The following is a 105,906-nucleotide window of genomic DNA, read 5'->3' on the forward strand; positions in this document are numbered from 1 at the left end:
AAGAATAATAATTTTTGTAACAGTACTTTGTCTTAGAAATTATTACAATTGGCTGCAGTTTTTGTTTACGCTGTGCGCGCTCCCGCTAGGTGCATGCAAATGTATACGGACCGATCATAGACTGTATGGGACCGATGCGGACAAAGTGAAAACTGCAAAACCATGAAATGTTATCTTTTTTAGAGTACAAACTTCTTTGCCAGCGATTCAATTTCAGTTAAGAGAGAGCACACCCACCACCCTTTGGACGACGTATTTTTGAGCTTGCTGTCCAACTGGAAAACAATTGTATTTTTAAACACTGAATGCCAATCAAAATGAGTAGCCTACCCTAAATGTTCTGTAAAGGTTAGTTTTGTAGAACCTTGAAATAACCTCCAGGAAACGTTCCCTAAAGGTTCCCTCTTAAGGTAATTTTTTTTTAAACTATATATGTATTCTTATAGACAATTAACCCAGTACCAGACCCCATCGCCTCAAGTGCCTTTGTGTTTATTTATTGCAACTTCCTTGTCTACTCATTTTATTTGTAAATATTCAGTCTTAACTTAACATTGCTATTAATGTTGGGTGCACAGAGTATTTAGTACCTTTACATATTTGCATTCATGCTTTCATTTAGTGTATACAATTAATAATGTATATTAATGTATTATACATTGTATAATACACATTATAAGGTATACATTATATACATTTTCCATGGATGTATTAAGAGTATTTTCTCATAAAAAGCATAAAAAGTGCAAGCGGAACTTTGTGCAGCATTTTTTAGGAAGACCGGTTTCTGTTTGGGAACGGACGTATCTTGACTTCCTGTTATTGGACGCTGTGCTTGTTGCGTATTACAGAAAACTTGGACGCGTGTTCGTTTTTCTCTTAATCTTCCTCAAAATACCAACGTTTTGTCTTTAGTGTGTCCCGTGTTTTCGGTGTGCATTTAAAGCAGTCAGTAGGTATGCCACTGTCGGATCGCTCGAGCTCTGACGGCGGCGGGGAGCCTCGGAGTCCTCGGGCCCGGAGACCCCGGACTCGCTCCCGCAGCCGCAGCCGCAGCCGCCACCGCAGCGGCAGCCGCGAACGGAGCCTTTCTCCGTATAGCTTCGGGCCGAAACTCCCGAAGCCGCGCAACAGGGAGAAGGAACACGAGGAACGGGACCGCCGATTCCGAGAGGCGAGAAACATCAGGCGGATCCGCATTGGAAGTCCCCGCCGTAGCCGGTCTCGGTCCCGGTCCAGGTCCAGGTCCAGGGAGCGTCCCAACAATAACAACAACATCAGTCACAACCACTGGTCCGAGCAACGGGACGCTCCTGGAAAACACGGCAGCTTCAAAGAAGATTATTACTACGAACAGCAGCGGGACGACGCTCAGAGACAGAGACAAGAGGCTTTTATTGCCAGGTAAACACATGAAAACACCAAACGGCAATTCATCTATTAATCGTTGAAGGGTCTAACAATTCAGTCATGCTTTTCCATGAAGTGATGGTCACAAAAGATAGAGAATAAAATAAATTGAAGCAGCAGAGATCAAGAAACCCTGACCTTTAGTCCATAGTATGGGTCAGGCTTCAGATCCCTTTTATTATTACGTCTCAATTATACAAGTATAAGAGAGTAAAATACTTTTTTGTTTTATGCTCCTCTACACTGACATATCTTGTCGGGTAAATATGCTTGTCTTTTAACAGCAAATGCCCCCACTTTGTTATTCAGGTTAAATATGTGTACTTTCCAAGCCCAAGCTGAGGTAACCCTGATGACATTGTTTTCTCTTCAGTGACTTCAACATTAATCTTTTAAAATACCTTACCAAAAAATTTCCTTAATTTATCTCTGACATTGTTTTAAATGCCTTGTTTTGATAGTAGTAAAAAAGCATCAAGAGGAGAAACCTGTTTACAGAAAATCCGATGCAAAACAAAAATCAGTGTTTTTAAAAAGACCTTTGCTGGGAAAGCGTATTTAATGTGTGTATATTCAGCATATGAGACATGCATGAACATATTTAGCCTATATAGCAAAACTACAACTCATTGATACATTTTCACAATATCAATATAGGTATTTTCCAACACTGCTAATGTTGAGTTGTTGCACAGCTCTACAGCTAATCATACAAAAGATGCAATTATTCAGGTTTTAAACAAATAGAGGAACTGATATGAATGCTGCCTTAATGGTCTCCCCCCACATTGTTACATAATAACATAATACGTTATTTGTTTAGAATTCTGCATCTGTCTGTCTTTCTGTTACAGGCGTCTGCAGGAGAGGGAGAGGATCGGTGAGTTAGGTTGTCCTGAAGTTTGGGGATATTCACCAAGAGTGAAAGAGCCAGAGTAAGTCAATAATCTGTCCTTCATAGCAACACATTTATCGCACAATATTGTTTTTTTCTCCAGTACTGCACATGTGGAGGAGGATATTTCACCTCTATTATGTTTGGGTGCAGAAAGCATGTCTTTATTTCTTTGTTCTCCGACAGCTCTGATGAATTCACACCAGTCGAAGACGAGAAAAACAGCAGCTCAGAATCGAGCTCAGAAGGTACAGCACACACTGTTTAGATAAATAAAGTAAAAGTAATAATAGAAATAAATTACAGGTATATTGTATGCCATTTGTATTTACGAAGACCTCTCTCATTCACAGAAGAAAAAAAGAAGAAGAAAAAGAAGAAGAAATCCAAGAAAAAAAAGAACAAAAAGCACTCAGAGGACAGCGAGCTAGAGTCAGATTCAGATGGTAAGACACTCATAATTACATTAATTTTAGAAAGTATATTTCACAAGTTTTATCAGCTTAAATGTCATGTTTTTTTTAATCTTTCAGAGGAAGAAATAAAGAAGAAGAAAAAGAAAAAGAAGAGCAAGAAGTAAGTGCTGACATGCAGCTCTACGCCAGCTTCATTCTCACAGTAAAAGGACATTTTGATTAACCAAAGATCTCTTCCCGTTTCCAAACAGGTCAAAGAAGTCCAAGAAGAAGAAGGCGAAGAAGAGCCGCAAGGAGTCCAGTAACCCCAGCAGTGAAGAGTCAGAAGAGGAAGAGGAGGATCCCAACGGGGTGATGTGGGTGGAGAAAACCTGCATGGACGAACACGTGGTTGGCCCCGAAGCTCCGCTCACACACATGTCCCAGGACGACCGACCTTTGGAGTGAGTCTATTTTTATTGTTGCTATTCATGTTACGTTACTAATGCTCATCACTTCGTGGTGATTAGCAGACCCAAACAAAATCTCCACCGTTTTCAGTGGTGATCCCAAATAAAAAAAGTTTTTTATTTATTTATTTTTCTTTGAGTCTTCTTTAATTTTTTTTAATTCTGCAGAATTCTGCGTGGCTCTGGTGATTAGAATTGTCTGAGAACACTCAAAATTCATAACACTGACAGGTTATCTTTGCTAGCAATGACATGAGGCCAACTTTGTGTCGTAATTCTGTTTTTAGTGCAGTTTAGAGAAGAATATCCGTGATTCGATCAAGCATTTATCATTCACCCTAAAGCACCACACACACCTACAGCCTCACACATAGGCTGTAGACTCTTGGTCTTGTAAATTCAGTGATTCCAGCTTTTGAAATGTGAATATTTGCTGTTTTTCTTTCTTGTATGATGGTTTTTGACGGTTAGACAAAACAAGACATTTGAAATAGTCCGCTTGGACCCTAGGAACTTTTGATGTCCATTTACATTTTTACCATTTTCTGACATGTAGTTGATCAAGAAAATCACCTGCAATGAGATAATAAAAATAATCATCAGTTGCAGCCCTAGAAGTTGGCTTACCAAGTGGTACAAACTAGTTTTACTGATAAGCGGAAGCAACATCTGTATTAACAGCACATATTATTGTTTATTTTACAGTACTTTTTATTTTTTATTTTATTTTTTGTTTTTGCTTTTTGTAAACATTTTCTTCTACACATTTTCAGCGCTTATTTCCACGTCCCATGTTTTATGATATAAAACCAAAATTGAAAACGGGTCAATTTGACCCGAAGTCAACACAAGGTTAATAAGTGCATTTTTTCTTCTTCCAGTTTTGGTCATGCGCTGTTGCCAGGTGAAGGTGCTGCGATGGCGGAGTACGTGAAAGCAGGCAAACGTATCCCGAGAAGAGGTGAGATCGGTCTCACCAGCGACGAGATCGCAAACTTTGAGAAGTCCGGCTACGTGATGAGCGGCAGCAGGTACGTGATGTTTAGAAGTAGGACTATTAAGTCTCACATTGGCTGGGATACAATTTGTACTGCAGCACATTAATAATTGGTGACGTTTCAGATGTCCGTATGATGCAACGAGATGCACGTATTTATCATTATTGTGATACTCACAAATTTCAAATGTAACCCTGCAGACATCGTCGTATGGAGGCTGTGCGTCTGAGAAAGGAAAACCAGATCTACAGCGCAGACGAAAAGAGAGCTCTGGCATCCTTCAACCAGGAGGAGAGGAGGAAAAGAGAGAGCAAGATCCTGTCGAGCTTCAGGGAGATGGTGTACAGGAAAACCAAAGGCAAGGAGGAGAAGTGAACATCACATCTCTACAGATTACCCCTTTTATAGGACACCTTTACTTTTTTTCTTGGGGTATTAATGTTGTATTTGTTTGGACGATAACCACATTCAGTTTAGGTTGAACGTACAGTGTGGAGAAGGATTTTAATTGTAAAGAAAAGTGAGACTGAGAAGTATTCTGTTGTATAATATTCTCTATCCTGTTGACTCACGAGAAGTTGTTTTCCCTTTCAATCGTCAACTTTAATTTGATCTTGTTAATGTTTTGCAAATTATCCGGATCACAACGGTAAATAAATTTTCATTATCAAGTTGTGGTTTCCACATTTTTTGGGGTTAAAATAAAAATACTTTATCTTTCGACTCCTTAAACCCAGTTCACTGACTTAGAGCAATCTGTTTAATTATACCAAAGTGCAATATGTACAATATGATTGTCTGTATTCACCTGAGCTGCTACTGTCAATATTTCATCTGGTTTATGCAGAGTATAGTTCACTAATAGTTGAATAACATTTAGTATCTATAGGATACATAGTTTTTTTTTTTTTTTTTAAACCAGGAGAGGACATTTAAGAAATCGCAACTATGATAACTATTATCCCAAACAATGTCTAGTCTCTCTACAGAATATTAATATACTCTTGTACAACACTGGATTATCACCTTTACAGGCGACATAACTTATACAGTGTAAGCACCACAACATATGAACGGGTGTAAAACAATGATTTGATTAGAGCACCAATCTCGTCGGTTGCCTTTTGAAATTCAACATATGAGCCGGGAAGCCTCAGAAGGTTTCCAGTGTGGAACAGTTTATTTGATAACAAGGAGGATTGCCTTAAAAGACTGAAAACAAACAGCTGAATGTTAAATATAATCTTTTAATGTACAACTTTCTTCTCATCAGGGTCTTCATATTCTTTGTCATCAGTGGATGTTCTCGAGTCCCTGTTGAGGAATAAAAAAAAATAAGAGCACAAATTCTACTGGAATTCGAAATATACATGCAATTATACAGTTTGGGGAAAATTACATTTAGAGATGGGCAATATATCGATTTTATATTGATATTGTGATATGAGACTAGATATCGTCTTAGATTTTGGATATCATAATATGGCATAAGTTGTCTTTTCCTGGTTTTAAAGACTGCATTACTGTAAAGTTATGTCATTACCTGAACTTACCAGACTGTTGTAACTGTTCTATTATTTGCCTTTACCCACTTCACGTCATTATATCCACATTACTGGTGATTATTTATCAAAAATCTCATTGTGTAAATATTTTGTAAAAGCACCAGTAGTCAACACAACAATATCGTTGCAGTATCAATATCGAGGTATTTGGTCAAAAATATTGTGATATTTGATTTTCTCCATACTGCCCAGCCCTAATTACATTAGAAAGATATTTGAATCCCCTTTCCTAATGCAAGAACATACTAAATTATATTATTCATTTAACAAGCTTTATGTTTGCAAATTCTTTCTTGTATTGGTACCATTTAGGCTTGTACCATCTACTGTCAGAGTATTTTCTGCAGATGACAGGTTGTAATCTGATTGTTGAGTGAGGGTAGTAGTTAACTATTATAGTTATCCTTTTAATTATATATTTGCATTGTTTGCTTGAACAAAAACATTACATCATCCTAATTATTACCAACAATTACCCCAATAAAAGCATAAGTTGTTACCATTACCACTCAGCATTTTACAGTGTTTTATAGATAGATATTACTTTAGTATATATCTATCAAGTTTCAAAATTGCTATCATAGTGTGCTACATTTTGGCTAAAAGGGTCTCAGGTAATCACTGAGGTAAATTTGGTTTGTAAATAAAGACACTTGCAATGGCTAGCTGGAGGACAACACCCAAACAGGGCTGCTGGAGGGTGTGAAAATGTATTTTAAAAAAAAAATCTTTTCGCTTTCTTTGGAAAATATATAAGTCAAAGCGTTTGCGTTTTCTCGCATAAGGTTATATTTCTGTGGACACGTCATGGTTAGTCACTAACCTTGGAGTCAACGTGTTGTCCTGATCCCGACACTCGCTTGTCTCTCTCCATCAGATACCACTGCCACGGATACCGAGCGATTCTCTTTTCCTACAGGGGAAAAAACAAGAGCCTTTAAATCAAGTAGCTTAGGGTACAAAACGCGGAGAGACAGCACGTTTCACGGCTTAGCTTTATTCTACTTATTAGCACGGTCAGAGCCACATTAGCATCCAGAATCCTCACCTTTCCTCCGTTGGTAAACTTGTGGATCTGTGCGGTGGCGACGCCAGGAATAATCAAACACACGGTCATGACGGCGAAGCCGGGCAGAATTTCATACCACATGATAACAGCCGGTAACTGTTAGGCGACAGAGAGCCGCTTAGATAACAACAAAATTGCCCTAAGACTCAGTTTATTTTGCTAAGAAGCTAACAAAATGTCGACTCCCTCGACGACCGCTACAGTACAAGAAAATGCTTCCTGTTGGTTTTTTTCAAAAGAAAAGCGTCAGCAGATAAAATGTCATGTTTTACAAACAACTAGACTATTTTGCCGTCAAACGTTAGTATACATTCTGAGAGATATTTTCTGTTGCTATATTTGTAATTAATTTGTTAAAACATTACTTCCAAAGTTACATAGAGGAATGGCATTTTAGACTTCACATCGAATGTTTTGAGAAAAAGTTTACTCAGTAGCGAATATAACTTGTAATTGCTATTTTAGATTAAATAATTATTATGACATTAGTTTCTAACTCAACACTCGCCTAGTTTGTGTGACAATTTGTGTCTCATACAAAATAAACTGCACCATAGACGGTATATAAAGCTTTTATTTTGGAGGGCATCTCCAAGCCTAAGACAAAAACAAATGGGCAAAAAAAATGTAAATATAATTTCAAATTCACTGTATACGCTTGTTTTCGCTATGGATAATTTCGCTCACAATGCCCCCTTCTGGCGATGATGCAGGCCCACACGTCAGAGGGAAAAGAAACATAAAAGAAAGAGGAAGTTTTTTCCTAGGATGGCGAAGGCATTGCTCTCCCTCCGATTGGCAAGCACTCGCTTCCTTCTCTGGTTGGGTTGGTTAGGTTTAGGCCAGAAGGTCAGGGTAAGCCAATCAGAAGTAGAGTAGGGCGGGACATGCCTTCGACATCACCACTCGCTTACGGTTAGTTCGGTCGGTTGCTACTACTCAGCTAACTTGCTAAAAAAAGTAAACAAGTCTGCGGAATGAGATGAAATACAACCGCAGGACGAAGTAGCGTTTTCAACTATGAAGGAAGACAAGGAAAATGCTCGGCCGAGGGAGCGAAAATTGGAAATAAAGTGTGAAGATGGAGAAAAGACAGAGAAGTCCAAGGAAAAGAAAGAGGCCATGACAAAGGTAAACTTGCTAGCCGCGTTTGCTAACGTTACAAGTCGTCAGTTATGGATACTAATGACGTTAATTTAATGAAATAACAGCATGCATTTAACTAGCGTGGATTTTGTCGGATATAAACCTGCATTGTCCACTTTGTAATTTACATAGTGAGACACATTGTCACTTGGCTTACCCCAACTGTAATTTAATATTAGGCTAGTTAATTGTTGTCTTTTTCCAGTCTGGTTGTTCTCCCAGATACCCAGGTGTGATAATATCTTCTTTCTTAGATCGTAATCAGACGTTTACCACCAAGTCTGACCAAGGAAGAGCTAGAGGAGCATTTACAACCTCTACCAGAGCTGGACTACCTGGAGTTTTTCTCCAACGACACCAGGTGAGTTGATATAAAGACGTTTTATTATTTTAAAAATACTATCACTGACGGTCTTGACGGTGTAACCTGACATGAGTATTCTGGCCTTTCAGCCTTTACCCTCACCTCTTCGCAAGGGCTTACATCAATTTCAAAAATCAAGAGGATATAGTTCTCTTCAGAGATCGCTTTGATGGATATGTGTTCATTGACAGCAGAGGTATGAAGAGCAAACATTTACAGCTAAATATACAAACTTAAGCTTTTTCTCAGACATGAATTGGATCTTCATAACTTGTTTTTAAACAGGACAGGAGTATACTGCCATTGTGGAGTTTGCACCTTTTCAAAAGACTGCCAAGAAAAGAAGTAAGAAAAAGGATGCAAAATGTGGAACAATTACTGAAGGTAAAGCTATTTACTGATATACGTTACGTTATAATAAAAAAGAAAGATTTGGTGATGGTTCAGTTTTGTAGTACTTTTTTTCATTTTATTTACGATGCCTACCATGCAACAAACTGCCAACATTTATTATGTGTGTATTTGTGAATATATTTGCCTTTGTTTCATAAAGAGTAACCTAAAATAGCCTGGATTAATGCTAGTAGTTGTCCTAACTGTTCTTAAACTGGTGGTTTTGTCTGACCTGAAAATACCTTACTTCAATTTAGTATGGTTTAAAAATACTTAGTACCATATTAAGCTACAGAGAAGTAGTCTTACCAGAAGCATGTCTTTATTTGTATGGTGCATTTTTTCTTTTAGATCCTGATTACAAGAAGTTTCTTGAATTTTACAATGGCGATGATGACAAGTTGGCATCAACACCTGAGACCCTGTTGGAAGAGATTGAGGCAAAATCAAAGGAGCTTGTAGGTAGGTGAACGGTCCCTTAAATTAAAAAGTGCTGCCAAAACATTATTGTATATATTTTTAAACGGACACACTGCTGAATGGAAGAATTCAAACATACTTTTTTCTCCCTTCAAGCTAAAAAAACAACTCCTCTGCTGGACTTCCTGAAAAATAAACAGGTAAATAAAGTACCTTGGCACAACAGTGTGGTGTTCTAGTTACAATTGTTAAGTTGCATGATGAAGGCTGGCCTCATGTCTTGTTTTTATGCTGTTCAGAGAATTAGGGAGGAAAAGAAAGAAGAGAGAAGAAGGAGGGAGCTTGAACGCAAGCGTCTGCGTGATGAAGAGCGTCGTAAGTGGAGAGAGGAGGAGAGAAGGAAGCGCAAAGAGGCAGAGAAGATAAAGAGACTTGAGAAACCGCTGGAGAAAGACAAGGACCTAGTAAAAGAAGAACCAAAAATTAAGGTGTGTGCTGCAGTCGATTGGAGCAGTTTACAACAGTATGTAATAATCTCCAATATCACATTATGATTTTGTCTTTATTTTCAACTGTGTAGCTCCTAAAGAAGCCAGACAGAGGGGATGATGCTGATTCTGAGAAGCCCAAGGAAAAAGCCAAGAAACCAGAGAGGCCAAATAAAGAGGACCGATCCATAGGGAGTGCTGATCATAAGAGGCGTCAGCACATTGAAAACAAAGAGGATCGAGGAAGGAAGTTAGTGGCTTCAGTCATTTAAAAAATTAAAATAAAATACATTTCCCACTTTTAACAAAATATTTAAACCGGATTTGTGCTTTACACACAGAGTTGACGAAGACGGGAGGAAGGAGTTCAGGGAGCGAGACCCAGATCGAGACAGAGAGCGAGATCGAGAGCGGGAGAAGGAACGGCGGCAGAAAGAGAAGGAGCGCATCAGGCGACAGGACGAAGATCGTCGGAGAAGGAGAGAACGGCAGGATGGAGAGAACTCATACAGGAAGAGGGAGGAGGAGGTAAAAAAAGATAAAGAGCGTGCCTTGGAGAAGAAAAAGGGTGAACACATTGGAGACTCCGCTCACTCTGAGAGGCCGGAGAGGCCTGCCAAAGACCACAAGAAGGAAGACAGTGGTAAAAGAGAGCGACTACGAAATAAGGTGATGACTCTACCCTCTTGAATCAAGTACTTTTTGCAATTGCAAGCACTTTTTCTAAAAGAGTTCTTTCTGTACATCAGGACCGACCTGCGATTCAGCTGTACCAGCCAGGGGCCAGAAGCCGGAATCGAAGAGGTGGAGGAGGAGCTGAATCCAACTCGGCCGACAGAAAGCCAGATACTGTGACCGAGACCGAGAAAGTGGCTGACAAAGGAGACGATTGAGCAGATTTCTACTTATGGCATTTTAGGTTTGGTGAGGAGAGGGGAGACAGCCCTTTGAGGCTCAGAGCAGCAGTGTGGCGCCTCAGGGCAACGTGCACTGCAGTTTAAGCAGGGCTGCATCCGGCTCTCCCAGTCTCAGAGGAAGAGATGTGATTGCGGAGTCTCTTAGTGCCTGAATGTGACCCTCTTTAGTTTAATTTTTTTTTTTTAGGAAAGGCAACCGCAAACCTTGGAAATAATTTGGCTGTAGGGCACATTAAGTAAAGCCAAAGCTTTCATGAACTCAAAGTGACCTTATTTCAGTATTATTTCTCTGATGTAAAACTTTGGTTTTCAACATAATCCATATCAAAGTTGTTAACTTCCTATTTACTCGATATGTAACATTGCCAAGCTCATCAATATTTTTTCAACGCTGTCTTGAATGAGATTTCTGTTGTAGCATAGACATTTTCAGTTTGAGGTGTACACATGGGAATTACATCTTCTTCTGCCTGGGAAGCTAGACAATCCAAATGTATGTGCAGCTTTTATTACAACTTTTCATGGTCTGTAACTGTAAAATAGTCACACAGGCACAACATACGCTGAAGTACATAGCCTATACTTACCTGATTTGGGATCATGTGATTTATTCATACAGTGACTGAGGAGAAATAGCCATTTCTGACTAGACTGCCATGTGACAGCCACGCCTGCATGTCGACTTCAATCAGAGGGATCAACCTGTGCCCCTCCCCGTTTTCTTATCTGAAACTCCCCTTAAACATTAATGTGTGTTGCACTAAACTGAATACAGCATGAGAAAACATCACAGCTGGTGATGCTAACATACAGTTGCCACTTTTGACTGGAAATAAAAGAGGTATTTGCTTAAGTGTTCATGTCTTTTTTTCCTCTTTGGGGAAACGTTCAGCCTTGAAATGCGCTGATGGTTTTTAATATCTTTAAGTTGTATTTTGTTTTAGCTATTTCAAAACACTACAGTAGTTCCGTTTTGTTCACCTCTTCCTTCACTTAACTACGATGGGTACACCTACTTAACTGCTGACACTAGACTTTAATGTTTGTCCAAGAATGGCCAGGACTGGTACAGAAATTTGCCATAGGGCTCTTATTGAATAAGCCTTTATTGTCATATAACAATGAATACAATGAAATTACGAGTGCCCCTCCCATCGGTGCTTAAAGGAAAACTCTATTGCACACATCCGTATTTAACAAACAAAAACAACCATTCAAAATTCAACATAAAACAAGGGCAGGTGGTTTGTGATAATACATATATTGATCAGTTCATAATAACATAATATTGCACAGATCAGTAAAATTAATTGTAAAACATTATTAACCTTGTGTTGTCCTTCGGTCCCAGTGACCCGAAGGACAACACAAGGGTTATGTACTTCCGTTTACTTTGTTGAGAATTGCTCTCTAAACAAGGGTTAATACAGCACCTTAGTTCTTGTTTGTACAGCATTTTGGTCAGCTTAAACTGTTTAAATGTGTTCTAGAAATAAACTTTACTTACTTACTTTACAAGAAACAGGGTTTAGAGAGCAATTCTCAACAAAGTAAAGGGGAGACATCATCTCTATGTTGTCCTTCGGGTCACTGGGACCCGAAGGACCACACAAGGGTTAAAATGTGAATTTGGGGTGCAGAGTCATATGTGTAGATTTAACATGTATGCATCTTATTAATGGCTTCACTCCTTAGATACCATGGAGCACTAAGGTTTATTTCAAATCTCATCTCTATGTCCAAAACGTCCATTTGAAATGCAAAAGAAAGGCTTCTTTGTATCTTCTATGTATGCTGCTCCTGGGACTTGGAATTTGCTGTTGTACACTGATCTTGGTCTAGTGGAGCTGGTCTCTTTAAATGTTTTCAAAAGTAGGTTGAAGGTGTTGCAGAAGGGTACATCAGGTAAATGCTTTGACTGAGCTATTTGCCCCTGTGTGATCTAGGATACAAATACCTAAGTCTTTTTGTTGGTATAATCGTGTGATTTGAAATTGTATTGTCTGTTATATACAGTAAATATTTATGTAATTAATTGATGTTGTGCTCACTCATTTGTAGTGTGTGAACATTGCAGAAATGAGAGATTTCACACTATTCCCTCCCTGTAAACACTCCCTGTATGAACCACACTGTACTGCTACTGTAATGATAGAGCATGTGATCTGTTTGCTCACATGCTGAAACTCGGTTTGATTTCAAAAGAAAAAGTAGTTCTTAATTAATATTTTAAGATATATCTTCAGTTTCATTGCACCTTGGGATCAGCAGGCACATGTCATACATGTGCTTCAATAACTTAATATTGACAAATCTGATTGGCTTACATTAAAAAGTGCTACTTATGTGACAAGTAGGTTAAACATCACATAGTAAAAAACGGTAGTTGAATAGTAGAATTCATATTTTTTTCTGGGTTTATATGTTACTTATACCCTACTTCAACTTAGTACCATCAACATCATGAGTTAAACTGCAATTAAGATGACTAGTGCGGTGCCCGTTGAAAATATGTCTGTTTGGAACGGGCCGACTGCTTGGCCTGTGGTATTGCTGCTTGTAGAATTCTTCAAAACCAAATTGTACCCCAAAAGTACTTACAGAAGGACCCCAAACTACTGCAACTCCACTGTATAGCCTATACTACTGACTTACAGTGTAGGCTACGTCTACATCAGAGGCAGACATTGTACTACACCGCCTACCAAGAGCCTGGTTCTGTCCGAGGTTTCTTCCTAGGGAGTTTTTCCTCCGCCACTGTTGCACTGCTTGCTCTTGGGGGAAATATTAGAATTGTTGGGGCTTTGTAAATTATAGAATGTGGCCTAGACCTACTCTATCTGTAAAGTGTCTCGAGATAACTCTTGTTATGATTTGATACTATAAATAACATTGAATTGAACTACTGTAGGCTATTAGAATGCTGCAGATTCAAAATGTAATCACAAAATATCACAATGACAATGTGGAGTCATGGCAGTGTACCCACCTGGCCCGTTATGAGAGCTAATCATCAACCACCAGAACCGGACCGTTTGTGTGTGTGTGTGTGTGTGTGTGTGTGTGTGTGTGTGTGTGTGTGTGTGTGTGTGTGTGTGTGTGTGTGTGAGAGAGAGAGAGAGAGAGAAAAAAAAAAAAAAAAAAAAAAAAAAAAAAAACGTTGAGCTTAGTCTTGGGGAGAAGGAGGCGGTTTGAGTTTGTTGAACGGAGGAAATCGAGTTGTAGTTAGAGGGGTGAGTAGGCTAGTTCTTTCAGATAGGAGGGGGAGGCATTACCATAGATGCACTGGTGGGGAAGGATTATATTCAATCGTGGCGGAACCAGTTTTTCAGCATCTGCTAAGGTGAGTAGCTACCCTCCAGGAGGCGCTACAGCCCCCCCGCTGCTGCTGCTCAGTGTTCCTTTGTTTGGTTCGTGCTTCATGATGATGATGAGAACAGGTAAACAGCCCAACCCATTTTAACGTTTCATTGCATTGATTCAGATGTAGATTTTATTCATCTTTTGTTTAGAAGTTTGTTTGTTTTTTTTATCATAAGGAGCTTTTTATAGGGTGATATCAGGTAAAATGGGCCATCAGGTAAAATGGGCCATTTAAGGTTTGGGGGTCCCAGCCCCTCTGGAATTTAGAGCCAATGACTGCAAAGGATTTCAAACTGTTGTCTTAACTGTACTTGACAAGTAACAGGTGATTTGATTGGTTTATGGTTGCTATGGTGGGCGGGGCAATAATTCAAATCAAGACTGCACCAGAAAGCTGCATGGTAAGTAGCCTGGCATACCAAATCTAACTAAACTATTATAAGGATGATAAATCTATATAAAAAAAACATGCACATAAAAAAAACTATGCTTAATATCTGTCTTGATGGCATCAATCAGAAACAATGTTGTTAGTTTGGTATATGAACATATTTTTAAAAAAAACAATGTTTTTCTTGGCGGCCCAATTTACCTTAACCCACTGAGGTAAAATGGGCAACATGGTTTCAGCTAAAATGGGCCATCATCTGTGTCACTCACAAACACACATACACGTGTTTGAGTGAGTGAGTGAGTGAGAGAGTGAGTGTATGTGTACGTACGTGCGTACACACACACACACACACACACACAGGTTTGCGGCACTATCTTTGTGGGGACCCGTCATTGACATAATGCATTCCCTAGCCCCTTACCCTAACCTTAACCATCACAACTAAATGCCTAACCTTAACCCTTACCCTCACCCTAACCATAACCTAATTTTAACCCTAATCCTAAAACCAAGTCTTAACCCTCAAACAGCCCTTTAAACTTGTGGGGTCCAGCATCTTGGCCCCACAAAGCTGTCGGGACCCCACAAGTATACTGGACTCCCGGTTTTTGGGCCCCACGAATATAGTTAAACAAGAACACACACACACACACACACACACACACACACACACACCACTGACATCAGTTCACTGATCTATGCTGTTCCATAATGGACTTTTTTTAATTGCACATTTGAATATGTGGGTTTGCACCCAAAATGTTTTTTTTTTTTTAATGGCACATATGAATGTTTGTTTAATGTAATTTAAATGTTATGTGGCTGTATAAGCAACTGTGTTTTTAAAATTAATATTGATGATAAATTACTATATTCCCTTTGTAGTTTGACTGGCCCATTTTACCTGAACAGCTGGCCCATTTTACCTGAAACTGCTCATGCAAAAAAGTTGGCACAGCTGATGTTTCAAGAACTGTAGGGCCTAAATAATTATATTTTATTACATAATTTCAACAAAACATTATCAAAAACAGTCATTAGTAATCATAAAAACACAAGGAAAAGGCATATATGGTATTGTATTATTGTCCCAAACGATTTACCAAAAAGTGGCCCAATTTACCTGATATCACCCTACTTATATTTTAAGTTAAAGTAGCAATACCACAGTGTAAAAATACTCCATTAGAAGTAAAAGTACTCAGTACCCCCCCCCTCGTTGATTCTCCCCGCACCTGGTACCTATTCCAATCAGCGCCCCTGCTACTCATCCTGCTCCATCATCTGCCTTCAGATGCCAGTCTGACTTTCCCCTCCCTGCTGGATTGTTGCTTACCACTGAGTATGCTTTTTCACCAGCTTTCGAGATTTGGATCTAGTCTAGTTCCTTGTTGTTGTACTTCCCTGTCTGCTCCGCTCCCTGACGCTACTAACTGGAAGATCTCTGTTCTCAGAAATAACCCCCCTTCAGAGTCCTCTGCTGCCAACAGCCACGCATGAGCAAGTCTGAGCTGACATCTTACCACCCACTGCCAGTCCAGCCATCTTCATACCCAGCACCCCCTCTGCCAGTCCAGCCATCTTCATACCCAGCACCCCCCCTGGCCAGTCCAGCCATCTTCATAGCACCCAGCACCCCCTCTGCAGTCACAGCCATCTTCATACCCAGCACCCCCTCGCCAGTCCAGCCATCTTCAACCAGACCCCCCTCTGCCAGTCCAGCCATCTTCATACAGCACCCCCTCATCCACATCTTCATACCACACCCCTCTGCGCCACGACACCTTCGGACCCAGCAGCCCCACTGCCAGTCCAGCCATCTTCATACCCAGCACCACCCCCACTGCCAGTCCAGCCATCTTCAGACCCAGCAGCCCCACTGCCAGTCCAGCCATCTTCAGACCACACCACCCCCACTGCCAGTCCAGCGCCATCTTTCGGACCCACCACCCCCACTGCCAGTCCAGCCATCTTCAGACCCAGCACCCCCACTGCCAGTCCAGCCATCTTCATACCCACCACCCCTCTGCCAGTCCAGCCATCTTCGGACCCAGCAGCCCCACTGCCAGTCCAGCCATCTTCAGTCCCAGCACCCCCCTCTGCCAATCCAGCCATCTTCGGACCCAGCACCCCCCTCTGCCAGTCCAGCCATCTTCGGACCCAGCACCCCCACTGCCAGTCCACACTCACAGCTTCAATAAAATAATATCCTTTACCACCTACTCCTAAAAAGTAATGTTTTTCCTCAAATTTTGAGAGAAGCTAAAGTTATTCCTTTACCCAAGCAAGCTAGGGCTGCCTTCACTGGCACTAACAGCCAACCTATTAGTTTGTTGCCTGTTCCTAGCAAACTATTGGAACAAATTGTATTTGACCAGATATAGTGCTACTTCTCTGTTAACAATTTGATCAGGTCACTCAACATGCACTGCACTTACACAAATGATGGATGATTGGTTAAAGGAAATTGATTGATCAGAGGAATATTGTGGGAGCAGTACTGTTAGACTTAAGTGCTGCCTTTTGATGTCATTGATCACAAATTATTATTGGAAAAATTGTATGTTATGATTTTGCTGCATCTGCTTTATGGTTAGAAAATTATTTATCATACAGAATACAAAGTTTTCTTTAATGGAAGCTTTTCTGACACAAAACATTTAGTGTGGAAAGAGAGTTGCAGATAGCACTAAAATGGATTACTAACAATAGACTATTCCTAAACATGTCAAAGACTAAAAGCATTGTATTTGGTACAAATCATTCCTTGAGCTCTAAGCCTCAGCTGAATTTGATGTTGAATAATGTAGCTGTTGAACAAGTAGAGGAAACATAGCTTGGTTTTCTTAGATTGTAATCTGTTGTGGACAAGATATATAGATTATCTTGTTGCAAAGATGGGGAGGAATATATGTTATAAAAAGATGCTCTGCTTTTTTAACACCACACCTGACCAAACAAGTCCTGCACACTCTAGTTTTATCACATCTTGACTATTGCCCAATGATATGGTCAAGTGCTGCAAAGAAAATGATTTAGGTAAACTGCAGCTGATTCAGAACAGAGCAGCGCATCTTGCCCTTCAATGTCCACTTAGGTCTCTTTATATACTGTCTATGGTATCTACATGCTCCACGTTTAATAAACTTTGCCTCCATTTTGTTTAGCCGCGTTACCATGGAGACCACACCTGTACCGCACTCTCACATTTCGGCAAAGACCCGCCCTACTTTGCATCTGATTGGCTACAACTCGTTTCATTGGTAGGTGGAAGTTCCATGATTGGTTAAATCCATCGCATCAAAACAAATCCCATGTGGATTTTTTTTATTTATTTATTAGTACATTCATGATTTTGTCCATGTAGATATTAGCTGCTTTATTTACATTTATTAAAAACGTAGCATTGTTTATCTTTTCATATAGCTAGATGTCTAGACTGGGACAAGGCCGTTATGTTTAAATACCTGCCATGCTAATTCCAAACAGACAGCTTTGTCAAGGCAGTTTGGGCTTCAGATAGCTTGTCCTCTATTCATGCCCAGCGACATTTGTTTTAACTACTTTCTCAACTAAAGCTGCCTGTATCTCACCAACGCTGTCACGTATCAAAACCAAACTTGGTACATGGACTAATCACAGGAAGTGAGCTCATATCTCAGCAACGTTTTGACGTATGAAGTCCAAACTTGGTACAGGGACATGGTAGCTGATTGTGAGGACGTTCAAGGAAAGTGGTGTCATTTGGCCTCTAGAGGCGCTGTAATAAAGAAAGTGAGCTCATATCTCAGCAAAGTTTTGACGTACTAAAGCCATGCTTGGTACAGGGACTTGGCACTTGATTGTTAGAATGCACAAGGACATTGGTGTAATTTGGCCTCTAGGGGCACTGTAACAAAGTAAATGAGCTGATATCTCAGCCATTTATCCAGTTGCCATCAAAGTTGCTGTGAGTGCTTGCTCATGCAATGGCAATGCCATTCCAGCTAGTGTACTGCTTGGCCCCCTCATTGCTGCTTGCAGCTATATTTAGTCTAGTGTTTGTGTTTTAGTGTCTTCCTAAAGGACAGGAGATCAAAGAAATGGTGACCAGGGTGAGAACTGTCTTTAACAATTTTTTTTGCTCTGGAAAGGTAGCGGGTGTGTGCAGTTTCCTGGAGTGAGAAGGGCAGCCAATGATTTTTTTTTGTGTGGTGTTGATGACACTGTAGTGCTTTTTTGTCTGCTGCTGAGCAGCTAGCATCCCACACTGTGAGGCAGTAAGTTATGCTCTCTAAAACAGAGTGGTAGAAGGCTGCCAGCAGCCACATAAGTTGTTTCTCCTAAGAACTTGCAGGAAGTGCTGACGCTGCTGTGCCTTTTTGACAGCAGCTGTGGTGTTGGTAGACCAGAAGAGGTTGTCTGATATGTGGATTCCCAGGAATTTCAATTGGAACTCTTTCTACACAGTCTCCATTTATGAAGATGGGAGGCGGGTCAGCTATGCACTTCCTGAAGTCTAGGATTAGATATTTTGTTTTTTCTTCCGAGTACTCCTATGATGGAATAGTAATTGTATTTAATCAACTTAAATATGTATCATTCGAGGACTAGATTTGACCCAAAATAAACTTATAATGCGTACCCTGCTTAAGTTGATATTAACATAGTAAACCTTAGGCCTTAGGGGCCCTCAGCGTCTGCAGCAGCTGTCCACTTTACTCAGGTGCTAATCTACCTTTAGTTCAACACATTTGGATCTGTTCAGATAAACATACATACTGTATGCATTTCAGCTTTATTGTGGCTAGGATCAGTAGGGATACAACACAGGTAGGCAGTGGTGGATGCAGTACTCAGATTTTCTTACAAAAATGACCCCAGAAGCCTTAGTAGTGTGTTTATACTTACCGTATATATTTTAATCTAGTTCCTACATTATTTTCCTATACAGTGAATTACTGGGGGCTCTAACCTCAGTATGCTCTTTAAGTATAAGTAGTAATACCAAGATGTAAAAGTACTGAAGTATCATCATGTCAAATGTAAAAGCATTCACTATACACATGACTTTTTATTACAGTATATTGTATTAATATGAGCATTAAGCAGAGTTTTAATGTTGCAGCAGGTTGAGCTGAAGCCAGTGAACTACTTTAATTAGTTTTGGATAGTCTCATCCATAGGAATGTATCTTTTTTACACTTTTATATGTTTTGTATGTAATATCTTTATCTGCAATAACAGAAGTGGAGCAAACAGTGCAACATTTCCCCAATAGTAGTAGAAGTATAAAGTAGCATCATGTACAGTGCCTTGCGAAAGTATTCGGCCCCTTGAACTTTTCGACCTTTTGCCACATTTCAGGCCTCAAACATAAAGATATAAAACTGTAATTTTTGTGAAGAATCAACAACAAGTGGGACACAATCATGAAGTGGAACGAAATTTATTGGATATTTCCAACCCTTTTAAACAAATAAAAACTGAAATATTGGGCGTGCAAAATTATTCAGCCCCCTTAAGTTAATACTTTGTAGCAGCACCTATTGCTGCGATTACAGCTGTAAGTCGCTTTGAGTATGTCTCTATCAGTTTTGCACATCGAGAGACTGACATTTTGCCCATTCCTCCTTGCAAAACAGCTCGAGCTCAGTGAGGTTGGATGGAGAGCGTTTGTGAACAGCAGTTTTCAGTTTTTTCCACAGATTCTCGATTGGATTCAGGTCTGGACTTTGACTTGGCCATTCTAACACCTGGATATGTTTATTTGTGTGAACCATTCCATTGTAGTTTGTGCCTTTAGGTTTTGGATCATTGTCTTGTTGGAAGACAAACATCCGTCCCAGTCTCAGGTCTTTGCAGACTCCATCAGGTTTTCTTCCAGAATGGTCCTGTATTTGGCTCCATCCATCTTCCCATCAATTTTAACCATCTTCCCTGTCCCTGCTGAAGAAAAGCAGGCCCAAACCATGATGCTGCCACCACCATGTTTGACAGTGGGGATGGTGTGTTCAGGGTGATGAGCTGTGTTGCTTTTACGCCAAACATAACGTTTTGCATTGTTGCCAAAAGTTCGATTTTGGTTTCATCTGACCACAGCACCTTCTTCCACATGTTAGATGTGTCTCCCAGGTGGCTTTTGGCAAACTTTAAACGACACTTTTATGGATATCTTTAAGAAATGGCTTTCTTCTTGCCACTCTTCCATAAAGGCCAGATTTGTGCAGTATACGACTGATTGTTGTCCTATGGACAGAGTCTCCCACCTCAGCTGTAGATTTCTGCAGTTCATCCAGAGTGATCATGGGCCTCTTGGCTGCATCTCTGATCAGTCTTCTCATTGTATGAGCAAGTGAAAGTTTAGAGGGACGGGCCGGGCTTCGTAGATTTGTAGTGGTCTGATACTCCTTCCATTTCAATATTATCGCTTGCACAGTGCTCCTTGGGATGTTTAAAGCTTGGGAAATTTTTTGTATCCAATCCGGCTTTAAACTTCTCCACAACAGTATCTCGACCTGCCTGGTGTGTTCCTTGTTCTTCATGATGCTCTCTGCGCTTTTACGGACCTCTGAGACTATCACAGAGCAGGTGCATTTATACGGAGACTTGATTACACACAGCTGGATTCTATTTATTATCATTAGTCATTTAGGTCAACATTGGATCATTCAGAGATCCTCACTGAAAACTTGGAGAGTTTGCTGCACTGAAAGTAAAGGGGCTGAATAATTTTGCACTCCACTTTTTTCAGTTTTTATTTGTTAAAAAGTTTGAAATAGCCAATGAATTTCGTTCCACTTCATAATTGGGACCCACTTGTTGTTGATTCTTCTACAAAAAATTACAGTTTTATATCTTTATGTTTGAGGCCTAAAATGTGGCAAAAGGTCGAAACGTTCAAGGGGCCGAATACTTTCGCAAGGCACTGTAGTATACATACCTCAGAACTGTATTTAAGTAGACACATCACACATAATGGCTGAAGGTCCTAAGATTTTTTATTTTTTTTTATGCTGCGTTACGTTCCATTTTTTTTTTAATTAACAACATTCAAAGACAGGCAGTCAGAACAGAAATAAACAAAACACAAACATACATTATGCCAGGGGGATTGCACTTAAATAACAAATACATTTAGTTTTTAGAATATTTAGAAATTTAGAAATGTAATGTTTGAGTTCATTTTCGAATATTAAAAAGGTGGTTTGTGGGTGGCAAATTTAGACTTATGAATATGAAATTTAGCGAGTAACAATATCAAACTGTAGTATTTATTTGTCTTGCTGGAAGTGTAAGAAAAATAACCCAAACAATACATTTTCATGTGACAAGGAAAATTCATAGTTGTGTTGGGAAATAAATGTACTGACATCCTGCCCAAAAATACAGGAGATAGAACCAGAACACATGGAACAGGACGCATGTTAACAAACCCTACCTATGGTGTCGCTGTGTGTAGAACTCATAGGTAGAAGGTAGAACTTGGAGCCAGTTGGACGGACGCTTATTGGATAAAAGGGCCGACGTCACTTCCTTCTTTCTCTTCGGCCACCGCCATAGTCGGGAAAGGACTGGGGACAAAATGGTAAATACAAAATCTTTAAACATCCATTTCAGCAGCCCCTGTAAACCCGCACAACTATATTGTGTGATTAATAAATATGTCAATAGTACCTCATACATCTGTATGTTGTTTAAAAAGAGGGAATATAAGCATATTAAAGCGGCTTAATGATGCTAGCTGGTTCCCACTCTGTAGAGCTACGCATGTTAGCCTGTAACTCCCATTATGTATGTTAGCTGCTTGCTTATTTATTTATACTTCGTAAATGCTTTAAATGTGTTCATTTAAACTCACAGTTGTAGAACACTGGCTCGAAACGCTGTCTGTGCGTTGACCTGGTATTAATGGCGCGCTTTGTTGTTTCTAGTCGTCCCACAAGACTTTCAGGATCAAGCGCTTCCTCGCAAAGAAGCAGAAACAGAACAGGCCCATTCCTCAGTGGATCAGAATGAAGACTGGAAACAAGATCAGGTGAGTCTATAATGCGTTTGTGTTTCTTTGGACTGTGCACCATATGCAAGTTGAAGCTGCCATGTAGCTAGTGAAAGCGTGCAAGTTTGTAACGTTACATGTGAACACAGCGTATGGAATAACGTTAATAGTCAACATTGAGTCACTCATATTCACACTCATTTGCCAATTTATTAGGTACACCTAAGTTGCACTCCTGCAGTTAAATACAACAAGCAAGCAATCATTTCTAACCTAATTTTAATGATCAAAAAGCTCACGTATACTGGGTCAGATAGGAAATTAAATACATTATACAAACGCACAATGGGTGTGTGTATGTGTCCTTTCATTTTGTGCAGAATATATAAAACAAGAATATAAGGTTTTTGTAATGAGTAATGTTTGGTTATGCATTACATATTATATTTTAAAGAGCAGACCACGTTATAACACTACAACAAAACAATTCTACAGCACCACGAACTATAGCCATCAAAATGACCATAAAAAAGAACATAGTTTAGACTGTAGACCTTTATGAATTGGTAATTAAGTGAATATAAAAAAAAATATGATGGACTGCCATGTTTACTTAATCAATTATTTCCACAGTAAAGTTTATTGAGCATTCAAAAGAAGAAATATCTCCTAAGGTGTAGAGGATGGTTAAATCTACTGAGAGCTTGTCTGTTTTAACAGTTTTAAAATGGCGCTTCATTTTTGAGCTTGTCTCTCAGCTCTCCGATATCATTTAGTGCAAATATGTACGACTGGCTGACCAATGCAGAGAAGGAGCAGGTACTTAATGTCATGTAAAGCAGGTCTGCAATTGCAGCACTCCATTGCAGTAGAGTGCTGTCATTAACCCTGCTGAGAGCATCTTTCTGCAACAGAGCGGACTCCTGCTCACTGTGGTGGTGATGAGGAAGCTCTGTAGCTGAACATTTCACTGTTTGTCCGAAATGGCTGATCTGCTCACTAAATTGCTCTCCTGAAGGATTTCAATGGTGTTTGTTTTTTCTGAAATTACTATGGTCTGGAACGATTCTCATGATGGCTACAATGATTTAGTTCCAGTGGAAAGTGATTATGTGTGTCATTGTTTCTTGGGAGGTGGGATTTACAAGTAAGATTTAAAAAAAAAAAAGATTATTGCAGTGACCTGAAGTGATTGACGATATATCACACAGGCTTCGGATGTGTCAGTTTGTGGCCTCTGAAATAAGAGCAGCATCAACAGAATTTGCATAGTTTCAACTGAACTAATTTGAATGAGCAGACTGGGATCATCTGTTTAGTAGCTATGGACTTCCTAGTTGGTATTGACATCTCCAAGAAAATAAGTAAGAACCCCATTAATACAGGACTGGGAAAATGCCTATTAAACACCAAAGCTTGGATGTAAAAATGAATTTTCACACCTAATTGGCAAGATGTGGATGCAGTGGCTCCATGACACTTTATCCTAGTCAGTGAAGTAATTGCCACTCAGTTGCACAAGCAACAGACTACAGGGGTGATATGCATGTTTCAATGTCTATCATGAATATGGGACACCAGTTCCCAGACTATACAGCTCACGGTGCAGAGCAGGTTTTTTTTGTTTTTTATTTATTTCTTGAAACGTTATACCAAGCTTTACTAGTCAACCTTGATCTCAGCTCAATTTGTGTGTATTTAGTAGCCACACTGTCAAAATAAAGGTGTCCCTCTTTTGGTAAGTTAAATAGTAACGGTTTCTGTAAAAGAGGGTAGTTACATTGGTTTTTTTGTTCCACTCAATGTTTAACAGTTTTAGTTAATTTGTCATTGTAGCATACCTGAAATGTTTTTTTTTTTCTAATGTTTTCAGGTACAACTCCAAGAGGAGACACTGGAGGAGGACCAAGCTCGGCCTGTAAACATGAGGGTCCCTGGATCCAAGCATCCCAACATCTGCCAGGACCTCCAGCTGCTGGGCCTGACTGCAGGGAGGGAGCCATGTTATCTGGACCAGCAGTCATTTTGTACAGATACTCTGGTTATGTTCATGTTTGACAATAAAAGATCTTTCATCAAACTTGATATGAGGCTGTACAGTCTTTTTTTTTTTTTTTTTTATAATTTATGTACAGACTTTTTCTGAGGCAAACATTACATTAGAGGGTTGCTGTTGACACAGCTCTGTAGGAAGACGAGCACTCTGAAAGGGTTTCACTCTCCTGACCACAGGCCTTTCATGAGACTGCACTTTTTAAGAAAAGGAGAATTTCTACGACAGTTTCATGGAAGATTGTGGTTCTTTCTAGTTTGGCCACTACTAAGCTCTCTTTGTTGCTTGTTCCAAAGACAGAACTGTTATTCAAGAAACTTAATCTAGTAGCAGGACAAACTATAAAATGTTTACTTAAGTGGTTTGCCATGTCAGCAATCCCTAACGTTGAGTTCACAAGCAGAACTGGGTAGGTCGGAAGAAACGGGAAACTGTATATACAGTAAGCGTTTTATTCAGGTTCCGTGAAAGCTGGATGACTCCCTGAAAAGCAATACTGATATTAAATAGATCATAGGTGAAATGGTGCAGTGGCTCAAACCTTTAACTTGAGGCCCCCTAATGTAGCCATCTATTCCTCAAGTTGTGGGCATTTCTTTTGAGGGACTTGACAACAAAAGCAAACCTTTAAGTTATCCCTTTGATCATCACTGTTTATTTCTGCTTATTCAATCCTAAATGTTCTTGTAAAACAGGGTTTTGCAGGAATTTGTTTACATTAACTCGTTCTGAAGAATTCACTAGAAGGGTTTGTCTTGAAAGAGCAATGGGAGTTGCTCTATAATGAAGAATACGTTATGATTTAAATTACAATTGTTTAAAGAACTGTAAGAACTCTATAAGTAGAAATGACTTGGTAAGAAGATTTTTTTGCCCCACATAACGTTAGGAACCACTAAAACAGTGAACTGACTGTGAAATGACGCACATATTTGGAGGCGTGTGTCATAACCACACTCAGCGTTTGTTCCCAAGAAATGAAAACGAGGGTAGCAGCTTTCTTAAAGACCCAAACCCCCAGCTGCTCTCTGTCTTAGTCGGGTCAAATGAGTTCACGTGATCTGTCTCTCCATGATCGACCTCATCATATGCGGTCATGTTCATTGCGCCGGCGCTGTTGTTGTTGACGTTTTTGTTGACATTTTGCGCACATCCATATCCGTGCTCTTCATCCCAGGTCCCCAGCAGCTCCTTCATCTCCAGCGGGGCGTCTCCCTCCAGATACTGCCAGGCTCTCTTTCCATTGTAGTCCATGGCATCTACGTTGGCACTGAACGCTCCGACCAGCAGCTTAATGACCATGTACTGCCTGTGCATGCTGGCGACATGCAGCGGGGTGAGCCCGCCGCTGCCCCGCACGTTCACATTCACCGGGATCCCCGCACTTTCTGCGTATTTTAAAAGTTTGAGCAGAGTCTCGTCCTGTCCTCTCTTGGCCAGCCAGTGCAGGACCGAGTACCCGCTGATGAAATCCTTCCTGGTTATCAGATAGGGGTCCTCGGAGATAAACTCCAGTATGGTTTCATAGTTGCCCTCCACTGCAGACAGCATCCACGCGTGCTCCATCGGATACAAAGCCCAGCCTTCGTCCTGCTCGGAGGACACGCTGTGCGTTTGTGACAGTACGCTACTAAGCCCGCTGTGTGTCTGATTGCTTAAAAGCAACTCTTTCAGGTAATTTTTACGCATAGCGGGTGTGAGCGAGCCTCTCTCCGGAGCCTCCCTCTGAACTCCTCCCGGTGCCGAGCTGTCAGTGACTTCCATCTGCCTCTGCAGCCTCGACCTACGCTGGAAAGCGCTGGGCAAGACATACCGAGAGAGTCGCTCCACAACGGTGCCCTGTCTGGACATCCCGCTGCCGTGGGTGGCATTACTGACAGCTGATTCAGATCCAGTGGAGTCACATCCATCATCATCCGATCTGCCCTCATACATGCTGCTTGGCTCCCTGCACGCTGAGTCCAACGCTACTTCCTTTATTTAGACAACACCCCGACGATATTAATGTCAAATTATAAACTCGGGACGGTTTCCCTCCACTCGACTCATTCAGTGTCCTGGGAGGAAAGTTTATTTTTAATATACACATTTAAATGCAAACATGTAATTGAAAGTTTAACGTCTTGAGAGCATATAAACCCAACTTCTTCATGTTTATGAGGCTGCTGCCACGCCAATGTAACTCACCTGTTCTGTCCTAACAAGCGCACACCGACTCACGTAATCCGTGACCGAGGTTGCAGTTGTAGCGACCATTAAGCACTTCAGTCCCTGTCAAACGTTATAGGCAAACTGATAGTTATTTTAAGGTAGTCGACCAAATAGTTGGCTATAGATATAAGCCGCTATCTTCCTCATTTCCTCTAAAGAGGAACTGAAACAAAGTTCATTCTAATCTCATTCTCAGGCATAAACCAATGGCGAGAATCCCTCACATGTGACCACTGGTGGACTTCTAAAAAGCAGGAAGTACAGCTCATACTTTCCTGACAACTAACTATAACTAAAACTGCAAACCAAATAAAAGTGATAGCAGGGACAGATCTAAAAAACAACCTTTATTTCAGTAAAAACTTATAACATGCATCAACATTCAGTCCATAAAAGATTCTGGAGGAAGTTCAACAGTCAGCTCATCGAGTGTTTGAAGAAAGGCATCCAGCTCTGAGCAATGACCTGGAGATTGGGGGAGAGAACAGGTTAATGATAGAGTAGGTTAAATATACCTATAGTTAATGATACATTTGTAGTTTCAAACCAAACATTTGTCCCAAATGTAATGACTACAGCTGCCAGACAATTGTTCTTATTTAGTGCTGCATGTTAGAAATCTGTCCATTATTCACATCAGACAGGTTAACATTGAATTTACTAGAACGGTTACTCCACATAATTGCAACTTCTTTATATAGCACCAGGGTTACAAAGTGCTTCACAAATATTACAAAATAGGGCAGACCTTCACAAGCAGCAAGGAGTGGATCATTGTCAACCTAAGTAGAGCAGTCTCAATGCTGTGTTTTGTTAAAAGCCATATTGGAACTCTTAAAGAAATAAAAAATTTTAAATTACATAATATATAAATATAAAATTTGCAAGTGATCAGATTTTAACCACACTTTAATATCTGATGATTGTAGACAAATTTGGCAAATCAATGTTTTTGTGGCAATCCTGGATTTCTTTTAATTTTCTTCAATATGATGAAGTACATTGAGTTGTCACGTATTTAAGGTTATTGATTTCATAAATGATTGTTCTAGAAATGTACAATCACAATGATCAATTTTGTAGCATGAACTTACATATGCTGATATACGATTTTATCCACCCTGTGCTTCAGTTTATTAAACTGACAGATAATTTTAAAAAGGTTTTTCCAATCCCCAAACAATAAGTGTACATCCAGCCCTAATAAGAAGTTGATACCTGAACGTGTTGGCATCTTTACAGGTGACAGGTTTGGGAGTGGAGCAATCATTTCCAGGTCCTCCTCACACAGATGTGGAGCTTGAGGGAAACAGGCCAGTCCAGGCAGCGCATAGCTACTGAGAGGAATCAAATCCTCAGGTATGCTGTACTTTTCAAACTCTGGAGAAATATACATCAAAACTCTCATTTTAAAAAAGCCACATCATGGGTGAACAAACTTTACACATATTGAGTAATTAACATGTTTGGCATGTACATGTTTTCTGTAGAGGAGCCTAAATGGGCAGAGTCCTGAGGGAAAACCATTAATGGACTTGAGGAAGCAAAACTAATGGGATGCTGCAGTGGGAAGTACAGTGCCTTGCGAAAGTATTCGGCCCCCTTGAACGTTTCGACCTTTTGCCACATTTCAGGCCTCAAACATAAAGATATAAAACTGTAATTTTTTTGTGAAGAATCAACAAGTGGGTCCCAATTATGAAGTGGAACGAAATTCATTGGCTATTTCAAACTTTTTTAACAAATAAAAAACTGAAAAAGTGGGGGCGGCAAAATTATTCAGCCCCTTTACTTTCAGTGCAGCAAACTCTCTCCAGAAGTTCAGTGAGGATCTCTGAATGATCCAATGTTGACCTAAATGACTAATGATGATAAATAGAATCCAGCTGTGTGTAATCAAGTCTCCGTATAAATGCACCTGCTCTGTGATAGTCTCAGAGGTCCGTGTAAAGCGCAGAGAGCATCATGAAGAACAAGGAACACACCAGGCAGGTCCGAGATACTGTTGTGGAGAAGTTTAAAGCCGGATTTGGATACAAAAAGATTTCCCAAGCTTTAAACATCCCAAGGAGCACTGTGCAAGCGATAATATTGAAATGGAAGGAGTATCAGACCACTACAAATCTAAGGGCGACCCGGCCGTCCCTCTAAACTTTCAGCTCATACAATGAGAAGACTGATCAGAGATGCAGCCAAGAGGCCCATGATCACTCTGGATGAACTGCAGAGATCTACAGCTGAGCTGGGAGACTCTGTCCATAGGACAACAATCAGTCGTATACTGCACAAATCTGGCCTTTATGGAACAGTGGCAAGAAGAAAGCCATTTCTTAAAGATATCCATAAAAGTGTCGTTTAAAGTTTGCCAAAAGCCACCTGGGAGACACACCAAACATGTGGAAGAAGGTGCTGTGGTCAGATGAAACCAAAATCGAACTTTTTGGCAACAATGCAAAATGTTATGTTTGGCGTAAAAGCAACACAGCTCATCCCCCTGAACACACCATCCCCACTGTCAAACATGGTGGTGGCAGCATCATGGTTTGGGCCTGCTTTTCTTCAGCAGGGACAGGGAAGATGGTTAAAATTGATGGGAAGATGGATGGAGCCAAATACAGGACCATTCTGGAAGAAAACCTGATGGAGTCTGCAAAAGACCTGAGGCTGGGACGGAGATTTGTCTTCCAACAAGACACTGATCCAAAACATAAAGCAAAATCTACAATGGAATGGTTCACAAATAAACATATCCAGGTGTTAGAATGGCCAAGTCAAAGTCCAGACCTGAATCCAATCGAGAACCTGTGGAAAGAACTGAAAACTGCTGTTCACAAACGCTCTCCATCCAACCTCACTGAGCCCGAGCTGTTTTGCAAGGAGGAATGGGCAAAAATGTCAGTCTCTCGATGTGCAAAACTGATAGAGACATACTCCCCAAGCGACTTACAGCTGTACATAAAGCAAAGCAAACTACAAGTATTATACCTAAGGGGGCTGAATAATTTTGCACGCCCAATATTTCAGTTTTTTATTTGTTTAAAAGGTTTGAAATATCCAATAAATTTCGTTCCACTTCATGATTGTGTCCCACTTGTTGTTGATTCTTCAAAAAACATTACAGTTTTATATCTTTATGTTTGAGGCCTGAAATGTGGCAAAAGGTCGAAAAGTTCAAGGGGGCCGAATACTTTCGCAAGGCACTGTATCACTTCTGATTGAGCAGCATTTTATAACTCCAGCTCATACCTGAAATGTGATTCAACAGCTGATGTGTTTTTTTTTTCTGCATGACTTTATAAACTGCATTACTGTAAACATTTTAAATACAAACTTCTTTGGTAGCACCAGAAGCACTACTAAAGGCATCATAATTACCTAGTGGGTCATAAGGGATGAACTTTTCAATTTCTGGATATTCCTCCACTTTGGAGTTTTGGCCTGAAGCCTGTTTGACTTTAGTTTCCTGTAGGGAACACAACATTACAGCTATAGAGCAAATATGTCACAGTATAGCTTCACATTACTTTTAGTCTTTTGGTTATTCCAACCTGTGGCTTTAAGAGTTTCTTCTCTTGTGGGTTGACAGCAGGGGTTAGGATTTTTTTGTTGACAGCACCAAAAACCTTACGACCAGATGGCAGAGGAGTGTGTAAGGTATTGGCAGTCATAGGAGATATGAGTTTCTCTGGTCGGGGAAAAAAAACAAAAAAAACACAAAGAATAATGCACATTTCCACATGGACCAATATTACTGCAAGAACAAAAAATATCTCAGGACTAGGTTGGCATTTCCATACCTGGAGCAGACTGAAGCCGCTGTCGCATCTTCAGAGTAGGTGGATAAAGACATGCATTTTCCCGCTCTGCAAAGATTATGTCAGCCATTTTATCTGAAAAACAATCGGATATTAGCTACTGCAACACCTTACAAGTCATGGAAGAGACTGTGGCAGACATTTTGACACATTATAGCAAGAAGAGCACCGACATATTCACAGGGCCCTGGTATTGTGCATGCAGGCTCATGGGACACTTAAATAAAGTGAACTAAGCCATCATTAAAGGGATAGTTCACCTATAAAGGAAAGAGCATACTTTTTCCTGTTTTATCAATCTACATTGGTTTTGGTGAGAGTTGCCCAATGTTGGATATATCTGCCATGGACAGGTCTGCCTTCCATCGAATATGGCACTAGCTAGAAATAATTCCTACACGAAGGTCTGTGGATTATCTTCAGTAACCTGGTCACGATTTCTGGAACGAAACCTTGCCGTTTCAAATTTATTTTTTTGTTGGCGCTTTGAGCTTTACAAGCCAAGTGCCATCTAGTTTCATTATATTTGACAAAAGGCAGACATCTCTACAGCCCATATCTCCAACACTGGGCATCTTACACCAAAAACAAGTTAGATTGATAAAGGCACTACAGAACAAGTAAGGGGAAAAAAAAAACTGTCCCCTTAAGGCTTTGAGCGCTAAATTAAAAAAACCGAGTAAGTTAGCAGTTTTGTACTGTTGTAGCCTACAAGTAACGCCAAGGCACCACTGGGGCTTTGATTGTCCATTTTCACTTTAACATTTTTATAGACAGACCTTAAAATAATCATTGGTTGCATTCCAAAATGTGTGAATGTTCAGTTTTGACTTTGGACATATTTTGACAGACAATCAAGATCCACTTACTAGCTTTTAATCTGTCACGGTCTTAATCAACACATAGCTAACTCAGTTATCACAACTATGCCAACCAACTCCATCCACTTCTGTTATAAGAGCACGCGCACTTCGTGTTATTAGGCTCCAAAAACACATTAGTTAATAGTTCTGGCATTTTTTTCCTGGATCAGACTATTGGAAATTAAAAACTAGCTAGAATAAAAAGATCCTTTGGTTCCAATATGGCAGGTAACGTTAGCCAGCCTGTGTTTACTCAGCATCGGACACTACACATTCAAAGTAAAGTGCAACTAATCGCCAATCTGGGAGTGTTACAGCACTTCGTAGCTGTAGCTACTGATAATGAAGGACACTGATCCTCTGCTGAAATACTATACATCTATGCTGAACTACAAACTGGCTGACTTTAGCCTCCGTTTTGGGTTTAACGTTAGCACGTTCACTTCACTCTGCTGTCTTGTGGCTACTCTTCAACACTCATTAACGTTAGTTTAATTTTAGTTTGTCATGGCAACGAGTTAAAGACAAGTTAACGTTCCACAAAACCTGTGTAACTTTTGCACACACAAAAAAAAACGTTCGTTGATCATACTGCTAACGTAAAGTTAACAATTACGTCTCTGCTGTTAACGTCAGTGTAGTTATATTTAACGATAGCTAAATAACGTTAAAGTTTCAAAAAGCCAACCTTAACCATGACCAGCCAACCTACTGCCATTTAACAGCCAAATAATGTTAACGCTGATTGACTTGACGTTAGCTTAATTAACGCCATCAATTTTTTGCTGTGCTGAAGCTAAGGATACAAATTAGCTAAATCTTGTCGAAAAAAAGCTAACGTTAAGCTAGCTAGCTTACCTTGGTCATGTCTTCGTTAGTTTATAAAAACGTATATAGGCATGATTCTTTACGGTCTACGATATTAAGTAAGAAAGCGAATTGTCGTTAACGTTACCTCGATCAGGTGTGCTAACGCCGTTGACTGCTCTCCTCTCAGACAAGAAAGTTGTTATGGTCTGAAAATGTTGTGACGCCACCGGCTCCTTTTTAAATTCACCGCCTTCGTCCTATTGGTCGCTGTAGCGGAGGATTTGTGCTGCATTTAGCGCTCCTCGGATAATCCTAGTTCTCGAGTTGGAAAGTCGTCCTTCTGCTGCAATAATAAATTATATAGCTAGGCTATATATATGTTATCAGGGGTTAATGCTAATAAATGTGTTTAGCAACTAAGGTTACAACTTACAACCTAATACCCTATTGCAAATTACATGTGAGCAAAACATATATTATATGCAATATAAGTGCAGTATTGAATACATTAATAAAAAGTTTCTTACCATTGACAGTTACTTTCGTCCGCTATAAATCCTTGTTGTTGCGACTTGAGGGGGCATTCATTTACCCGATTATTTCGACACCACATGAATGCAGCATTAAATGGAGTTTTCTTAAAATAATTTATTAGGTACGACCGAAGCATTTATGAATTTAGTCCCTGTAGATTATCTAACGTTGCGACGAACGAATTGATGCCACTGTTTCTGTATAATCAATCTTACTTGCGTGTATGGCTGTGTTTATGGCTGCCTCTTATACAGTCTATGGTCATATATAAGTTAATTGTATCTATGGTGTATGATGGCTGCACCTAATATTTTGAAGTCATATTAAAACATCTTTGTTGCGTTCAGTTTTTCCCGTGGTTTAATCACAGCTATGGGTTTAAGGTTTAATTGCCACTTGCTGTCTATGCTTGCTGCTGAATAATAATCTCCTTTTGTAACGTTCAATGACTGTGGTTCACTTCCATTCGCACTGGACGACACCATGAAGGCATCCTGTGGGGGAGCTCAGTAGGTAGCGCTCATTTCGAATCATAATTATAGAAGATTTTTTTTATCAAAACACGAGCCGGAGTGCACATCGCGTTGACAATGAATTCGAAGATTTTCATTTAAATAAATGTCTGTTAAGTCATGTATCCATCTATCGCTGAAGAAGGTACAATGGGTCTATGGCCCACTGATTAAAATATTGACATATTTACAGTATTACCAGCTTGGTGTCTGGCGCAATGAGTCATTGGTCTGGCGTGACAATTCCAGGAACAACATGTATTATAGTTTTTCTCCACACACACACACACACACACACACACACACACACACACACACACACACACACACACACACACACACACACACACACACACACACACACACACACACACACACACACACACACACACACAATTTAACTATGCACACAATTTTGAAAACTGAAGCTCATGTTTTAACACAAGACTGCTAAACGACCAGCACAGTGTCATAGTTTTCACTAAATAAGGACATCTTAAGGATTGCTGACTTTATCTCATTGACATATATATTAATCTAAACAACGCCTTATCACAGTATCGTACAATCGGAAGATAGCCTGTTAAACAGTGGTACATTCCCACTAGGCCATCTTCCGGCGTAACTTCCACGGTGCAGCTTCCTTTGCAAACCAGAGAGAGCAGCAGAGGTTTCGTCCTCCAGCTAACAGCTACCATGGCGTCAACCGAGATAGCAAGGCAAGCGGTGAGTAGCCTATTTTACTCAGGATGCCATTGTCACTATCGACACACACCTCTTGAAATGTAGTTTGCTATCCTCATTAATGTCAAATATATAATTTTAGCGTTACGTAAGTAAGTCAGGCCCAGGGCTGCTCCGTCATAGCTTTCTGTAAACATCTTAATTTCAGTATTTTCATGTTCGTAAGCTAACGCCTGCAGATTTCCTGTGCTGATATTGCTAGCTTAAACTACCTTTCAAACGAAATGCGACTTTTTGGCATGAACTATTTTAAATACTGTGTAGTAGACTGTGTATTAGCTCACGATAAACCGATAATAGAGCCATCGGTAGGCCATTCATTCTGAACGCCCCCATTTCAGCACAGCTACGGTGCTCATTTCCGTTATGTTGTTTCATGTAAATCCCGTTAACTTTCAGTCGGGCGTTGTCTAATGTTCATAGAAAATATGGACTCAACCGATTCTAGCCGGTTATTAGCATTTAGACCCTGCAATTTTACAAGCTTGTGTAAAGTTTGGTTTTTGTTTAGGGTGGTAAAGGAAGCCACTACACCCAGAAAGAGTGCTCAGAATAGCAAGGTTTTACAGTTTGATATCCCTTGCGGCTCAATGAATGAAAACCCGCGGTGTGTAACTTGGCTGTGAGTGTCTTGAAAAGCAGGAATGGTTTCAGGAATGTTGCACTTGCAGCTGAAGAGGAAAGGCTGTTTGTTCAGTCACATTACCCCCAGTTTTCCAAATACTCCCTCAGCTGTTTAAACCCAGTTTCAACTATCCAAATAATCCACAACTGCCCAGTACCGTCAGCTTGACCAGATATTTTAAATTGACCCTCAGACGGAATGTTTTCCTCCTCATAGCCACACTGGAAAGCCGCACTGTGTTATGTTAAGCCACATAATGGCTGGTTGGCTGAGGTTTAGCTGGTCGAGAGCTCTTGCTTCGCCATATAATCTAAATTCTTTGCTGCACCTCATAATGTAGACGTGGGCTGCAGAAATGAGATTTGCAGAGATGGGGATACTCTCAAGCAGCCACATGCACCCACACCCACACACATGTAACACCAGTGCTTTTACACATTGGTGTTTTGTGTCACTCTGGTCCAGACATAGACTGTGTACAAACAATGTAAAAGTAGAGTCTAGGGAAGTGCAAACAGCCAAAAAGTCAAAGTGATACCTCAGAAACACAGTGCTGGCTATTTAAAAAGAACTCTTATTTTGTCATTATTGTCATTTCAAAACTATCAGCTTTAAATTTTATATTTCTTGGCAAAGCCCTTTGTTGTTTTTACAGTTATCTTGATATGAACAGCAATACCTTTCCATATATGTACATTGTGGTTTGTAACTGTCTCGTCTGCAGGAAGAAAGTTACAGCTCAGGAAACAGGAAGTGAGCAACAGTGCACCTCTGAAGCATGCTCTGAAGTCAGTCTCAAAGACTAACATGATCAAAGATGGTGGAAAGTTTTAGCCTGGGAAAACCCTGACGAACTTCCGGCAAATTTGAGATTTGCTCTGCAAGTTCGTCTGGCCAAGACCCATTCAAGCCCATTTCCAATTTTTCCAAATCGAGGCACCAATCACAACCGTTGAGGCGGGCTTTACACGATGACAATAACGCAGCGACATTGAAGCGTCATCTCCTTCATCGCTCTGATTGGTTTTTGGACTATCCAATTGCGCCCAGAGGCATTTGAGCGGCGTCCGTTGGTGACGCCCCTTTGGAAACGGGCTGTGAATGAACCTTCCCCAGACCCACTCTCAGTTACAACTGCATGTTTGCAGGCGTGAGAGCAGAGTGCCTTAATAAGGCATATCAATGCATATGGTGGTCCGTGATTGATAGTTATTTACCTGATGTTTTATGTTTATTTCTTGTGTTTTTAGGGTGAAGGTGCTCGTGCTGTCCCTCTGGCAGGCCATGTCGGCTTCGACAGCATGCCTGACCAGCTGGTCAACAAGTCTGTCAACCACGGATTCTGCTTCAACATCCTCTGTGTTGGTGAGTATGTCATGCATGAAAATGCACTCTCCCAGGCTAAAATGATTTATTTGCTTTAATGAAAGTCAGGCTTTTCCACAAGATGCAAAGCACATTGCTAGATTCCTTTGGGCCAGTCAGCATTGGCTACCATGATTTGTTAGATGCTCTGTGTTCACATAGAAAATCAGGTAGTTATTTCATTTTAGTATGATTTATCAGTATGACTGTTACAAACGTACAGTACAAGCCTTTTACAGGATATGTAAGAACAGTTAGAAGTGTTTGCCTGTACATCCGATTTGTATATTGACAAAACAAGTCACTTCCGCTTCATTATGTGCTAGGATTATTCACTCAGTAGCCAGTTTATAAGATGCACCCAGCTAAAGTTTATGAAATCTAATACAACAATTCTGCAAAAAACTCAAGCTTTATGGAGGAGATGAAGTTCACTTTGCGTTGAAGCGGTTTTAGAGAGGCGCTGATTCAACTTTATGGTCATTTTAAAGGCTGTAGTTTGTGGTGCTGTTTTATCATTTGTGTTAACACTGAGAGGCGTCTCTAATATTTTTCCACTAGATTTGTATCAATGAGTGCTGGCTAGAACTTAAGATGTTTAAGTTTTTGGCAATGTTGCATTACTGCCTGCCACACACAGTCAAACCATTTTTTGCTATATAGAATCATGTTGCCTCAGGGGCAAATAAATCCCAAATAATCACCAAGCAGCAATGAAAATGAGTAACCAATTGGTTGGCAATGTTTTCTTTCTCTGCCTTTGGTTAGTTTTTCCCAGTACATCTTCTAATTTTACAGAGAGGAAGACATGACGCATACTTTAAGCTTTGAATTCTTGACAGATATTTTATAGAAAATGTTTCTGATGGCGATGCTCCAATTTCTACTACTTTACTACCAGTTAAAGAGCAGTAGCGAATGTTGACAATTTCTATTTTTCTAATACCTTGTATGTTATCTATTTTTGTGATATGTTTCTATTTAGAGGTCTACTACAACGTGTGTCTATATTTCAAAGATTTTGAAGAAAGGGAATGCATAGTGGCCATTTTTAGTGGCATGGTTTTGACTCGCCTCCCAGCTGGAAACTATTTAGTGGATACACTGAGTCCCTTTATATTTGTGTAACATTGTAACATTAGCACATCTATAAGAATATGGAAGCAAACATGATGCAGAAGACGAACAACAGTCTTTGTTGCAAACTGTAAATGCTGTGACTCACAAGTGCAGCATTTCAACGTACAAACATTACTTGAGGCAAAGTCATGTGATCTTTGTTTTGTTTTTAATTTGGTTGTAGTCTAAAATTCCAAAGAGGGAATCAAAAGTGTGGAGTTAATTGTTTCCATTGGGCGAAAAGATGACTGACATTTCTGCATAGTGTTATTATTACGCTATTTATGATTTCAGGAGGTTTGAATGCAACCCTTTCCAGTTTGTCCCTCTGTTTCTGCAAACAAGATGCCAAATTGCCTTCAGCATGAGAGACTTTTACTTTGGATTCTGAGGAAAAGATGAGACATGTGTAACATACAGAGAGATCCTAAAAATGGGCTAACGTGCTTCGACTGTAGGTCAGGCTGTGATGAATAAAAATAGAATTTCTTACAGAGGGAGCTCTGTATCTGAGTCATCACAGCCTCTGAATGATGCCTTTGAATGGATGTCAAAATACATCAGCAAATAAGCAGCAACTTCTGCTGTTTTTGTGACTGTAAGCATTTGAAAATGATATATTTAGTTTGGAGCATCTTCAAAATATCACATTTAATCTACGCTCACTTCAATAGACACTTTTTTTAGGCTTCCATTAAATAGGTGGTCAATACAAGTGTCTGATGAGCTTGATCAATAGGTGTATCGGAAGCTGACCAAATAAAAAAAGGGTCAGTATAATCAATGTTCTGTTGGTTTAAGTATGCAGGGTGAAATGATAGACATTTCCATGTACTGTAAGTCAAGGTAAAGAGGACAGTTTATAGTGAAGGAAACCAAGATCAAGGTTCGTAGGATCCCAGTAACATGATGAATTTTCTCTGTTGTCTAGGCGAGACAGGTCTGGGGAAGTCCACCCTCATGGACACGTTGTTCAACACCAAGTTCGAGGGCGAGCCCACCCAGCACAACCAGCCAGGAGTCACGCTCAAGTCCAACACCTATGAGCTCCAGGAGAGTAACGTGCGCCTTAAACTCACCGTCGTCAACACCGTGGGCTTCGGAGACCAGATCAATAAAGAAGACAGGTAAAGCAGTCTGGCAACTGTCACGTCATTAAGAGAAAAACTGGATGAAACCGTACCCTTAGGATGTGGAACCGAGTCTCAGACAGTTTCACAGTGTCAACTTTTACAACTTTTTCTGGTGTTAAACAAGTTTTAGCCGCTGTAGACCACTGTATTTCATCAAACATAAAATATGAAGCTTGCCATCCACAACTTAATTGCTAACTCTGCTCCTGAGGTCAGTTTAGGCCGAGATGTCATCTGAGCTCCAGCTCTGTAAGCTCTCTATAGTGGGAGCGCTGCGGTTGTTTCTGATTTTTACGCTTTGTTCAGTATCAAATTGCCAATCGTAGAGGAAATAACATGAGCGCATAGTCATGGGAACTGCCACTGGCAGAGTATCCTCCGGTATATAGACAAGCTGTGTGTTCCTCTGTGTTTGTGTCTGGTCATGTCAGCTGGAAGGGTAAAGCTGTCCTCAATGTATCCCCTCAAACATATTTTTGTCCCTTTTCTGTAGTTTGTATCTTTCTCTGTTTTGCAAGTAACGTTTAAATAATTATCCAATTAGTGTGATTGAAAATGAAAATGAATTGACTCTCTTACTTGGATAATTGGCAAACAGTATAGCATGTTAATATTAAATATTACTTGTAACAACTTTTTTCAGTGGTTTAGTTTAAGTGATATCTTTCACTGGTGACTGATGACCAACTGAACACAAATCCCTCGTAAAAACAGTGGCCACATAATATTTCCCAACTCTAGGAGTTGATGAGGATCCTCTAAATGCTTCATTAAACAATTACAAGGCGCACAATGGATTACGAGGGTATAGGGCCCCACAAAATATTCCAAGTGTGGCCACATGTGAAGGAGCATTTGAAAGGGGTCTGTGTGTCTATTTCCAACTAGTGTTCACCTTTTCATATACTGTCGGCGTGAAACATAATGTATTGTTTAGTAACTGGACAGGACAGGTGCTGATAAAGCAGTGTATTCAAAGAAAAAGGATATGCTCAAATAACTTCCCTGTTTCTCCCTTTTCTGACAGCTACAAGTCTATCGTGGAGTTCATTGATGCCCAGTTTGAAGCTTATCTACAAGAGGAGCTGAAAATCAAGCGCACGCTACACAGTTACCACGACACCCGCATCCACGCATGCCTCTATTTCATCGCTCCCACAGGACACTCGCTCAAATCCCTGGACTTGGTTACCATGAAGAAACTTGACAGCAAGGTGAACTTCACTTAATCACACTATTATCATCAGCCAGACGCTTATTTTATGTCTCAAAGTTTCCAGTAGAATTATTTTTTGTTGTTTGTTGAAGCTGGGGGATAATTTATTTCCACAATTTAGACACACTTTCCTTTTAATTTTAGTTAGGGTTTAATAATGGCTCCTTTTTAATATAAAATCATCATACAGTTTATTTGCAATTGTGCAAGATTCACAAATTGAATAGCCATGCTGTCTGTATTCTTATTTTTTAACATTAAGTGAACGGGACCGTTGCACTGCAGCCGAATGATGTTAAAAAATAACTATTATAATGCTTACGGACATAGATAGACTTACTGTAGCATGTTACAGCTATAATGTAGGTAAATTCTTTGGCGCTGCATTGTTGATTGCAGCATTTGATTTATCTACTCTAGTCATGGGTCATAAACCTTTTCTAGGCCATCTGCCTGCATGCAAATTGGCTCTGGTCTTGTTACTGCGTCGGTGTAGGTCAGCTGTGTAATGCAGTCGGCTCAGTGACTGCAGCCTCGTTTTTTGTGAGGGCCTTTCCACAGTAGCTTATTTGCATGGACCTCCTGGCTTTTGTACAAAGAGTCGGCTCAGTGTTTGCCAAAGCAGCTGTGCCCTCTGGCAACTAAGTGCTCACAACAGCGTGATCCAGAGCAGAGCCTCCTCTGTTTACACATTCACCTGGGGGGGGGGGGATTGGGATTGTGTAGGTGACAGGGCTCGTAGAAAATTCTTGTGTGGGAGGGAAATGTCTCATTTTTCATCAGTCAGTTTTAAGTGCATAAATAAGAATGACCCTGGCTGTTTTTCCCCTGTTTGGGTAATATGGATGACATGAATGTTGTTGAAATAATTTGAGTCTGACTATTAACTCCATATTTGGAAGGCATTTAAGTGATCTGGAGCAGGAGCTGGAAGCCTTCTGCTATCTTTGCTGCCTTTACAATTTGTTTTTTATCTCTGTGCCTAAGGATGTGTAATTGTTTGTAATACACAAAGGCCTGGAGCTAGAGAGAGGTACTGTGTTGTGTTGAAAAGATGGAAAGAGCACAGGTTATTTAGTACCCTTTCCTTTAATTAATTGTACTTTTAAATTTGTACTACAATCCTGGGCAACCAGTGATTTGTAAGGGCCATAAAAATGTGTATTTTATTTGGTTACTAAACCTGAATGTTGTTCAGCTGGAGCTACTATTTCTAAAATACCTAAAAAATAAATAAAAATACATCAACTCTTTTCCAAATTCGGACTACATAAATGGTGGTGAGTTAAAGCAACACTAGAGAACTTTTGTCGCTTCGGTCCCCCTACAGGTTGGAAGCGGAATTGTCCATTACATTACATTATGCAAGTTTGCCAGATCGGCTAGCGCGAGCTGTAGTTCCAATGAGACAACCTGTAGGGGGGACCGAAGCGGGAGAAGTTCTAGTGTTGCTTTAAAGCCCCAGACACGCCAACCCGACGGCCGACCGTTGGCCTGATCAGTCGGCCTGATCAGTCGGCCCCTCCAGGTCCAAAAAATGCCTTGGGACACACCGAAGTGACGCCGACTTTAGCGTACGTTCTGCACGTGCGTGAGACGTAATACGTCTCCATAACAGCAGGTGGCGCTAATCTGTCCAATCCAAATGAAGGCCAACGGCCCCTCCAACGGACCAACGGCACGGAACGCACCGAACGGACTCGAGTCATTGACCTCGCCAGACTGTCCGACGGCCGATAATCGGGTTGGTGTGTCAGGACCTTAAGGTTACCTCTGACAGACAGCTGGTATTTAGCTGCATATCTGAAAGCATTGTCTGCACCTTGTCATTGTGTCACCCTACATTAAATCTCTCCACAATTTTTAACTGCAGGTCAATATTATTCCAATCGTTGCCAAGTCGGACGCCATCTCCAAGAGCGAGCTGGCCAAGTTCAAAATCAAAATCACCAGTGAGCTGGTCAGCAACGGGGTGCAGATCTATCAGTTCCCCACTGACGACGAGTCTGTGGCAGAGATCAACTCCACCATGAATGTAAGGCTCGCAACCAACTTTCTATCTACATCGTTACTTAGTTCATATCCTACCTCTTTCACACCAATGACCAGGGTTGTCTGATCAGGGTTCCACCCTTCTTTTAGAAATTCATTCCAAGCTAGTCAACATGGGTACATCCCTGGTCATGGCAGTTCAGAAATGACCTGGGTCACAACCTGGGAGCAATGCATAACAATTACCTTAAGTGCTAGAAATGGGCGGGGCTTTACATGTCATATTCAGTGAACAGCTTACATCACATAACTCTAGTCCGGCTGTTTACCACAAGAACTAATGTTTTGTAGCTACTTGAATCTGTCATTGTACAGTAGGGAGAGAGAAATAAAGCGTATTTAATGATTGTTTTCACAGTGATTACATTCTAAAGCACAAATAAATAACCATCAAACACTTATCAGATGATTTGTGCAGACTGATTTCTCCTCTTTATCGCAGCAGCTGAATAAGGAAGTAGGTTACCCTGGTATCTCTTTCCGACCATTTTAAGAAGAGGGAAGAACATTTCTCTTTGTTTGATATCATTAATAGTAAAGCTGGGTTTTGCTGTTGGCTTCACAACTCCATTTAAAAAAAAAAAAAGACTGAGAACAAAAAGAGAGAGATTTGCTCTACCCAGCAGCCGCACTGAACTGCAGGCTGGAGGCGTGTGTCTGTAAGAGCAGCAGTGCCGAGAGAATTAAATTGAACCTATTTGCTGGGCTTTCCCTGTAAAACTCCACTAACGCTCTCGAAAGGTTGAGTCAACTTTGGAGAGTGAACATCCGGGCACTCCCTGCCTGCGCACTGCATAGGGAAGGAATTGAACCGCTCCACTCAGCTGTTGTTGAAGCTGCCTGTGAACAGTGAGACAAAATCTATGTAATTGTTTTTTCAAAGTGTGCAGCGACCTGTGACGACTGCCCCACTCTCATTTCTAACCAATCCCATAATTTGTCCCGCCCCGGCTGTTAGCGACCCAGGTCGTGCACTATTCACATTGAAATTGCCCCTAGTCATACCCTGATCCAACCCACCTCGCGACCAGGTTGCGAGGCCGAGTAGATTGTTGAGGGTTAACCCATTCAAACACACAGTCTACCTTGGTATAACCCTGGTTGAGCCCTGGGTGTGAAAGGGTTATTAGAGTTGATGTGGAAGATCATGTTGGTCACACTGAATCTTCCTTCTAATCCTAAGGAAGTACAGTGGTATACGCAACCTTTTTCTTGCTGGTAAGTTTTAACATAAATTCTGTAATGCGTTACCGGCATAAACGACATGCGATGTAGAACAGACGGGCATCGTCCGTGTCTGATCAGGCTGTCAAGAAGCCGCCCCATGTAGGGAGGAGTGTGTTCAGAGCAGTACAGTCAGCCAGCTCACTCTGCAGGAAGCCTGCAGTGTGGGAAAGGGCCTGTGTTTACTGACAGATGAGCCAAGGCTCACTTAGCTGTTTATGAAGTCTGATATGTGGCAATGCCTTAACTCTCCCTAACTGATTGCGTTAGACCGCTTTCTGACCACCACTCTGTTCTTTTTTTTTTTTTTTTTTTTTTCTAAAAGATTATTTTTATACGTTTTTTGACAACATATGACAAAAAAAATCATCACCCAAAATACAAACGGAAGGGGGGGGGAGGTAGCCAGTTTCTAAAACATAGTGGATTTGATGTTTTCCACCACTCTGTTCTGATATCAAGTCATACATCCTCCTGTCAGAGCTGTTTCTTGGTGTCAAAATGCTCTTAATGGTCAGGTTAGGTAATGAATATAACAAATTATTTCTCTCTAAGTGATGTTAAGCTGCTTAGGAATGTATCCTTAAGCCCAGTTCAGACCAAAGATTTGCAACGAGACAAAACCGTTTTAGAACGTTGCAGGGAAAAGTTTCAGCGGTCTGAACTGGCCCATCTCAGCTCGACTAAAGCCAGCTGACTCAGCTGGTCAAGTTGCCAGTGGCTGGTTTTATACCAGTATACCAACTTTGCTTTCCCCTCTGCTCCACAGAGTCATTTGCCATTTGCCGTGGTGGGGAGCACAGAGGAAGTGAAGATTGGGAACAAGATGGTGAAGGCCCGGCAGTACCCCTGGGGGACGGTGCAGGGTAAGCCTGGGTCACATCCTGCACAGGAAATGAGAGCACGCTCCCTCTCGTCAGAGCTGCTGCAGCTACTCCCTCCCCCAGTATTCCTCCTCGGCTCCAACAGCTGCTGCAAACATAGCAATGTTGATAACTAGTGTTAGATAACCTCATTTAGCTTCAGCACCCTCTCTGCCATGATACTATACTGTATATTAGAGCTGCAGCAGCTCTTAGCTCTCACAGATTTAGGAATGTTATGTTACTGACGATGTTTCATTTGATTTGTTATTGACTTACTTGATCAATCCATAACAGAGTGGGTGTAATGTATTACAGATAGATTACACTGATCTGCTTTTAAGCTTTTTGATACTTTTCCAGCCAAAATAGTTGCCGATTAATATTATGCCGATAGACTAATAGATGAAACTAATTTTATAATCAAATTTGGTTTTAAAATGTATTATTGCCTATGAGGTTAATTTGAATTTTATCATTGATTTTAGGGTGTCAACATTCACATCCAATGATCTGTGTAGAAATTGTATCTCCTTTTACATAAACCCCCTGAGGGTAAATAGGGCTACAATTTCTACACTGTTTACCCAATATGGACATAAACACCTTCAAACATCCCCAAAGCTGAAAGTCAGCACTTTAACCTCACAGTCATTGTTTTATTTGAAATACAATGTGCTGGATTACAGCCAAAACAATGAAAAACATATTACTGTCCTAATGCTTACTAGCTGCACTGTATAATATTTCTGTGTGGAGGCTTTATCTGACATTGGGTCTGTTTACCACAGACTGTGTGCGTGCATGTGCACTCACATGATGTCCGTGGGGGTGTGGTGCTCAGTCGAGTAACAAAATCAATAGGCCACAGGACATGAACACTTTTCTGTTCTGACTGGGTCTGTGAAATACTCTCTCAAGTTATAATACATTAGATTATTTTCTGTAAATAAATGTAAACCTTAATTGATGCTAGCGTTTGTTTCAGCCACTGTACGCTTATTGCAAATTACATAATCCGTCATGAATATGTTGACATCTGATGTGTTGAGTAAAACATTCATGTGTCACTGTGTGTGTCTCGCACAGTTGAAAATGAGAATCACTGTGACTTCGTCAAGCTGCGAGAAATGCTGATCAGAGTGAACATGGAGGACCTGCGAGAGCAGACTCACACGCGTCATTATGAGCTCTATCGCCGCTGCAAACTGGAGGAGATGGGCTTTAAAGACACAGACCCTGACAGCAAGCCCTTCAGGTAGTAGACTGGAGACTGCTCTCATACTGCTGGACTTGTGATTTTATTATATCATTTTGCTCTCCTACATTGTTTTTTTTTTTCTATGCTGCTCTCTATTTCATTTAGCATTTTTCTGCATCCCATTTACCATTGAAACCTTTTTATTCTTTTGCTAGACACCAGTTGGTGTCTGCATCTGGTGTGTTGTACAGTGCATAGTTCAGTGTAATGTTTTTGTTCATTTTCATTTTTATTTTCCTGTGCCAGTCTTCAGGAAACATATGAAGCTAAGAGGAACGAGTTCATGGGTGAGCTGCAGAAGAAAGAAGAAGAAATGAGGCAAATGTTTGTCCAAAGAGTCAAAGAGAAGGAGGCCGAGCTCAAAGAAGCAGAGAAAGAGGTACAGTCGTTAAACGCGGATCCTACACCGTATGGAAATATGATGTGCATTACCTGTTTAAGGAAGTTTCTGCTCTCTGTCTAAAATGACACAAAGCATCGTTTCTTATGTCACCACCACATAGCTGCATGAGAAGTTTGACCGTCTGAAGAAGCTCCACCAGGATGAGAAAAAGAAACTGGAGGACAAGAAGAAGTCCCTGGACGACGAGCTCAACATGTTCAAACAGAAAAAGACTGCTGCAGAGCTTTTGCAGAACCAAGCCCAGCAGGCAGGGGGCTCCACCACACTCAAGAGGGACAAAGAGAGGAAAAAGTAAGTATTGTTCTCTTCCTCCTGTGCCTTCCTTACGTCTATCCTTACATCTGCAGGTGCAGGAGACCACTTCCAGTTGTATACGGATTTAAAAAGTCTGGCTACTGTGAAGCTGGGAGCAACAAGGCCACTTATTATTACAATGACATTTCAGGATGTTGATCATTTGCCAAATGTTGTGCATTAGACTTCGCTGCTTGCAAGCAACATACAATGTAGCTGTATCCTGATAAAAATGCAAACTCTTGGAGCATCCATTCCACTTTGTGCACATGTGTGCTGCAGACAGAACTTACATTTTCCTCCGTCCCACTAATATCATCAAGCGCTTAGTGGCTTCTCTGTCAACACTCGCTGATAATCTGCCTGATATTTGCGTAATTGAATGCATATATTAGTTAAAGGCTCTGGCTAAGCCTCTGCTCTTTATTTCTGAGAGACCGATGAATGCTCCAGTTTACCCTCCATATAATAACAGAGAGCACTAAATTCCACGCTGACCAGAATTCATAATTTTTCACCAATGTGGAAAATTAAGAGGAGCAGAGAAAGGGAGTGACTGTCACTACGTTTACATGCAGCCAATAACCCGTTCAAAACCGGAATATTAGCAATAACCCGGTCGCGCACGGCCATGTAAACACCGGCAAAAACCCGAATATGCTCATATTCCGTTTTTTAGAAACCTGAATATGCTACCTGGGTTACCCCTTTTTATAACCCGAAATTTTTGTCGTGTGTCGGCATATCCCCATCAAAAGGAACGTTGATTTGTGTTCTGCGCATGTTCTATTCACAAGGAATGTTGGTCTTTTGAGTAGAGGAACTTCTTGTATGCGCCAGAAAACATAGTTATAATAATAATTATATACTATAATAATATATGTCAATGCAGAAAACCTGCGCGCAGTATAGCGGAAGTAAACAAGAAGTAGAGGTAAACATGGCGAGACGCAGCACAGCACCACACTTTTGAAGCGAGGAGGAAACCAATTTCTTTATTAGTGTGGTGAAAACCATGAATATAATGTCTTTTGTTGACGGCAGAAAGTACCGAGATAGTGAGATTTATAAGAAGGTGACCGAAAAGTTATTGCGTCTTAAGGTTGTCCGTAGGCTACGTCCAGACGCTAACCGTGCATCGCCATTTACGTCGGGATATTGCCAATTGATTACAAATGCCATGTATACAGGAGTAACTCTCTCTGCTCACGCATGTAAATGGGTTATTCCGAATGTTTCAGAAACCCGAATAGTGACCTTAACCTGACCATAACCCGAAAATTGACAGCTTGTAAACGTAGTCAATGACTCGCTGTCCTCATTTAGATAGTTGAAAAGTAGCCAACTGTGAGAAATCATCATGATGAACTTAAATACTCTGAACAGATTTGTAAATAACTTTATTGCAACTCTGTTAAAAATCATTGGACAGTTCCATTAACTTGAAAGGAAGCTGATAAATGAAATACTTTTTTAAAGATCACAGTTCATAATTGTTTCAGTGGAAACTATTTGACAGTTTTCCTCACAGTGGCCACTCCTCTGGTTTTAAGGACTCTACAGTAGAACTCAAATTTCCATATTTGTTTTTCCTGGTATATCTGACATTAATTGTGTTGTTTTTTCCAACAGTTTATATCAATAGTTGATACAATCATGAGCGTATGAGACTGTGTCCAACATGTTTTGTGCTTGGAGGCAGTTCTTTGAAGCCATATGTGTTCATGATGGTTCTAGTGTGCTGTTGACATTGTTGTTAGTCCCTTCATGTTGGTAATCAACTCCTGGTTTTCTGTTGAAGCTGATGTGATGCCGTGCCTGTTAGAAAAGGAAGAAGACATTTGCACTGAAAGGTTTTTGTTGCTTTATTTTCTTCCCTTTTTAATCTTTTTTCTTCACAGCCACTTCTTCTCTTTATAAGCTCTGTCTGCAAAGTTTTTCCTCCAAAAAGGGGCCGCTGTGCAACTTTAGCTTTGTCTGTGGATCACTAATTAAAACCGACTAGAGAGTTCTAAGTGTAAACAAGGATTATTTGTCAGTGTTTTCTTCAGTTCCTGGACGACACAGTAATTGATTGCTGCTTGTTGTGTAGCTGTGAATCTGTCCTGTGAGTGCATGTTTCACCTATGTTGCATCCATAATGTTTTCCAGTTAACTCCTCCCACATTTGCTGCATGCTGCATGGGGCATCTTTTCTGGTAAGACACCACCGACTGAATCTAAAAATATAAATGAGGTATCAAACTTTTAACAAATGACATGTACATGAGTAAAGAATTACTGTAAAATGCAAGTCAGAAATAAATCATTACCCAAATCAAAATTTAAGAAAACAATTGAGAGAAACTGGACACTGGATTAAAGGTCCTAAAACTGGCAATGTTTCTACACCACTGAGTGTTTGGAGATTGAATCCGTTCTGCTGATACTCTCCATCTTTTTCCTTCATTGACTCTGACATCCTGCACCTGGCCTAAGTAGAGAACAGGCTGTGCACACCTTTCTGCATCTCCACATTATAATTTATCCTTAATCAAATGAACCTTTTGAAAGCCATTAAAACTAGTATTTAAATTCTAATGCATTTAATTTGCTCCTTAAAGTCATTTGAAAGTGTTACAATGTGATAAATGGGCACAGTAATTCACATATTTGAGTGTTGCAGGCCTACAGTATATCATTGGTAACCTCTGTGTCAATCGTATCCTTGAGCTCGCAGTGTTTACCGTCCCTGTGCCAGCTTCTAAATCAACCAGTTTATTAGCTCCTCACACACCCATTTGATATACTGCCCCATCTGCCTCCCTAAATCCACAACAGTCTCTTTTTTGTGGCTCTCCGAAGTCTGTCCCTACCCGGCCCTGCAATCACACAAAGAGCCATTCAAAGCTGAACTGAGACTAACTGGTCACATCAGAGCAGCAGAGCAGCCTCAGGGCCCATCTCTGTTTGTAGAGATGACATGTTTTGTTGATCTCACAGCCATATGACGACCCCCTCTGCCTCCCTTCCTTGCTTGAGTGGATACAAAAGCCAAATCCACAGAGAGAGATGTTGTAGAGACTCAACCACTGGGGAGGGTAGAAGTGAACGAAGACATCTGTCTTGCAATCTGTAAACTCCTCAAGCAGCTCAGGACTGTTGAAATGGATGAAAACAAGCTGCTGTTTGATCAGGAAGACTAATTAGACACATTGTTTAAAGCTCAAGGGCGCACCAAACACCCTTTTATTACTGTAGTATTACTGTACTTTCACCCTAACCTCTTCCCAACAAACCTTTTGAGTTGCCTTGAAAGCACAATCTCCTCTAAGTGCTGTCTGGTCACTAATGTTGATGTGATGTCACCCATGTGTAACAGTGTGTGTCGTGATGATGTTTTAACTCAAAAGAAAGCAATAACAGCCCTTCTCTCTCATTTCCAGCTTAGGATTCCTGTAGAAAAAGTGCTTCCTTGTGGCCATCCTGCTGTGAATGAGTTTCCACCCCATCATCCTTTTACAGTACCCCATCCCCACCCTCACCCAACCCCCATAATTCAACCCTCCACAAGCCCCCCTGCTCTCTGGAAGATGCTGGGCATTGCTGTCAGTTTGACATCACTTTTTTTTTTGTTTTCTTTTGCTGAATGATGCTTGTATGTTATATGGGTTGTACAAGCAATTATTCAGCTTGCCTTTTTATACAAATTTACAAATTAATGCATTCCACGTTTGTTTTATATTAAGTGATTAATTGCATGATGGAGTGAGCTTTTTTAAAATATTAACATACATGACTACTGTTGTGATGGGCAGAAATGTGTTGAGGGTAAAGTGAAACATGCATCAGATGCTGGCACCTGAGTATGCATGTGTTCAAAGATCTGCAGTAGATTACAGAGAAGAAAGAATTAAGATAGTTGAGGACTAATGTGAGGATGGATTAAGTTAATGATCTACTGTATCTTCAGATTAAAGGACAGTGATGAATACATTGCGTTTCCTGTGACCGCTTCACAATAAAGGCCACCCTGTGTTTCGCCAGTTGAACACTTTTAAAGTGAAGCCGCAGCAGTGGGAAAGTAGCTGTAACTTAATACAGCTCTGATCCAGCTGTAAACAGTGAAACTGATATCAATATGATAAAATTACAGTAATGCTGGATTACATGCATGCATGCATCTTTTCCTGCTGAGTGCGTGTATCAACATTGGGAATGGCAGACCCCGCCACTAACAATGTAGACTATAATTACAGAATGTAAAAACAGTTAATGACCGTTGCAGACTATATATAATATCAACAAGGGGATTTGATTTCATGATATTCACTGATTATTATCTCAACCATATAGGCTTCCAATAATAATTGAATTTGAGACTTGTTTTTGGTATTTATGTCCCTTTGCTGATGCTGTTTCACTTTAGCCAGATGCATGAGTAGTTGTTAGCCTAATCTCTTTGCCACTTCTCCCATACCTCATTCATTGTCATGCGTAATGTGCATACTTGTATTAGCTTTCACATTTGCACTTTTTTTTTATACACAAATGTGATGTTTTTTAAGTACATATTAATGTCAGTGCAATTGTAACTTTCTTTTTTATTTTATTTACTATCAAGGCACATTTGAAAGTAATCATGATGTCCTGCAGGGACCCGTGTTTGTATCAGTGTTACACATAAAATAAATATTCTCTCAAAAGAAAATAAAGGCCAATTTTTCACCAAATATTACAACTGTGGCCATAATCATTGTGTATGACAAATATTGCTGTAAATTAGGAGATTAGATGAAAGTTTTAACTCCACATGGGGTAATTGGGTATGCTTGATTTGCATGATGAAGCATCTCAGTGGATTGTCGTTAACTGGAGCCATTAATGACAGTCAATGAATGTTGATGCCATTAAGTGTTACTTTGATGATCTGATCAGTTATTCCTTGTTTTTTCACCACAAGGTTGCTTGTGTTTTCTAATGACAGAGAAAATTGTTTAGTATCTAAGACATTGCTGCATAAAAAACACTTTCCAGATGATACCACGGTCAAAATACATCAAGAGAAAGCGCCATTCCCTCCTCATAATCCTCAGCTCACTGGTCTGTGTGGTTTCACTTTCCTTTGCAGTAATCCCTGGCTCTGCACTGAGTAGGTCCTCAGCCCTCAAGCTTTGCTAAGGGACCAGCTTTTGTGGGTACTGAGTACCTCAAATGTGACCGGAGGCTTTGTGGACCCCACCCTTCAGGGTTTCTTAATCATTACCTGCTCTGCTATAATATTGATTCATGTGTATCTGTGTTTCACTGAAGCTCTAACATCACCCTCAGCATTCTAATTCTAGCTTTTTGATTTGCCTCTGCTTATGTTTATATGTGCACTGTTTTGTTTTTGTCTTTTGCTGTGACTAACACCTTTTTCACTTGATGGAGATTATATGCGCACTTGTTCATTTATTGTCACATTTGGATAGTTACTAAAAAGTGTCTCATAAATTAACCAGACAAGATGACAACCAATGTGGTTATGATTTAAATCAAGTCACAGTTTAAAAAGCATGCAGCATCATCAGTGGGCACAATATAATCTTGTGATTTTATGCTTAATGTGTTGTTTGAACAGCTATGATCCCAGGGATTTTATCACCTAACTTTGTATTTATGATTATCAAACCTTTTATCTATTTTCTAGCTGATATCAGATGCACTCCTAAATCTCAAGCTTGACTCATGTTGTTTGGAAGTGTTTCTGCTTTGCCCCCTCTCTAACCGCTGGCTTTCTCTCTCTTTGTCTCTTTAGCTTCTTTTAATCTGTCTTGACCACCTGAAGAGGGGATTGCAGCTTCAGCAAGAACTTAGCACCCTTTACCTCTTCCTGTTTTTTCTCGCTGTATCCACCCTTTTTTATTCTCCCCCATTGCATCTCCTTTTGTTGAATATGGCCTTATGTGGACTCGCATGGTATTTCTGAACACCTAGTGAAGCTCTAAAACCCATGCAGGTTGGGAACCAGGCAGTTTATTATGTCTTAATGTATATAAAGAGACTCTTGTAGTTAATAGAAGTCATCAGCTGGGGTTCACACACATTTACAGAACTAATAGATGAAATCATTATTCGATCTTCACTGGAAACAAAATTGCAATGATCTGCACTATGCACTCATCTTTTCAATAAGATTCTTAATACAAAGTGCACATTAAGATAAAACGCTACTGAAACATCAAGGCTTGCTGATTAAAAACAAACTCATGAAGCCCTTAATGCACTGTGTAATGTGTTATGAATATGAGTAGTCATGTTGTTTTTATTAAATCTAGTTCAGTTTGAAATGAAAATCTCCTGATTCCTACATAAACAAGAAATAATTACATTAAGAGTCATACTCATGCAAAAGCCAAAGCAATATTTCTACTTAGCACTTCATTTGATGGTGCCCATGTTTACATCTTAACTGTTGAATACCATCGAGGTCGCATGTAATGGACTTTTATTACACATTGTGCTTTAATATTCACCAGCCTATTCTATATTTTTTGCATGCATCTTTTTATTTAATTACCGCTGTGATCTTTGACCTTTTGACCTGCTTGTTTTTATCCCTAATAATTCAATTTTGCAGTCTATTTTGAATTCATTGCTGTTTTCTTCAAATGGTGCATATTATTAATGTATATTTGCTCTGTCCTATGATTTTAGCTTCCTTTTTTGCCAAATAGTAGTATAAGATGGAGTTGAACTGAATCCCAGATAGGAGTATTAAACAGGATACTCATGCATTTGTATAATTTATAAGGATATATTTTGTGTATTGAAGTGGAGACTTGTTGTTTATTACCTATGACCTTTTGATGTGACTCTGAGTGTAAAGTAACATTTTGGTGTCAGAAAATGGCAAACATTTTTGTAGTATCAGTCATCACCTCTTGTAGTCAAAAACTCTCCCACACTACAAATAATTAAATATTTTACTTTAGTTTGATTCCATTGATGTACATTTTCAATAAAAAAAAAATATGATCCAAACATATTAAGCTTTTGTCTTTTATTTACAGTGTTGTAGGTTTATGGGGAAAATGGCACTGTACTTTTTGTGGGCTGTAAAACTGCTGACCATAATCACTTAAAATAGCCTATGAGTATGAAAACTGAGGCATGTTCAGCAGAGAGACCTGGACAAAATGTCAGCACAGAGTAGTTAGTTAATTAATTTACAGCATTCACATATAGCACAAAAAGATACAACATGAGGGGCATACAAGAGAGAAACCGGACTTACATTTCCACGTGAAGTTTATCTTGTAAATTATTCTAAGCCTCGGGTTCATCGTACAAGTGCAGTGCAATAAAAATACACACAATATAATATTCCTTGGCTTATTATTAAACATGATGGGGACAAAACACAGAACAAAAAAGTCACAGTTTAGATAGCGGATGGTGGAATGTAATAAAGTAGCCTACTCAAGTACTGTACCTAAATACAATTAGTACATATAAAAAATATTTAAAAATGATTGTGCAATAATTAACTACTAGCAATAAACAGTATATGGCAATAATAGATAAGTTACCATGATGCAAAGGTAGGTAAAGTGACTAAATGGGCTTGACACTATGTTAATAAAGCATTACTGTGAATAGGTAATGAAGTGTTGGACAATACTTCTTAATACTCAACTGTGTACTGCTCTTGTGTGACTCTGCAGTGACTAACATACTGTCTCTCAACTGAATAACATTATGCATATTTCTGCTGTAATGTGTGTGTTCACTTCAGTTTGTGAACCACATGTACACATTAATGACGTCAAGCGACAGCAGCAGCCCAATGTGCTTGAACTGTTCGGCGGCAAAGCATTGTGGGTCGGTGACAGACGCCATGATTTTCTTGACTTGAGCTGGACCAGAAAATGGATGCTTCCTGCTAGTTAGTTGAATGGGTAGCTCCAGCAGGTTTTTGGGCAGCATTTTAAACCACCTGTCTCGGATATTACACTTACAGGATACAAGCCTACGTGTCCGTTTCCTTTAAATACGAGCTGAATCTGACTTAAAACTATATAAGCAGGCTGTTGCTACTGAAGTGGAGCTGGGTTAGCTAGAAGCTAGCACCAGCTAGCTGGCTAATGCTAGCTAGCAATCACCACCGGGTTGCCAATGTTAGTTACTTAGCTAGCTAGCTAGCTAGCTAAAAGAGGCTAGCACGAAAATAATATCTGGCTGATCATACAAATAAATGCACTGTCACTTATTTGGCTGAAGGACATAGATATAAATCGGACCAAAGGCTACACCTTAAGGTAGGAATATGACACGGCTAACTAGTCGCACATCTAAATGTCGATAAAAAATTATTTAAACATGTTCGCTTGTGAGAAATGCACCCTGTCGGCCTACTGCGTCACTTTGTCAGGCCCGTGTGTTGGTACGAAATGCAGCTTTTTGTCTCCGTTAACATCATATACTACATTTATAGTTGTGCAATATATTGTCCAGGCACATTGTTTTTGTGTTCAGTCACTGCATGCTGCTGGCAGGTGGTGTTTGTTTTCCAGGGAATATTTGAGCCCCTATAGGCAGCATGGAGTATTAGCTCAGTATGTTCAGTGTTTGTATATTTCATCTATTCATGTTATGTCCAACTGACATCTTTGGCCTCAATAACAGGTATGGCCTGGATTTGATTTGGACGGCGCTGGTGATGGCAGAAGGGACTGACACTGGCGAAATGCCCTCCTTTGACCCAAGTCCAAGTTCTGAAGCAAAAAAGAGACCGACTTCTTCTGATGGCAGTGAGTGTTAATCTGGGTTGTGTAGTCTGTGTTTGTGTTCAAAAGTTTCCATTTCCATGTTGTTAGCTACTGTTTGTGTTTCACTGTTAAATTTTTATATCCAAATATGTTTTATATACTGTTACAGCTACTTAGACATGAAAAGTTCATTAATTGAGCATAAAGGCTGATTTACAAATTTTGGGCCAAGCCAAACCGCATACGAATTACTATCGTTGCCCATTTGACAGACTTCGCTTACTTCAGAAACTTAACCATTAAGTCCTGTCACAACATCCTATTTGAAGAAATTAAGGAAATCACACTTACAAGCCAGTTTCATGGGACTTTTACATTAACCTTGTTGTGCCCTTCTGAGATGATAAGTTATTAATTCAAGTAAATCAGGTATCTTTTTATGGTTTTCTAACTGTTTACCCATTGTCATGTTATTGCAGGAGACGAGCCCATGAGGAAAATGCCTGTGTCAAAATTTGGTTCCAGGCCTCGATTCGAGCCTGTACACTTTGTCAGTGGTGGAAGCAGCGGAGGAACTGGTGCTGATGAGAAGGAGAACGAAAAGGAGCGCAGGAGGAGTGAGTCGTATGGTGCAAGACAGTGGGATTCTGAACACTCATCCTACAGCGGCACCAGCAGAGCGCAGGGCTCCTCCTCCCTGAGGCCTGCTTTTGACAGAGTGCCATCGCACAGTTCGGACTCTTGGGGTTCCCATAGAGATAGAGACCGAGATACTTTTTCAGGTAGTACAAGTGGGTTGGGGTATGGAGGACGTGGGTCCACTTCAAACTTTATGGCAAAAACACAGCAGGACTACTCAGCCAAGTATGAAGCCCACTCCTCTCGAACTCTGGATTCTTATTCACAGCCCCACAGATACAATGGATACGGGGGAGGGAGCAGATCAGGAGGCTGGGATTCGGGACGTCAGGGTTTGGGGTTCAGTCATCAGGAGCGGCCGTCATCAAGCAGGCCATTCAGCAGAGTCTACAACAGCCCAGGCAGGAGCAGTCCCAGTCCCACCACTTCTCAGTCGGGCTTCTCCTTGCAGCCTATTGCTATATCTCAGCCAATATTAGATGAGAAGCAAAGGCTGATCTCCTGTGTAGCGTCTGCATTGGCGGTTGCTTTTAGGGACCCCGTGTTCATGACTGGAAGTGAATCGCCAAACTATAATTTCATGTTGAGCCGCAGTATTCAGGCCTGCAAAACTAATCCGGAGTATATATATGTCAACCTGAAGGACATTCCTCAGGCTGACCTACCGAAGAACAGGAAAGTACCAACAGACGGTTACGCCTGTGAACTGAGATGTCAGGGTGTGTATCTTGCCACCGGATACTCTGGTAGTAAAAATGGAGCGAGGGACCGGGCCTCTGAGCAGGCTGTAAAACTCTTCCTGAAAACAGTTGAGGTTCGTGTGGTGCAGCGGAAATACAGACACTCGTTAGTCAATGACATAGTTGTGTGCCAGATGCATAGCCCAACCCCAAGCTTTTTACCTGCACTCCGAAACCCAGATGATAAACCGACACCCAGCTCTAAGGGCCAATACGAGCCTGATAAACGTAAGCACTGGACAGAGTTTGTAGTTATGGACAACGCTCATGACGCCATTTGCATACTCAACAATTCTGCGGCTTTTAATCGCATGAAGATAGACTATAAGTTTGAGTTGCTCCCAAACAACAGTGCTTGGCTGTGCAGTGTTTTCCTGCAGGATGAGCTTGTGGCACAGGCAACCGGTACCAAAAAGAGCTCCAAGCATGCAGCGGCTGAAGACGCAGTGAGGAAACTTCGCATGAATCAGGCACAACGACAGCAGCAGCAGCTGCAGCAACAACAGCAGCAACTACAACAACAACAGCAGCAGCAGCAGCTACAACAACAGCAACAGTCACAGTCACAATACTCCAGAGGAAATAATCTGCCAGATTCTGGTGGACGCTTTGGGCAACAGGTTGGCAAAAAGAAGCATCTGAGCGAGTTGGTCATCCTTGAAAACTCTGACAATGCAATCTGTATCATTAATGACACAGCTCAGTTTAATAAAGTGACTGCTGATTACAAGTTCACAGTTCTGCCTGATCATCGCTGGAGGTGTGAAGTTTACTTGGAAGGACAGTATGTAGCAGCTGGAATTGGGCCCAAGAAAATAGTGAAGCACATTGCAGCAAATGAGGCCTTAGCCACCTTGAGACAGACGCACGCTGTGGTCAAATCCAACCTAAGAAAGGAGGGGAACAGCGACGCCATATCCCGATCCCAAATCCTGGCTCGCTCAGGTGAGGAGGCCATAAGGCAGGAGATTAAGGAAGACAACATCGGAAACCAGCTGCTCCGCAAGATGGGCTGGAAAGGAGGTGGTCTGGGCCGAGATGGGGAAGGCATTGCAGAACCAATCAGAGTGAAGGAACAGTTCTCCAGGGAAGGGTTGGGTATGGACATGGACAAAGCTGGAAACCAGCTCAGCAAACGTGATATTGAGGACATCATACGTAACTATGCTAGTTCAGACCGTCAGGATGATCTTCGCTTCTCCACTGACCTCACCAACGATGAACGCAAGCAGATCCACCAGATATCTCAGAAATACGGCCTACGGAGCAAGTCGTACGGACAAGGGCGGCAACGGTTCCTTGTTGTCAGTCGCAAAGTACACAAAGACCAGCTCATTGGTCAGCTTTTACAGGAGGGACAGGTGGGACGATATGAACTCGTTAAACCTCAGGCCTCTCACTGATTTGCATGCAGGGCAAAATAAAATTAAAAATCATCGGACATACGCTTGGACTTCAGTACCAATCACACTCAAGTGTAACTGCTCTGTTTATACTTGTGTGTGACAAACTTACAATACATTAATAAAAGAGAATCCTTCAGGGATCACCTATGGTTTCTGCATTCCTTTGCCATTAAATGTACTTTAGCTTTAGCAGGGGATAATTTAAGACAAGTGATTTGTCTATTTCGGTCTCCTGCCCTTCCACGTCTTATTTGTTTCACTTTTGCACAACATGCTTGTGTTTGGTAATTTGTGGAATCATGTCTTGGTGTTGTTCTGGGTATTTTTATTTTTTTTTAAAAGACGGAGGATTTTCTCGCCACTTTTTTCCTGGCTATTTAAGAAACCTGGCAAAATATGCAGCTTTTCACTGCTTGTTTAACACTGTTGACAGCTGACTCATGAAAGGTATCAACATCAAACTAGTTAGGTGCACATATCAGTCTCACTGTAGTGATACATTTCTCTCTACCAGCAATGCCGTTTGCTCTTTTAACACCGGTCATTCTACAAATACAAGCTGCATCCATAATCAGAAATCTTCACATGGAAACTGTAAGCTGTGATCTTTGTTTAATGTCTGTGTTGGTTTATGTGAGTACAGTTAACTTGTCTGCTTGTGTTCACAGCTGTTATGAATGAATAAATTAAAACTGATAACAATCAGACGGATATTTTTGGCTGGAGTTAAAAAGGTACAAAGACAGTTGTGGTATATTTATTTTATTTACAAGAAAATGTACAGTTTGTTACATGGGTTACCAGTGCAAAGTTTTATAATCTGAAAACTGTTTTAAACAGTGTTATCAGCCTATTATGTCAGCTGATGTGTAAGATTGTAAAATAGCATAGAAATGTTCTCACACAGCCTTTAAACGTCAGCATTATGAAACTCTGTGCATGAAACAAAGTTAGGTGCCCAGAAAGGGTACTAAATGTCTTGTTTCTGTGTTGAAGAGGGGGTGTGTGTGTGTGTGTGTGTGTGTGTGTGTGTGTGTGTGTGTACCAATATCTAGAGCGTTTTTATAGTCAAAGGCATGGTTTTACAAGAACAGTTGAGAAAAAAATGACCCCCAAAGGCATCTGTTGTTGACAACTTGTTAGAGGGATGGATGCCCATGCCAGGTTAATGTTCTGTCCCTCTGAAAGGCTTTCGAAAGACAAAAAGAAACAAAACCATAAGGAGTGAGGCCACTGAAACAGAAGGAAAAACACCCATGAAACGGCTTTGTTTTTTTTGTAAATATGCACCGCCCGTATCTACACAGCAAACCACACAGCAAGCACATCTAATTAACTGTCACTGTATCATCCAACCAGCTTACTTCGTGTAATAAACCGGTAGAAAAGTGACAGTTTTTTTTTTTTCTTTTTAAAGAAAAATAGTTGGGGCATGTAGCAAGTAACCCAGATATAACAAGGTACATTAACTTTGAACAAACATACCCTATTGCCCAACAATAGCATTCGGCAAGAGTGAATGCCAAAACACAACAACATACAAACTTAACAACAGTTGTGGGACAAATATATTGAGAAGGATTTTAAGATGTGTCATTTTATTTCTGTGAGATCAGTTGTTTTCTTGATCTGTGGTTTCTCGATTCTGAGCCGGACACTGTTCATACTTTGAACAATAACAGGGGTCAACAGTCACGCCAACTCTGTTCAACAATAGCAGAAACCCTCTTCTCGTACTCGCGCTTGTTTTCCTGGTACAGCTGGGCTGCTTGGCTGTTGGCTGGACTGTTTGGGTTTGGCTCATCCAGTAAAGACTTTAAATATACAACAAAGAATGGCAGCGGGTTAGGTCTCATATAAACCTTTATATGACATAACATACGACATGTACAAATTACTATTTCTTTACAAAAAATGTGGATATCTCTCGTCACTACAACTAATCCTAATTTTCATTGGCGCACACTGTGTTCATCTGCATAAAGGAATAGTGTATTACCTGTATTGAAGTTAAGATCGAAGAGACATCATAGGTTGGACTCCAACGATTCTGAAGTATATCTAAGCATATGCTGCCATCTGCATACACTGCAAAATAGCATATAGAATATAAAGCTTTTCTGGGATAAATAAATGATAAATGGAACAACTTTTAATTGCTGCAATTGAAATGGTTAGTGCAATACATTATGTACATACCATTTGGATGAAACATTTTCGAAACAAATCGCACTGTTGGAGGTTTATTTGGATATTCCTCTGTGAATTCGATGGTAAGTTTGAAGGTTCCTGAAAGTAAGAAGTAATTGCATAGTATGAATTGACATACATTAACCAAAAACGGTCTATCACAGTAATCTACCCAACTAGAAAATGCATGTTTGTCTGACCGGTTGTTCTGGTGACGTTAATATAACGCTCAAAAAGTAGGACTAAATCATTTTTGTAACTCAGCTGCCAAGTTAGTGATCAGAAACGGATTCTTGTTGTGAAATGGTGTCTGTAAAATAAAAGATCAACAAAAGCTCACTGTTCACAGATGCTGAAGCAGACAAAGGAATTAACTGAAAGTCAAGGATTTACCTTCTTGGACAACAAGTGTTGGTTTTGTAACACGATTTGACAAAGTCCAGTGCAGTAAGTTATTGTTTAAAACATCTGAACTTCTTCAAAAACACTCAATCTGATTCATGTAGGAGACCTGGTCAGTAGTTTACTGGCAAAACAAGCTCTCGCCACCTAAATGTTCAAGGCACCATTTAAAATAGACTCAAAAGTATACCAATTCATATTATCTAACTTCCAAAGTCCAATGCTTCAAGTCTTAATGAATATTTGCTGGATTAATGTCATAGCGAGGATGGAAAGACAAATGATAGGGATATTAAGGGCTTTAGAGAGGACTTACCATCTTCAAAAGGTGTTCCCTCTGGTCTAAAAGAGAGGCAAACAGGTTGTAGACCATCACTTACAAAAAGCTCCAATTAACTTTTCATGCTCTAATTTAAAATACTGACAAAACCTGCTGAAATAAACTACAGCTTTATCACATATTTTATGTCCAAAAAAGCAGAGACTACTTTAACAAAACAACTGATTACTAAAATGTTTAAAATCCCTCTGTCATAGTTTTAAACAAATCAACTTGACTTACCCAAAAATGACAGCGTTCCATACCATGATATTGTTTTCCGATGGGGCCCCACTAACTCCAGCTGGAGGATCCTCTTGCAGCCTAACAGATACAGTAAAAGCAAGGTGGTATCACAAAATACAGGTGATATTAGACAGAGCATAACACATGGAAGTCAAAGTCATATCTGCTAGACATAAAGTATTATGCCCCCGCTGGTGGTCAACAGGGCAGGTTATTATTAATAATAATAATAAAAAAAAGTCAGAGTGAAGACTAATACAATACAATACAAATCAGCAGACAGCAAGGCTCCGTTGAATATGAAAATGGAGTACAAACCCTAAATTGTATCTCTAAACCTGGGTGGGTAATTGTATGCTAAAAGGGGATGACAGTTGGTGGATTTTCTATTGGCAAACTCTACACCAGGAATTACAGCTGGGTGCTGTATTAACACAAGAAACATGACAATAATGCTAATTATTCATCTGAATGTTTGTTTTGTAATATAATAACATCAAGCATACTGCATTAATATTGTAAAGTGGTAAAATACTTAAAGTTGTCTTTCCCACAGGTGAGTCCGGGGATCCCCAGGGTCCTTGAGGGGATTCCGGGGGGTCCCCAGCAAAAAGGGGAATAACTTATTTTCACTATATTTCCATCCATAAGTAACACAATGACAGAACGTATGACTATTTTGGTCATGGGTTTCATACACTTTCTTTAATAAAACATCTAAAAGCAAAAATCCTATCAGATGGGGAACCCTGGGACCAAATCTTATCAAATAGGGGTCTGTGGTCTGATTTGTGTCAGTTTAGGAGACCCTGAAAAGTTTAAAAACTAGTGTACTGTCATACCTGAGTGAAAATGAACAATGTCTTTACCTGCTTGGCCATTACACGTTCTAGATCACATGTGTCAAACTCAAGGCCCGCGGGCCAGATTCGGCCCCTCGCAGATCCGGCCTGCATATCAATTTAGGTTCACAATACATTTTAGCCCACCAAGTTTTTGTCATTTTTGTGACGTTGTTGTCATTTGTTTTGACGATTTGTAACTTTTTCCAACGTTGTTGTCACTTTTGCAAAGTTTTTGGGTGTTTTTTTTCTATGATGGGTTAGGAACTTTTTCCTGACTTCTTTAGGACTTTATGTTGACCAAACTGTAAGTGAGAAGACTATATGACACATGCAATAATACAGTCAAAGATATTTGATTTTTCGATTAAATAAAAGCATATCAATAAACTAAACATGTCCCTTGATGTGATTCTTATTTTCCAGTGTGGCCCTTAGTGAAGTTGAGTTTGACGTCACTGTTCTGGATGAATGTTTATTAAAGTTAAGTCCATTAGTGTGTTCAGTTCAGATCAGTTATGGCTGGTTGCTTCTGTTGGTTGTTGACTTATTCTAGGTTTATTTTTCTGTTTTCTTATTTATTTTGTTTGTGTGTGTGTGTGTGTGTGTGTGTGTGTATATATATATATATATATATATGTGTGTGTGTGTGTGTGTGTGTGATTGTAATGTTTGTCTTTTGTATGCTTGTTTTCATTTTTTTATAAGTAATGTCATTTCAAATTTTCATTTGTATTAGTGGAGGACTCTGAATAAGCCTTTCAGGCTTCCTTCCTCTCCTGCACTGAAATTACTTTTCTTTTTGTTTTATATTTTATATCTTTTTTGTGTGCAAATAAACTAAGTCACTGTGTCAAAAATTAACTGTGGTAATTGATTTAGACAGTGGGCCAACCAGGATTAAGTCTTGGACTCTGTGACCATCCATCAGTATTGTTTAGTTAGAGCATACTGTAGATCAGGGATAAAAAAACATGTGTTATGTCGGACTGTGCTGAATGTCTGCAGGTTTTTGGTAAGTGCATGGCAGATGGTTGCTTATCCTCAGGCTTAGATGGTGATCTACCAGGAGCTCCCTTTATCAGTGTGCATTTGGACAGTATACATCTACCCAAACGTTTCATCTGCCTTTGAAGGGCCATCTGGCGGTTCTGGCTCACTTGTATCCTCAATAACCAGTTACAAATAAAGCCCATAGATATCATAGGAATAGAGCCATTAACAGTTTCGAGGAAGGCTCGATAAGTCATTATGTTATATAGGGTAAAAAAATCAGAGTAGTACGGTATCTAGCTACATCTACGACAGCGAGCATGAGTTACACAACATCAACGTTACTACTCTTGGCTGCAGTAACGTTAACAATTATCGTTACTTGTCAGTATCTTACCAGTCATTAACTTGTTAACACTAACCAAAAATAGCGGGGAGACAAAAACACGATTATAATCCGCCGGTGTGTCTATATGTGTCGATCTGTATTATTAATTGATGGTAGGGTTGTAGTTCAGAATGCCGTTTAGGCTAACGCTTACAGGCTAGTCTTGGGTTGCTAACGTTAGCTATAGCTACTTCTGTGTTGTTTTCTTTTCGCTTACCGTTTAAAATCTCTCATTAAACGTCGTCTTGCTGGAGTTGACATCCTGTTTACACGGAAACCTAAATCCTTGGCATAAACGTAAGCGGCTCAAGTGTAGGGAAATTATTTTTTTTATCGGTGTATTATTTTAACTCCTAGCTGACTAGCCAACGAATGCTAGTTTGTCAAATATTTGGCTGCCTCTGCTAGTCTTAAGGGCGCTACCACTTGCACTAGAAAGAGGACATTCACATCGACTGGCTCTATATTGGTGAGCTGTATAGCCACACAAACATAAGCTTACATTATCACTGAACGTGAGATTGTTGAATATGCCTGTTTACTTGTGTGAACCAGTTTTAGCTCGTTGTAAATATATCAAGATTCTTTTTTATATAGTTGAGAGAACCCCGTCTCTATGCTTGTATTATTCCACAGAAAATTACGTCATATGTTTAGCACCCTGTTTAGCACTTTTGTTTTGTTCGGAACACGGTAAAGATTCGTAACGCTATGTTTGTAAGGCTTTATCCTTCCCTTTTCTCATATTCATTTTTATTTTTATTTTTGCCAATCCATCGATTAATTTCATCCATATTAAAATAATTACTTTGGGTATAGCCAGTGACTGTTAAAATGTATTTATGGCTGACATCCTGTATTCAATTTACAGTAACATTGAAAGACCACTAGATGGTAACGTTACCTAGGCCCCAAGTGTTTAAAATTTAAATTATACGGCACAACAACCCAGAACAAGAGTGATTGCCATAAATGTATGGTTACTGAGCCGGTTGGTTTATTTGACCATTGTAAAATCGTTATTTCTAAAATAAATAGTGAAAACAGCAACTACATATTGATAAGAACTGCACTGAAATAAAAGTAAAAGGGTTTCTTCTTGCCTAAGTAAACGCCTTTCCCATATGGTCTAGCGGTTAGGATTCCTGGTTTTCACCCAGGCGGCCCGGGTTCGACTCCCGGTATGGGAACTTGCCCTTTTGGCTTGGACCATGTCAAATGTATATTAACTCATCTCCTTTAGAAGCACGTAATAAGACAAATGGAAAGTGTTTCAGCCGTAGCTAGGTCATATGATACAGCTATCACAACATACGCTCATCATTTCCAGGGATACTAGCAGTATCTAACGTTACTGTAACGTAAGACCCCGCCCGTTGAGGAGTTAACATTATCCTCAATTGCACTCATCCTCCCACAACAAGGGCTTGGACCTTCCCGGCCATTCCTACTTATATCTCCCCTTGCTAACAATTTCGTAGTCCAACGTATTAGCTACAGGAAAACAAACTCGACTGAAAAGAAATCCAACGCTAGCTTGTAGGCTACAACCAACTTTATTTTCGTCCGTAACTTAATTTGATTAAATCGTTTTGAGTTGTTGACAAAATTGCCTATAAAGTGACACATGTGACCGGGTAACGTTGACGGTTGACTAGCTAGCTAGCTAAACATTAACGTTAACCGAACGGTCGCTTAGTTTGTTTAGCTAACGTTAACGGTTTACTAAATTACAAAAGCCATAGCTAGCTGTTCCCTGTTCCTTAGCGGTGGATTACACGTAGGCTACATAATAATAATAATAATAATAATAATAATAATATCGATAAAGAATAAAGTATGTATTGATCATATTTAGGCTACTTTTAAAACATGACGCGGACAGTAAGCAACTTTTTTTCATAACGTCAACAACCGTCCTTCGATGCTTATTGCTCAATTGTGAAACCAGTCCTGATTCCTCTCACTACTACCAGGATTCTACAGCCAAACTTTGGTGCAAGGCCAATCATTTCCCAGGAAAATGTGACTGCTAGGAATTCCCCACGCATCAGCCCCTGTCGGAGAAAACGGCAAGCTTGTGTCAGGAAGCACACGAACGCTGCAGGAGGGTAAAGCTGATCTAACCGGTGACAGTGCGATGATGGAGCTATAGTACCGTTTGTCTCCAACTCGCACCAGGGATAATAATGTTTTTCTAACGTCGGCGTGTTTTCACGAGGACAGCCACTGCTTAAAGCTAGTCAGGGGATATATCCCAGCGTGCTGATATGCTGTGCTGATGACAACTTCAACCAGGGTGAGTCTACAGTCAAGCATGTTTTATAGGCTACTTATTGCTTGCTTTCTTGTAACTGACTAGCTAATGTATAGTATTATACAGATAGTCATACAATTTGAGTTCCCTGTGGAGTCATGTTGATATTAAATGTTCCCAAGGTATACGTGCAGTTTAGTTTCCAAAATTCCCCATACAATGTCCTTAATTATGAACCTGCTAACCCTAACCCTAACCCTCATTTTTTTGGAAAATAATAAACTAACCTGTCTCAAATAAGACCCTCATCATTTGGAACACTCAGTTTTTGGAAAATAATTTGGGACACTAAACTGCACGTATACCATTTTCCCGTCTATTTGTGCTTTTTATGTGAAATAATCAAGACTTTTAGCAGATCATGGCTATAATTGTAGAATATTATTTTATTGCACTATGCCTACACTCAGTACACATAAAGTTATCACACTACAACTAAAGAAGCATGACTGAACTCATATGATGTTAGTAGACATTAGCCTCTGGGATACATGACCTGCATCATACTACTCCATAGATTTCTGTGACTCCCCTTTGTGTCAGTCAGCCAGCATGTGACTGCACTGTGTGTGTGTGTGTGTGTGTGTGTGTGTGTGTGTGTGTGTGTGTGTGTGTGTGTGTGTGTGTGTGCTCTCTGAAAATCATGACAATTAAGTGTTTCAGCGAAGCAATACCACAGCTGCAATTGTAATAATCATCCATTTTAGATAACAATCAATCACATTTATAAGCAGAATGCCAGTGCAGTTTTAGTACTAATTTCTGTTTAGAGCTCTAATACGAATAGTTAATACGTACAGAGAGCACTCAGTTTGTCCTCCATAGTCAGAAATAAGTATTGACCCTGATTCCAGGTGTGGCCTTGTCTAGAAAACATTGGAAAAAGTTATTTTACTGTATATACCTGACCCCTCAGAACAATTTGAACGTGAGTAGATATTCTGTGTCTGATAAGAGTTCATTTGTATTAAGCAAGAATGCCAAAAAATCCCCCCAGTCCCAGCTCTTAAAATGCAGATATGTTTTTTGTGGTCTTCAATTATACTAAACTGATTATCTTTTTGTTTCGGACTGGTGATTGCATAAAATAAGCAGTTTAAATACGTCAACTTTGGCTCTGTGAAATTGTGATGTTTACTTTTGAACTATTTCCAGATATTTTACTATAGCAGCCATTGATCAATTGATGACTAATCTGACTCCACCATGTGTCCCTCATTCCATTAAAAAAGTCTCAGACTGAATATATTTACTAAAATGGGAGAGAATTTCTTTAAACGTAAGTCTCAAATACTCATTGAGCTTTCTCGGAGGACGTATATAAATAAATGTTTGCTCCTTTTCCCAATTTCTGTCTGCAATGCCTGACAGAATAGTGTTTTTATAGTATAGTTGATCAGCCCTATTCTGTGGCAAGTCTAAATGTTTGCCAGATGTTTACATTTTTGAGTTAAGATGCTTGTATCATGGGACAGTCAAACACATTCTTATTGGTCGACTGCAGTTGCTCCCTTCAAAGGGGGCGGCTATGACGCAGAGGGAGGGGAAAAGTTACGAGCTCTTGTCAGTCCCACTAGAGACAGGACCAGCTGGACCCACCAACCCTTCACCCACCCTCCCTCCCCTCCCCTACAATCTTCCTATGGTGGGGGACACTGGCAGAGGCTTGTGGATAATTGGAATCTTCCACAATCCATTAAAAGCAATTATCCAGAGCAAGACTTTCTAAAGATACTCCAGCGTGGAGTCGTCTTTCTTTGTTTCAAGCATGTGCGCTTGTTTTTTAGAAACATCCTGACATGCTTATGCCCACACATTCAGCCTCTCTTTCCCCCTCTATCCTTGCTGATGGATAACTGTAATGCTGCTGTGTTTTGGGTGGGTGTTTGTGTTGAGGCTAAAGCACTTCCCGGTAGCCTTCTTATCCTGTGACAGTGATGTCACCATCAGCAGTCTGAGGAGTGTGATGATGACCGAGGGCCATAATGGAGAGCTCTACTGTGCTGTTCTCCCTTCAGTGACGAGAAGCTCCTCAGACATTAGACACTTCTTCTTGCCCAAGACGTACCCGGCCCGCCTGCCTTAATGGGTTGCTGGATATTGATTTGGCTACACACACACACACACACACACACACACACACACACACACACACACACACACACACACACACACACACACACACACACACACACACACACACACAAAATGATCTGAGCTTTTATCCTATTTAGAAAGCAGCACTCCAGTTTCACAAAAGCTTTCAGTGTGGTCTTGCAAGAGGCTGGGAATCTTTTGCAAGTTGTCATATGTGGTAATCTGTAAAACAGGTTTACCTCCCTGTAACGGTGTTCAGAGATAGGCAGTTTGAGTATCTAGGAGCTATAACATCACATTGTTCAACCGAGGGATTTTAAGTGTCCACACATGTACCTACAAATAAGGTTTACTTGCTTGCTTACTCCAGGAAGTTTAAAAAGAGTGACAAACACTTATTGAGGCCACCATCTTTACCTAATGACAATTTCTTAGGTGTAAATTTGGTGCCTTGAGAAACAACCACAAGATGGCAATGTTCATATGCTTTGACTAAACAAACAATCCTATGAGATGGCTGACACCTCAAATGACTTGCATAAATGCAGGAACCGACTCGTGAAAAGAGAAATAAAACTGTTGAACTTCCCTTTTTTATATGTGTAGAAAAAATACCCTGTCGGCCTGTTTTCTGTTGAGGGCTTGCAGGGGAACCGCTGTTTGCAAAGTTCCTTAATTGTAGCCTACGCTGCTGTTTCACCACCCCAGGCCTTTGACACCTGAATATCACCTTGTCTGACATGTTTGATTGCTAGGCAGCAGCAGTAAACCGCTGCCATTGGACCTGACGTCAGAGAGAAAGGAGAGACGAGGGGAAATTCCACCTGTAACCTCATTCTGCTCTCATGCTGCCTGTCCCACAAGCATGTGACTTGGACGAGTCATCTTGACTGAGTTTCTCCATGAATCTGCGCATTGTCATGATGTAATGCAGGGTTACAGTCTAGCTATTTTTAGCATGTAATGGAGGACAATTTGACTTGGTGTTCTAAGTAGGCCTATGTAGTTGTGATATATAGTAAATGCGGTATTAAAGGTTAGTTTTGTGAAATCTATCGGACTGATTCAGGAGGTGGAAAATAGACTTATAAAAGTTACACAAACAAAAATACTGCATGCAATTATGTAAAGGATTCTTTCATTCAGTAATCATAAAACTCCAAAGTGAAGCAATAATAAAGACTTTGTGGTTATAATCGAGTGAGAATAGACTGTATTTGAATAAAAGCATTACAGTTTTACTTAAAAGAGATAGCTTAACATTTTGGAAAATATGCTTATTATCTTTCTTGCAGAGAAGTAGATAAGACGACTGATACCACTCTCATGTCTGTGTAGTAAATATGAAGCTACTTCTAGCTGCCGGTTAGGTTAGCTTAGATAAGACTGGAAACGAGGAAACCGCTAGCCTGTCTAAAGGTATCAAAATCTGCCTGTAAACTGTTTTTACACTTTAGTTGTACAGATTAAACAAACAAGATATAACATGTTAATTAGTGAGCTTTATAGGTACTGATACACTGATTTGATTAACTTTAGACCGATCCAGGCTAGCTGTTTCTCCCTGTTCCCAGTCTTTATGATAAACTAAGCTGGCTGTTGGCTGATTGGTATCGATCTTATCTCTAATTCTTGGCTAAAAAGCGAGTGTATTTCCCAAAGTATTGCTTTAAATAAAAATTAAAATAATAAGACATCAGATTAGATCATTTTGAGCTGAAAAAGCTGAAATCCTCCAGATACCATGGGAAGTAAGAAAACCTTAGACTCAATATATGACTTTATCTGCAGGGAGAACTACTGTAGGATGATCATGTCCAGTCTGGCAGCATGTTGACGTCATAAGATTAGTTAACCACATTACTTAGATATTTGTATGGTGCCTGCTGAGGTCCATGTAAGCACACAGTGTAGTAAGCTGTATCACTGATGAATGTGTAATTACATTAAGGAGTGATGGCTTGGGTTGTTATGTTCTAGCTTACTGTAGTTTGACCACACAAAGTAGCTGCTTACAAAAATAGAAACTGGCTTAGCCTGCAACTTTGGTGCATAATGACATTTCACCCTGTCATTTTTCATGTCTCTTGGAGCTAATGAGGTAGCAGTGAGTGGTTCACAGAGGCCTTTCATGAGTCAGGTCAGCCAGTGGTGCTGTGACATCACGAGAGCAAGAGTGAGCCTTGTTGAAAAAGCCAAAGGATCTTTCCTCATTCAATTTTCAACAAACGTGACTAATACAAGAGTTGACAGAATTTGCAGTGAGCTCTGGAAGCTCATCACATCTCCTGAGAGGCAGTTGTCTGTCTTCACCGTCAGTAAAAAAAAAAATAAAAATAATAATCCTTTTGGGTTAATTCCAGAGTGACAGGCAGTCTCAGCCTTGTTGAATTATTTAACTGCATGCAACCAATGGGTATTATAATCTAGGCCCTGAGTGACAGAGCAATATGCTCTTAGGTCCTCGTGGCATTTTATTAATAATGAGCTTGAGATAAACTAGAGTTCTCAGGTTAAAAGCTGCTGGCTGTTGGTGCACACTGGAGCAGGCAATGCTTATAGCCCTGAATTTGCTAGTGTGACATACATGGACTTTTCAAAACCTCAGTGATTGTTTATGATGAAATGGAGAAACAGCAGTTAACCTATGTGGTTCAGCGACGTGGCGTAGCAATGAAGGCTTTCTCCCATTATCTGTCTGCAGGTAGCTGTTACAGCCCACAGAGGTGTGATGTGGATGATCTGGATTGTTGGCCTGCTCTTTGTAGTTAATAATGAATGAGTTGCAGTCTGTACGTGTGTATGTGGATTCAGCAGAAGTAGATCTAATGCTACTACAACTGCAAGCTGCTGCTTATCTGTTCTACAGCTACTGTAGTATATACAAGGGGTTTCACACTACTGGCACATGCACCAGATTTAATGAGCAACACAATTTCCTGAGCCCCCCCCCCCCACACACGTTTAGAATTTATTTATAAAGCTGCTATAATCAATATAATTATGCTTGCAATCGATCAAATGACTATGTTTGTGAAACACAGGTAATTATCACCTGACTCTGCAGTCCCCCTTAGCTCTACAGAGTGTTTTAGAATCTTTCAGCTCATAGATAGATTTGCTGTTTTGCTTCAGTTTTAGTTCTCTTGTCAACATAATTTCCAGATGCAGCATGCAGCTCTATTTATTTAGCAATAAGCTTAGTTGGATGTGTAAAAAAAGTTCTCCTTATCAACTTAAAAAGAAATTTCGGCTTGTTTCTGCTGGCTCAAAAGTATTTTTCCCCCCCAGTCTTTTATTTTGGAGTAATCATCAACATAATCACTTTAGCTATGACCATCAACACTCAAACAGCAGTGGACATTTGATAATTATTTTTGATTAATGTGACTACTTCCTGTCTTATCTGTAGGGGGAAAGCTCGCATTCTGATGGAATGCAATCTCAAGCTGCATTACTCAACTGAACATGCAGAGCAGTATGCTAGGTATGAGGGAGAGGAGAGGGATAAAATAGTTGCTTAGCTTCAGTATGTCAAATTTTGGTGGTGGAAAACCATTTTTTCTTCTTCCATTAAGTGTTCAAGCAACCCCCCAAGGAGAGTTTTGGACCCCTATGAAATAGTAGCTTTCCAGGAAGTCATGCAAATATGCGCATGGTATTCAATGCCACATTGAATATTATCTGCTAAAGGTCTGTGGTCTGAGCCTCGTTATTTGAGGTGCTACTGAATCACCCACACAGTTGGATGAACTGTTAAACACTGAATGCATTTTGGTCTGTATAGCTGTACACCCACACAGCTCTTTGTTAGCTCCGTATGTCATACTATAGTCATACTCTGTATCACTCAGTATCAATCACCTTAGATCCGGGCTCAGCTCAGGATGGTCACTTTCCGAGAATGATGAAGTCTTTGTAGCGCTCTGAGCTGTCAGCCCATTGAACAAACTAGATTGTTGCAACATCAAAGTCTGACCTCAACCAGCTGGCATGCTTCTCAACCATAATAACTGTAATATTTATATAGCATTTTGATTGCTTTCAATCTTTTACACACGACGGATGGTTTTTTAAATCTTTTCTCCTACAATAATTATTTGTCCATCTCAGTGTGTTTAATGATGAAGCCTCGCTGCACTCTCATTCAACTCCTTCTGCGTCTCTTGTGCGGTGCCCTGATCTGTCCTGTTAGCTGGCGTCTCACAGCCTCAGCCTCCCTGTTCTGTATTTTAACTACTACAGCAGCCATCAGATGACCTCCAAACTACGCAAATAATTCTGTGCGTCCTCCAAAGGCTCCCATATCTCATCCTGTCAAGGATTGTTTCAAATTTGTTTGATTGTCAGGTTTTATGAGCCCACAGTGCTCCAAAATAACTCTACAGAGTGGTCTGGTTTTTGCAGTTCTTAGTGGAGTGGTTTGTTAGGTACAAAAATCTGCAAATGTGCAGGGCATGCCTAAAGTGTGTCATATAAATCAAGTTTGGAAGCAAAAATATAATATGCAGTGAGGACTACAGTAGTCATACTGTATTTGAGGACTCCATTTACTAAGCTTTGACACATAAAATAACCGTTCAGGCTTATATAACATTTATTGTCATATACATTTCTGTAGTAACCTGAATAACTAAGTTAAATGCTGTTATATTAACATTATTTTATTAGTATTATAATGTGAATCAAGCAGCTCAAAATTACATTTGGATTGGCATTTGGATAAACAAGGAAGAAGATTAACAGCATGCAATTAGTAATCTAACGTCCCCATTTTGGGTTAAAGGGAATTCACTGACATCGGCCTTAACCACACCAGCTTCATGGTGCACAGGATTGCAGTGCTCTGCCCTTTAATGGGGAAATACTGCAGAAAATTATGTTTTCACTCTCTGTGGGCTGATTTTAATTGAATCCCACTTACATTACATGAAGCACCAGCAATTTAAACATGAATGTGTGGATGGGATTTGTTGTGCAAATCTGGGTGAGTTTGCATTCAGTATTACAGAAGATAATTGGAAGGGCTGTAAATTATTTGGAGAGAATAAGTGCAAGCAATTTTTTTTGCTGCGTTTAATAAAAGTACACAATAACACATTATTCAGATTCACCAGGCTTTACAGTTTAGTCTAGATTTGAGGATATTAATAAACCAAAGATCTGTCTGTAGCTAAGTAACATTTTCTTTCAAGTACAAACTTTTGAACAGTGATTTCAGTTTCAGTTTCAGTGTCTTGTTTTTTGCCCCAAACATCAACTTAAACACAATGTGTCTGTATACAACATTTGGGCTATTGCATTTCTGTCCATCCTGCAAGAAAGACCCCTTCTCTCTTGCCTTAACTAGACTTTTCCCCTTTTTTCCTGTAAAAAGGGGTTTTCTCTAACTGACGAAAGAGTCAAAGGACAGAGTGTGTCTGGGGTACAGATTGTAAAGCCATTTGAAGCAAACTTATGATTTCTGGCCTATATGAATAAAATTGACTTAACTTAAGTTTTTTTTATATTGTACTCTTGCCAATATTTGGTGTTTTGAGACCTTATGCAATACAAACATATTAGGTCCAATCCACAATAAATTCATCTTACATTTGCTTAATCAAATAATAAGGAGGTGTCCAAAATAATGACAAATTCTCATCACTAGTTACCAAAGCTTGAACTAATGTCAGGAGATTTCTTACATTGTCATGATATATTATGTAGCTGAAACAAGCAAACCAAGCCTCATATTTGTTCAGCAAATTTTTTTTTTTACATTAACTTGGTCAATGACTAAAACTATTACTATTAATTTTCTGTTGATCAGCTTATGTGTTAGCAGACTAACAAGTGCAATATTGAATGTTTCAGAAACAGCATAAATGAGGGGGATTGAGGGAGGTATTTTGGAATGGTTGCAAGCTTCTTTTTTTTAAATGTTGAATTCATTTTGAAAGATTAAACATGAGTATATACAAATACTGTGTATAATATGTTATTATAGTTCTTGCAGGTAGATTCTCCCTCCCGTCTTGTTAAGGGAGACCAGGACATTTAGTTCATTCACGTTACTGGAGTTCCTCTAACCAAAAACTACTAGGCCAGCTCAGAAGATACTGGCACACATAGATGAATAAATGTGTTTTTGATGCCAAGCGCTCTCATCTATTTGCTCCTCTTAAGAGACTTTATGTCAGAGAAATAGCCTTTCGACACAGCTGATCACCCACAATTAACAGATCACTGGGATGCAGCACGATCTCATTACAGTTTTCTTTTCAAGTGTTGAATATGCTGAATTTGTGCTTCAGTAATCTTAAAGCTTATACAGTCACTGTACTGCAGCTCTTAAACGTTTTCCTCAGTTTATTGCAAATGTTCCCTTTGATGGCTTTTTTTTCTTTCAGAGTAGATAAACTGTGTGAATATATATAAATGGGATTTCAAGATCTCGAATGAGGGTAAACTAAAGACCCAGAAAATCTTAAAGATGAATGAGTACCCTGTTGATAGTGGCAACGTGGTGGCACACAGTTGATCCATTACATCTCTAATATTGACAGAAATGTGTATCTCTTTTGGACCTCAGATACTGTTTTAAAACTCTTTGGTGTTTGTACAGGCTTACATAACATAGGAATTAAATTTGCGTTGTGTTTTTGTATGTTTACATAGTTGTCCTGGATTTTAGCAGTGCTGCAGTGCATTAGCCTTAAGAGTTTATATCACAAGAAGCGAGCAGTTTCCTCAAAGGCTTCAGAGTTGTGGACATTATTTCTAAAGGCCGTGATAAATGAAGCTTGTTTGGTGTATCTTTCCCTCACAGCAAGGCTATCAATTTTGGCAAACAGCTGCTTTCTACTCTGAGCTGAACTGTATTGAATAGAGGCCAGGAAGAATTAATGTGATGATGAGAGCACTCGGTGGAGACTGAGAGGATGATTTGGGGGTCTATGACAAACAGACCCTGCTGCAGTTTCAATTGAGTTTAATGGGTTCATTTTTTGAATATCAATCTCCGAGTCCTTTGTTTGTTCATGTTTATGTTCTTTCCCAACAATCCCAATTGGAGCCAGGTTTTATTTAAATATTTGACTTTTGCATCTGTTGAATATACTACATGGGGCTTTTAAATGAAAAACCTGTATGATGCACAGACAAGAGCGTGAAGACACAGAGTGCTCTCAACACTCACCACAGACCACCACTTCCTGTTTCCTTGAGTGCCATTTCTGATGAAGATTCTATCAAGTCGGTTCTGTGTACTGAGCTTACGACTCAAGATTCCTTTCATTGTCATTCAGTAAAACATGAACAAAATTACGAGCATGGCTCCTTTTTAAAAACACAGATAAAGAAGATAAAGATTAACAAGATATATGTCAGTAAAAATGATCTGTGCCATCTACTGCAGCACTTGGCACTTTCTGTACTTTTTAATAAAACCTTAGATGTAAAACTTGCTTGAGTGAAACTTGCATGTGATGATTGTTCACAACCGGAGCTTTCCCTTGATCATGATCACTGAATCTTGAAGAGGAGGAGGGGGAGGAAGAGAGATTTTTCAGGCCTCTGAGGTGAAGCGCTTGCTCATACCTAAATACAGTCGACTTTGCAGTTTCATTTCTTTGTACCTTCTAGTGGGAGAAGTTATTTTATGAGGCTTTACTGCAGGGAGAACAACTTCACCACAAGTCAGCAGCTTAACTGGCTCACCGACACGGCTAATAGACTCACAATTCATTGTAAATGATTTAATAGGACACAAAGAGATGTGAACTTTACTTCTGAGCTGCCATACTGATTTTAATCACCAGGCCAGGCCCACATTGTATGGTCAAAGTCTAAAGTAAGTGCATACCTGTCCAACTGTTTACCTGCAACTCAAGCACTCCTCCGCCTCTGAAGGAGAAACCTGTCTATCGTCTTTCATGCTGTTTGAGGTGTGGCCCTCTGGTTGGACCTCTCTGCTCTCCCCTCCCCCCGCTGCAGCACCGTCCAATCCCTGCCACACGTAGAACTCACCTGAAAGAATTTACATTTAGGGCCGATACCCGCCGCTGATTGGCCAGGTGAAAGCACTCTGCCTCAGGGCTCCCCTACCAATGGCAACAGTGCTGCGTGACTCATAGGGAGAGGACAAGTTGCTTCACTACACTTCTCCTTTTTCTGCTTCAAACAGCAGCCATTGCATTGTGTTTTTTTTTTTTTCACCCTCCTCTCCAGTTTTGTTTTGTCGCTGTGAGAAAGAGGTGTGAGGCTGGCCAGTGGTCCACACCTTCAGACCGCTTTGTCCGCCTGTGAACGCACCTTGGATTATTCCCCTTTTAGCCTTTTGTTGTCTATTTTTCTCTTGATTTTCATTGGTTACCGTGATCGTCACTTGTTCGGTTGCTATTATGGACATTGTCACCCGAATCCTGAGTCTTTGAGGTCAGTGATGAATAGTTCTCCTCCTCCTCTTCACGCTTTACCTATTTTGATGGTTCTTGTTAGTAGAAACAAATGGCTTATAATGGGTTTCTGACTATTTTTAAGTTTCAGAAGTTTAAATCAATATTTTTGTATTAAGGCGTTAGTGGATAGGCAGCTAGGTAGTTAGGTCGCCATAATGTCTACCTTTGGCTTTATCGTAGCATTTTTATTAGCACACTTGACATGTTAAGGTTTTGTTAAAGGGGGCTTTAACAAGTCATGCAAGTTCAATTATATATTATTTATAAATTAAACTTTTATGTTGGGTTGCACACATCGAACTCGGTTGACACCTTCTACAGCTTGACAACGCGTGAGATCAGGTAATAGGTTTTTGTGTTTGCCGTTTTAAGTAACTAACTAATACGAATTATCTTTTGCTGATTTGTGTGATTGCTTTTCTTTAATGAATTGTTGCCTTATATGGTGTGCTGAAGCAAGGGCGGGAACAGTGTTTTGCAAGCCCCTTGACCAAGCCCACATGTATTTTTCATGGTGTAGTAACTAATTACACACCACGCTGATTTTTTGATTTCTTTTCAAAATGTAATACCTTCCTTATTTCAAATGTTAAATGCTGCATCAGTAGACACACAAACTGCTGTTGGTTTGCTGTTGTTGCTCTCCACAGTCTATTGTGTGGAGTCAGTCATGCAGTGCTTCATGCATCAAAATCGTCAGTTTATCAGAACAGAATGTTGCTCATCTTGTAAAGTAGAGGCACACAAGGTCTTCATGTCTATTCAGGGGGAAGTTTGAACCCACAGTATTTTGCTTCCCTTTTTATGCCTATATTAGTTGACCTTCCCTAAAGACTTTTTCCCATCAGCCAGTTAAATTCTTCTTATTAATGTTACTGAGAATCTCTTTCTGAAAGTTGTTCAGTGCTGCAGAGATAAAAGCACACTTCCTGTTTCACCAGAAATCTACTCTGCACATTTTTGGATCCCACAAGACATTGTGCACATACTATATCACTGAATAAACACGGCTACAGTTTGAGCAACATCTAGATTTTACACCCACTTTTTATTGAATCTGTTTTAAAATGTTGCTGCAGTATACTGCACAGAGCACTGTAGTTATCTTAGAAAAGCCCTGAACCAGTGCAGATTTTATCCAATTTTGGTCAAACTTTTTTTTATGTAGTTATACACGAAAGACCAAAGCTTGTGATTGTTTCATCAGTTCGGCATTCAGAATTGATTATGTTGATGTAATGTCTGACGTAACTCACAGTTGGGGCCCAAGGCAGGCAACTGAGAACAGATCACTTCAGAGATACCAAATAAATGTCTCTACGCTGTAGGCTCAGTTTCTGAGCTATTATTAGGTTTGAATCAATTGGCCTTGCACTCTTATTTGTATTAAACACCTGCTGTAGCATCATGACCCAGTGAGTGAATAGCTCTGTTGTGCTGAGCAGATCTGAGTTTGCATTTGACCTAACTTTTTCATCATACTCTGTGCCCACCCTGATTTGGATTGTAAATGAGGCCCTTGTGCCTCAGAGGATGCAGTAGGTGCTGTTTATCAAGGCTTTGTGTGTGCCTTAGTCAGAGGACATAAAGGCTGATGAAGAGACAGAGAGAAGGGGCTGGACAGTAGTGTCAGGTAGGCTCGTCTTTCAATACAAAGTCAACAAGTCTTAGCCTGTAATTAGATCATTAGGCTTGGGCAAGATGACGGAGGCGTTGCAAGAGAAGGGCATGACGTGAGGAGGAGGTGGGGTAGAGTTTATTACTACAGTCCCAGCATGCTGAGATATGTAAAAATGGACTATTTCAGTTTCATGTTACAGACAAATACTTATAATAGAATAAACACAGAACCAACTTTGTATGGTCAGGTACAAGTTGTGTTTTTATGCCTGGAATTGAATAACCAGAGAACCAGCTTCAGTTTCATGAGGCCACTTTATAGGTACAGGTTCTTTATCACAAGGATCAAAGGTATCAAAAGTTTTTCTTTTCTTTATATGCATATCATATCTGTTGGCAGCAATAATGCAAATATAATGCCTTTGCACAGATTAAATATTATACTGTTTTGAATGTCACTGGCATAAACAAGCTTTTCTTACCCTGTTTGGTCTTGATATGGAAGCCAAGTGGAGAAAGTTAAAACTGATAAAATGTTTAAAATCTTAAGAAGACCATTGTTGTCTCCCATTTATTGAGGGGGATGCAGAGGCAAGGTGGACTTATAGTGAAACTAGTAGATTCACATGTCTTGTTTACCCACAGTCATTATCTTTTAATCAACCTGCCTGGAAAATGTTAATATGAGAAAGCAGTCAGAGCTCCCATCCTGTTTTGATGGTTTATATGGCTGTTTTTTATATTGCCCAAGGATGGATTTGCATCATGTTTCCATGTCAGTTTCTCCATTTCTTCTGTGCCATTTTCATTTCCATAGCACTCTCTTTTTCTGGAGTGAATGGAGGCTTAAAGGTTGAGCAAGTGGGCTTGTGACGGGAAGTTTGAACTCCTTTGACCAGCTGGAAAAAAACTGGGTGGGGAAAGTTAATGTGTAACAATCTCCTCTGCCCTAACGGCTACTGTCAAGGTGCCACTGAGCAAGGCACATACTGTGTCTCCAGGTGCTCCAGACAGCTACACTCAGCAGGTCAAAGCCACTTATGTGTTGCAGGTATGCTCAGGAAACCCTCCCTTGATAAATAGAGTGAAATCGATTGGGCAACTGTGTCTCCGTGTTGCAACTGTCTCATACTCAGAGCATGCTGGGACTGGCAGCCTGTTGTTCTGAGGAACATGACGAAGATGTGATCATCACATCCGAACACAGAGCTGATACAAATAGGCTTTCTCTGTCCAGACAGATTTAATTTGAGCCCTGAAAATCTTGATTTGTATCGGAGAAGCAGGGATTATGTTTTTTTCCCTTGTGTCTTTCTTATCCGACTTTTGGATGGATGTGATCTATTGCTGGACTTCTCAGTGATTACAAATGTCTTCATGATCTAACATATCCAACGGGTGGCTTAGGTGTGAGAGATGTGAAATATAAGGTCACACCTTTTGACAACAAGCCTTGGTTATGCAACGTACCACGCCGGTCAGGACACAAATTATGTGCAGTAAAAGCTAGAGTCGCCTCTTAAATAGGTCCACTTACTGCGGCGTCTAGCCTCAACACAGTATATCATGCTCAGGGGTGGAAAGTAACTAAGTACATTACCTGAACTACTGTACTTTTACATTTCAGAGGGAATGTTGTACTTTGTACTCCTTTACAGCTATTATTTTACATACAAAACCAACAATAACGTTATTCTGCTGCCTAATGAGTAGGGCTGGTTACCGAACTTCGATACACTGACTGAATTGCCTCCATAGTATCGAGTATCGAAAAATACCTTGTCATTCAATACCAAATTTCAATACATAAGGAGTAAATTTCATTAGCGTCAGTGAGCCAATAAGCATGCAGCATGCTTGTACCAAAATCTAATAATGCTTATGTTGGGCTGTCTAACCTTACACTTTGTAGAGGCATGCAATAAAAACCCTGCTATGCACAGGCGGGGCTTACATGTGTGTGTTGTTGTATTTTGAAAGGCCTGATCACATTAGAAGAAGCTGAAAAAAAGTACATTGTACCATAATGTTGTAATTTATTTTTGTTAAAATAGGTTTTATAAAATTGGTATCAAAAAATCGTTCAGGAACTTGTATCAAATTCACGGTATCGGTATTACATTAAATTGAAATGATACCCAGCCCTACTAATGAGTACTTAAGTATTTTTTGAATGCAGGACTTTTACTTGTAATTAAGTACTTTTACATTGTGGATATAATAGTAAAGGATCTGAGTACTTCTTCCACCATTGATTGTGCTGGATTTACTTTTCTTTTTTAAAAAGTGAATGTGAAGTGCTTTCCATACATTTCTAAATAAAAAGTTGCCTTTTGTTAGTGGATATCGTAAAGCTCAGGTGATGATGAGTCCAAGCAACCATAAGAAACAGTGCAAAATTAATACACTAATCATGAATTATGAACTAGACAGTCAGCTACAGAGGCTGATACTGTTCAGATTTTATTTTTGGAAATGAATTGCCCTTTTAGTAGCATGCAGTTCATATAACTAACTTTAAAGTGTATATATATACTCAACAATTTTCTCTAATGAACTACTTTACCATGGAAATGGTGATAATGATGTATCTTGATATCGGTCATAGTGCTTGTATGGGTGGAGGCAGGTTTTAGGTTTAACCTCATAAAAATTCCATTACAGCTTTCTGTTGGCTTGTCATTGTTTGAAGCACAGTTATTTTTTGTAACTGTATGGTAATTTGTAAATACGGAAACATGTAGCAGCCAGCTGACTGCTATAAATTGCTGGCACTGTACTATATAAAGCAGTGGCCTGAAAAGACATTCAAATTGCAATAATTTTTATTTCCAATTATGTGGGTTCCACCCTGCTTGAGGTAACATGGCTAAAAAATGGCAGTGAGATGCATTTGAACATAAAACTGACATCCTCAGTGAAATACGTTTTAGCTGGTGTCTGTTTCCAACTCCCCTCACACTCCCTCATGCTAATTTAAACATCATGTTGGCTTTAATGCAGTATCACTTGGTACAAAGAGGCATTCTGACCAGGCACAGAGGGAAATTGATTTCCCACATGGTTTTCGGAGGCTTTGGTCCCAGACACCCAGCTGCAGTGGTGTCTGTGTCTGGAAGCCTCAGAAGCAGGCTGTTATATGGAAAACTGTCCATGCCCATAATGACTCCAGTACTTAAATGATCTGTTGAACTCTCATCTGAGTGGAAAAGGTGTCAGTTATGGAGCCCATAATTAAAGTTAATTTATTTCTTAATTTATGTATGTTTGTCTTGAAATTTCTCCTCCTTTTTCTTGATGCTTTGATTTTATTTAAATGTCACCTTGTTCCCCTTTCATCACCTTCTCCTGCTTGTCCATGAAATGCTCAATGAGCAGACAGGAAAGGACCGTGGCAGAGGCTCGGGCATTTAACTTAGCCTAAATTGAGCCTCAAATAGCCACATTAAAAAGAACGAAGGTGCCCTTTTTGTAAAAATCTGTCATGAAATGCGGCTGGTGTGGTGGACACGATGTGTGGAAAAAGGGGCTGAACCACAGGTTTGACAGATAAACACCACAAAACACGTCAGTGCACACACATAGAGTGGCATGCAGAAGTGACAGATTTTGGGGATAGTAGCTCTACAGTGACATTTTAAGTTCTTCATAAATTTGCCCATCAAGGAAATTCCAATTGAAACATTTTAGCTTAATGGCTGACAAGAGTGCTCTTCATTAATGCTGCCCTATTCACATCAAAGCAAACATTTCACTTATGCAATTGTTTTACATTTTCAGAACTATGCTTATTCGCTCTCTTGCTGAGAGTTGGACGAGAAGATTGATACCACTCTCAGATCTGTCTGTTAAATATAAAGCTACAGGTAACAGCTGGTTAGCTTAGCTAAGCACAAACAACTAGCCTAGCTTTGTCCAAAGGTAACACAATCCACCCAATAATACTGCCAAAATTTGCTAAATAACATGTAATGCCTTGTTTGGTTAATTCATACAAAAACCAAAAAGTGTTAAAATGAAACTTTGTGGTTTTACAGGGGTTATGTGTCGTACTATTTCTTGGCCAGGTACAGATTACACAAACAACATATAACGTGTGAATTAGTGAAATTTAGAGGTGGTGGTAGGAAGATTGTGTTCCTCTGGACAGGGCCAGGCTAGCTCTTTCCCTGTGCTTCCAGTCTTTATGCTAAGGTAAGCTAACCGTCGCCTGGCTTGATCTTCATATCTACCGTACATACATGAGAGTGATATCAATCGGTCTTGTCTAATTCTCGGAAAGCGTATTTTCCGATTGTTAAACTATTCTTTCATGACTGTCAAGAGTGCTGGTCATTAGTGCAGCAGATCCACATCACTATTATCACAAGTATCTGACATGTTTCTGGGACAACCGCATAACTAAATCAGTAACTTTGCAGTAGTGGTAAAACAACATCTTCCAGTTTCTCGTATATCCTGAAATATTTGCATGTATAAAAAGGCTTAACACTTCTTATTATTTATTTATTTGATTCATAATAGCAGTTTACTACACAGGCAGAAGCCATTTGAAATCAGTTGTCTGTTTATGCTCATCTGGCTTTGTCTTCAACATACGTCCTTGCAAACACACCGGGCCTTGGCTGAGCTGAGTGAGGCCCACCTTCTCCCTCTTTCTTTTACTACATAGCCTACTTTACAAGCCCTCTCCCTCTGCTTGTTCCTAAGCAACAGCCACTCCTTGTTTACCTTTGCGTTTTTGCATTGTGATTCTCGTAAGAACAACATAACCCCAGCCCCTCGGGAGACTGGCTGTCAGGCCTCTTTATTCAAAACAGTATTAAAGCAAAGGATACCTTGTACATACGTACAAGGTATCCTCCTGAAATCGTAATCTTTTTCTACTTACCACATATAATTATTACAGATCCATAACATGGTTAAACAATAGCGCCATGTACAGTAAATATTTTCTTATATAACCAAATTGAGCAGGCCAGGTAGTTTATTGTCCTCATCTCCTGCACCCAGGCTGCACCTTCCTCCCCATCGCCTGACAATCATAAATTATTTCATAAAGCCTCCTCAAATATTGACCAGACTGTCCTTCTCCATGCATGTGCTCAAATACTTCTCCAAAGAGGTGAATTGAACCTTTGATTGATGTTTGAAGCAGTTGAAATAAATGATCTAAATGAAAATGGTTGGGATTAGTAAAGTAATCCTAACTTTCACATTATAAGTAGTGTAGAATAGTTCAGACATCATTACAGAAAACATGTCATTGTCAAGATTACTTATTGTTACTTATTGTTTATTGAATGTTTTGCTTATTTAACTTATTAGTACATTTTGTTTTTTTATGTTTTGTTTGGTTTATTTTTGATATGTCTGAAATAAATTTGTTCATTCATTCTTCATTCATTCATTCAAGATGAACTGACTGAGGTGCAAGTGATGAGGTAATACCTAAAGCATGTAATCCAGCCATTTGTCATGACCTGACGAGTTGTAGTTTAGGCTGTCACATGGTTTTACAGTTTGTGTCCCTGTTTGAAGTATGCACCTGATATCATGACTCAGCACTTCTGTCCTGAGATCTAGGAATGGGGCTGACGTTTACTGGCTTCAAGATTAGAAACATTGGCCAGTGATACCTAATACCACACTGACCTAGTATCCAATTGTGTGAAATCAGATAAGCTCTCTTGAAGGGGCTAAGCTGTCTGTGTGAGTGGTCCCTGCAAGGCTTTACAGGGGATCAGATGAGAAGAGCTGATTTAGTCGTTATTAGCTGCTAAACTGAAGCTTGATCTGCGGCAATCTTAAAAATGGCTTGCTAAAGCTGCAAATTAGCATCTTCCATAGTGTTTTAACCTTTAAGGACACATTATACATCATATAAATATACTGTAGTGTGAAATACTGTGAGCTGACAGAATTGATAGTGGATTTAAAGGAATAATTCCACTTATTTGCTTTCTTGCAGAGCGTTAGATGAAAAGATTGCTACTGCTCTCGAAGCAAAGCAAAGCTGGGAAACAGCTAGCTTGGCTCTGTCCAATAAGAAAAAAAAATCCATTATCACCTTTTAAAGCTCACTAGATAACGTATTATGTCTTGTCTGTTTACATCCTACAGAAACCAAGATGTAAAATCGACAAGATGTTTTATAGGGGGGTTGGGGTTGACTATCTGCTGTTAGGCGGATTTTGTTACCTTTGAAAAGAGCCAGGCTAGATGTTGACCCCGGTTTCCAGTCTTTATCATAAGCCAAGGGAACCGACTGCTGGCTCTAGCTACATACATTCTTGAGAATGGTGTTGATTTTTTTCATTTAACTGTTGGCAAGAGCAAATAAGCGTCATCCCCAAGATGTTGAACTATACCTTTGAGAAGAGCCTGACCCCAAAGTGCATGACAAGACAGAGGAAAAATTTGATTATTTCCTCTCTGTTTGATCCGATTCCCTCCTATAGGCGTTTTGCTGCATGCCTGACTATGGGTGGACACATCAGCCTGTTTGTGTCCAGACCTGTTTGGTATGTAGCCTCCTCTGCAACAGCCTGGTCTCCTGGTCCCAGCCTTGACTCAGACTTGGAGCCCTGAAATTTTCAGGGCCATCTGAAAACACACATAGTGGTAGACTAGTAGTAGTTTGCTTGCAATGCTGGTGTGGAAAGTATCTTGGCAAAAATACACAGCATAAACTGAATTCTCGCTCTTCAAAAAAAATTTGCAAAAAAAAAAAACGCCCCCCCTAAAAACCCTCTTTTTTATTAAAAAAAAAAAAAAAAAAAAATCCCCTTCTGTATTCTGGTATGATGTCTTGTCTTGATCTTGCTGATGCCAGTATACCTGTGCTGTGACATGTTATAATTGGTATGAATGTAAACACATCAGGGATGGGCGTGTGAAAGACACCCACAATAAACAACAGTACCATTTCTCTGGCGCAAATATTTGATACGAAGCAGCAGTGCATTTGTAAAAGCCAATATGTAAATTCAGACTCTGGCGACCATGAATATAGCATTACACAAATGAGCGTTTTGTTAGATAGGAATATGTAAACATACGTTAGCTAGTGTAGCTTACTAGGAGCCTAGATCGACAGTGAAGCTAATGTTAGCATTGGGCTAATATGACTAAAGGCCGGGACACACAGGGCCGATAATCGGCCGTTGGACAGTCTGGCGAGGTCAGTGACTCGAGTATGTTCGGTGTGTCCCGTGCCGTCGTCAGTCTGGGGGGCTGTCGGCCTTCATTTTGGCCGACCTGACACGTTCGGTCGGAGGCAGGGCAGTCGGGACTCACCCGGAAATGACGAGCGGAATGAGGTGACTAGAGTCTCTCAAAATCTGACGAAAATCTTTTAAACTGACCTTTGTTGAGCTGAAATGAAGACAGATTCAGCAGCTGTATGGCCTATTTCTCTCTTAAAATGTTTTCAGAAACATGTTTCAGTAAACTATTTTAGTACAATATGAGATCGTATTCTGAACGAACCGCCATGACAGTCTGGCTTTGAATTTCTGGAGAAAACAAACCCATGTGACGCATTCGTCCAATCCGCTGCCGGTTTTCATTTCTTGGAGAACAATACAGAGTAGCGCCACCTGGTGCTATGGAGACGTATTACGTTTCTCAAGTCAGTGTCGCCTCAGTGTGTTCCGAGGCAGTTTTTTGGACCTCGGGGACCCGACTAATCATTTCGACTGGCTTTTCTGTCGATGGTCGGCCGTCTGGTGTGTGTGTCTCGGCTATAACACAACATAAACTGCTAATGTTGGCCAGACATTTCCTGAAAACAAAAAATTATCCCCCCCCCCAAACAAAACAAAAATGTACGTAACGTACCTGTCCAACAGAAAGACGGCAACCACGGCTTCACTTTCCCTTACAGCTCATGCAGCGGTCACTCCAGTTTGTCCTCTCAGTATCTGAAGCCCTTTTTAGTTGCTACCTTTTCAGCTTCAGTCTCATTTCTTTGCCTTTTCAGCAGTGGCAACTTTTGCTGAGTTTCTCCTCCATTCTTCAGCAGACTTAAAGTAATTCTGGTGGCGACACGGCACGCACTGAGTTCGGGCTCGTACACCGGAGGGGTGCAGCGGGGCAATAAGGCATTTTATTGGTTCTTAAACCAGTCAAACCGAGCGGCCCATTTGGTTTGATTGGTTGGAGCTTTTACAGGATTACAGCAGCTACAGATTATTTTTCACTCCTTTTTCGGAGCCCATGAATTATTAATAGCTGTCTGGGTGTGAATACCATTTCAAAAGTCAAAAAGTGTATATTGGAAAATGTTACCAAACCCTACCTTTTAACTTTGGTTATTATAATTTAGGAGAGTTTGTATACTTGTATAATTGTTTTAAATTTGACTTTTTTCGTTATACAGAAAGTTTAATATATGCACTAGCCTCCTATACATCTAATCTAGTCTAATGCCTGTTGGGGGCTTGCTTAGTGTATAAAAGGAGAGAATATAGCTTTTCCAGTCTAGTCATGTATCAAATTGCTCCCACACAGCAGCCAAATCTACAGCAGAGACAGGATGAAGCATTTCAAATATGTCTGCAAGAAAGGAATCAGCAGGGCAGTGTGAGGCAACCGACACACATGCACAGACTTGCATGTTTTTAATCCTAATCCTTACTTTTAGTGTTTTTTACTTGGAATCATTGGGATTTTAAAATGACGTGATTGAGCTGAGACACAAGAGAGGCTGTAGGGAGCAACACTAGCTACTTCTACCTGGCAGGTTCATATTGTTTTCACATAATAATTTAAGATCTCCAGAACTTAATCTTCTAAAAGAAGACACCTGAACAGTGTCAAGATATTGTTGCTGCTTGACCACATGTTGTATGACACGAAGTGTCCATTGAAAAGCAGTTTGTAGAAGAGAATGTGTTGTCATTAAGTGATTAGGTCAATACTATGACAATGGCTAAACTGGCAAGGCTAAAGCAATCGGAACATTAGCAAAAGCAATAGCAAGTTTATTTCTATAGCACATCTCAGACACATTGGCAATTCATGGTGCTTAACATAGATAAAAGCAAGAAGGAACATCCATATATAAAATATTATGATAAGATACATACAAATAGTAATTAAATAGAAAATAATACAATTAAGAGAAAAGTAATATAAAAATACAAGGTACATAAAATAATTAATTAATAAAAATTAATGTTTTTAACCTGGATTTAAACATTTGGTGCTCATCTAAGATCTTCTGGTAGTTTTTTCCAGTTGCATAGGGCATAACATCTAAATGCTGCTTCCCCATGTGTAGTTAGGACTCTGGGCTGGACAAGTTGACCTGAGTCCATGGATCTAAGGGCCCTATTCGGTTTATATTCATTAAGCATATCAGAAATGGGCCCATTCCTTTCAGTGATTTATAAATTAGTAGCAGCACTTTAAACTTTATCTAGAGGCAACTGGAAGCCAGTGTAAAAAGTTCAGTGCTCTGTTAAACCCTGCAGTAGAAAAGGTTTGGTTCCACCTGTCTGGATCCAGTCCTGATTGGCAACGGCCGCGGTCTAATGCTTAAATATCTTTTTTATATCTATCTCATTGTTCATTTTTTTTTTTTTTAATCAGCAAAGAGTTATATAGAAACCAATTGAATGTAGAATGTTTAGCCTGCCCTTGCTGTAGCTTTCACCGGTTAAAATGTTAGATTATATCAGCTGGAAGATAAGGCTAAGATGGCACTTTCCCCACCATTGATACACCTTTTCCTACTCCACATCTTACTAACAATGTCCAGATGCTCTAATAAAATTATACAGCCTTGTGGACATTAAAGCAGCACACAAACTGTGATGTTTGAGGGTGCAGATGTTATTTCTAAAACTTTGCTGCAATTTCCTGTCCTGTTTTCACAACATCAATGGTTCTTCCTATCTGTGACATAGGGCCTGTTGCCACATAATATAAATAGGCCGCTGGGGGTTGTTTCTGACAAATGGGCTGCATCTGTTAAGTTATGTACTTCTTTGTAGTAAAAGCTAGTTTTGGATTCATCTGGTAAGACATCAGTAATATAGTCAACATGGAAATTAATGACCGTTTTGAGAGATTTGTATGTTTACATTTCCAGGCTTATTGTGTGTTTATATTAACTAGGAGCAGAAGTTAATTCAGCCAATGGAATTTTTATACATGGTTAATGAATAGCTTGTACGTGCTTTAAGGCGGTTTTTCTCATAAAAGGTTTGCGGGGTGCTCTAGTTGCACACACTGCAGTTTGTGTACTGTTACACTTATATACTCGCATTCTGACCTATAAGTAAAGACTGTGACAGGAACTTTGTAGTTTGTTCTGAGAATTTCTGTAAAACTGACTCATGGGGCCCAATGAGCAAAAGTGTGTGTGTGTGTGTGTGTGTGTGTGTGTGTGTGTGTGTGTGTGTGTGTGTGTGTGTGTGTGAGTGTGAGTGTGAATGGGTGGGGGGTTAGTAAAGCTGTCTGTGTTTGCACGCCTTGTGTCAGCATTGTGGGGAAGAGATGCTGCAAATGCCAGGTGTGGCTTTGAGATCCTTTTAATTCACCATTACTGTCATTGAACAACCTGTGGGTAGCAGGCTCAAAAAAGTCAGAAGGTGAGACAATATCTAAGGGTGTCTCATTTGCAGATCGTATCCTGCTACTCTATATTGTATTCATGAGGCCGAATCAAATATCTGTGCTTAAAATGCTGGAGATTTTGAGTCTTGCATGCAAAACACGCTTTCTATCTAAAACGCCTTAAAATTCTGTGTTAAGGCACCAGCGTTGACATTATCTAAAAACAATCTAACAGAGAATTAATCATTTTCATCTTTTACGTCACGTGTGGAGATATTTCTAGAAACTGACTATATTGTTTATGTAGGATATGCTACCTGTTTCATAGGCCTCCTATCTGTGAAAGTAATAGCACGTTGTATGAGAAGGAAGGAGGGGGAGTTGAGAACTTTCCGCTCTTACACAGAGTAAGACATTTTCATCTGAGTGTGGTCTAACAGACAGGAAGCAGCAGAAACCCACTGCTTAGTGATGCTGTTCCTGTGAATGCAAGATTCACAGGTCAGTTTGTGGCTGTTTTTTTTTCTACCCGGTTTAAAATATTTCACTGCTATTTCTGGCTGTCATTATTTCTCTTATATGCCCTAAAACAAGAAAGTCCAGTACACTGTGCTAAGATAGAGACATGATAGAAGAGTATATGACGTAGCCTGTAAAGTCTCAGCAGGAAACATGCCTTTTACATATTTGAATGAAAATTGACCAAGAAATAAGTGGAATCTGGTCTTGGAAGTGTTTCTAAGCTTTTTGGTGTTTTCTAAGACATTACTAAGCTTTCATCCATTTTCTCAGACCATATTATCCCACCAAGGCTAATGTCTAATCTTCCAAAAAATACCAACAGTATGTTAGTTGGCACAAACAACTGTTGTCACAGAAAGGCATAGGTCCTTCTCCTAGACCTAGAGCCTCGAGCCTGAGTGGAAAAGTACAAGGTTTGCATGAGATGAGATTAAATTCCATTCTCCTTCTGAATGCCTGGGCTCGAGGTGACACTTTCCTTTCAGTCTTCATTTTGGCCCTGGCACAGCAGAGCCAAATGCCTCCTACTTTAAGACAGACACAATGAGTGCTGGCTTGGACGCAGTGCCCTCTCATTTGTGTTTCTGATGCCTTGTGTCTTGCAGCTGCATGCTATTAACCAGTGTCTGTGCCTGCCTCTGTGCCCGTCTCTGCCATTTTATCGCCACACGCATGGTGTGGCCTCAGGATTGCAGTGAAAGCATTCCTTTATTCACCTCAATATAGTGGAGTTTGAAACATGGTGAGACATGCTGTATTGTGCAACAGTGGGTGGTGAGTAAAATGTAGAATGCACAAAAAATACTGTATACAAAACATTTTTTATGGTGCTGACAGTGCTGGACCAGTGGTGTCTGTCATTGATGCAACTCCTTAAATAACACTTTTCAGACACTATGACCTATTACTGCTATAATTTGATCAAGACTTTTTTTGTTACCTTGAAATGTAGTGTAGACTACTATACATACATTGTCTTTCCCTGAACTGAGCCCTGTTTTTACTTCACAAGAGTTGTGTTTGAGCAGTTGTCCTTTGTGCTAAAAATTCTGTTGTTACATACTGGTGCATAGGTTAATGACATCTGTACCAAAACATGCCCAAAGGGAACTACTGCCCAGAAATGATGACCAGAGGATCCTCTGATGCCCATATGGGCTATCACAGGGCTCCAGGAATGAGCTTGAGCCTCATATCACTGAGTCATTTCCTTTACAGGAACTCAGAGGATCCTGCAAAAACAGCATGTCTGTGCTGACAACCATTCAATAACATGGTAGTGGTAAGCCCACACATTTTCTGCCATCTTGCACACCGGTGTTTTCCTGAACAGCTGAGTGGGGAAAACTAAACCTTTGCAGGACTCATTTACGGTTTTCTGTTAGTGCTGGAATGTGTCTCCCAGCACTGCATGATGAAGGGCAAAATCACAGCCTCTGTCAGTTTTGAAATCTTTGCAGGTGTGAGTGAGCACAGAGAGGACATATACCTGTGTGGGAAAAAGATTTCAAATACCAGGAATACCACCTGCTCTTTGACATCTTTAAGTCCTGTGACCGCCTTATTGTATTCACCCCAGTACACTGCTGAACAGTCATGCCACCTGAACAAATCTGCATATTTGTAACCTGAGCTGAAAATGGCTGATAAGTAAAGTTTGCCCTGGTCCTTTTCTCGCATCTAACAATGTTTGTGCTCACCACATGCAGGGTGAGTCATTGCATAGTCATTCAATTGGCTTAAATTACCTCCTTTCATGGTCAACAATGAGCTCAGCTGAAGAGACTAAAGCAGGGGAAGTAGGGCCTTCTGGGAATGCTTCATTTGTTCATGAATCCTGACTCTAATTGGTTGTTATTGCGACTGGCAGTCACCATGCTGTAGGGGTGGAGTAGGCCAGTGTTTGCTTCATACTCCTCAGTCTGCTGCACACCAGGCTGCCATATATAACAGACAGTTGTAATCGCCTGTGGAGGGGAGATTTATAACATGATTCACATCACCATGGTCACAGAGAGGGTCCATGATGGAGCCATACTATCAGCCATCCATATTGTGTGGCTATCTATAGGGCTTTAGGGCTTATTCCATTGAGAAAATAATAATTGTATTAAATAATAATGAAAACAAACAGTTGCTGTACCAAACTCAACAAAATGTCAGTCATTACAAATTTGCAGACCCCATGGAGTTGAACAACAACTGCTTGTTTTTATTTAAACAACTCGAATGGATTGAGCATCAGTGCATAAGCTGCACTTATCAGTATTTTATGTTAACAGTGGATTGGATGACAACGTGCAATGTGAAAGAAGTTGAAACCACAGCAACTTATCACCAACTCTGCAGTTCCCCTAAGCTTTATGGAACTTTTTAAAGCATCTTTCAGCTCATTGTTTTGTCTCTCATTGGAGTTGTTTCCAGACACAGCTGCCAGGTGTGTTAGGCAAAAAAGAAATCTTAAAAAATTGACTGTTCATTGCCTGCCCAGCATCAAACAGATGACAGACATAGTAAGCCACTAGCTGAACATAGTGGAGCATTTAGCAGCTAAAGACAGATAATTCCCCTAAGGGGTTGGTAGAGACCAAAACGGAGCCAAAATGTGACTAAAAACATGACTTCAAATGAATGCTTATGTTCCTCCGTGTCTGCTGGATGTGGGCTAACACCTTTGCCATAAAGGTGATAATACATACATTTTGTGTTAATAGCTTATGTGGCCAAAATTCAATGTTTTATTTTTTTTAAAGATTATTTTTGGGGCATTTTTAGGTCTTTATTGACAGGACAGCTGAAGACATGAAAGGGGAGAGAGAGGGGGAATGACATGCAGCAAAGGGCCGCAGGTCGGAGTTGAACCCGGGCCCGCTGCGTCGAGGAATAAACCTCTATATATGGGCACCCACTCTACCAACTGAGCTATCCGGGCACCCTAAATTAGTTAGTTAGTTTGTAACAAAAAAAAAAAAAAAGAGAGAGAGAGAGAGAGAATGCAGCACATGTTTGTATACCAGTGTTATGCACATGTTTGTATACCAGTGTTATGCACATGTTTGTATACCAGTGTTATGCACATGTTTGTATACCAGTGTTATACATTTCATGCCGTAGATCTCTGGGTCACCAGAATGCCCCGCCCATTAACCACACTAAAATACTCAAGTCTGTCAAAAGAAGGGCCCACCCATAGTGAGTCACAGGCAGTCCATTTGCTCTGTGGACTATTATGCATTGACTAACATCCCAGTAAAATCCCTCACTTCACACTCCTCTTCTCCTCTTCATGACGTAGTTCACTTACAACTCTGCTCCTGTGCTGGGACAAGGCAGCTGTTGTCATGTGCTCAGGGATAATGTGCAGGCTGCGTCTGACTAATGGCTGGCTCTCTTGTATCCCTGTCTGCTGTTAGCATGATGCCAACTGGGCCATTCAGTTCAATGAAGCACTGACAGGAGGAATATAGAAAATACACACATGCAAACACTGACACACATATAACACAGTTACGTATATTATAGTATGAATACAACAGACCCATAAAGTCACACAAATACAAAACATGGGAAAGGTGAATAGAAGATTTACTGTTTGTTTATTACAGTCTATATCCCGTCATTTGATAACCCCTTAATGACTTGATGCTGATGATTTGTTCATCATTTACCCCCAGTCCTTCCCGCAGCTTCATAATATTACATTTTCACACTAACAGCTCCATAAATGTACATAAAACTAACACAAACTGTGACAACGACAAAAGAGGAAGATGCTCTGTTACAGATCATGCCTGGCGTGTTAGCTTGTCAGATGTGGGAGAAAGGGGCAGGGCAATTTCAGAGTGATCCCATATGATACAGACCGCTGCACTTCTACCTCATCCCACATGGTGTCTTGGTCTTCACAGAGGGCAGATGAGGGCATCAGCTGTAAATGTGTGTGTTGTCCATGTAAAATTATAAATGGAGAGTCACTTAGCAGGCAGACACATGTCCACCAGCATATATTTATTTGTTTTTATAACCTGATTTATAAATCTTTCTCCATTTGGATGCCTCATCCAATACATCCCCTCTTTCCTGCTTGAGTCTGGTAATGGCTTGTCACACTCTCCCAGGGCAAACCTGCCAAGAAGACTAAAGCACTGAAGAGCTCCAGACAGATGGCAGCAGCGTCCAGCTTTGGCAGAGGTGGGCATGGACACTGCCCAGCAGAGACAGCAGAAGGGACTGACTGGAATGAAACATTAGCCTTCAAAAATATTTAGTTTCCCTATGTCTCTTTCCTTATCTCCCAAAGCGATGCTTTCCAGACCATGACCACATGTTACGTTTCTGTCTGGATGCTTAGCAGGAAGATAAACTAAATCATAAAATGTGTTTGGCCCCTGTGCCCCTCAAGCTGCTCAAAAGTTCAGTGCTCCTCTATCACCTCCTCTCCTGTTACCCCCTCCCTTTAAAACTTCAAAATACAATTGGGCCTGGTATGCAACTTTGTCATACAGGCATTTCAAAGCAAGTGAGCTCCACCCTGCAGCAGTGGGAAAAGCCGGAATTGTGTGTGTGTGTGTGTGTGTGTGTGTGTGTGTGTGTGTGTGTGTGTGTGTGTGTGTGTGTGTGTGTGTGTGTGTGTGTGTGTTCGGGGGGTATACTACACTGCCATCTTTTACTTCTCTACTGCTGCCAGCTCTTTGGTCTCTGGGAAAGAGGATGGTGGGGGTTTGTGGCCCTGCAGTGGTCCATTTATTCTTCAGCCCCTCCTGTCCTTCAGCCCTGAAACCTGCCTTTGGGTATTGGGTCGTTGGGACACACCTCAACACACACACACACACACACACACACACACACACACACACACACACACACAGCAACATGACCACCAGTTTCCCTCCCCCGCTGCCTGTGATCACAGTAACTCCCAAGGGTCAGAACAGAGGAGCTACCAGAGCTTCATTAGACGAGTGATCTCGTGTGTGTGTGTGTGTGTGTGTGTGTGTGTGTGTGTGTGTGTGTGTGTGTGTGTGTGTGTGTGTGTGTGTGTGTGTGTGTGTGTGTGTGTGTGTGTGTGTGTGTGTGTGTGTGTGTGTGTGTGTGTGTGTGTGTGTGTCGAGGGAGGGTTCGTTCAGACCCTCTCATGTGATCATAATATCAGCCCCCAGAGTCTTATGATCTAGGGTGGTGAGCTGATTGGTGTCTTCACTTCAGGGGCGGACACAGCTATGAAATGAGAGGCGTTAGTGATGAGAATGATTTGTGCATCGACATCCTCCTGACTATACGCTGATGTGTTGTTAAAGTTTAGAAAATTAATTGAAGAAAATAAATTGGCAAGTTAAAGTTAAAAGTTATTTTTCAAGCAACAATGCCAGACATTTGATGGTTCAGGTTGTCAAATGTATGTTAAATGAAGGTAAACTGAATGTAGGGTCTGGATTGTTTGTTGGACAAAACAAGCTAATTGAAGATTCACCATGTGCTCTGGGATATTGTGATAATAGTTTTATAGACCATATGTTTATTCAATTAATCCAGAAAATAATAGACAAATGAGTTTGTTTCAGCCCTAGCTCATTTAGAAGATTACTTTAGTATTATCCATAATAGCTTCAACTTTTAAGCCTCAGAGCCTGAAAAAACTGAACGAATGAGGCTTTAAAATATTTTATTATAATTATCTCTGATATTTGGATTAAGATGAATAAAAAATAGCTTTCTAATGCTTGCAGGAATACAATTACATTGTCATAAAGCCTGAAACCTGTTACAAACTATTTTTGGACAGGCACCAACGATTCTTTTTTGCTTGGTCTTGACTCGCTGTGTGAGTTCATTAGAGGGTTTGTCAGGCAGGAATTAGACAGTGATCTGATTTCTCTGCTGAGACTTGTGGCTTTTTTAGCTTTCAGAACAAGACATAGCCCACAGATACGTATGTCCAGCCTGAAGCTGTGTAGGTCTTTTAGTTGAATGGTGAATTTTTAGGCCTCAAAAATACTTTTATCCTCTTGCACGAGCACTGTTGCACTACTGTCCCTGTTCCTCCCTGCCTCTCTTGTCTCTCAGAGACATTAAACTGATCTAATATGTCTCCTGACCTTAGCCCCTACCTCTCTCTCTCTCTCTGGCAGGTGTAGATGCTCCAGGCACAGCGGGACCCAGCCTCCGTGTCAGAGAGGGAAGAGGCTGCTCCCACCTGGGCCACAGCACTCCGCTGAAACTGGGCTTGTGGTCTCTCTCTCGGTGCACTAACAGCCCAGATTAGAGAACAGGAGGACAACGACAGGGAAGCCATTTTGTGAGGTGCAGCAAGTCTCAGGAGCCAGGAGTAGTCATAGCCCAGATATTTTAGGCTGCTCCCTGCCCTCTGAACTGAACATGACGACTGCAATACAGCCCAGTGAACTGGTGTTTGAATTTGCCAGCAACGGGATGGACGAAATCAATCAGGTACGTATCACACCACTTTTAAAACTTTTTAAATCCAATTTTTTGTTGCTTTTATGCATAACTGGGCTTGTAGACTGTATGTTTTATTCAATCAAAAGACCTTTGGACCAGTGTTTGACGATCCATCTCCTTTAACCAGATCTTGTTGATAAATGTAAGATTTTTTTATTGCAGGGCAAACCATACTTGTGCAAACAGCATGGTCACTGGGGTGGGATTAGCTGTGGCTCAGAGCCTGTGATCTTTAACTGTGACAACATGTTGGAGAACGAGGCAGGCAGAGGGGAGGATGGAGCAGAGAGGAGGTCTGGGAAGAGAAGTGTGGGCTGCTGGGAGAACAGAAATGGAAAGACTGAAAAACCTGCAGCGAGGTTAGGGTGCGTGGGAGTTAAAGGGTGGGGCTTGGCCATGAATGTGTTTTTGGCAAAAAGGTTACTGTGTGTGCATACTATGTGAACCTGTGCCTATATGTCTTTTTATTGCCCGATCAGGTTTGCAGTTATCTCATCCCCACAACCTTGTCTGAAGCCTGTGGAGCAGGCTTGATTGTAAGTGTGGTGGTATGTGTGTTTATGTGTACTGGTATCTGTATGTGTGTATCTAGAATGACAAGTTGTCACTGGATCCCTTAATAGAACCAATTCAGGCCTAACCTGACAAACCAGTTACAAGGCTGCTTGGAAGGGATGGGATAATTCTGTTAAAAGGTCTTACATTGTTCCAGTGCTACAGTTTTGTTCCTTGCTGCACCCACTCAGCCTGTTATGTAAGCATCATGCCCCTATTTACCAAGTCCTGGAAATACCCGCCCCCCCCCAAAATAAAAAAAACATACTACTGCAGTGGCCATTTTGTGTCTGCTGGCTGTTGTAAAAATGTATTTTGGCCACAGTAAAGCTGTTGGACCTGAGTGAAATCATAGAGTGCGTATTGTAAAGATTAGCCATGCGTATTGTGTTTTTTTAAGTCAATAAGTAGCTCCCTAAGGTGTATCATGCAGGAACTGAAGGATGATACTTTGTGATTTTCAACACAACATAGATTTTTTAGGTACACAACATGATAGTATCTCTCAAGCTACGGGCTGCTGCACTGTCAGATATGATAATGAGGATATTGAAAGTTTACAGGCAGTTGGATTCATTGTGGCTGGGCAGGTAAAGCAGAAGAGAGTGGGGTGTGGAGGGAACAGCTTGCACAGATGCTGTTGCTTTCAAAGGCAGAATGGGGAACTCAGAAATGCAAAACTGCCCGATTCTTATCGCTCCTGTTTCCCTACTAGAAACACTATTCAAGTCAGCAAAGAGGAAGAAGCCGTTAAAACCTTTATGATGTTCAATATTATTTGTCAGACTGAGTTACATGTTGGGTGCCAGTTCTTATCGCTATTTTAAACCTTTAAACAACAGGCTCTTTCTTCCATAGTGATTATCTTTCACATTGCAACATGCAAACACTTGGTTTACATAACAATACAAGGCTAGTTTGAAGGTGTTCCCAGCAAAAACAGAACCCAGTTAACATCAAAACAACAGCAGAGACAGCAGCTTCAGACGTCTGATGCTCGGTCAGCAAACTGTGAGGGACTCAGACTCGTCTGACGGTAGGGGGGTGGGAGGTTCTGCTGTTTCAGGAGCTCAGCAGACCAATAGTCAAAATGCCTTTGTCCACACACACACACACACACCCACACACACACACACACACCCCCACACACTTGACTCTCACTCAAGGACAGCAAACATCATTTAGGCCCAGGCGAGTAGATGTGGTAGCCTCACTGTCTAGCTATCTGATAATATGTCTACCGAAGACTCCGATTAATGGGAAACATTCAGTGTATGTCAGTGAGACATTGACTGTAGTCAAAGCAAAACTTAAGGTTTTTATTAGCCCCTTGAGGTTTTATCTGCTGAGACGTCATTAGCTGCTTGTTGTTGATGTCTTGTGGAGCCATCTTGCTCTATTCGCAGACACTTACATTATGTATAGTGTAACAAATTACTATTAAAGAATTGTTGTGTAGTTACTCCTGGTTTTGCCCGGGAGGCTCAGCCTTTTAATACTGTGTCCAAATAATGAGCCGACCTGTTATTTTCCTGGTTAAAGTGTAGCCCGAATTGGGAAAGTATCCATAGACTCCATTGCCTCCTCTTCCCACCCCCACGGCTCAAAGCCCAGACACCTGGTATGCCCCAGAGGTCCAAACCAACAATGGGCACTTGTGCAGAGAGACAGATAAGCCTTTATACATGTTCCTCCTACTGCACCTTTTCTTTATCCGGTTCTCTCTTTAATTAGGTCATGACTGTAAAAAATGTGTTCTTAATTGATCTGGGTACAATTACCACATAATACACACATGTATATTTAAGGAGACGAGAAGCCACTGGTTAATCATTTTTATTATTTGTAATACATCTTAGTCACCCCAGTCAACAGTGCAAATTCTCAAGTTCTCGTTGATGCAGCTTGTTATTTGTAGGGCAGCATTGTAAGTTACACCCTGATTACAGGCAGCATGGTATCAAGAAGGTGTTTGTCCGGTTATGCATACAATCATCTTTTGTTTGGACACACAGCTATTTTCTTATTCTTTTAACTTCAGAAAATATTTTCAAAGGATGCACTTTTCTTATCCCTGGTGGGCCGAAACAGTTCTGTTATCAACATTTAATGTGTTTCAGTGTTTAAGTGTGGTTTTGACACAATACACTGAAAAGCCAAAGCAGTTGCATTAATTTCTTGGCACTGACATGGTAAAAGAAATTATTTCAATGCATTTTTAAAGTGTAGTCTGCTGCCATCTGCTGGTGGGGACTCTGAGTTGTTTTGCATCAAAGTACTTGGCGTACATATTGTCAGTTTTGTTTTATGCTTTCTGAATCAGATCTGCCTCTCATGTTGTATGTTTTTCATACTCTTTGAAATAAACAAATGTTGCTTCAGGCTACTAGAACCAGGAAAAAACAAGAGTCTTAGAGGACCACATGTCTGACTTATTCAAAGGACTGAATTAGTCCCCATGTCTTTCCCCATTGACACGAACCAAGCACCCAATGAGCACTTTTGACCCAGTCTGTGTTTGAGGAGCTCTCAAGTATGTTAGGCTTTGCAGTTGTTTCAATGGTTTGGCCCAAGCTCCAGTAATTCCATCTGTCCCTCGGCTCCTTCCTGCATCAGACTGAGCCATGCCTGAAATGAGACGGCAACGTTAGAATTCCCGAAGCACGTTTAGGACATGATGAAGGGTGTGCTCGCCTGCAACTCACGATTGATCCATTAACATTCAATTGGGCTTATATAATTTCTGAGCATAAGATTAACTTCTCAGGAGAAGTAGGCCAAATCAAACAGCTGGTTCCTGTCTTCTTCAGAAGGTCCCTGTGGACCGCTGCAACACCACAGAAATGAGCTCTCCTCCATGCTATGTGCCTCCACATTAGCTGAAATTGAGTATGAATCTACAATATTTTACAAGGCAATAAAAATAAGAGACCAAAACTGGTTATAACATTAATCTGATGTCATCTGGGGTTTTTATATTGCATTTAAGATGTGTAGTGGAGGAATTAATAGTGTTTTTATTGCATTTACATATACGTATGTGCAAAGACTGTCAGTCCCCTGCCTCCCTGTGATAGCTCATGTGTTGCAACGTCTCATACCTTTTTCTCTCTCTCTTTCTGTGTGTGTGTGTGTGTGTGTGTGCGCGCTCTCTCTCTGTTCAGCTGGACGACCCGTCAGTATTTCCAGCGGTGATTGTTGAGCATGTGCCTGCAGCCGATCTGCTGCAGGTCTATTCCGGCCTGGAGTCTGATGAGGTGACCAACGGCATCATGGTGGACACCACTCTCCATGTCGTGGAGGAACCTTCCATCTTGGTGGGAGGGGTTGACCTCTCAGGTAAAGATATTTTACTTCACTATCATTTTTTATTTATTATTATTTTTTGGGGCTTTTCCCTTTATTGGACAGTGAATAGATATGAAAGGGGGAGAGATGGGGGATGACACGCAGCAAAGGGCAGCAGGTCAGACTCGAACCCTGCGCCGCTGCAGGACTCAGCCAACTAGAGGCCGCTCCACTTCACTATCATTTAAAGGGAACTGTGCTCAGTAAGGCACACACACAGTAGACTAGTGTTTAAGTCCAGATCACAACAGTTGTGGAAGACCACGTTCAGCAGGAAAATCACAATCTACACATTTGGTCTTTGCTCAGATTCACAACTAAATCTTTTTCTTTTTTTAATTGTTAATGAAACAAATGGGAATCTTACCATCTATGTAGTGCTTTACTTTACAGGTCCATAATTTCCAAGATGTTTGTTACAAAAGAACTGTGATTTGATACTAATTATCAGGAAAATAGAGACAGTGTTTAATTAGTACACTTCCAATTAATTCATTACAATGAATCGCCTGCATAAAGCAGAGAGTCTTTAGTCAGTGTACAGTACAGTAGATCGGGGACCTGAATATGCAAAATGTGAAATTTGTCTATATGCAAGCATACTGTACCATTCACCATATGTGTAATACAAATCTTTCCAATTATAAATTATTGGAGAATGAATTATTTGAAACACATTCTTCTTTTCTTTAAAATTAGTCAAAAATAACTTTGTTCTTTCTAGGAAAACTTAATAATAAAAATTATTAAGAAATGATTTGGTAATCACTGGTCTGTAAAATAAATCATCTATTTACACGATTTCTTAGCCTGTACCTGTGTTTTCCTGTTTTTCCTTAATTCTTTATTCACCTAGCAACAACAATCTCTTGTTTGTGTAAACGTCCCTCGGCACAAGTGAAATTGATCATGATGTCAACCTTTAAACTCATTTAATGCTAGCAGGCATTAAAAGGGGCCTAGTAGTCATGCTAGCCATTCAGCTGTCTCAGACAAAGAGCCAGACATACATGTACAAGTACTCAAATACCACAATATACAAAGTAGTTTCCCACAAGGATTTCATATTGATGAATTTGTTGTTGTCTGGTGGACAGAAACAACAGTCTCTGGCCCGGATGACAGCATGGAGACGAACGAAGCTGCAGCAGCTCTTCTTAACATGGAGTCTCCAAACAACATTTTGGACGAGAAGCGTATGAGTGAGTTATTTAGCATATTCTACATTTCAACTTTGATCTAACATCAATCATATTTTGAGCATGAGAGACATTCGTTATGGACTATTCATGGTTTGTCTGTGTCTTTTGTTTCTGTGTAGTTCACACCTACGGCACTCTGCTGGAGTCAGACTTGTCATACGCCCCTCTGAGGCCTGACCAGATGGATAATGATGCCCTTGACATGTCCCTAGATGAGGATACTTCATCCATGGATGAGATACCCCAAAGGTGTCCCTTAAAACCTCAGAAAAAAACCAAAGGTAACACTGTAGTCATCCTCTTTTTCCTCAGTTATCTCTTGTGCTAAAATTTCAGTCTTGTCAGTAATTGGATGATTTCACTGTGACCTCTCACTTTATAACACACAACCCCTCAATTTGAATTGTAGTGCGGAAGCCGCGGGCGGTGCGTCCCTGCTCCCCTATCACCACCCCTAACCTGCCACTCAGGAAGAAGAGCAAAGAGGGCAAAGGTAAGCCTCACTAACTTGTCCGCTTCTCTGTAATGAGCCAATAAAAATCAAGGTCTCCCCTCCTCTTGTGTGCGCTCTGTTTCCTCCCATGGAGTGTGCAAACAGCAGTCCTCAACCCCTGCAGTCCGGCGGGGCTGAATCTGGTCGAGTTAATGGATGAGGGGATCTCAGGGTGCTGGGAAACAGAAGTGATTGCAGGCTGGAGGGCACATTGATGCTCTACCGATAGAAGTAGACTAGTGCTGCTCGATGTGAACCCTCATTGCACCATACAGTGTGACACAAAGAGGAAGGGGCTGGGGACGACAGGTTCAGCTGCACACATATACATCACCCTGTCATGGTGTCCGGGATTCAAGTGACTACTGGGAGCGTTGCTGTTTTTAACCACTTCTGGCCGAAGCATCTCACAAATTAGAGTCATCTACTCCCAGGCTTGGTATAATTAATTAACTTGCGAGGCACACATGGAACTGACACGACAATGGTTATTAGAAAAGAGTAGTTTCTCCTGCAACCCTTTAGCTTCCATATAACATTTTTAAGTAAGACTCTAAATTACTAAATGAATTATAGATGTCTATAGCACAGCTCTAAGGCCCCACCATAAATGTCTGATGTGCTTGAATGTTAACAACACGATTTAATTTAGTTCCACCCCATATTTGCAGGCAGCACGATCTACCTGTGGGAATTCCTTCTGGCTTTACTGCAGGATAAGAACACCTGTCCCAAATACATCAAGTGGACACAACGAGAGAAAGGCATCTTTAAGCTGGTGGACTCCAAGGCTGTTTCAAAGCTGTGGGGCAAACACAAGAACAAGCCTGACATGAACTATGAGACCATGGGAAGAGCTCTCAGGTAAGGGGAACATCAAAATGGGCACCACTTTTTAAAGCTTCGTCATCATGCTCATAAGCTCCCATTTAGCTCTAAACCCAGAAGACATGACTCCACAGATATGTTCATAACAACACAATGATTTTAGGAGGATGTTAAATTTGAAGGATGATAATGTCTATAATGTGATGAACAGCTCCTTATCTACTTTCTCTTCCAGGTACTACTATCAGAGAGGCATCCTGGCCAAAGTGGAGGGGCAGCGACTGGTCTATCAGTTTAAGGAGATGCCAGCTGATCTGGTGGTGATCGAGGATGAGGACGCAGGCTCTGATGTCAACGTCGGCTACGGGAATCAGAGATCTAACAACGGGCGGTCTATGGTCCGTGGAGGGTCCAAAGGGCACGGGAGGGCTCATGGTCAACACCAAGTGAAGCAAATGAAGAAGGAGCCTATTGATGAATATCTGTACCAGGAAGACGGACAGACCGAGCAGCTCCTTCACTCTGTCCATATGTTGCAGGCCAACCATGGGTCGGCTGTCCAAGATCAACATATGAGGTAGGAGATTGCCATCCTTACAGTGACAAAAAAATCAGGGAAGTTATTGTTCCCATTCAAAAATTGTTCCAGCACAGCTAACCGACTGCTGGCTGTAGCCTTACATAATTGAAACGGGCAGACATGAGAGTGGCAACAATCTTCTCATCTAACTCTCGCCAAGAAAGCAAATAAGCATATTTCCCGAAATGTCAAATTATTCCTGTAAGGGATGCTTAATAAATGTCTTCGAAAAATTCCGTCGATATAAAATCAGTCGATGTGTTGTATCAGATTTTTGTAGCTGTCAAATATCAATATCAGTGTGAACCTCAGAAATCCAACATCAGACAGGATCTTTTCCAAACCCACAGGATGCTTTAATAGCAAACATCTTTTCACGTGAGTGTTTAAGGTGTGAAGCTTATTTATTCGGTGGCTGTGGAAATTCACTAATTTGAGAACCCCTGACACATAAAATTACTCAAATCTGGTGGTCATACACACATGCATAAAAATACACTTGTCCTTGAAATTCACATCATATGACTCAACCCATGTTGACATTTTATTAATGGCTGCAACTTGAAAGGGAATTCAATTCCATCTTGAAACCTTGTCAGCTTTTCAGAAATTGAGATAAACTGTTTGCTCAAACCTTTGATGTGGAGGAATGGACACAGTAACAACAAAACATGTAAAATCCAATCCAGTAGCCGTGCAGTACATAACTACCTTTTATAAAATCTTATAATGCTCTTTGGTATTCTTAGTTTCTTAGTTGTTATAGTGCCTGCACAATCAATGTATTGTCAGTCATCTGGCTTTTAAAGCTGTTAAACGTCGTCTGCACTTAGGAATCAAGGAGAATAATGACTTCTGCAGTACAGCTGACAACGCAGTTTGTTATATTAAGAAGGGCATTAGTTCTGCTGTTTAAGATCATAGCTGTGCACTGGGCAACTTTCTAAATAGGGTTCCATTAAAAAATAATCCTTTTCTTCATTTGCCAAGCTACAAACTGATTATTTAATTACAACAGCTCCGTCAGAGAAGATGAAGAAACGCAAGTACATAATCAGTTAATTTTGTCTTTTCAGGGCCATGACTGCTCCTGCATCAGTTCCTATGGTCATGACATCTTCCGGCTCTCTTCAGTCTGTTCCCCTCACCACGGTTATGGCCAACGGGGACTCCTGCCACTCCTCCCCCCCTCGGGTTATTCTCCACACCATGCCCTCCACCACAGCAGGTGGTAAAGATGTGCTCACCATCCAGACGGCCTCTCTAGCAGGTGGAGCCAACAGCCTGCAGGATGGCCTATCTCAGCACCTCTTGGTCACCAGTATGGGCTCATCTGCCTCTTCCTGTTGCACTTCCCCTCCAGGAGTCATTAGTTCCACTGCTTCTAACCTCAGCACTCTCCCTCGCCTGGTCACCATCAACACAACGTGTGGGCAGACCATGGTGGCACAGCAGCCAGGCACCGTAATTGCCACTGTGCTCAAATCCAGCGACTTCTCAGGGCTGCATGTCAAAGAGGAGATGCTGGACCCCAGCTACTTCCAGTCGATGGTGAATGGTGATCCATCACTGGCGGCAAATATCTTTGACAAAGAAGAGATTGAGATAGGGGAAGCAGAGCTGCAGTATAGGACTGTGATCATTGATACCAGTCAAAGCCAGGGCTATGAGGCTGCGAATGAAACTATAATGAATGGACATTTCTCCCAGAGCAGCAGCCCCGGTGAGGGCCTGACCCCTGTAGAGGAGCTGGAAGTGCGTGGGGAGATGTCTCTGCAGCCTGAGCAGGGAATCAAAGGCCTGCAGGAGCTGCCACTGTCTGTCCAATTGCCTGCAAACTTTGTCCAGATAAAGACAGAGCCTGCAGAGGCTTAGGGCTGCAGGACACAAGCTGAACCAAAAACAGCAATTGAATCCATTTTGACCACAGACTTAATGTTTTCTTTTTGTACCACAGTGATCTGATCAAAGATCAGAGCGAGGGATCTTGCAGCATGTTCCTCTGGAAGGTTGGTCAGTTCAGCCTCAGGATTTATTGTTTACTCACATATTTTGTGACTATGTGCCTAATTTAAAAAAAAAATCAAGGGAGGGTTTAGGTTTTTTAAAGAGTCACTTTTCAGATTTGGGATACTTTTCCATAGACATTAACACACACAAATACATATACACAGAAACACAGACAACAACCTCCCCCTCCAGGAGAACAGCCATTGGATAAACCAGGGATCCCTGTCTACCAAATGTGCCAGTTAGTCATTTTCTTACCTTGAATCTCATTGGACTTGTACGTTTAAAGAGGAGAATGCAACAAACCAAAACTGCGGACTGAATGCCAAATGGTGCAATGAACTCAGACTTCTGAGAACGTGCAGGTGACGTGTGTTTAAAAAAATAAAACAAACAACATATAAGTTTGGATGCTGTGTCACAGTGTCCAATCCGGAGGAAAAGAAATACGCATCTCAGAGTTTAATTGAAGAGTGCCTTACAGGAAGTTCATACAACTCAAGACCTTTTTGCGGAAACGTCTGGGAATAAGATAAAAAATGGACTAAATGGCTTTTCAGACTTTTAAGAACGTATTACTCATTTATTTTCATATAAACAAAACAGGTATGCAATGCATTCACTCTCTATTAGTCCTGGCCTTAAAACACGGTGTTACTATGGAAATGGGCATTTTCTGTCCACCAAGGACAGTCCAACATAAAAACTGTTTGTATGGAATTGCAAACTGGAGGCACAGCAAGATAGTGAGGCACAAACGGAGTGAAAGAATACACAGGATAAAACCGATTTTATCAGCTTCTGCTTTAGGGGCTCCAAGGTTTAAATCCTGTTGAAATGGAATATATATATAATATACACATATAATATACAATTGAGATTCAATTTTAAGGCCATAATGAATTTATTTATTTTGTGAATTTCTAAATTCTGTATAAAAAAGGCACATTTGTCTTCTATTTACGTGTGTAAACATGAGGGAAAAAACAAAGATTATGAACCTTAATACCAGGAAAGCTTATTTGGTATTTTTTTTTAAGACCAACATTTTTTATTTGTATAGTATTCCGTATAATCAGCTTTGAGTTTTGGACTCGAGTGCTCAGTGCAGCATAATTATTCCACTGTTATATTCTCTTATTGTAGATATCCTCTGTTGTGTGTCTGATTTGAACATGTGCTTTGGTTCCTTCTTTTCAACAGACATACCTCTTTACCTTTTTCAACAGCATTAGGGACTATGCATTCAAAAAGATTATGTTCTGGATACAGTATCAAATGTATCAATCAGTATGTCTGAAATCATATCTCAAGTTCTTTAGTTATTTGGTACAAAGACGTACCAGTGCTGTTTTTTAAAGCTCCGCTCTTCCTCTCTCCTCCTCTCCCCTCATTTTCTCTGGCCTAGTCTCCTTTCTTTTGCTCTTCTCTTCTTATTTTTCTCATCTCCACTTCTCATCTCCTCACATCTTCTTTCCTCTTCCTCTCCTAGTCTCTGGTCAGTCCAGTCTGTGCCTTCTTTATTTGCTGTCCGATTTTGTTAAGTACCGCTCAGGCTAGCCATCCGATTAGGCCCTCTGTCCGGCCGGGGATGAAGCCATATTGATCCTGAGTGGTATCGCAGTTAAATTGGTTGTTGTATTTTCCACCCAGACTGTAGCTGCAGAGTGAGGACATTCAGACATACTGACCTCCATCCGATCTGGCATCTAAGGACATGAGTTAAACGCTGCTTTACAACCCCTCATCAGCCAACAGGCTCTGGGTCTGCAAAGACACTCTGAATGTATACTTATTGTTTAAGTACATGCACATGTTTGACAATCAATAATTACACTGGGTTACATTTGCATAGAAATATGTCTTTGAGTGGGGATTTGCTGCCTTTCTTTTCTTTTTTTGGGGGGTTGTGTATATTCCCGTATCTGCCCTGCCTTTTCCCTAAAGCTTGTTGTCTCTGAGATGTTGAGGTATGTCCACTGCTTATCTTTAGTTGCTTCTATTGTCTTGGGGTTGTCAATTGCATCCCTTATACTGAATATAGAGTAGATTTTTAAGAAAAAGTCAATGTACTAATTAAAAACAAAATTCTCATTACTGAATAACCACTTTTGTTGTCGTTTTTATTGCAGACAAAGTGGTTTTGAAATTGTGAGGCACAGATAAAATGTCACTCAAGTCACATTTTGAAAAAAATGAAAAACCGAAAACTAAATTAAACTTGGAAACAAATAGCTCGCAAGGGGTTACTATGTAAATTAATTTCTTCTGTTGAGATAATGGAAATGAAGCATTTCTGCCTCAAAGTCGTATTGTTGGGTTGTTGCAGCTTTGAGCGACATTCGACCACATGGCATTTGAAGAGAAAGAAAACACGACTGGAGGGAACTGGACTGGAGCCATTAGCAGGGCAGAGACTGATTGGACTGTACTGAAGAGGACTGCTTCTCCAGTTGCTGTGGGTGGATTCATTAGCATGTGACATGCCCAGAACTGAAGACAGCCGAGTCTGTCACCACAGCTTGCAGAGTGAAGTGTGTGTTTGTGTGTGTGTTTGTGCGTTTAGGCTGTGGCTGCCGTGTGGCAGGGTTACTGACTTGGATTGATTC

General features: G+C 40.5%; 10 protein-coding genes and 2 non-coding genes across 22 annotated transcripts; 8 read left to right on the forward strand and 4 right to left on the reverse strand.

Annotated features, from left to right (window-relative positions):
* Positions 1 to 781: 781 nt before the first annotated feature.
* On the forward strand, positions 782 to 4,839 carry LOC120566922 (NFKB activating protein). The gene is made up of 8 exons (XM_039813624.1): positions 782 to 1,404; positions 2,265 to 2,345; positions 2,492 to 2,553; positions 2,659 to 2,751; positions 2,839 to 2,881; positions 2,973 to 3,164; positions 4,052 to 4,201; positions 4,369 to 4,839. The coding sequence occupies exons 1-8, from the start codon at positions 959 to 961 to the stop codon at positions 4,541 to 4,543; spliced, it is 1,242 nt and encodes a 413-aa protein (XP_039669558.1). The 5' UTR covers positions 782 to 958; the 3' UTR covers positions 4,544 to 4,839.
* A 485-nt stretch (positions 4,840 to 5,324) lies between these two features.
* ndufa1 (NADH:ubiquinone oxidoreductase subunit A1) lies at positions 5,325 to 7,017 on the reverse strand. Its single transcript, XM_039813625.1, has 3 exons — positions 6,782 to 7,017; positions 6,557 to 6,646; positions 5,325 to 5,482 (listed from the first exon to the last, which is right to left on the reverse strand). Exons 1-3 carry the CDS (start codon positions 6,881 to 6,883, stop codon positions 5,462 to 5,464), a joined length of 213 nt encoding a protein of 70 aa, XP_039669559.1. The 5' UTR covers positions 6,884 to 7,017; the 3' UTR covers positions 5,325 to 5,461.
* Positions 7,018 to 7,667: 650 nt separating this feature from the next.
* On the forward strand, positions 7,668 to 11,383 carry upf3b (UPF3B regulator of nonsense mediated mRNA decay). The gene is made up of 10 exons (XM_039813623.1): positions 7,668 to 7,933; positions 8,203 to 8,309; positions 8,402 to 8,508; positions 8,598 to 8,696; positions 9,057 to 9,167; positions 9,282 to 9,325; positions 9,425 to 9,613; positions 9,706 to 9,863; positions 9,955 to 10,282; positions 10,363 to 11,383. The coding sequence occupies exons 1-10, from the start codon at positions 7,823 to 7,825 to the stop codon at positions 10,504 to 10,506; spliced, it is 1,398 nt and encodes a 465-aa protein (XP_039669557.1). The 5' UTR covers positions 7,668 to 7,822; the 3' UTR covers positions 10,507 to 11,383.
* A 10,337-nt stretch (positions 11,384 to 21,720) lies between these two features.
* rpl39 (ribosomal protein L39) lies at positions 21,721 to 24,350 on the forward strand. The gene is made up of 3 exons (XM_039813253.1): positions 21,721 to 21,854; positions 22,201 to 22,304; positions 24,139 to 24,350. The coding sequence occupies exons 1-3, from the start codon at positions 21,852 to 21,854 to the stop codon at positions 24,185 to 24,187; spliced, it is 156 nt and encodes a 51-aa protein (XP_039669187.1). The 5' UTR covers positions 21,721 to 21,851; the 3' UTR covers positions 24,188 to 24,350.
* Positions 23,101 to 23,233, forward strand: LOC120567498. The gene has a single exon (XR_005640591.1). It is a non-coding gene; the product is annotated as a small nucleolar RNA SNORA69 (small nucleolar RNA).
* Positions 24,351 to 24,953: 603 nt separating the features above from the next.
* On the reverse strand, positions 24,954 to 26,718 carry sowahd (sosondowah ankyrin repeat domain family d). The gene is made up of 2 exons (XM_039813251.1): positions 26,506 to 26,718; positions 24,954 to 26,375 (listed from the first exon to the last, which is right to left on the reverse strand). Exon 2 carries the CDS (start codon positions 26,251 to 26,253, stop codon positions 25,276 to 25,278), a length of 978 nt encoding a protein of 325 aa, XP_039669185.1. The 5' UTR covers positions 26,254 to 26,375; positions 26,506 to 26,718; the 3' UTR covers positions 24,954 to 25,275.
* A 139-nt stretch (positions 26,719 to 26,857) lies between these two features.
* pttg1 (PTTG1 regulator of sister chromatid separation, securin) lies at positions 26,858 to 32,287 on the reverse strand. The gene is made up of 6 exons (XM_039813252.1): positions 32,163 to 32,287; positions 30,327 to 30,419; positions 30,078 to 30,214; positions 29,905 to 29,992; positions 27,748 to 27,909; positions 26,858 to 26,994 (listed from the first exon to the last, which is right to left on the reverse strand). Exons 2-6 carry the CDS (start codon positions 30,412 to 30,414, stop codon positions 26,912 to 26,914), a joined length of 558 nt encoding a protein of 185 aa, XP_039669186.1. The 5' UTR covers positions 30,415 to 30,419; positions 32,163 to 32,287; the 3' UTR covers positions 26,858 to 26,911.
* A 1,472-nt stretch (positions 32,288 to 33,759) lies between these two features.
* sept6 (septin 6) lies at positions 33,760 to 52,371 on the forward strand. 7 transcript variants are annotated; one of them, XR_005640445.1, is made up of 12 exons: positions 33,760 to 33,789; positions 35,683 to 35,797; positions 37,848 to 38,043; positions 39,077 to 39,263; positions 41,139 to 41,300; positions 43,311 to 43,407; positions 44,494 to 44,662; positions 44,912 to 45,044; positions 45,169 to 45,359; positions 47,164 to 47,215; positions 47,514 to 47,560; positions 48,788 to 50,079. XR_005640445.1 is itself a non-coding variant. In XM_039813258.1 (11 exons), the coding sequence occupies exons 1-10, from the start codon at positions 33,760 to 33,762 to the stop codon at positions 47,515 to 47,517; spliced, it is 1,284 nt and encodes a 427-aa protein (XP_039669192.1). In that variant the 3' UTR covers positions 47,518 to 47,560; positions 51,142 to 52,371. The 7 variants fall into 7 exon arrangements, 6 of the variants coding, with proteins under 6 accessions (XP_039669192.1, XP_039669193.1, XP_039669191.1 ...); XM_039813258.1 differs by lacking the exons at positions 47,164 to 47,215; positions 48,788 to 50,079 and adding an exon at positions 51,142 to 52,371; XM_039813259.1 differs by lacking the exon at positions 47,514 to 47,560.
* Positions 52,372 to 53,191: 820 nt separating this feature from the next.
* On the forward strand, positions 53,192 to 57,584 carry nkrf (NFKB repressing factor). The gene is made up of 3 exons (XM_039813261.1): positions 53,192 to 53,644; positions 54,012 to 54,136; positions 54,574 to 57,584. The coding sequence occupies exons 2-3, from the start codon at positions 54,046 to 54,048 to the stop codon at positions 56,874 to 56,876; spliced, it is 2,394 nt and encodes a 797-aa protein (XP_039669195.1). The 5' UTR covers positions 53,192 to 53,644; positions 54,012 to 54,045; the 3' UTR covers positions 56,877 to 57,584.
* An 866-nt stretch (positions 57,585 to 58,450) lies between these two features.
* Positions 58,451 to 62,675, reverse strand: ube2a (ubiquitin-conjugating enzyme E2A (RAD6 homolog)). Its single transcript, XM_039813268.1, has 6 exons — positions 62,477 to 62,675; positions 60,034 to 60,114; positions 59,788 to 59,813; positions 59,079 to 59,168; positions 58,879 to 58,967; positions 58,451 to 58,693 (listed from the first exon to the last, which is right to left on the reverse strand). Exons 1-6 carry the CDS (start codon positions 62,518 to 62,520, stop codon positions 58,565 to 58,567), a joined length of 459 nt encoding a protein of 152 aa, XP_039669202.1. The 5' UTR covers positions 62,521 to 62,675; the 3' UTR covers positions 58,451 to 58,564.
* A 702-nt stretch (positions 62,676 to 63,377) lies between these two features.
* On the forward strand, positions 63,378 to 63,449 carry trnae-uuc. Its single transcript has one exon. It is a non-coding gene; the product is annotated as a tRNA-Glu (tRNA).
* A 230-nt stretch (positions 63,450 to 63,679) lies between these two features.
* On the forward strand, positions 63,680 to 105,402 carry elf1 (E74-like ETS transcription factor 1). 5 transcript variants are annotated; one of them, XM_039813263.1, is made up of 10 exons: positions 63,680 to 64,558; positions 93,951 to 94,269; positions 94,761 to 94,817; positions 98,001 to 98,175; positions 99,282 to 99,386; positions 99,506 to 99,667; positions 99,796 to 99,879; positions 100,551 to 100,743; positions 100,943 to 101,284; positions 102,364 to 105,402. In XM_039813263.1, exons 2-10 carry the CDS (start codon positions 94,198 to 94,200, stop codon positions 103,160 to 103,162), a joined length of 1,989 nt encoding a protein of 662 aa, XP_039669197.1. In that variant the 5' UTR covers positions 63,680 to 64,558; positions 93,951 to 94,197; the 3' UTR covers positions 103,163 to 105,402. The 5 variants fall into 5 exon arrangements, with proteins under 5 accessions (XP_039669197.1, XP_039669196.1, XP_039669200.1 ...); XM_039813262.1 differs by lacking the exon at positions 63,680 to 64,558 and adding an exon at positions 74,827 to 75,091; XM_039813264.1 differs by lacking the exon at positions 63,680 to 64,558 and adding an exon at positions 75,322 to 75,456.
* The last annotated feature ends 504 nt before the right edge of the window (positions 105,403 to 105,906 follow it).

This window comes from Perca fluviatilis, chromosome 10, assembly GCF_010015445.1.
Source record: "Perca fluviatilis chromosome 10, GENO_Pfluv_1.0, whole genome shotgun sequence".
Taxonomy (NCBI): domain Eukaryota; kingdom Metazoa; phylum Chordata; class Actinopteri; order Perciformes; family Percidae; genus Perca; species Perca fluviatilis.

What these genes read in the sequence shown, in the direction of transcription:
- ndufa1 (XM_039813625.1), bottom strand. Translation starts at nt 6,883, where the DNA reads ATGTGGTATGAAATTCTGCCCGGCTTCGCCGTCATGACCGTGTGTTTG. An exon ending in AGTTTACCAACGGAGGAAAG is followed by an intron (nt 6,647 to 6,781) that starts GTGAGGATTCTG and finishes TTTCCCCTGTAG; the next exon opens with GAAAAGAGAATCGCTCGGTA. An exon ending in GACAACACGTTGACTCCAAG is followed by an intron (nt 5,483 to 6,556) that starts GTTAGTGACTAA and finishes ATTCCTCAACAG; the next exon opens with GGACTCGAGAACATCCACTG.
- upf3b (XM_039813623.1), top strand. Translation starts at nt 7,823, where the DNA reads ATGAAGGAAGACAAGGAAAATGCTCGGCCGAGGGAGCGAAAATTGGAA. An exon ending in AAAATCAAAGGAGCTTGTAG is followed by an intron (nt 9,168 to 9,281) that starts GTAGGTGAACGG and finishes TCTCCCTTCAAG; the next exon opens with CTAAAAAAACAACTCCTCTG. An exon ending in ACTTCCTGAAAAATAAACAG is followed by an intron (nt 9,326 to 9,424) that starts GTAAATAAAGTA and finishes TATGCTGTTCAG; the next exon opens with AGAATTAGGGAGGAAAAGAA.
- pttg1 (XM_039813252.1), bottom strand. Translation starts at nt 30,414, where the DNA reads ATGGCTGACATAATCTTTGCAGAGCGGGAAAATGCATGTCTTTATCCA. An exon ending in GCGGCTTCAGTCTGCTCCAG is followed by an intron (nt 30,215 to 30,326) that starts GTATGGAAATGC and finishes TTCCCCGACCAG; the next exon opens with AGAAACTCATATCTCCTATG. An exon ending in CATCCCTTATGACCCACTAG is followed by an intron (nt 27,910 to 29,904) that starts GTAATTATGATG and finishes ATATTTCTCCAG; the next exon opens with AGTTTGAAAAGTACAGCATA.
- rpl39 (XM_039813253.1), top strand. An exon ending in AAGACTGGAAACAAGATCAG is followed by an intron (nt 22,305 to 24,138) that starts GTGAGTCTATAA and finishes TAATGTTTTCAG; the next exon opens with GTACAACTCCAAGAGGAGAC.
- sept6 (XM_039813254.1), top strand. Translation starts at nt 33,760, where the DNA reads ATGGCGTCAACCGAGATAGCAAGGCAAGCG. An exon ending in CAGATCAATAAAGAAGACAG is followed by an intron (nt 38,044 to 39,076) that starts GTAAAGCAGTCT and finishes CTTTTCTGACAG; the next exon opens with CTACAAGTCTATCGTGGAGT. An exon ending in CCCCTGGGGGACGGTGCAGG is followed by an intron (nt 43,408 to 44,493) that starts GTAAGCCTGGGT and finishes TGTCTCGCACAG; the next exon opens with TTGAAAATGAGAATCACTGT.
- nkrf (XM_039813261.1), top strand. Translation starts at nt 54,046, where the DNA reads ATGGCAGAAGGGACTGACACTGGCGAAATGCCCTCCTTTGACCCAAGT. An exon ending in ACCGACTTCTTCTGATGGCA is followed by an intron (nt 54,137 to 54,573) that starts GTGAGTGTTAAT and finishes ATGTTATTGCAG; the next exon opens with GAGACGAGCCCATGAGGAAA.
- LOC120566922 (XM_039813624.1), top strand. Translation starts at nt 959, where the DNA reads ATGCCACTGTCGGATCGCTCGAGCTCTGACGGCGGCGGGGAGCCTCGG. An exon ending in CAAGAGGCTTTTATTGCCAG is followed by an intron (nt 1,405 to 2,264) that starts GTAAACACATGA and finishes TTTCTGTTACAG; the next exon opens with GCGTCTGCAGGAGAGGGAGA. An exon ending in CCAAGAGTGAAAGAGCCAGA is followed by an intron (nt 2,346 to 2,491) that starts GTAAGTCAATAA and finishes GTTCTCCGACAG; the next exon opens with CTCTGATGAATTCACACCAG.
- elf1 (XM_039813263.1), top strand. Translation starts at nt 94,198, where the DNA reads ATGACGACTGCAATACAGCCCAGTGAACTGGTGTTTGAATTTGCCAGC. An exon ending in TTTGGACGAGAAGCGTATGA is followed by an intron (nt 99,387 to 99,505) that starts GTGAGTTATTTA and finishes GTTTCTGTGTAG; the next exon opens with TTCACACCTACGGCACTCTG. An exon ending in GAAGAGCAAAGAGGGCAAAG is followed by an intron (nt 99,880 to 100,550) that starts GTAAGCCTCACT and finishes CCATATTTGCAG; the next exon opens with GCAGCACGATCTACCTGTGG.
- ube2a (XM_039813268.1), bottom strand. Translation starts at nt 62,520, where the DNA reads ATGTCAACTCCAGCAAGACGACGTTTAATGAGAGATTTTAAACG. An exon ending in TTAATGAGAGATTTTAAACG is followed by an intron (nt 60,115 to 62,476) that starts GTAAGCGAAAAG and finishes TGTATCTGTTAG; the next exon opens with GCTGCAAGAGGATCCTCCAG. An exon ending in GAAAATGTTTCATCCAAATG is followed by an intron (nt 58,968 to 59,078) that starts GTATGTACATAA and finishes GCTATTTTGCAG; the next exon opens with TGTATGCAGATGGCAGCATA.
- sowahd (XM_039813251.1), bottom strand. Translation starts at nt 26,253, where the DNA reads ATGTATGAGGGCAGATCGGATGATGATGGATGTGACTCCACTGGATCT.